The 137,333-nt window shown below is 52.3% G+C and overlaps 5 protein-coding genes across 18 annotated transcripts; 3 read left to right on the top strand and 2 right to left on the bottom strand.

Moving 5' to 3' along the window:
• The first annotated feature begins 16,321 nt into the window (after window positions 1–16,321).
• On the top strand, window positions 16,322–53,073 carry HDAC5 (histone deacetylase 5). Of its 12 annotated transcripts, XM_032849076.1 has the most exons (28): window positions 16,327–16,469; window positions 21,918–22,127; window positions 27,798–27,957; window positions 29,176–29,247; window positions 40,562–40,821; window positions 40,927–41,071; window positions 41,156–41,270; window positions 41,555–41,685; window positions 41,820–41,966; window positions 42,050–42,177; window positions 42,491–42,622; window positions 42,835–43,057; window positions 45,286–45,497; window positions 45,769–46,065; window positions 46,790–46,958; window positions 47,561–47,694; window positions 48,058–48,178; window positions 48,602–48,651; window positions 48,815–48,922; window positions 49,313–49,368; window positions 49,512–49,599; window positions 50,781–50,900; window positions 51,157–51,254; window positions 51,432–51,550; window positions 52,067–52,200; window positions 52,486–52,570; window positions 52,695–52,860; window positions 52,952–53,073. In XM_032849076.1, the coding sequence occupies exons 4-28, from the start codon at window positions 29,181–29,183 to the stop codon at window positions 52,989–52,991; spliced, it is 3,345 nt and encodes a 1,114-aa protein (XP_032704967.1). In that variant the 5' UTR covers window positions 16,327–16,469; window positions 21,918–22,127; window positions 27,798–27,957; window positions 29,176–29,180; the 3' UTR covers window positions 52,992–53,073. The 12 variants fall into 12 exon arrangements, 11 of the variants coding, with proteins under 11 accessions (XP_032704964.1, XP_032704967.1, XP_032704960.1 ...); XM_032849073.1 differs by lacking the exon at window positions 27,798–27,957 and having other exon boundaries at window positions 16,326–16,469; window positions 29,173–29,247; window positions 40,930–41,071; XM_032849069.1 differs by lacking the exon at window positions 27,798–27,957 and having other exon boundaries at window positions 29,173–29,247.
• Window positions 53,074–55,026: 1,953 nt separating this feature from the next.
• On the bottom strand, window positions 55,027–59,736 carry G6PC3 (glucose-6-phosphatase catalytic subunit 3). Of its 3 annotated transcripts, XM_032849082.1 has the most exons (7): window positions 59,486–59,554; window positions 59,059–59,310; window positions 57,067–57,173; window positions 56,559–56,649; window positions 56,257–56,375; window positions 55,926–56,067; window positions 55,027–55,694 (listed from the first exon to the last, which is right to left on the bottom strand). In XM_032849082.1, the coding sequence occupies exons 2-7, from the start codon at window positions 59,274–59,276 to the stop codon at window positions 55,331–55,333; spliced, it is 1,041 nt and encodes a 346-aa protein (XP_032704973.1). In that variant the 5' UTR covers window positions 59,277–59,310; window positions 59,486–59,554; the 3' UTR covers window positions 55,027–55,330. The 3 variants fall into 3 exon arrangements, with proteins under 3 accessions (XP_032704973.1, XP_032704972.1, XP_032704974.1); XM_032849081.1 differs by lacking the exon at window positions 59,059–59,310 and having other exon boundaries at window positions 59,486–59,736; XM_032849083.1 differs by lacking the exons at window positions 56,257–56,375; window positions 59,486–59,554 and having other exon boundaries at window positions 55,577–55,694; window positions 59,059–59,457.
• Window positions 59,737–61,983: 2,247 nt separating this feature from the next.
• On the top strand, window positions 61,984–84,654 carry LSM12 (LSM12 homolog). Its single transcript, XM_032849018.1, has 5 exons — window positions 61,984–62,183; window positions 64,012–64,145; window positions 80,620–80,729; window positions 82,135–82,261; window positions 83,056–84,654. The coding sequence occupies exons 1-5, from the start codon at window positions 62,060–62,062 to the stop codon at window positions 83,146–83,148; spliced, it is 588 nt and encodes a 195-aa protein (XP_032704909.1). The 5' UTR covers window positions 61,984–62,059; the 3' UTR covers window positions 83,149–84,654.
• An 11,249-nt stretch (window positions 84,655–95,903) lies between these two features.
• TMEM101 (transmembrane protein 101) lies at window positions 95,904–99,351 on the top strand. The gene is made up of 4 exons (XM_032849023.1): window positions 95,904–96,079; window positions 96,380–96,560; window positions 97,405–97,551; window positions 98,336–99,351. Exons 1-4 carry the CDS (start codon window positions 95,943–95,945, stop codon window positions 98,642–98,644), a joined length of 774 nt encoding a protein of 257 aa, XP_032704914.1. The 5' UTR covers window positions 95,904–95,942; the 3' UTR covers window positions 98,645–99,351.
• Window positions 99,352–100,289: 938 nt separating this feature from the next.
• Window positions 100,290–104,535, bottom strand: NAGS (N-acetylglutamate synthase). The gene is made up of 7 exons (XM_032849022.1): window positions 103,971–104,535; window positions 103,118–103,392; window positions 102,789–103,002; window positions 102,356–102,536; window positions 101,834–102,005; window positions 101,553–101,735; window positions 100,290–100,943 (listed from the first exon to the last, which is right to left on the bottom strand). Exons 1-7 carry the CDS (start codon window positions 104,394–104,396, stop codon window positions 100,790–100,792), a joined length of 1,605 nt encoding a protein of 534 aa, XP_032704913.1. The 5' UTR covers window positions 104,397–104,535; the 3' UTR covers window positions 100,290–100,789.
• Between the last annotated feature and the right edge of the window lie 32,798 nt (window positions 104,536–137,333).

Consider the following 137,333-nt stretch of genomic DNA (forward strand, 5'->3'; position numbering starts at 1 on the left):
AGTGCTGTCATCTTATGGTCAAGGCAAGAACTGGGTCTCTATGGTGATGGTGCCTATGTCCTCTTCTCCCTCCCCCCCTCTTTTTTTTTAAGATTTTATTCATTTATTTGGGAGAGAGAGAGAGAAAGAGAGAGAGAGAGAGAGAGCACACACAAGCAGAGGGGAGGGGCAGAGGGAGAGGGAGAAGCAGACTCCCTGATGAGCAGGGAGACCACCAAGGGTTTTGATCCCAGGACCCTGAGAACACGACCTGAGCCTGATCATGACCTGAGCCCACACTTAACTAACTGAACCACTCAGGCTCCCCTTCCTCTTCTTAGAAGAGAGGTTAATGTTAAACTCCAAGAACCAGGCTTGAGGATAATGGAAACTCAAGCCAAAAAGGAAGGGGTGGGTTCTGGAAAAGGGCAAAATGGGTGTCAGGACTCAGGCTGGAGGGCCACACTAGATGACACCAGATCCCCAGCTATGAAGTGGGGTACAAAGGAGAATAAGTGTAGTGAGGGGGCCTTTTTAAAAAAAGATTTTCTTTATTCTTTTGAGACAGAGAGAGAGCATGCACAAGGGGGGAGGGAGGGGCAGAGGTAGAGGGAGAAGCAGACTCCCCACTGAGGAGCCCAACACGGCTCAGGGAGCCCAACACGGGCCTCAGTCCCAGGACCCCAAGATCACGACCTGAGCCAAAGTCAGACGCTTAATGCAACTCAGCCACCCAGGTGCCCCATGATGGGGGTGGGGGGCCACAAAAGCACTCTGATTTAACTCATAATAATAGCAGCCAGTACTTCTTGAGTACTTTCTGTTCCAGACAAGGTTCTGGAACTTTCCACATATTGGCTCACTTAATCATTGTAACAAGCCTCAATATAGGTGTTAGGATCACTCCTGCTTCACAGAAGAGGAAAGGGTCAAGGTCCTTTCCCAGTTCATATAGGTAATAGGTGGTGGCGCTGAGATGATGAAGCCAGCTGTCTGATTCTAGCCTCCACAGGCTTAACCACCATGTTGTTTGGCCTGTTAGAATTCCAAGGAACTGGGTTCTTAACCTGGGGCTTCGGGGACTGTAAGTCCCCTATAATTATGTGCAAAAGATAGTTTGCCTATGCATAAATGCCTTGTTCTGAGAGAGAATCCAGGCTTTCATTACATTTTCATTGCCTTGCTCTTTCTCAGGACCAGGATAGATCCCAACTCCCCCATCCCTGTCTATCCCTCACCTTGTCCAGAGACCTTTCATTATACACCAGGCCTTACCAACTCCTGCCTGAGCTATGGTGGTAGCTTCCTGAATGTTCTCCCTAGTCCAAGGTGTCCTTGCTTCTATCCATTCTTTCTAACACGCAAATGGGATACTATTTCCCACCACAAAAATTTTTTAATTCCGCCAGTTACTGGGGGATGACGTATCAAATCCCCAGGGTCTGCATTGCCCTGGCATTTTCCTCCCTGCCCTAGCTAATCTCTCAATCTCTCAAACCAATCTCTCAATCAATACCAATCCATCTCCTTCACAGTCCTTCTTCACCCTCCCCGCCCCCCAAGGATGCCTCCTCAAAGAAGCCTTCCTTACTACCCCAGGAGGCCCAGCTTTACCTTCTCTTTGGTTCCCTACATTTGGGGCCTACTTTCACTGTAGCTTGGGTCTCTTGTGTGCCCTGTATTGTCTATAGGTTTCCCTCACACCTTCCACGGGACTTTGAACTCCTTCAGGGCAACAGCTGTGGCATTTCCTTTGTGACCAGTATTTAGCACAGGACTTGACACAAGGAAGACACTCAGCCGAGGGTTTGTTGAATGACTTAATGCCATTTCACAGGAGGGAATGTTAAAGAATCTGGGCAACTCCATGCTTATTTCCCAAAATCCCTGCAGTTGCTGGACAACAAGACTCACCTTCTTAGGTACAAAGGAGGGCACACCTTGAGTGTGCGTGTATGCATGCATATGCACGCCTATGCACATGTGTTTGGAGATAGCGTGCTGCATTGGCTATGAAGTCAGACAAATCTTGGTTTATATTTGACCCTGTCACTTGACGACGTTCCGTTGCCTCTCTGAAACTTAGCTGTCTCATCTATAAAAATGGAATAATACATCGCCCTTTGCAAGGCTGCTGTGAGATTAAATGAATTAATGCATTGACATGGCTAACTCCATGCCTGGCACGTTGGCAGGGGCTCAGCAATGTGGGTTCCCTCCCCCCACAACTTGAGTTTGCGAACACAAGCTGAGATTCGTTATGAGAGCCACATGGTTTGAGTTTGTATCTATTTCAGCATATTTGCAAGTGCATTTTGCCCTAATTTGTGTTTTTGTTGTATGAGCCCTTGTATGTGAATCAGTGATGATGACGTGTGTTTATGTGTTTGTATTTACATTTGCCTTGGTACGGACAGTGGCATACGCCGCAGATGTGTATACACATTGAGAATCTTGCCGGGCTGTGTTGGTGGGTGGGTGTTGGGTGAGTGAGTACAGTTAAATGTCTGTTGTATGCTGCATAGAAGGTGGGGGTGCTGAGTGTCTGGGACTGGGGGAGGGCTGATCTGCTTGTTCAGCTTTGGGTATGCGAAGGTTGTGTAGACCAGCACCACCCATAGACCATTCTGTGTTGATGGAGGTCTTCTCTTTTCTTTTTTTTTTTTTAATAAGATTTAATTTATTTATATGAGAGATAGAGAGAGAGGGAACAGAAGCAGGGGGAGTGGCAGAGGGAGAAGATTCCCGGTTGAGAAGGGAGCCCAAAGTGGGGCTCAATCCCAGAACTCTGGGATCATGACCTGAACCCAAGACAGATGCTTAGAAAACAGAAGCTTGGGGTGCCTGGGTGGCTCAGTGGGTTAAAGCCGCTGCCTTCGGCTCGAGTCATGATCCCAGAGTCCTGGGATCGAGCCCCGCATCGGGCTCTCTGCTCGGCAGAGAGCCTGCTTCCTCCTCTCTCTCTGCCTGCCTCTCTGCCTACTTGTGATCTCTGTCTGTCAAATAAATAAATAAATAAATAATCTTTGAAAAAAGAAAAAAAAGAAAACAGAAGCTTAATGGACTGAACCACCCACCCACCCACCCCGATGGAAGTATTTTCTACCCACTCTGTCTCCCAGAGTAGTCACTAGCCACAGGTGCCTACTGAGCCCTTGAAATTAAAATTAAGTAAGTTTTAATTGTATTTAATTTTAATTAATTTAAGCGTAAATAGCCATGGGTAGACTAGATAGAAACCTCAAACTTGTTCTCCACAAACCAAGTGGTGTGCATCCCTCTCCTTCTCACCCCGGAAACCCTTTTATGGGGTCCTGACCCCAGCAGGTGAGTGGACCCGCCAGGGCCCCGCCCGCGCGCGTGTGTGCGCGTTGCGCGCGTGTGCGCGCGTGTGTGCGACAGTATGAGTCGTACTGAGGGGGCTGCTGCAGCCTACCCCCCCTCCCCCTAGTCCCCAGGAGAGCAGTGAATCAGCCTGACAATGAGGTGAGTCATTCATGAACTGCTCGGCCCGACCCAGCAGGCGGGAAGCAAACGTCAGCCAGCCTCCCAGTCCTACCCCCTACAACCCCCCAGTGGGATCGCTCAACCCCACGCACTGCAGATGTTGAAGAAACTGACGCGGGCGAATCAAGGCACCAAAGCTCATCTCCTCAGCCCCTCCTTCTGGTTTGCAATCCATTCATCCCCCAGCCCCTTTCTCCCCTCGGGTGGCCGGGCGTTTGAGTCATCTCAAGATCTACGCCCCCAATCCAACCCCCACCTGCTCTGACCTCTCCCAATTGGTCTTCCTCCAAGGCTGGGGTGGTGATGGGGGAGGGGATCGGCAGGGAGGGAGGCTGGACCCTTGGTGAGGTGCCAGGGTCTGCCTTTGGCAGCAAGGCTCACCCACTCAAGGCTGGGGGGTGGAGCTGGCTCAGGGCAGGCTGTAGCTGGCTGGACCTCAGGGAGGTGACATCCAGCTTTCTTGGAGGAGCACCAAGAAGAACAGGGGGTGGCAGGGAAGGAGTTCCTGAAGGGTGCTGCCAGGAGCAGCTGTGGCTGCTGGTGAAGAGGGGACCTGGAGGGGATAGGAGTATTCCTCTGAATTCCAGAGAAGTCCCCCATAGTGGTCTCCCCAGTACCACTCCTCCTGTCAGTCAGCCTTCTTCTCTTGGACTGAACCTTTTCTGAGGCTTCTGACTTGGACAGCTGGTCCCATGGCGGTACCCCTTACTGAGCCAGAAAATATCATCGAAAGCCTTAAAAATGTGTGGACACTTTGACAAAACAACTCCACTTCTAAGAATTTATCTTAAGTAATAATTGATGTGTACAAAGATTTAGCTATAAGAACATGCACCACAGCGTTATTTAAAATGGTGAAAAGATGGGACACAAACTAGATGTCCATCAAAAGGGGATCGGGGGTGCCTGGGTGGCTCAGTGGGCTAAAGCCTCTGCCTTCGGCTCCCGTCATGATCTTAGGGTCCTGGGATCGAGCACCGCATCGGGCTCTCTGCTCAGTGGGGAGCCTGCTTCCTCCTCTCTCTCTCTCTCTCTGCCTGCCTCTCCACCTACTTGTGATCTCTGTCTGTCAAATAAATAAATAAATAAATAAAATCTTAAAACAAAAACAAAAACAAAACAAAAGGGGATCGAATAAAGAGAGTGGTAAAATCACAACAGAATACTATGTAACCACTGAAAATGATATTGTGGAAGAAGATTTGATTGCATGGGAGTATTTTCATGATGTATTACCTTAAAAAATAGATTGTAAGATATTGTATACATTGTGATATCATTTTTCTTTTTTCTTCTTTTTTAAGATTTTATTTATTTATTTGTCAGAGAGAGAGAGAGAGAGAGAGCGAGCGCAAGCACACAGAGTGGCAGGCAGAGGCAGAGAGAGGAAGCAGACTCCCTGCTGAGCAAGGACCCTAATGTGGGACTCGATCCTGGGACCTTGGGATCATGACCTGAGCTGAAGGCAGTGGGTTAACCAACTGAGCCACCCAAGTGTTCCTGATACCATTTTTCTTAAGAAAATATGAACATGGAGGGGCACCTGGGTGGCTCAGTGGGTAAAGCCTCTGCCTTCGGCTTGGGTCATGATCCCGGGGTCCTGGGATCAAGCCCCGAGTCGGGCTATCTGCTCGGCGGGGAACCTGCTTCCTCCTCTCTCTCTCTCTCTGCCTGCCTCTCTGCCTACTTGTGATCTCTATCTGTCAAATAAATAAATTAATTAAATATTAAAAAAAAAGAAAATATGAACATGGAAAAAAAGATTAGAAACAATTATTAACAATTGTCCTCATGAGACCAGAGACTTAGAAGTAATTTTACTTTCTTCTCTGTCTTTCTCTGATTTATTTCCCCCAGAATTTCTTCTATAAGAGTTTGTGACTTTTTATAGCAGAAGTAACAATTAATTTACTAAATGTTTAAAAAAACAATTTGTGGGAGGCAGTAATGGGAATTAACTATAAGTGGATATCTATTGGGGTGATGAAAATGTTTTAAAACTGGATTTTGTGGGGCATCTGGGTGGCTCAGTGGGTTAAAGCCTCTGCCTTCGGCTCAGGTCGTGATCCAGGGTCCAGGGACCGAACCCCGCAACGGGCTTTCTGATCAGCGGGGAGCCTGCTTCCCCCTCTCTCTCTGCCTGCCTCTCTGCCTTACTTGTGATCTCTGTCTGTCAAATAAATAAAATCTTTAAAAAAAAAAAAAAACAGAAAAAACCCCCACAAAAAAACCCTGGATTTTGTGATGGTTGTACAATTTGGTAAATCTAGAAAAACATTGACTTGTATACTTAAAATGGGTATATTTTATATTATGTAAAAAGATACTTAAAATTGTTTAAAAACTCTTAATAAAAGCCATTTGCAGGGCTGTCTGCCATGAAGGTTAGTCTTCCAAGGGGTCGGGGTATGGATGCCAGATAAAATACAGGACACCCACTTGAATTTGAGTTTCAGATAAGGAATAATCTTTTAATATAAGTATAAAAATAAACAAGTTTTAAAAAGTCATGAACTCTTGGGACGCCTGGGTGGCTCAGTTGGTTAAGCAGCTGCCTTCGGCTCAGGTCATGATCCCAGCGTCCTGGGATCGAGTCCCACATCAGGCTCCTTGCTCTGCAGGGAGCCTGCTTCTCCCTCTGCCTCTGCCTGCCATTCTGTCTGCCTGTGCTCGCTCTCTCTCTCTCTCATAAATAAATAAAATCTTAAAAAAAAAACAGTTTATAAAAAAAAAGTCATGAACTCTTAATATAAGTATACAAAATTAATCCTCGTGTATCTGAAATTCAGATTTTTTTTAAAAGATTTTATTCATTTATTTGACAGACAAGTAGGCAGAGAGGCAGTCAGAGAGAGAGGAGGAAGCAGGCTCCCTGCTGAGCAGAGTGCCCGTTGCGGGGTTCGATCCCTGGACCCTGGGATCACGACCTGAGTTGAAGGCAGAGGTGTTAACCCACTGAGCCACCCAGGCGCCCCTGAAATTCAGATTTAACTGTGCATCCTTTACGTATTTTTTTTAAAGATTTTATTTATTTATTAGAAAGAGAGAGAGAAAGCACGAGAGGAGAGAGGTCAGCGGGAAAAGCAGACTCCCTGCTGAGCAGGGAGACCGATGCGGGACTCGATTCCGGGAATTCAGGATCATGACCTGAGCCGAAGGCAGTCACTTAACCAACTGAGTCACCCTGGTGCCCCTCCTGTATGTATTTTATTTGCTAATTCTCGCTGCCCCCAGCCTGGAGTCCTTGCTCCTGCAGGATTCCTGGAGTAGGGGAACAGACTTGGGGGTGGCTGTATGAGCTTGTATCCCCACCCATCCCTAGGGCAATTTTACAAAGCCTGGGAGAGTGGGATGGGGAGCTTAGGTGGAAACAGCAAGGTGAGAGCAGGTGGGGGCAGGCGTCATTTCAGGTGTGGAAGGTGAGTACCTTGCACAAGGAGTGGGTGTGGCCAGTAAGTAGCCTGTCAACCACCACAGAACCCTGGAGGGGTAACACAGAGGCTGGGGAGGGGAGAAGGTGGGGTTTACCCTGTGGCTGACGGGCCCCCGCCCCTTGGGCTTTCACACAAGTGCTCCTGTCATGCCCTAGCTAGCTACCCACGGAAGAGGATGTTTTAAAGGTGAGGAAATTGATTTGAAGAGTTTAAGTAGAATTTCTCCTCCTCCTCCTCCTCCTCCTCCTTCTTCTTCTTCTTTTTCTCCTTCTTCTTCTCCTTCTTCTTCTTCTCCTCCTCCTCCTCCTCCTCCTCCTCCTCCTCCTCCTCCTCCTCCTTCTTCTTCTTCTTCTTCTTCTTCTTTTTTAGATTTTATTTACTTATTTGAGAGAGCGCATATGAGAGCTGGGAGGGTCAGAGGGAGAAGCAGACTCCCTGCTGAGCAAGGAGCCCAATGCTGGTTCCATCCAGGAATTCCAGGATCATGACCTGAGCCAAAGGCAGTCACTTAACCAACTGAGCCACCCAAGTGCCCCTTAAGTAAAATGTCAAGTTCATGGCTAGGAAATGGCAGAGCTTCAGTCCTGATTGGGTTTTTACCGTCTCATGGAGGGCAGAATCCAGTGGTTAAACCAACCAGGCTCTGTGCCCTGCTCACCTGGGCTGTAGCTGCACCCAGAAGAGTCTTTGTTTTTATTTATTATTTATTTATTTAAGAAGATTTTATTTATTTGATATGCAGAGAGAGAGAGAGTACAAGCAAGCTCCTGCTGAGAGAAAAGCCCAAAGTGGGGCTCGATCCCAGGACCCTGGGATCATGACCTGAGCCAAAGTCAGATACTTTGCAAACTTGAGCCACCCAGGCGCCCCTAGTCTTTGTTTTCAAACAAATTCATAGCTTATTGTAGGAGCCATGATGTCGGCTTCCCCTAGGCCTGGCCCTTGCTGAGTATAGAGACAGGGGCCTACTCTTGATGTCTGGGTCAGGAAGACATCCTCGCTTACTGGGTTTGTGGCTTTGGGCAGGTTTGTTAAGTCTCCTGAACCTCGTCTTAAAAGTGAGATTATAAAAATAATGCCCACCTTGTGGGCTGGAGGATGAAATGAAACGGTACAGGTCAAGTTTGTCATCTGAGCTGTCTACTGGCCAGGATAGATATGCAAAGACCCTGCTGCTAAGAATGATGGAATGTGCCTTCCAGACACATGAATCAAGGCCTTCCCATGGAGGGGCGCCTGGGTGGCTCAGTGGGTTAAGCCTCTGCCTTCGTCTTGGGTCATGATCCCAGGGTCCTGGGATCTAGCCCCATATCGGGCTCTCGCAGAGAGCCCGCTTCCACCCACCCCCAACCCTGCCTGCCTCTCTGCCTACTTGTGATCTCTCTCTGTCAAATAAATAAATAAAATCTTAAAAAAAAAAAAAAAAGGACTTCCCATGGAGGTCCTGGGTCCTCAAGGAGTTCCCTGGAGAAAGAGGACATAGCTGTTTCTGCCTATTGGGGGGAAGAACCCCTCAAAGCCAGGGAGCCCTCCCCTGGTGCTGTACCCAGAGAGCCTGGGTCATGGCCTGGCCCAGCCACTTACTTACCTTCCCTGGGCTCACTCTCCTTATCCGGAAGGGGGAAGGCATCACATCTACCTTATAGAGTTGTGAGAATGATAATATAGGAGAGAAGGCCTTTTGAAAGGAGGTTGCTCAATAAATGTGTACAAGAAAGGGGACATGGGCACCTGGGTGGCTCAGTGGGTTAAGCATCTGCCTTTGGCTTGGGTCATGATCTCAGGGTCCTGGGATCAAGCCCTGCATTGGGCTCTCTGGTTGGCAGGGAGTCTGCTTCTCTCTCTCCCTGCCTGCCTGCTTGTGATCTCTCTCTATCAAATAAATAAATAAAATATTTTTAAAAACCCACGAAACAAGAAAGGGGACAAAGCATATGTCACCTGCAGACTGCTTGCTTGCTGGAGGGAGGGCAATTAGGCCGGTTTTTCAGTGGCGGTGGTCCATGCCCCTCCATGTAGCATGTAGGTCCGCTGTGTTTTGTTCTCTATTGTTTCACGACTTCGGGGCCAAGAGGACCTTCCAGAATTCGAGGACCCAACCCTCCAGTCACAGAGGGGAAGCTGAGGCTCAGAGAGGGCAGATGATTTGCCTGAACTTCTCTAGGTCTGTGTATCCCAGGCTCCCTCCGTCCCCACTGTCCCATCTTGCTTTTGGGGGTTCTGTGGTTTCCAAAGGATTATAAATTCTGAGAGGGCAGGCATACTTGCATCTTCTGTTCCTCCCCAACAGGCATGCTCTGCCCAGAGAAGACACTCTGGAGGAACCTGCAGACACGTGGGATGGGACTGGCCATGGCTGTTCCTTGTGCTCTTGTGTCCACATGGCCTTGACTCTTGAGCAGGCAGGGAGGAACCCTATGCCATCCTGGAAATTGTGGGTCTCACTTCCAGGTCCTAGCATCCTTGCAGGATGTGGGGTAGCAGATAAGCTTCCTTATCAGTCATTTGCCTGGACCTCCTGCTCTCCTTGTTGCTGAAGGGGTATGAGGGTCCTATGTGAACCACTCCAGGCTCCTGCGGGATTCTGGGCTAAGGAGAATTGAAGTCCATCCTAGACCTTCTGGTCACCTGCTGTCCTTTAGCAAGTACCTTGCTGCTATGGGAGGCTGGATGAGGAACCTGGGACCTACAGACCACAGGACTGGCAGCTTTTCTCTGCTCTTTCTCTGTAAATGTGTATTTGTGTGTGTGTGTGTGTGTGTGTGTGTGTGTGTGTGTGTGTGTTTAATGCACTGTGACAAATGATGGTAGCTGCACCCAGGACAGTCTATTTTTTTTTTTTTTATTTGTCAGAGACAGAGGGAGAGAGAGTGAGCGAGCACAGGCAGACAGAGAGGCAGGCAGAAGCAGAGGGAGAAGCAGGCTCCCTGCAGAGCAAGGAGCCTGATGTGGGACTCGATCCCAGGATGCTGGGATCATGACCTGAGCCGAAGGCAGCCGCTTAACCAACTGAGCCACCCAGGCGTCCCAGGACAGTCTATTTTTATTTTATTTTATTTTTTAAGATTTTATTTATTCACTTGAGACAGAGAGAACACAGGCAGGGGAAGAGGCAGAGGGAGAGGGAGATGCAGGCTCCCGCTGAGCAGGGAGCCAGATGCAGGGCCTGGGGCTTGATCCTAGGACCTGGAGATCAGGTCCTGGAGGTCATGACCTGCGCCACCCAGGTGCCCCAGAACAGTCCATTTTTAAACAAATTCATAGCTTAGTCTATGAGCCATGATTCTGGCTTTCTCCAGGCTTGGCTTTGCTGAGTGTAGAGACAAGGACCTACTTCCAATCTCTAGTCCAGGAAGGCAGGAGCTGGGAAGCTTAGGAAGGGACAGAGGTGTTGAAGGCAAGGTAACACTTTCAAGTGAATGACTGAAGCCCTTGCCTCCAGCTAGGCCTTCTTGGTTTTGGTTTTGGTTTTGGTTTTTCGAGCTGCAACTCTAGAATTGTTGGCTCACAGGGCTAGGGAAAAAACCTCAGAAGCTATCCATCCGGGGGCAGCTGGATGGCTCATTCGGTTGGGTGTCTGATTCTTGGTTTCCACTCAGGTCATGATCTGGGGATCGTGGGACTGAGCCTGGTGTCGGTTTCTGCACTCAGCGAGGAGTCCGCTTGAGATTCTCTTTCTCCCTCTCTCTCTGCTCCTCTGGCTCATGTGGTCTCTCTAAAATAATAAATAAATAAAAATCTAAAAATGATAATAATAAAGCTTAAAAAAAGAAAAAGAAGAAGTTATCCATCCAAACGTATGATTTTACAGATGAGGAAACCAGCAGAGGAATGGCAGCTTGCCAGGTACCTATCTGTCCCTCGTCCCCAACCATCTCAGTCAAGCTGACTCTTGTTGGATGCTGGCCTGAAACCAGTTCCTTTCAGTCCTAAGTTCAGAGAAGAAGACCCTGGAGGGAAAGGAGGAAGGGAGGGAAGGAGGAACTCCTTTTCCATCTTTCCTTCTCAACTTTACCTTGGTGGACCATCCAGAAAAGTCTCTAGCTGGAAGGGAGGAAATCCAGTCCAACCCTCTCATCCTACAGATAAAGAAACAGAGGCCCAGAGAGAAGAAGGGCCTTTGTTCAGGTCACACAGGGAGACCTGAGCCTAACTCAGGCATCCTGGAGGAGGGAGGACATTGCACTATACTCTGCATGATTCAGTCCTCAGTGACTGCCTTTGCTTTGTGCCTCGGGGCACATGAATTTTCTGCCCTTAAATAAATTCTCTTCTGGCTCCTTGAACATATTGTAAACAGCCCAAGGGCAGGACAGAACCTTAAAGCAGCGCAAGGAATGAAGGTCCAGCCTGAACTTTGAACTCCAGAGCTATGCTGGATGTGGTCACATCTGCCATCACATCTAATTTGGAATTCACAGAATGTCAGAACTGAAAGAGACCTCAGAGAACAGAAGTCCAAGTCCTGTTTCCCAGATAAGGACACTAACGTCCAGAGGGAAAATGACTCATCCAAAAACACACCGGGATAGAGCTGAGCGGAGGACCCAGATTGTCTCACTTCCTGTCCTGTTTTCTTATTGATTATAATAATTATTATTATTTTTTGCAGTCCCCACAGTACCTTGCACTGTGCTGTGTCTCATAACTTTTCAACATGCTCAGTAATTTCTTGCTGATGAACTAAAAACAAGATGCCTTTGTACAAATGAGCCTTAGTAACTGCTAGATTTAAAGAATGCATATTCCCTTTGATAAATGCCTATTGCTTGGGCTTATTAGCTCAGTTTTCCCTTGTTCCATATTATTTTCTGCCTAAGGCTATATTTAGGCACAACTGGACTATTTCCACCCCAGGCACTCTTTGGAGGCCCACAGGACCACATAAGTGTTGCCCCACCCAAGGCTGGAACGGTGGGCTAGACCACTCTGGCCAGAGCCTTTGGAATCCTGGGCATGGATCTGAGGATCTCCACTGCATACAAAATTCTAGGTCAGAGTGTGGAAGTGGGGGCACATTTGAACTGGGTGCACTGTTTGAGCCGCAGGCAATGCTAACTTTATCTTTTTCATTTTTAATTTTTTAAAAGACTTTATTTTTATTCTCCTACTGAGCAGAGAGCCCGATGTGGGGCTCGATCCCAGGACCCTGAGATTATGACCTGTGCCGAAGGCAGAGGCTTAACCCACTGAGCCACCCAGGCACCCCAAAAGCCTTTATTTTTAAGTAATCCCTACACCCAATGTGGGGCTCGAACTCACAACCCCGCGATCATGAGTCACATGCTTTACCCACCCAGGCAAGGCTAACTTTAGAGGGCCTAGGCCTAGGTGAGCAAGAGGGGGTGTGCTGGCGATGGGTGTTATCAGTTCAACAGCATCCGCTGAGCCCGGAGGAAGCTCATTCTCTCTCTTGCTCCAGGTACTGGATGGGACATTTCTCATGATTTCGGATAGGGCTTGCTACTCCCAAAGACCCTAGCAGTGTTGTTCAGCATCCCCAGTCTTCTCCCCTGATGCATTCTTCTTAAAGTCTATTAGTGCTAACAACCTGTCAGGCTATATAGGTTAAAGGCTCAGCTTTCCTCCAAAACTGATTTCCTTTCTTTCTACCGAGAGGCCAAATTCACTATTGGATCCCTGGGGCAGAAGTTCCCTAACTGGCTACTGGATTCTATCTGCAGACTCACTCTACATTGGGAAACTGAGGTAGCGTTTAATGAGACAGCCTCCTGACCCTCGTTTCTGTGGTGAATGGTCCAAGCAAAGACTCACAAGTCATAGCAAAAGGCAGTTTTATTCTCTGTGAGGAACTCTAAGTTCCTTAAAGGCAGATTCATTTCTAGATCTCCAACACCTACCGCAGGTACTCAAAAACACAGGGAGTACAGGATTATTTAACCCCCACTTAGCTGAGAAGGGAAAATCTGAAGGCTCATCAGGGTCTTGTATGGTGAATTCTTATAACTTCTGGGGCATTTGGCTCTTGGAGAACTGAGGTGATCATCTCAGGGACCTCCAGAAGAGAGGGCTAGAGCACTGGAAGCCAGCTCCTTCAAGTCCTATCCTTTGTGTTTGGGAGACAGAGATACCTGAAGATTGTTGTTTTTATTTCTTTTTTTTTTTTTTTAAGACTTTATTTGTTGGGGCGCCTGGGTGGCTCAGTGGGTTAAGCCTCTGCCTTTGGCTCAGGTCATGATCCCAGGGTCCTGGGATCGAGCCCTACATCGGGCTCTCTGCTCAGCAGGGAGCCTGCTTCTCCCCTCTGTCTCTGCCTGCCTCTCTGCCTACTTGTGATCTCTGTCAAATAACTAAATAAAATCTTAAAAAAAAAAAAGACTGTATTTATTTGACAGAGAGATAGAGAGAGCGAGCGCACAAGCAAGGGGAGCAGCAGGCAGAGGGAGAAGCAGGCTCCTAGGACCGGGGATCATGACCAGAGTGGAAGGCAGAGGCCTGACTGAGCCACCCAGGCGCCCCAAGACCTGAGTCTGAATCCCAATTCTTGCTTGCATGAACTCTGTGACTTTGGGCAAGTTATTTAGCTTCTCTGAGCCTCAGTCCCCTCCTCTATAGAATAGGAAGTGCTTAGCCAGGGTGCTCCATGATGGTTACCGACCTGTATCATCCCACGGGGGATGTTCCCCATGTTCTGAGATCTTGAGAGGAGAAATTGCAGCTCTTTAGGATCCCGAGGCCTTGACTTAGTACCTGCTACGCAGAAGGTGATGTGCTAGGTTCTGGAAAGGCAAAAAGAAATATGATCGTACCTCTTTTCTCAAGTGGCCCATACTCTGGGGAGGCGAAACCTAAGCCTTGAGAAAGCCAAATCCCAGCCCAACCCAACTGCCCTAGAGACAACATAAGGTTGATCAAGAGTGACAGCAATGGGGGTGGAAGCAAGAGGATCTCTGTCTTGGGGTGACTGTGGAGGTGGTCTTTCTGCTAAGAGTCCATTGTCTAATCACAAAGTGCTCGCTCTGACCTAATCTTTTAATACTCATTCATTTCACCCAACAAATACTCATTAAGTCTTTTCGTTGTTGTTCCAGGCGCCCTGCTGGGAAGAGATGTGCGGTTTCTGCACTCAAGAAGCTTGCAGTTTATAGGAAGAAACGGACACTGACCCTATAATGCCACAAATAGGTGCATATTTCCAAGTCGTTATCAGGGTCAGTTAAAACGTATATAACAAGGGGAATCGATTTAGCTAAAGAACCAAGGAAGGGCACTTTCAGGAAGTGATATTTAATTGAGTTCTATGGATGAGTAAGAGCTAGCTAGACAAAGAGAAGGAGGGAGGGGAGCATCCAGAAAAACAAAACAAAAACAAACCAAACCAAAACAAAGCCCAGCCTGTGCAAACGCCCTGAGGAGCAAAGTGCACACAGTTCAAGGCCATAAGGGAAAGGCAGCTAGAGGAAGAGAGGTGAGGTGGTCAGGGACCAGATCATGTACATAGAAGCTTCTAGGTTGTTTATTTGCTTTTTTCCCAAGTATGAAGGAAGGACCAGCTGCAGCAAATCCCCTGGGGTACTTATTAAAAATGAATATTTGTGGACCCCATCCCCACTGAAAAAGGTATTTGTAGGTATCCTAAAGTTGGGAAGCCACTTTTCCAGGTTAGATACAGATTTCAGTGACAAACTGGAAAGGTTTTAAGCCCTCCTCCTATTAGATTTGTGTTCCAAAAGGGTCACTCTGGCTTTGGAAGGGCCCTGGGATGGAGGCAGGAATGGACCTGTCACAGAAGCAGCTAGTGTCTCATGCCAGGGATGATTTGGTTTGGACCAAGCCGGGGGAGGGATGGTCGTGGGGGCGTGGAGTGGACTGATTCATGAGATATTTTGTAGGAACAACCTTTTTTTTTTTTTTAAAGATTTTATTTATTTATTTATTTGACAGACAGAGAACACAAGTAGGCAGAGAAGCAGGCAGAGAGAGAGAGAGAAGCAGGCTCTGCACTGAGCAGAGAGCCCAATGCGGGGCTCGATCCCAGGACTCTGGGATCATGACCTGAGCCAAAGGCAGAGGCTTTAACCACTGAGCCACCCAGGCGCCCCGTAGAAACAACCTTTAAAATTCATTACAGAAATATTTATTTCATTTACTTTTTCTGATTAAGTAATACATGATCGTTGCAAAATTTCAGATATATACAAAGATGAAGAAAGCAAAAGGTAAATATTTTGGTATATATTCTTTTAAGCTTTTTTTTTTTTTAAGATTTTATTTATTTATTTGACAGAGAGATCACAAGCAGGCAGAGAGGCAGGCAGAGAGAGAGGAGGAAGCAGGCTCCCTGCTGAGCAGAGAGCCTGATGTGGGGCTCGATCCCAGGATTCTGAGATCATGACCTGAGCCGAAGGCAGCGGCCTAACCCACTGAGCCACCCAGGCGCCCCTTCTTTTAAGCTTTTAAATATACATATGTATTTCACATTTGGATCTAATTTGTTGTTGTTTACAATAATGGAACAATTCTGTAATACCCGATTTTCAAGAAAACAATGTATCATGAACATCTTTCAGGTCCATACAGACGTGTATATATATATACGGTCTGGATGGTATTCTGCTGAGTGTGCGTACACCAGTTTATTTGCCAATCCCCTGCTGGTGACTATTCAGGTTGTTTCCAACTTTTCCAACACCATTATAAACAACCTCTTTCCGTCTCCACTTATTTTTGAACACAATGCTTATTTCCTTAGGATCAATTTTTGTTAGTGAAATGACTGGGTCATTGACAAACTATCTAGGTTTAATCACATATGTTCATACTGGGTCCTAAGGGAAGTTGTAGAGGAGGATGGCATCAGTCAGGAACCGGAAGTCCTCCTTTTGAAGGCCCTGAGCTGTTACAGCCATACTCTGGCCTTTCCAGTCTTTTCTTTCCCTGGCATGGATGCAGTGTGTGCGGTGGCATCTGGTGGCTTCAGGACCTGCCCCAGCCATCCGACCCCAGCCCGGCCCCCTAGGTGGGGCCTTCCGCGGCCCTCCCAGTCCCTAGGAATCCATCCCTAGTTGCCCTCCCCCATCGCGGGAGGACGTGTTAGGGAGAAGCTTAGGCAGGCAAGATTGCACCATCCACGGTTTGAAAGGAAGTCGAGGAAGCGCAGGGAGGAAAGTCGAGCGTCCCAAAGGCCAGGGCCCTTCTTCCACCACTCCTCGCGGGGCTCGGACCTCTGGCCTTCCACCCCCTCCCCAGCCCTGCCCTTCGATGAGTGCCGGCCCTTTAAGAAGCTGTCACGGTGGCGCTGCTGGCCCCGCCCGGCGGGGAGGGCCGAGAGGGAGGGGAGGAGTTGGTGGTAGCTGAAGCTGGGGCGGGCGGGGAAAGGGGCGGGGGGGGGGGTCTGGGTCTATTTTTAGCTCTGGGTCGGGTCACGTGACGGGAGTGACGTCTCCGAATGTTGTTGTTGGTGGCGGCGGCGAGCGGAGCCGGAGGAGCCGCCGCAAAGATGGAGGAGCCGTCGAGGAGGCGCTGCCGCTGCTGCCGCCGCCGCTGCTGCCGCCGCCGCCCGCGAAGCCGGAGCTCGAGCCGCAGGGGGTGAGCGCGCCGCACCGGCCCAGATCCCATCTCCCCCGGGTCCCCGCGACGCGAGGCGGCGCCCCCTCCTCCTGCCGTCGCTGCCCGCGGGCTCCCCGCGCGCGCGCGCGCCCGCGCCCCCCTTGCTTCCTCCCGGCGCCCGGTGCCAGCCGGCGCCCCCCGAGAGCATCGCCAGCCCGGGAGCCGGGCCTCGGAGTATTGCGCGCGCCCCTCCACGCCCCTCCCGTGCAGGGGCGCGTTCCCTGCAGGTGAGGGAGGGGCCCGCCTTCCCGCGACCCGCACCCTCAAACGGCCCGGAGCCAGGCGGGGTCTGCCTGATTTGCCCCTTCCCGGGCCGCGCGTGGTGCGTTGCAGAGCGATCTGAGCCCTGTACCCGGATTCTGTGCAGACCCCTCTTCGCTGGACACTCCTTTCTTGGTACTCTGAGGTGAGGGGCGCTGCCCACCCCACAGCGCTTCCACCCAGACCTAAGAACGCATCCTTGATTTTGTGTCCTTGACTTCTGAGGAGGGGGCCTGCGGGCCCACCTTACTTCTCTTTCCCATTATTCTCACCCCTTCCCCGGTGAGGCGTTATTGCGTTTGCTCCCGCCCTCTTCTCTGTCTGACACCCTGGAGCTAGGGAGAGGTGAAAGCTCCCCTCCTTCCTGTCTGAGGTGGATGCCCCCCATTTTTAATCCTGGGTCCGTGTCTCATAAAGGCAGGGACACTGCTAGTGCCTTTCAACTTGAAGGAGGCTGCTTCCCTACCCCGCCCTTCTCTGTGGCGGGGGGTGGGGGGTGGGGGGTGGGGGGTGGGGCGGGAGCGGGAGAGGGGGTGATGAACGCTGGCTGGGCGATAAGTAATTAATTTGGGAGTCTGGTTGTTGGGGGGGAGGGAGAAGTGGGGAAGGTGGGGGTGCCCCATTTGGGGGAAGAGGTGACCACCTGATGCCCCCACTGTTGGCCTTCTGAAACGACCTGTGTCCCCAAGAGGAAGGGTGGCAGCTGCAGTTACTTTTGAGGGGGTGCTCAAGAGACCCACCACTCCTGACGGTGACCACTGTGCTTCTGGGACCTGGAATTCGTTTTGGTGATTGGGGGTGATGATGGTGATGATTGGGGTCACCTGGGAGGGGAGGAAGGTGCCAGATGGGAGGAACAAAAGAAGGCAGAGGTTGGGAGATCCAGGAGTCTTGGCCAGAGGTGCTCCTGACTGGACTGCCCTGCAGGACTGGAGGGGGGGGGGGGGGGGGGGGCTGGGTCCTGCCCTGGGCCGGTTTGGGTTCAGAGGACAGAGGTAGAGAGGGTTCTTGATCCGAGTTCCAGGCACCAGGGTCCCTGAGATGAGGGGGGTAAGTTGAGAGGCTGGGCTGGGCTGGGTTGGTGGGTGAGCCATGTTGGGGGCTGCTCCCTTCTTCATTCCAGTCTTCTTTCCTTCCTCTCCCTCCTAAACACAAAGCTTGGACAATTGTAGTTTGCCCCTGCCCCTTTTGAATCCTCTCTTTGCTGTGTCTCCCCTTGGAGTTAAATCTGACCTGTTTTGACAGGGCAGGTAGGGGTCTTTCTGAGTTAGAGGGGTGGGCCCCCAGTATCCCCACTCTGTCTGGTATGCGTGCCCGGGATCAGAGAGACACGTACCAGGTGCAAGTTACTTGGGGGCAAGGCTGGAGGACATGTTTTCCCTGTGCCAGCCTTCCCTTCCTCCCCAGTATATCCTCGGGAGTAGCTGGGCCGAGTAATGGGGGTGTGTGTGGGGGTATCACATGCCCCACCCACTCCAAGTAGCTGCAGAAACAAAGGTTTGCTTTTCCTTCCCTAGGGGTGGCATCCTAGCCCAGTGTTTGGAAATGGGGCCTGGGGATGGGGGTGGGGGGTATAGTTTGTGTTTCTCCATAAGGGGGAGGAGGATCAGCTTTCGGAGCTTGGGGGGAGTGCAGTCGGTGCCGAAGTACCAGCTGCTCTTTAATAATTAATTCTTCCTACTCACATCCCTTTGAGGAGGGATGTCTGGAACACAGAATCGGGCTCAGCCAGCCTGCTAGAGGACGCACTCCTGGGGCGGGGGGGGGGGGGGGAGACTGCGAGGGGGGGCGGTTCTTGGCATTTTTGGAGCACTGTCGCTTGCTCATGAATGAAAACCTGATGCAGCCCATGAGGGGGCCTATTGTAGTCGACTTTGGCTAATTAAACTTTCTCTGCCTTTCTTTTCCCCTACCCCACCTCACCCCAGCCCCCGCCCCAGCCCTTTTTTGAATGGGGACCCTGTCTGGTAGTGCTGGGGAGGGGGTATGGGTCTGCCTGAGGTTTTAGGGCAAACAGACCCGGTCTTTGCCCTCTGCCTCCACCTCCTCCCTCCCTCCCCTCTCATTCCCCCCTCCCCTTTTTTTTCTAGAAATAGCAGCCTCCTCCATCTGGCTTGTGCAGATGCCTGGAGCTGCGTCTGAGCAGACAAACAGAAATGGGCCGATTGCAAAAATGAATTTGTCAGCCTGGTGCCTTTTTTCCTTTCCTGTTCTCTCCCCATTCCCTTAGTTTGGGGCCTGGACATCCAAGTCAGCACCCCCTCCTGGCTCTGATAATCCTGGGCTACTGGTGGCCCCGCCTGGGGGAGGTACCAGGTGGTGGAAGCTCTAGGGCTGGGAAAGTGATCTGTTCTGGTCCCAGGCAGGAGGGGTTGAGATGAGAGGTCTTTTGTGCCTTGGGATGGGATGTGTGGGTTTGCACCTCTCTGATGAGGTCTTTGTAACAGATCTCCGATTCTGGGCAATCTCAGTTCCCAGGGTTTGGTTCAGATGGCTCCCCAGGCCATCTGTGACCTGGGGAGGGGACCCCAGGCTGCAGTGCTCAGGGCTGGGGAGAAAGCTGCCTGGTGGTGCTGGAGTCCAGGTTCCAGAGAGGCCCTTGGAGGGACATCTGACTCCCCAGGAATGCTGAGGGAGTTTTTCAGGGACAGATACCTGCGGGGCAGCGCTGTGAACTTGTGGCCTTTGGGTCCTTAGGCTGCTGCATGTCTCCCTTACTTGTCTGCCCTTCTCCTCCCACTTTCTGCCAGAGTTTTTATTACTCATGAATGGGGTGGGGGTGGGGGGGGTTGCCCTGCCCCCACCCCGTGTCTAGCCATGAGCTTGTAGGAGGAGATGTACCCTGTTTCCTTCATTCCGTGCCATCGTATCTGGAGGTCTGGCCACAAGAGCTGATGGGATGGGGACTGGGCTCTGGGGGGTCTGCCTGCTTAGGAGTCATGGAAGCCAGGCTGCTCAATGGTTTGGCATCTACGTGTGCTGTCATCCAGCAGTGACACGGCCCTTGGCCCCTGAGTGCCACTGAGACCCTCCTATAATTGTAGGCAACAGCGAAATTTTTGCAGCAGAGTAGGCACCAGATAACCAGGTTTAACCATCCCCCTGTCCTTTTCCCCCTTCATGCCCCGCCCCAGACAAGAATCTGTACCTGTCCTGATCAGGCAGTGAACTCTGTTTTGTCTCCCAGAGAGGCCCCTGTTCATTCAGGAGGCCTGATAGAGGTGTTGGGAGACACCCTGTGCTGTGGGGCCAATGGGGCCCAGGGGTCCTGCTGTGTCCTACAGAGCGGGGAGGAGCATGGCCTAATTGAATCCCGAGCCAAATGGAGTTCTAGGAGCCCCTCCCTTCCTCCTCTCTGTGGGGGGTGGTGAAGATGATGGAGGGGGCGGTCAGAGTTGATGTTAACTTCCATTTTTGTACCATTGAGACTCTGCCCCTTCTCAGCGCCCTGCTGTGGAGGCGCCTTTCACTAAGGAGATGGGCTGGGCCACTAAGGCTGCTGGGAATCGTGGGAATTTCTGAACGTGTGTTCCCCAGCCCACGGGAAAGGGTGTGAGCAGGAATGGGCGCCAGCCCTGGGGTGGGCACGGGCTGAGCCGCCTGCCCACGCGGGCCCTGCCAGGGCACCGACAGCCCCACCTGCCACATTCCTGAGCTTGGCCTGAGCCCCGCGCAGCCTCTTTTTTCCTTGCCCCATACCTGTGCCTGCCGGGGAGCAATTCAGCCCCTTCTCTGCCTCCTCCTAACTGCCTATCTGAGTGCGCCTTTCTCTGCTACAGAGGCCCAGCCTTGTGGGTGAAAGCAGAGGGCAGCTGGCCTAGGAAGGCTTGGTCTTCCGCACATGCGCACACACGTGTGTGTGTGTGTGTGTGTGTGTGTGTGTGTGCCTGTGTCCCAGCCATGCCTGACTCCCTAGCTACTGGCTCCCAATGGACCGCACTCCTGGGAATCCTTGATGAGAATGCAAGGCTTAACAATAGTGAATCCCGCCGGGAGGTGGGGCTTTTGGGGGTGGGGGGGAGAGCTGATTGCCCCTCCCCAGCTGGGGGAGCGGAGTCTGGGCTTACACGTCTCCTTTCAGCCTCACTGGATCACTCCTGCTACCTCACTTTATCACTGGGTTTTGGAGGGCCTCCCTTCATCTGGAAGAGAATGAATGAGGTCATGTCTGGGGTGGTGGACGGGCCGTCCAGGGATGGGCCCAGGTGGGTTCAGGCATAGCGTCTGAGGCTGGAAGGCTAACCATGGGGCCAGAGAGAGGCGAGGAGCTGGAGGAGTGGGACAGGTTGGCAAACTCACGGTCCTGTAATACTGGGATATCCCCCACTACTGTACTGGTCTGGGCAGATACACCGTTGACACCTTTGTACAAACTGGGAAAAGGTGTCCTTTATTCTGGGTGGTCTCAGCCTGGATGACCCATGGCTTGGCAGGTAAAGCCAAGGCTGGTGTTCAGACCTCCTTGCACAGGGCACTGTCTTCCCGACACATGCAAAGCCCTGGGCTTGGGCCCTGGACCCCAGTCCGGGGAGTGCTGGATGTGGGCTGCGTGTCTCTGCCTTTCCAAATTCCTGGAAATGGCATGGGTTATGGGTAGAAGAGAGGCAGTTACCTTCCTCCCTGCACTCGATGTTGAATGGGGGAAACCAAGACAGAAGCCTATCACAATTCCTGAGCTGGGTGGCATGGGGCTTAGGGAGGAAGGAGAAAGTGGCACTCTGCCTGAGGGTCCCCACCCAGGCAGCTGGGGCTGGGAGAGTAGTGTCTCCCTTACCTTCTTCCTGGGACTCCAGCCCCGCATCTTCCCACTGCCACAGACAAGAGTTCAAATCTCCCTGCGCTATTCTCCTTTCGTGGACACCCAGTCCCATGTCAGGCACCCAAGAGGGTCTGTAAGGTCTTCCCACCTGGCAGTGGACACTGTCACCTGAAAAGGATTTTGGGTGTGGCTCCTGTAGCCATTTCCCTTTCCTTGAGTGCTGGCAGCCTCAGAGTTAAGAGAAGAAGCCAGGGTCTGGCCAGTGCTGCTGCTTTCCGCTGCCCCCCAGCCTGGGACAGGTGTCCCTCTTCTCTTCCCCAAGTGTAACCCAACAAGCCCTGAGGTCTCCTTCAACTCTTTCAGATTCCCGAGCTGGGGACCTCTAATCCTGCTCCATCTCTCCCTAGGGATGCCGTTCTGAGTGCCTGACTGCCTCACCCCGAAGGATGGCCTCTGATGGGCAGTAGAGGCCAGCAGCCCCGGGCTCCTGTCCCGTCCGTCTGTCTGTTATCGTCTGTCTCTCTTGACATCACCGCAGCTCCACCCCTTCCCATCCCAGCCCCCAACGCCAGCTTCCTGTGGGCCCAGAGCCGGCATGAACTCTCCCACCGAGTCGGGTAAGAGCTGGGAGGCCAGAGAAGGGCACCCTGGGGTGGTTTTGGCTTCAGGGGGCTGGGTGAGTTTCTAGCCCAGGCCAGCTGACCATCGGGGTCTGAGCTGTGAGGGAACGAGGGGGTCAGGACTGGAGAAGCATTTCCAGAAAAGGAACGAGGCAAACCTGAAGTGACTGACCTGAGGAATAGAGCTGGAAACATGGGCTGACAGTCCAGCCTGGCCCTGGGAGGACACGGGTCCAATTCGGTCCCCATGCCTGCCGTCTCGTCGCGGGGGCCTGCTGTTCCGGTTCTGCCCGGCCCCGTTTGCCACTACAGGCAGGCCTGAGAGGGGATATGTGTCCCTGAATGTCTCTGGGCCAGCCGGGGATGATGTTGGAAGGTTTCCTACAATAGCTGAATGCAGCTTCCTTTTTGTGGTGCTTCTTATCCCGGTGGAGTTTCTCTCCGTTCCATGCTTTTTTCTTAGGGGAGGGTTTGCAGGGCCTTTGGCCTCGGCCTTTGCTGGGGTGTGTGGTACTGGGATGGGGGGGTGCGATGTCACGTTGATGGAGGAGTCTTGGCTCTCTCCTTTGAATCTGGGTGGACTACTCCTTCTCTTCTTGGGCACCGGACTGGGGTCCCCAGACTTGGATCTGGGGACTTTGACTCTGTGATGTCCTGTTCCCCTCTGTTCCTAGGAGGCTGCCTCGTGCTGCCAGAAATAGTCCATGGGTGGGACTCCAGGCGGCTTTATGTATGGGTGGGTCTGGGTGTATGCCCGTGAGGATGTGTCCAAGTGGCCTGAGCTGGACCCTCAGGAGTTTCCCAGGAGGGTCATGGGTCAGTGTGGTCAGGGTAATAACTGCCTTCTCTCCCTGGCTGTCTCCTTCTGCACAGTCTTAGAGGGCCAGAGTCTGTCTTGTTGCGCTTCAACCCCCCACGGCCCAGCCTAAACCCCCACGTCTCTTTCCGGAGGGGTAGAGGAATATTTCCCTTTCTTTTAGGGATAAGAGAACTAGGACCTGGAGATGGAAACCCATTTGCAGGATGGAAGTGGCATCGGCAGGGATGGGGGGTGCGAATCCAGGCTGCCTCCCATCTCATTGCTTCTCAGCAGTTTGCTGGACCTGATGCTCTCTCTTGGGGGGACCTGATGTGGCAGAGGTCCTGACAAGGCTCCTGGAAGTTCCAGTAGACTCAGGGAGCTGGGAGTTGGTGAGATTGTTTGGCTTCTTGCCATTTGTTTTGGTCAAGGTTATGCCCCCTCCCCTTTGTCTCTCCGGCATGACATCCTCAGGACACGGCTGCAGGTAGCATAGCATGTCAGCTGGTGAGGGCTGGGCCCTCAAGACTCCCCAGGTCAGCTTTGCCCAGGGAACCCCCTCCTGCGGTGTGTGCAGTTCCCCCCCACCCCGCCTCTGTCCTTGCCTTCATTCAACCTGGAGGGGCTGTGGCTAGGAGTTAGACACGGAGAGGTGCTGGGGGACTCCAGGGCTGGGGGGGATGGGTGGTCAAGCTCTGACCTCCTTCTCCCTCCTCTGAGGCTGGGCTGGCCAAGGGAAGGGAAAGGCTTGGTGGGTTCTCCCCAGTCCCTGGCCCCTCTCCTGGACACCAGTGGCTTGTTTCCTCTAAGCTTCTGTGCTGATCTATCTAGGGCCACTTACATTTACACTGAGCCTGGGTCAGACCGTGGGCTAAGGGAACAGAAACTGCCCAGAGGCATCTGATGATGGCTTGGGAAGGACATTTCCCAGCTTTGGGATTTTATTCCCTGAACAGTGAAAGGCTACGACAATCTACCTTGGCTAGATGAGGCCACTGGGTTGCCTTTCCAGATGCTGGTGCTCCAAGTTCCTCTTGCAGCCACTTTGGCCAGGGCTGGTGAGAGTATGGTGGTAGATGGAAGGGGGGGGTCCACCTGTGGCTCAGGAGCCTGCGCCCCCCAACAGTGGGGCTTATAGATAGAGCTGGTCTCACCTCCTGGCTGGCTTTCCAGCTCCCCCCAGCAGGGGGAGATGCTGTCTTCTCGTGTTTGGGAAGGAGGGCGAGGAGGAGGGGGCCAGATAGCGGGAACTGCATTTTAGGCCCGCAGAGAGGCCTGGGGGCTGGGATCCTTGCTTGGGGGCAAACCCCGGAGGCTCTTCCCGTCCAGTTTCCCTGGGGCTCTGGGGCTGCCTCTCCTTGTGGAGGGAAAGCTGCTCTGGGCCGGGGAGGCTCCACACAGCTCTCCTTTTTGAGGGGCCCAGCACTTGCTATTCCCAGAGCTCAGAGTGGCATCTGGGGTGGGGCTGCCGGTGCCCGGCACCTGGCACCAGCCTGCGGTCCATGTGCCTTTGGACACCACAGAAGGAAGATGAAACCATAGCCGGGCAGATGGGTTTTGACTTCACTATGGATACGCTGACAGGAGCCCCAGGAAGAGCACGGGGCCCTGGGGTTGGGGGAGAGGTGGGAGCGATGAGAAAGGGTCGTCCCCAGGACCTGGCTGCCCTGGCCAGGACCACCTCGCCACGTGCCCTCTCCTGCATCCCTGAGACTCGCTCCCCTAACCTCAGGCCACAGAACAGCGTCCTTCCCTGGCTCTCTCCAGTTCTCTCAGTGTGGGAGCTTTCCGGCTGGCAAGTGCCTGAGTATCCCCAACACGCCCAACCTGGAGCTCAGCCTGCGGGGAAACAGAAGAAAAATAGAAGATGGTCCATCCCTGCCCCCCTAGCAAACGAGTCAGTGAGAGAGCAGGTCCCGGGTGAGGGGCGGCAGGCGGGGAGGGAAGTGTACTTCTGGGGCTCCCCCCTCCTCCCCAGGGAGTGGGAGCTGACTGACTTACCTCTGGGCTGGGCTGCACGCCAGCATTTGACCTGATTTGCCTCTTTTGCAGTCTTGGGAGTACAGGCGGAGGCCATTGATGGGGCTGCCTCTGCTTCCCTGAGGAGGCTGCTCCCCGGTGTCTGGCTTCTCCTCAGGCCAAAGGGGGCTCAAGGAGGGAGGCTTTCTTTCTTTTTCTGGAACTGGTAATTTCTGCTCCCCTTCGTGGGATTGAAGGACAGACAGAACCTGCCCCCTGTCGGGGCTTAGACTGGAGGAGCTGGCGTGGGCCCTGGGCCCTGGGAGCTAGGCCTGCTCTGATCTCTGCCCTGTCCTCTGTGCCATTGCCCAGGAAGGAGGGCAAGAGCAAGGGCCCCTGTGGGATCCAGTTTGGCTGGCGACAGGGCCCCAGGAGGCGGTGGCCAGGTTCCGTAGCCCCAGTGTGGGAGGGGAGACAAGCTTCATGACAACACCGGCCTGCCCAGCACCTCCCAGCACGCTCCACACTTTCTCTCCTTCCCTTTCCCAGGAAGGAGGGAGAGAAAGTGGCTGCCCCCTCTGGGTGACCAGAGAAACTGGGGCATGGGTGTGGGGTGGAGCCAGGAACCTCGGCGTCCTGCCTCCCAGCCTCAGGCTCAGGCTCTGCCTCCGAGCCCCTGGGGATGGCAGGCAGCCAGCCCTGAGGAGGAGAAAGTGGGTCAGTGCGGGCGTGGGCCAGGGGGTCTGGGAAGTGGACTCCTGGCATCCCATCTCTGCTTAGGTGCCCCCTGGTGCACCTGTGCTCCCTGCAGATTGGGATCTGCTCCGCCCTCCTCTTCCCGCTTCATCAGTCGAAAGTCCCATCAAAGACTCAGATGGGATAGTCAGAGGCAGGGTCAGCCCTAAGGGGATGTGAAAGAGGCCAAAGTAGGTGTTCACGTTTTTCCGGGACTGGGTTTCAGACGACAGGGTTCAGCCAGCACCTGGCACAGAACCTGGCACCTGGCAGCTCCTGGGCGGTGCCAACGGGCTCCAGCATGATGGGCCTCCAAGGGCAGGAGAAAACTGGAGGGCAGGCAGGCCTGATGGCTCCGGGGCCCTGGGACAGCCGGCACCCCCTGCTCTACCCAGGGCGCACCTGAGCCAGCCCTTGGATTTGCAATGGGCACGAAGAAGACTTGCTTTCTTCTGTTAGGTCAGGGCCTTCCCCCAACCTTTTGTACCCAGGAAATGGGAGTCTAGAAGAGCTCAAGAAGCCAGCTTTGGGCTCTTCCCCTCCTCTACCTTTAGAGGGTTAGGAGGCCCGAGGCCAGCCTCTAGGAAGGGAATGAGGTCATTGTGGCCTGGAGGGGGTGGTGCTCGCTCCCAGTGGAGCCCACGCACCCTGTGCTTGGTGGGTGCTCTGGAAGATTTGTGGGATGACCCTTGGGAGAGCTGGGTGGCTTGGGACGGAGAAGATGAATGAACCGCAGAGAGAGAGGCTATAAAGCAGGAAGGATTGAGGTTAGACATTAAGAGGACCTTGTATCACTTGAATCTCAGAGGAAAAGAAGACACTTGTCCCCACCCCAGTCTTGTCTCTAATTCCCCTGGAGGATTATCTGGCTGTCTGGCACTTTGCTTCCCACCTCGTGCTGTTACCGGAAGTCCTGACAGTGCTGGGACCTGCCCTGAGCCCCAGGCTCTGACCACCTCTGGGTGCCCAATCCCCTGGGTGCTCCTGTCTTCCCTTAGCAGGGAGTTCTTTTCCCTTGGGTTTTTGGCTGCTCCGGGTTCGGCGGGGGGGGGCCCGCTTTTCAGTCACTGTAACTGATGACTTCTCCTCCAGAACAGGGCTCCCCTACCATACTCTCATGTGCCTGGGGCAGGCAGAGAGAGCCGGGACAGGGCTAGCCAGCCCTTCTGGTTGCTCCCAGCGTGGGTGGGTGGAGTCCTGAGCTGGGAGGGGCTGCTGCCTCCGGCCTTCTGGGGCTGTCTTGAGTCTGCTGCCCATCACCCCATTGGGGGGACCTTGGTCTTCCCTTCTCTTCCTCTTCAGAGAGTCTGGTCGGCCAGGATGAGGTTGGAGCGGAAGGTTATGAATGAGGTCCCCAGGCCTACCCCTGGGGTGTCTCTCAACTCCAAACCCCCACGGGGAGCTCTGCTCCATCACCATTTTTCTAGAGTCTACCGTGGCAGAGAAGCTGAGGCTCTGGATCTTTGTTCAGGTCCTGTTTCCCATCCCCCACCTCAGTGTATATCTTACCATAGAATATCGGCTAGTCCAGGGCCTGGGAAAGTCCACTTCCGCCACCTCCCTTGTCGCCGTGCTCCCCTCACCTGCGCCTTTGCCGTCGTCCTCTCTGCCTGGCTGGAGCCGGCTGGGAAGATGGGCCGCGGGCGCCATGGCTACTCTGTCCTTGGTTGGCCAGCTCCTCCAGGGCTCCCGACAGAAGGGTGAGGTCATCCAGTCCAGGGAGAGGACAGGTGTCCCTGGCTCCATGCCTGGAGTCAGGGGCAAGGAGGGGCCAGGAGGGGGCTCTAAAATAGCAACTCTGACATCAGGAAGGGGGGAGGGGGACCCAGACCCAGGAATAACCAGGCTATTAAAAGGCTCCAGTGAGGTCAGGGGGCCAAGTGGGATCTCTGTACCAGTGGGAGGCACAACCTGAGGAGGAGGGACGAGCCAGCAGTGGGCAGGGTAGGCGGGCATCACCAGTCCTTGTGGGTCCCTAACCCGAGGTCCCATCAGGGCCCCAGGAGCATGGGCTGCTGTGCCAGGGCTGGAGCTGGGAGGGAAGGGCTGGCTTTTATCAGCTTCCTAAGTTCTTAGAGGGGCTCCAGCCTCATGCCTGTGTCTCCTGGGGTGCTGGGGGTCTTCGTACCTGTTCATGGAAACCCTGGGGCTGCTTCATGTGTTCCTTTGTGTAGGAGGCAGTGGGCTGTGGTGGTTAGCACTCAGACTGGAGCCTCAGACATCCCGGCCTTACCATTTAAGCAGCTGTATGACCTAGAGTGAGTGACTGCATCTCTCTGCCTCAGTTTCCCCACCTGCACCTATCTCCTGAGGTCATCGTGCTGAGTAAACGAGGTGACGTATGTGCTGTTGCTAGCGTCGCCCCTGGTACGTTGCCAGGGAGGAGCTGTGTGTGCTCCCACAGTGGGCAGGTGCTCCCCGGTCCCCTTCCATGGTGAGGGCCAAGGCCTATCCGGGAAGGCTGCCTCTGCTCCCTGGATGGCAGCTGTGCAGCCCCTGGAAGTGACACCCTTCCAGGGGTAGGGGTAGGAGGGAGCTGCCATTCAGCTGCTGCCCAGGGGTCTCCCTTCTGTCTGAGTGGGTGGGGAGGTACCCTCCAGCTCTTGAGGGAGGACAGAAATCAATTCCCATCTGGCTGGTAGGAGGGCTCCAGGGAAGATGTAAGGGTAGGGCAAGTGGCCCTGTCTGCCACCCTCTCCCAGACCCTTCTGGTTTCTTTACCTGCTCTGATGGCGAGAGGGAATGTGGAGATTGAATCTGGCGTTTGGGTCTCCGGCCCCTCGCCCGCCAAGAATAGCGCCCGAGCCGGTCCCAGACACATGGGTACTCTGGCCTATGCCCTTCCCCGGCCCAGCCTCCGGCCACCCGGCTCTGTGGCCTTGGCCCTGAGTGCGGGCCCTCCCCTGGCCCCCATCCCCCTGCCTGGCGCTTCCTCCTGGGGTGGAACGCGCCTCCCCCCCTGGGGCCTCCGCCAGCCCGGGCTCCTGGGCTCCTGGCAGCCGGCCGGCGGCTCCCTGAGCATGCTCCACCTATTTATAGACAGGGCCCTCCCCCAACTGCTATTTCAGTCTCCTGCCAGCTGCCGGCGGCTCATTCGGGAAGGAGGAGCAGGGAGCCAGGCCCAGAGCTGTCACCCAGGGCTGGGAGGGAACACAGAGAGCCCGCCTGCCTGCTGAGCTCCCCTTCCTGTCCCCTGAGTGCTCAGCCATATAGCCCGGCTCCTGGGAGCTGGGCAAGGCCCGAGGTCTGATGCCCCTCTAGCGGAGAGCCGGGCCTGTAGCTCTGGGGCCTCCAGGCTCCTCCTGCTGCCCGGAGCGCCCAGGCCGGATGAGGCGCCTCCCCATTGCCCGGGTCCCAGCGGCAGTGGCCTGGGGGAGCCCCTGAGCAGTGAGGGCCCCGCCCGACCACCTTCCCCTTTGGCTGACTCCCGCCTCCAGCGGCCCCCTCCCGCCTCCGGCGGCCCCTTCCCTGGCATGCTGCTGGTGCCCAAAGCTCAGGGGCTCGTGGAGATGCTGCAGACCATCTATGAGACGGAATCCTGTTTCTCAGCAGATGGGATGTCAGGCCGGGAACCAGCCTTGGAAATCCTGCCTCGGACCCCTCTACACGGCATCCCTGTGGCAGGTGAGTGCCTCGGTGTCCCCGCCTGCCCTCTGCCGTCACGCATCTTTGTCCAGGAGGCAAGCGTCTGGCTCTAAGCATCACCCAGCTGGGGTCCTGCCTGGATCTTTGTGGAGGGCTTTGCTGAGAAGATGGGCGGTCGGGGGAGCTGGGCTTCCTGAGGTGGGCTCCGTGGCTCTCCCCGGCCCAGCCCTGCCTTCCCTGCCGTACCCTCCAGCCACACTGTGCTGCATTTGCGAGTCTCTCTGGTCTCTGGCAGGGTCGGCATAAGCTGCTGGGGGCCATGGATCGCTGGAGGATCCTGGCCTAGTTGGCACTGTGGTTGGAGGGGAGGAAGTGGGTCAGTGACCTGCCTCCCAGGGGCCTGCTCCCCAGGTCCGGGCAAGGGAATAAGCTGTAGCCGAGGGTCCACAAGACTAAAGGCGACCCCAGCTCCTCTGGCTGGGTTCTTGGGGAGCATGTGGCTTCTGCAAGTCTCCCAGTCAGGAGTTCCCAGGGAATCAGATGTGATGCAGGGTTAGGTAGGTTAGGTAGGGTTAGGTAGAGGCTGGCAGGTGGCATGTTGGGGGTCCTGGCTCCCTTAGCTTCCTCATCTCTCTGTCCCTCAGGCCTTGGTTTCATTCCATCTCGTGATGGCGAAGGAGTGTTACTCCAGTTCATTTGGGCTTGAGGACCCCCTGGTCCTGCCACCTTCTCAGCAAGGACATTTTTGGCTCTTGGCTGGGGGTGGGGTCCCCCAGAGCTGGGCCACTCCCTCCCTCCCTCCCAGGAACCTGTTGGCAGCATCAGGCCGTTCTGGCACAGCCTTCCCACTGGGCCGGCACCGCGAGATGCTTCTTTTAGGGAGGGGCCTGCTGGACCCTTGCCCGCTTGGCCCCTCCTGGCAGTGGCTTGGCACTTGGGTGTGGGTGTCTGTGTGCCTGTGTACTGGGAGTCTTGGCCTCTGGATACGTGGGTGGGGGTCCCAAGCTTTGAATTGGGAGGTGGGAACTGTGTGTCTCCGCAGGTGCCTGTGATTGGCTCTAAGCCGTCCAGGGATAATGTTGCAGCTGGACTAAGATGCGTCAGAGGACAGATGTTTTGGGAAGTTTTGGAAAATCCTTGGAATAAGGCCTGCCCTCTGCCTGGGCAGTGATGACCACAGAGTCTCCTAGGGTAGGGGCCTAACCTTAGGAGCCAGCCCTACAGGGTGCCCACACAGGCCCCTGGGATGGGGGCCTAACCTTGGGGGCCGGCCATGCGGGAGACCGACACCATCACCTGGGAGGAAATGTAAACCCAGAGCTCTAGCCCTGGTCTGGTGGAGTTAGCAGCTCTCAGTTCTAAGCTCTAAGTGCCTGTGGACCCCTGCCTGGAAGCCTCAGAGAGCTGGTTCCCCGGAGGGCAGAGGACTTGACGGGCAGCTCTCCCCCATCGTGCACATTTCGGTCCACACATCCTGCCCTTTTCTCCTGCTGTCCCTTGCCTCCCAGCAGCGGCTGGCAGTTGGTCTGAAGTTGCCTCCTCAGCATGTTCTCTTATCTTCTTTCAAGTTAGACCCCAAAACCCTCACAGGCTGGAGCCCTGCTGTTCTTGTCCCTTCCCTAAGGCTGCCTTTCCCTGCATAGACCTCCTCTGGGCCAGCCCTCTCTCCAGATCCCTGTGTCCCCCCACCACACACACACACACACACACACACACACACACGCGCGCACGCACGCACTGCCTAGCTTTCTGATCAGCGGTGTGGTCCATGCCGGCAGGAGGGAGGTGTGAGTCACCTCAGCGGCTCCGGGAGAGGGCTAAGAATGTTCCCCCTGCGCAGCTCTGATGCTGTGTTTGTGACGCGGCTGGGGACAGATATAGGCCTGGAGCTCGGCTGCCTTGTGTTTTTTTTTTTTTTTTTTTTTTTTGGACTCTGGAATGTAAATAGATGTTTCAAATAGAAACGCTTTAACCTTTGGGTTAAAAAAAAATCCACCCCGGATAAACACGGCCATGAGGGCCCAGGCAGCCCGGTGTTCCCCACCCCCACCCCGCCCCCGCCCGCCTCCTCTCCCTATCTCTTGATCAGTCTCCAAACAGGAGGCCGAAGCCTATGGCTAAAAAAGTAGGTGTCCAGGAACGCTTCTTGGGCAGTATGTGTCGCCCGCTCTCCCTGGCCGGAGAGGCTGGGGAACAGGGCTTTCTAGGGTGGCTGGCTGCTTCACCAGCAGGTCTTTGGAACTCTGTTTTTGGGCCATCCTTTGCTCCCTGAGCTGTCTGTTGCTGTCTGTGCACGGCCGTTGTGTAGCACAGTGCCTGGCGCATGGATAAATAAATGAAGGTTGCTTTGAAGGGGCTGGTGTCCAGGGCTGAGGTCAGGATTCCTGGGTTCTACTCTGGGCCTTGGCCATCTGGTGAGCAGACAGATGTGCTGAGTTGCCCCAGTGGGTGAGCCAGAGCCTTGGCAGCGGGGAGCCCACGGGGGCTGCAGGGCGCTCTGTGGCGTCCCTGCTTGAAGAGGGGAACCAGGCACCGCTTTCTTCTAGCCCCATAGGGATCTTCCTTGACGGATGGGATCTCTGCCAGACTTTTCTGCAACAGCCCACCACGCAGTGGGCACCCCCATCATTCAGGCCTTGTTGCGGCTTGGGGAGCCTTGGGGCTTGAGCTCCTGTGTGGGAGGGATTCCCCAGGACACAGTGCTGGGGGAGCCCGTGTTTTCTATGGGCCCTGGACTCCCCTGTGGCCCGGACTGGGCAGCGCTGATAGGGGCATCGTGCAAGATTTTAGGAGCAGACATGGAAGAGGAGTCTCCTTTCCCCAGTGAGGGAGGGTGTGAGTCCTGCTTGTGCCAGGAAAGGAGGCTGTGAATGCTGGGAAGTGCCATGGCGTTTGGGTTCGGTATTGGGTTTCCCCTTGGATACTCTTGCTCATGTTCTTGGGGCCGTTCCAAGCTTGGCTGGGTGTGTGGGCGTGTAGGTGGAGGGGTGTGGGCAAAGTAGGAAGGGCGAGGCTCAGGTGGGAAGGGAACTAATAATGTCCTAAGCCACGAGCGTATCAGGGGCTTTCCTTACCTTGTCTCTTTTAGGAAGGTTTTATTAGCCATATTGTACAACTGAGAAGGATCAGAGAGGTTAAGGAACTTGCCCAAGGTCACAGGGTAAGTGACAGCTGGGATTCAGATTCAGGTCCACACAATTGTTCCTTTGTGTACGTTTTTGAAAGGTGGCCCTTCTTCTGGGGAGGGGGTACATCTTCATGCGAGAGCAGGTGGCTTTGCCCTTGAGGTGTGGGCTCAATTTCAGTCCTGACTGGCCCCTTGGGTTGGGTGCCCTTGTGTAGTATACAGTCTGCATGACCTGTCTTAGTGCCTCCTGAGTGTAAGCATCTCAGGAATAGAGACCAGTGTGGCTCTGTGTGTGTGTGGGTGGGGGGGCTCCTGAGCTCTCAGAGAGGAGACTTTGTTTTCTGTGAACAATGGGGACCCCTTGGTGAGCACTGTCCCTCCCTGCAGGGATTTCAGGGGAGAAGGAGCCTTGGATGCGAAGTTGAACACTCCATCCTGATCACACCAGCTCCCCTGCCCCCATCCACTCTTCTTGTGTTTGAGACCCTCAGCTGTCCCTTCCCTGCTGTACAGCTGCCAGACAGGAAATCAGATTAACTGTGTCCACACACACAGCTGTAACAGCTGTCAGGTCGGCAGCAGAAGTGAGTGCAGCCCGCCTGCCCGGGGACACCATGAGAAAGAAAGTTCTCAAACTTTCAGTTGCATCAGAATTACTGATTTTACATATACTGAATTTCTGTATTAAAGTGCAGAGCTCCAAGCCTGGCCCCCCCATCCCCTGACGGGTGCGGATTCTGTAGGGCAGCCCAGGAGCCAGCATTTTGGACATATGTCCAATGACTCTGATGCGAGTGGACTCAGACCGTGCTGGGGGTAAGGGCTGTGTGGACAGAAGTCGGGCGGACATGGTCATGGGGCCTCGCAGCCTACCAGTGCATGTCACCTGCAGCCCTAGAAGGTCTGGGCAGGCTCTGGGGCTCCTTGGAGCAGGGTGGACCGCGGAAGGAGGAAGGCTGCCGCCCCCGTCAGAGGCACACCCAGCCCCCAGCAGCCTGGCGGCCTGCGGAGGGAGGATGTCTTGAGACGCTGGGCCGCAGGTGTCTAAACCCCAGCTGGGGGGCGGATTATGGCAAGTGGCCAGGTGACCAGGTGGGCAGGGTGCCCTGCTGGAGGCTCAGGGCTGAGTTGCACTTGGGGAGTGGAAGCAGAGCCCCTGCCCTGGGGCCCCTACTATCCACCCCAAGTGTGGAGTGGACAGTCCCACCAACAGCTACAGCCTTTGAATGGGTAGCGTGCCTTTTAGCTGCCTCTAACCGGGCGCCCCAATGTTCCCTGGAAATGTCTGGGCTGGGAGAAGTGAGTCCATTTCTCCTCCAGATAGCAGCCGAGGTCAGTGAGTAACTCTCTCTTCCTCAGCGAGACGCTTCATGCCTTCCAGCAGGCCTCCACACACCTGCTGGCTTGAGGTCCTTCAGACACGTCGTCTGCCTCAAGGTTTCTGGGGGTTCAAACCACCCAGCCCCCTTCTCCCCTGCGCTCCTGGGCCCTGGTGTGTTGGCGCCCTAATGGATGCCCTCTCTAGATCCCTGCATCCTTAATGCAGAGTTTGGCTCGTCTCTTCATCTCTCATTAAATGCGGGAGCAGCCATCATGGTTTCTCCTGGTGGTTTTTCTGTTTGTTTTTTGTTGTTGTTGTTGTTGTTTTTTATTGGGAGGCTATTAGAGAGAAGACCCTGTGGAAGCCCTAAGTCCTCTGCCTCCTTTCGAGATGATGTGGACAAACCTCTTTCTTTCTTTTTTTTAAGATTTTATTTACTTATTTGACAGAGAGAGAGATCACAAGTAGGCAGAGAGGCAGGCAGAGAGAGAAGGGGAAGCAGGCTCCCAGCTGAGCAGAGAGCCCGATGTGGGGCCCGATCCCAGGACCCTGAGATCATGACCTGAACCGAAGGCAGAGGCTTTAACCCACTGAGCCACCCAGGCGCCCCAGGGACAAACCTCTTTCATTGTGGCCCCCCTGGCCTCTGTTGGTTTGGGAAGCTGAGTTGCTGATCAGCAGGCCCTTCCCGCACAGACGTTCTAAGAGCCTCTGAAGTCAATTGCACTTTGCTTCTGCCTTTCAGGAAGAGGGGCCCAGGAAGATGTGGGATGGTACTGGAGAGCAAGCTGGCACAGGGAGGCTGGAGGACCAGAGAAGACTTTCTGACCACTTGGGGTTGGGGCCCTGAGGGCAGGGAGCCACACTTGTGTGCATCTGTGCTAAATAATGCTTCTAAGGGACCCGAGGGAGGCCGCGGCCTGTGGGCTGTGCCGCAGAGGACGGGGCAGCCCTTCTGGGATGTAGCGAGGCAGGACAGACAGCCTGGATATGCTGTGGTCAGGGGTAGGCTGTTCCCAGAGATCCCTGCTCGAGCGCAGGGATCTAGCTGCTGGCCACCCCAGGGTGTGTTGTGTGGGGCACGCAGGCCGGGCTTTGATCAGGACCACAGAGCGACCTTGAAGCGATCTGAAACCAGAGAGCTAAGGCCTCCCTCTGGCTTGGAGTAGTTCTAAGTTTTTTTTTTTTTTTTAAGATTTTATTTATTTTGGGGGGGCATACAAGTGGGAGGAGGGGCAGAGGGAGTGGGAAAGGGTCAAGCAAACTCACTGCTGAGCAGGGAGCCCAATGTGGGGGCTCGATCCCAGGAGCCGGAGGTCATGACCCAAGCCAAAGGCAGATGCCCAACCAGTTGAGCCCCCCAGGTGCCCTGAGTTCTAAGTATTTTCTTTCCAGAACTTGAGAAACATTCTGAGAAGTGGTCCAGACTGCCAGAGGGTTCTGGGACACACACAGATAGCAGAAACCATTAGTAATCGCCCTGACCAGCTACCCCTGAGATCTTCCTGGGCCTGGGGCCAGGCTCCCCTGGGAGTCCTTTCCTGAGCCTAAGAGCTCTGGGAGGAAGGTGCTGGTTTTACTCCCGTTACACAGATGCCCGCCCGGAGCACAGAGAGGGGCTCAGGGCCTTGCGCTAGGAAGTAGCGAAGCCTGACCTGTACCCGGGCGTTCTCTTACTCCAGGGCCGTGGCTCTTAACCATCACGTGGTGTGTGTGAGCTTGCGTTACGTGAGGAACTGCGAAAATTGCTAGGTGAGAGTCCTCCCCAGCTTGCGCATGGGGAAATACTGTCTGAATTGTGGTAGAACCTGTTGAGCCTAAATCGGGCTCCCTAGTCACGTAAGAGCCCAGAAATAGATCATGGGAAACCGTCCTTGGTGGGGAGGGGTCATCAGCGTCATGGGGAGGAGTGAGAGATGCTGTTCCCTGCCTCCTTCCAAGATCCCTCAAGGCCAAGGAAGGGACAAGTTCCTTTTCCCATTCTCCAGAGGGACAGAACGAGGGCGTTGGACATTGAAGGAAGCTGGGGACCGCCCAGCCTGCGGAGGGAGCTCCTCGGGGCTCAGGTGCCAGGGGAAGGCGCTGCCTTCTGGGTGGGCTGGCAGCATGCTGCTCTCCAGAGGGCCCAGTTCCATGGGCTGGCTGGTGCAGAGGGCCTGGGTTGCCCTGCAGTGGAGTCAGGCTCTTAGGTAAGTGTTCAGAGGGCGTGAGTCCCTACTGCATAGCCGGGATCTTCTGCACAGTGGCCTAAGAGGTTTGGTTTCTTCGTCTGTGCACAGAGGGGCCCGAGGCAGGTGATCATAAAGGCCTTTTTCATCCTCTCCCCTTTTCAGCAGGGTAGTTCCTTTGACCCAGGTCTCATCTGCAGAGGCCTTGTTTTTTTTGTTGTTGTTGTTTTTTTTTTTCCTTTGTAGACTTTCCAAATAGCTCAGTGCACCCCTGGCTCTTACTCTGCGTACCCTGGGTCCCTTCCTTCTGCCGTAGCCCTCTGTGGCTGGTGGCTCCAGGGAGCAGGGTCTTTAAAGAGCCAAGCGTTAAGCTGTTTTGGCCTGTGGGGCAGGTCTACACACTGGGCTGGCCCTTTCATCTCGGGCTTCTCCAGGGGTGGGTCAGAAGGCACCAGTTTCCCTGTTGCCAGGGTTTGGGTCATAGGGATTCTGACACTGGTGATTTCAACACTCGAGGGCTCCGAGCTGGGGCATGGCTTACAGGTATGTTCTGAGCAAGGCGAAGGCTTGGCCTTGCCCTCCGGCAGCCAGATGTGTTTTTTATTTTGAACTCTTGTTCCTAAAGCTGTTGCTAAAATCTGCTGCTTACATCCCAGAGCTCCTACCTGCTTGGGGGCTGCGTCCCTTTATCTGGACACTCTTTTTAGTCTAAGGCTGTGCTGGTGGGTGTCCCAGAGGTTGTCCCGCCAGCACCTGCCTTGTCTCCATCTAGGAGCCAGCCTTTCTATCCCTGGGCATGCTGCCTAAAGACTCTGTGGCGGGAGCCCCCCCTGGGCTGGTGGGGCTCATGGAGAGGTCGGGGGGGGGGGGCAAGCATCCTCACTAAGGTTTTGGCACCACCCAGGTGGGCCCATGACACTGGGTAGGGCACCCCCTCGCAGGCAGAGCCTGGTATGCGTGAGGCCACTCCAGAAATACACCGCCCTGCCCACTCAACCTACCTCGGCTGGGGCTTCTCCGTGGAGGCAGCGTGAGTCAGTTTTGCAGAAGGCCGGAGGATGGGATGATATTGGCACGTTCTCCTAAGGCCGCTGTTCCCAGGAGGAAGGGTCAGAGTCCCGCAGGAGCAGAGTCTGGAGGAGGGTAGACCTGGACCCTTGTTGCATCTTCCCTCTCTAGGAGGTGACTGTGTTGGCCATCTGACTTCCTCTATATTCTCTACAGCTCTCTGTCTGAGGGAGGCATGGGGGCCCTGGGGCCTTGCCCTCTTACCGACCCCTCTCCTGGCCTTTCAGGGATCTCTCTGCTAGCCGGAGTTCCTGGCCTTTCCTCTTAGGGAGCAGTGCCCCTCAGCCTGCTTTCTTCCGTTGTCAGAAATCCTCCCACTGTCTTGGTCCACCAGGAGGCGGTCGAGAGCCTCCTCCTGTCTTGACACACCCATTTCACCTTCTAGGTGCTTGGTTCTAATGGTAACCACGGCCACCTGCTCGGCTCACGCCCAGCTGGCAGAGGGCACAGATCCTCCAGGGGGTGCAAGGCCAGCCAGGCTGTAGGTTTTGTGTCCAGCAGCCTTCATTCAGGAGTCTCTGTGCCTCCCCCCCACCCTTTCCTGGACTCCAGCCGCTCAGCCATCATCCCTTAGAGCTGGGCTGTGAGCGGGTAGGCCCTGGGCTGCTGTGTTCTGTCCTGGCCACCACAGCACCTGTGGACTCGAATTCCTTCGTCGGCTGTGCTTTCTGCTTGCATGGGAACGAGGCTGGTGTGGTAGAGCCCACGGCCTGTCCTGCCATCTGCAGAGCCATGGGGCTGTGGCTCCCACTACAGCTGGGGCCTAGCCTCCCTGCCATTCCGGGAGGAGGGTCCCTGAGCCCGAGCCCGTGCCCTCTCCGCGGGGCTCCTGCAAGGGAAGCCAGCCCTGTTGGCGGTAGTTGCATCCCGAGCCGGGTTATCTGCTGGGAGCCAGGAGCGCTTGGACCCCTGCCCTTCCCCAGGCAGGCAGGCTGGCAGGCATCCAGCTCCTACAGTCCCAGCCCTGCTGGGAGCAGCAGGTTGAAGCCTGTCCTCCTCTTGGCTGAGCCGTCCGAGTGCCACAGGCCAAGCCATGCCGAGGAATAGATAACTCTCCAGCCAGCTTGGGGCTTTGCTGAGCACTTCCAGGGCTGGGGAGACCTGAGGCTGGCCGCTGGGTCCTTGCTGTCACCATGCTTTGCACACGGATGGGGTCGGCCACCTCCAGAAAAGCCCCGTGTTAGGGCCTTTCCAAGGGCCCTTCCTCCTGGTGCCGGGGGAGGACGTGGGCTGGGAGGGAAAGTGAGTGAGTGTGTCTGTGTCTTTGTATGTAGCCCTGCCCTCCTGGCCACATCTGGCCACTCCTGCAGATGTGGCTCAGGCCTCGTGGCCACAGAGTCGTCAGTGTGGCTGGCGGGCAAACCACAGAGGAACGTGCCTAGCAGTGCTGGGAGGAGAACAGGCGGGCGGGGACTGAGCTATTCTGCTCAGGCTTTACCTTCCCCCAGCCGGTCCCAGAGGCCGTGTTCAGGCATGAGGGTCATAGCAGGGCCCGAACCTTCAGCAGGCCTGGCCCCTGCCTGGGTGACACTCATTCAGTGTCACTGGAGAGATCCAAACCCACAGACTGTGCAGGGTGTGGAAACCTCTCTTAGCTCGGCCCTTTGTCCCCTCCCAACTCCCTCTCCACTCCCAGTGAAGGTCAGGGATGGGAGCCTGGGCAGAGAGGTCTGCTCACGAGGGCAGGAGGCACACTGGTAGCCACCAGCATGTTGGGGTCCTTCCTTCTCCAGGCCCAGGCTGGAGTGGGCTGCCTTGCCACAGGAAGGTCTTCCCAGCTCCCTGTGGCCTCCCTGGGCTGGAGTGAGAAAAGTGAGGGCTTTCTTTGGAGAAAGAAATGGAAGAGAAACAAGGTGGGTTGGCCCTGCCTCTCTCAACTTCCTCCTTCCCAGGCAGTGGGTAGCCTGTCTTCCCCTTCCTGCCAGAGGCTCTGTGGAGGCTCTGTGGAGTTTGGGCTGGGCTTAGGGCTCCCTGCTGGTGTGGTGTTTGCCCAGTTACCCTGACAACCGCAGGGCAGTGGTGGGGAGTGACATTGAGTGACCAGAGGACAGTGTACGAGGATCAAGAAGTCGAAACCCATGCTTCCCATGAGCCCCTTGGAACATTTGCCCAGGGACCCATTGTCCACATGGGGGCCTGGACCTAAGGTCTTGGGACCCAGCTGGCCCCTCTACCCCTTTCCCTTCCCAGCTGGTTCTCTGTGAGACTGGAGTTCTGAGATCTCTGCCTGAGCTCCAGCCTCCGTCGCCCCCCCCCACCCCACGCTGTTACCCTTCTTCCTGTCTGATTCCCTTTCCTTTCCTGTCTCCTCCTCCCACCTCCTCCCTGCACCGCCCGCCCATTCTCTCATTCCCCCTCCCCCCAGGCACAGCTGCTGTTTGGCTCACTCTATATATAGCGGCATTTTCAGGGTAATTACAATAAAACTGTTGAAAGGAGATAATCCAGCAAAGGAAGCAGAGTCTGACTCCCAGCCCCCTCCTGTCCCCAGTTTGGTGCAGCCCTGCACCCCCTTTTCCTGAGGCCTCCTGCTCCCACCCCCCACCCCCAGTCTCACAGCCTCTTCTTTGGGCCCCATCTGCCCCAGTTGGGTGTGGGACAGAGAAGGGGAGAGGCAAGGGTAGGGGTGTCCAGAGGGTCCCCACAGGTCTCTCCTGGGTTTACTAAGGGCCCTGGCTACCAGCCCCCTGAGTTCTAGAACCATCCTCAGCTTCAGTTTCTCTTCCAGTATAGGCTTCTCAGCAGGGAATGTGTGATGTTGAAAGGCGGGGAGGAGGCCTGGGAAGGACAGTGGGTGCAAGCATAGGGTTTGGATTCACATTCAGTTCATCGGTCACCTGGCGGTGTGTTTTTGGTCATGTACTTCAACCTTCCTAAAGCTCAGGTTCCTCCTCCGTAAAGGAGTTCCTGTAAAATGCCCCGTGGCGTTAACCGTCAATGACAGTATCACGTGTTGAGGACTCAGTTTCCCAGAGACTGTGCTTCATGCTTAAGCATATTTTCTGTTTTTTTTTTTTTTTCTTTTCTTTTTGTTTCAAAGATTGAATGGTTTATTTTAGAGAGAGAGTGAGTTTGAAGTGGGAGAGGGAGAGAGGGAGAAGCAGACTCCCCCCACCCCCGCCCCGCCCTGAGTGCAGAGCCCGTCGTGGGGCTCAATTTCAGGATCCTGAGATCCTGATTTGAGCCAAAACCAAGAGGTGGACGCTTAACTGACGGAGCTACCCTGGCGTCCCAGCTTGTGCATGTGTTCTTTTCTTTTCTTTCTTTTTTTTTTTAAAGATTTTATTTATTTATTTGACAGAGATCACAAGTAGGCAGAGAGGCGGGCAGAGAGAGAGGGGGAAGCAGGCTCCCTGCTGAGCAGAGAGCCCGATGCAGGGCTCCATCCCAGGACCCTGGGATCATGACCTGAGCTGATGGCAGAGGCTTTAACCCACTGAGCCACCCAGGCACCCTTTGTGCATGTTTTCTTATTGAAGTTCATGTCTTTGACTTCAGCTAAGACAGAACGTGGTTCTGCGGAGCAGAGGGATTTTACTGTCCCCCTCCCAGAACTTACCTCCTGGGTCCGGCAGTCCTGGCTGGTGGCTTTCTGGGGCCCCAACATGGCTGCCCAGGTGTCACGGTGTTGCCCTTGGACTCCCTGACGCCCGTCTCTTGTCCCCACAGTGGAGGTGAAGCCGGTGCTGCCCGGAGCCATGCCCAGCTCCATGGGGGGTGGGGGAGGAGGCAGCCCCAGCCCCGCGGAGCTGCGGGGGGCTCTGGCAGGCCCTGTGGACCCGGCACTGAGGGAGCAGCAGCTGCAGCAGGAGCTCCTGGCGCTCAAGCAGCAGCAGCAGCTGCAGAAGCAGCTCCTGTTCGCTGAGTTCCAGAAACAGCATGACCACCTGACAAGGCAGCATGAGGTCCAGCTGCAGAAGCACCTCAAGGTGAGCGAGGGGGGCGCGGGGGGACTGCCCAGACCTCCGACCCCCGCCCGGACCTGGCTCACCCTGGGTTCTTCCCTCCCCCCTGCCCCCACCGCACCCCTGCAGCAGCAGCAGGAGATGCTGGCGGCCAAGAGGCAGCAGGAGCTGGAGCAGCAGCGGCAGCGGGAGCAGCAGCGGCAGGAAGAGCTGGAGAAGCAGCGGCTGGAGCAGCAGCTGCTCATCCTGCGAAACAAGGAGAAGAGCAAAGAGAGTAAGGCCTGGGGCCTCCCGCACCGTCCCCCAGCCCAGGGGTCTGGGCGCCAAGCACCCGGGTCAACCGTGCCCTGTCCTGCAGGTGCCATCGCCAGCACTGAGGTGAAGCTGAGGCTCCAGGAATTCCTCCTGTCGAAGTCAAAGGAGCCCACGCCAGGCGGCCTCAACCATTCCCTCCCACAGCATCCCAAATGCTGGTAATGGCCCTTGGCAGGCGTGGGACACAGAGCTGCCCTGCTCAGGGGCTTGCCTGGCTGCAGGATGGCAGGGGGTCTCCTGGCCAGAATCCACAGTTGGGCCCTGCAGTCTCTCTTAGGGATGAAACTCCCACCCCTGGCTTTTTTCCTTTCTTCCCTCCCCAGGATCCATTTCTTAATCCCTTGACGCACTGGGCATTTCCTAACGGTGCTTGCCGGGTGGGAGGCCCCGTTGGCTGGGTAGTAACCTAGGTCTGTTTCCATCCCCACCCCACATCCCCCAGGGGAGCCCACCATGCTTCTTTGGACCAGAGTTCCCCTCCCCAGAGTGGCCCCCCTGGGACACCTCCCTCCTACAAACTGCCTTTGCTTGGGCCCTATGACAGCCGCGATGACTTCCCCCTCCGCAAAACAGGTGTGTAGTGGCCAGCCTGGCTTTCTAGAATATGGCTCCTTGGAGGTGGGTGGGGAATGTGGTGGGGCCGGGCTACGGGTGGGTGTGTACCTATTCGTGTGGGTGCATCTGAGCCCTGACTCCCTTCTCCCCAGCCTCTGAACCCAACTTGAAAGTGCGTTCGAGGCTAAAGCAGAAGGTGGCTGAGCGGAGAAGTAGTCCCCTCTTGCGTCGCAAGGACGGAACAGTCATTAGCACCTTTAAGAAGAGAGCTGTTGAGATCACCGGCGCTGGGCCTGGGGGTAAGGGCTTCTGTCTCGTTTCTGTTCTGAGGTCCTGGGAGTGGGGGGTGGGGAAGGTGACTCTGAGCATGTCCCAGTGACAGCCAGTTCTCCCGTAGTGTCGTCCGTGTGTAACAGCGCGCCAGGCTCCGGTCCCAGCTCTCCCAACAGCTCCCACAGCACCATTGCTGAGAATGGCTTTACTGGCTCAGTCCCCAACATCCCCACCGAGGTACAGGCCTGCTGAGGGCTGGGCGGGTGGGCCAACCTGCTCCATTTCCCTTGAAGAAGAAAGGCAGCTCCTTCCTGTCTGTCTCGCTGAGAGTATCCAGCAGGGACCTCCCTGCCCATGTGGACAGGCTAGAGGGACCTGTTGCTTTTAGGTGGGCTTGTCCCATGGGCCTCTGGAGGACTGTGATCTCTCAGTACCCCCAGGTGGGGCTTGGTGTGGGGAGCAGGGAGAGCGAGGCACCATTCAGAGCCCTTGGCCCCGGGAAGCCCTCCTTTGCTGGCTCTCATGCCTGTCTCTCCCAACTGCTCCCTAGATGCTCCCCCAGCACCGGGCCCTCCCTCTGGACAGCTCCCCCAACCAGTTCAGCCTCTACACGTCTCCCTCTCTGCCCAACATATCCCTAGGGCTGCAGGCCACAGTCACTGTCACCAACTCACACCTCACCGTAAGTACGGGGCGTGTGCCTCCTCCTCCCTCTGGTGTTGAGGTCTGCTGTCCTGGATGCCTCCAGCTGGGGCTTTGGTCCACACAAGGCCCCGAGTGAGAGCAGATGGCCTTCTGGTGGGCAGAGGGTGGGTGCGGGATGCTGATCCCGGTTGGCAGGACTCGGGGCCATATAAGCCCCTCCCTCATCTCCACCTCCCTTCCCCACCACAGGCCTCCCCGAAGCTGTCAACGCAGCAGGAGGCCGAGAGGCAGGCCCTCCAGTCCCTGCGGCAGGGTGGCGCACTGACGGGCAAGTTCATGAGCACATCCTCCATCCCTGGCTGCCTGCTGGGCGTGGCGCTGGAGGGCGACAGCAGCCCCCATGGTCACGCCTCCCTACTGCAGCACGTGCTGCTGCTGGAGCAGGCTCGGCAGCAGAGCACCCTCATCGCTGGTGAGCGGGCGGGGGGGTGCTGTGTGGGGGGTGGGGGGGCACCGGGTGTCAGGCCACTGCAGAGGCCCCGCAGGGCCGCCCTAAGGGAGTAGCCAGGGTGGCTCTCCAGCTCTGTCCCAGCTGCCCTCCAGGGCATCGGTGACTTCTCCCGTGTCCTCCAGACACGACTTGAGTACATACAGCCCCACCAGGCGCTGTTCTTGAGGTCATCCACGGCTGCCACGTGCTCACATCCTCGAGCCGCGCTGTCCGGTAGACCTACAGCACGAGCCACGCTTGTAACTTCAAGTTTTCTTTTTTTTTTTTTTTTAAGACTTTTATTTATTTATTTGATAGACAGAGATCACAAGTAGGCAGAGAGGCAGGCAGAGAGAGAGAGGAAGGGAAGCAGGCTCCCCGCCGAACAGAGAGCCCGATGTGGGGCTTGATCCCAGGACCCTGGGATCATGACCTGAGCCGAAGGCAGAGGCTTTAACCCACTGAGCCACCCAGGTGCCCCCAAACTTCAAGTTTTCTAGAGCCATGTGGTAATATGTAAAATGGGGCACCTGGCTGGCTCGGCTGGGAGAGCACATGACTCTTGATCTTGGTCATGGTTGTGAGTTTGAGCCCCATGTTGGGTGTAGCAGTTACTTAAAAATAAAATCTTCAAAAAAAAAAATGAAAAGAAACTGTTAAAATTAACTTTAAAAACATAGTTAACTCAGTAAATCTGGAATATTGTCATTTTTTTTTTAAAGATTTTTATTTATTTATTTGACAGAGAGAGCACAAGTAGGCAGAGAGGCAGGCAGAGAGAGAGGGGGAGGCAGGCTCTCTGCCGAGCAGAGAGCCCGATTCGGAGCTTGATCCCAGGACCCTCAGACCATGACCTGAGCTGAAGGCGGAGGCTTAACCCACTGAACCACCCAGGCGCCCCAATATTGTCATTTTTTAAAAGATTTTATTTATTTGTGAGAGAACAAGCATGAGATGGGTGGAGGGTCACAGGGAGAAGCAGACTCCCCGCCAAGCAGGGAACCCAATGCGGGACTCGATCCTGGGACCCCAGGATCCTGACCTGAGCCAAAGGCAGATGCTTAACCGACTGAGCCACCAGGTGCCCCTTATTTATGTATTTATTTTTATTTAATTTTTATTTATTTATTTTTTAAAAGATTTTATTTATTTATTTGACAGAGAGAGATCACAACTGGGCAGAGAGGCAGGCAGAGAGAGAGAGGAGGAAGCAGGCTCCTCGCTGAGCAGAGAGCCCGATGCGGGGCTCGATACCAGGACCCTGAGATCATGACCTGAGCTGATGGCAGAGGCTTAACCCACTGAGCCACCCAGGCGCCCCTATGTATTTATTTTTAGATTGTCCTTTGTTTATTTATTTTAAAGATTTTATTTATTTGTCAGAGAGAGCACGTGCACAAGCAGGGGGAATGGCTCAGCTCCTGCTGAGTAAGGAGCCTGATGGGGGACTCGATCCCAGGACGCTGGGATCGTGACCTGAGCCCAAGGGATATGCTTAACTGACTGAGCCCCTCAGGGTTGCTTATTTATTTATTTTAGAGAGGGAGAGAGAATGTATGCGGGAGAGGGAGAGGGACAAACACACTCTGCTGATCAGGGAGCCCAACGTGGGGCTTGATCTCACGACCCCGAGATCCTGACCTGAACCAAAATCAGACGTTCAACCGACTGAGCCTCCCAGACGTCCCCATCTCAATTTAGAGGGGCTGCATTTCAAGTGCTCAGTAGTTACAAGTGGCTGGCATCCCAGAACTGGACTGCATAGCTTTGGACAGTCAGACCTTAAGCAGCTAGTGGCATCAGAAGACGTTCTGCTTAAAAGACATAAAATCCTGGCCCCAGGCTTCCCCACCCCATGGCATCCATGTCTACGGTCAGGGCAGTCTTGTTGCAGTTGGAGGAAACTAGTTATTATTTACCTACACTGAGGGTGTAAGACTATATGTGCAATCATAAGGGAATCAAAGGGAGAGAGTGGTGAATCCAGGAAGGCTTGCTGGAGGCAGTGACTCTTGAGCTTACAGGACCATTCCATTGTGGGGAGGAGGAAGAATGGGGCTCAGGTTGGGGAGCCAGGTACCCCCAGGCCCCTCCAGGGTTTTCCCTGATTACGTAGGTGGTGGCGTTCTAGGAGGGGGAGAGAGCTGGGGTAGGACGGGGGTGCCCAGCACCCTGGCAGTGATGGTTCCTCCGCTCCTCCCACTGCACAGTGCCACTCCACGGGCAGTCCCCGCTGGTGACAGGTGAACGTGTGGCCACCAGCATGCGGACAGTGGGCAAGCTTCCGCGGCACCGGCCCTTGAGCCGCACGCAGTCGTCCCCGCTGCCCCAGAGCCCCCAGGCCCTGCAGCAGCTCGTCATGCAGCAGCAGCACCAGCAGTTCCTGGAGAAGCAGAAGCAACAGCAGCTGCAGCTGGGCAAGGTGAGCTGGGGGCGGCCAAGGGCCAGGGCGGTGCTGGGGGCCGGGCAGAGCAGGGCACTGGTCTGGCAGCAAGGGAGCGGGGGAGCGGGGGGCTAATGCCCTGGGCCACCCCCAGGCTCCATCTGCTCCGACATATCACCTGACCTCTTGGAGAGGCTCCGTATGGCTGGCCAGCTGCCAGGGAGGCCAGGGAAGGACAGACCATCCTGGGCCACGGCTGCTTGGCTGCGCCCCCTCCCAGCAGATGTTCCCCCTCTCTCTGCTCCCCCAGATCCTCACCAAGACTGGGGAGCTGTCACGGCAGCCCACCACCCACCCCGAGGAGACGGAGGAGGAGCTGACTGAGCAGCAGGAGGCCTTGCTTGGGGAGGGAGCCCTGACCATCCCCCGGGAAGGCTCCACGGAGAGCGAGAGCACGCAGGAAGACCTGGAGGAGGAGGAGGAGGAAGAGGAGGAAGAGGAGGAGGAAGAGGGGGAGGAGGACTGCATCCAGGTCAAGGATGAGGAGGGCGAGAGTGGCCCTGAGGAGGGGCCCGACTTGGATGAGTCCAGTGCTGGTTACAAAAAGGTGACCCCTCCACCCCAGCCCTTGATCACCGCCCCTCTGTCCCCCACATCCCGGTCCATCTTTGCCTTTCCCTCTCCCCGCTCTGCGTGGCCCAGGATGCTGGGCGGGGGAGTAGCTTTGCGTAGAGGGCAAACACGGAGGAGGAGGGGGCAGGGGTGGTAGAAGGGGGTGCTGCTTGTGCTGGTCTCAGGAGAGCCTCCTCCGCCCAGTCCACCAGCCAGTCCTGGCTGCCACTGTGACTGCCCCCCTGCTGAGCTGTGTGTGTGTGTGTGTGTGTGTGTGCGCGCGCGCGCGTGCATGCACATGTGTGTACTTGCGAGCGCCCGTGCGTTTCCGCCTGCTTTGGGCCAGTTGTGCGTTGGTCTGTATGTGCACACGTGTGTGTGTACACACACGCCCCCACTGTTACTCCCGTCTGCCCCACACCTAGCAGCACTCCATTCACTGCGGACAGCGCTGAGCCCTCCCGGCCTGAGTCATCCTGCCCCCTCCCACACCCCCGTCTCTCCTGCCTCTTACCTCAGTGCTACTCTGGCTGACTCATCACGTCCCCCCGCCCCCCCACCTCCTGGGAGGTGGCAGTGGTGAAGGCTGCAGTGCCTCCTGTTTCTGGTGGGAGGAGATGGGGAGCCGGTGTGGAAGAGAAGGGCTGGAACAGGGGGCCCCCCCGGGAGGCCCCAGGACACTTGTCTTCACTTTCATCTCCTGCCTGCGCTCCCCTGTGCAGGTGTTCTCCGACGCCCAGCAGCTGCAACCACTTCAGGTGTTCCAGGCGCCCCTCAGCCTGGCCACTGTGCCCCACCAGGCCCTGGGCCGCACCCAGTCCTCACCTGCTGCCCCTGGCGGCCTGAAAAGCCCCCCAGACCAGCCCGCCAAGCACCTCTTCACCACAGGTGAGCCCTGCCGCGCTAGTGGTCCTCCCTGCATGTGCCAGGAGCCTGTGCGTGCTACCCAGCCTCGTATGACCGGCTTAGGGACCACGGGATTTTTGTGCCATCATCACATAAGCCCTGGGTCCCTGGGTGCAGAGAAACTACTGTCTCAGTTGGGCCACGGCCTTCTCTGGGCCCTGTCCTCTCTGTGAGGTCAAAAGTGAGGCCTCAGTCCATCCCCGAGTGGACTGGGCTCTGAGGGGGCCCAGATGTCCGGGGATGGTCTGACCCCATCAGTGGGGTATCGGGAGTTGGGGGCGTGGCACACATGGGCTGTGACAGAAGGGGCAAAAGGAGGCCGTGCCCCACATGGGGTGCAGTGCTGAGAGCATGGTAGGCAGAAATCAAAACCAGTGGGGGTTTTGGCTGCAGCTTGAGGAGCGGGGAGGCTTTTGATGGGCAGTAACAGGTGAAGGGGACCACAGGCGGAGATAAGAGGGGCAGGGTGGCTGGGGGGCAGGGTGTGAGGAGGTCCCTGGGACAGGGCAGGCTGGGGGGAGCCCAGGGAGCCCTGCCGATGGTGGCCGCAGCTAGCTGGGCTGACAGGTGCATGTGCGGCCCAGGTGTGGTCTACGACACGTTCATGCTGAAGCACCAGTGCATGTGTGGGAACACACACGTGCACCCTGAGCACGCCGGCCGGATCCAGAGCATCTGGTCGAGGCTGCAGGAGACGGGCCTGCTTAGCAAGTGTGAGGTAAGGGAGCCCTTCCTTCTTCCATCCCCCAGCCCAGACCCAGCCAAAGCCCTTGTGTCTCCCCGTCCACGAAGCCTCTCTCTGTGTCATCTTCATCCTTTGTTCAACCCCTGACCTCAGGGTCAGTCCCCTTAGCCACCTCTCCGTTCCTTCCCTCGCAGCCCGCTTTGCTGACTGGGGGCGGTCCTGGACCGGGGTGCCTAGGGGCCAGGGTGCACATTCACAAAAAGCCTTGGATTCTCTGAAGGCCAGAAAGTGGCTCCATGTGTCCCAGGCTGTGGGGCAGAGAGAGGGTGTGGGTCTCAGGGAGAGCTGGGCCTTCGGCGTGTCCCCTCACCAGCCTCCTCTGCTCTCCCTGCGCAGCGGATCCGGGGTCGCAAAGCCACACTGGACGAGATCCAGACGGTGCACTCTGAGTACCACACCCTGCTCTATGGGACCAGCCCCCTCAACCGACAGAAGCTGGACAGCAAGAAGCTGCTCGGTGAGCTGGCAGGCGGGGTCTGGGCTATGTCTACCGCCCTGCGGGGATAGGGAACTGTCAGGGTAGGGAGGTGGGTCCCCTAGGGCACAGGCCATCCCCTTGCTGCACTGCCCATCTCCAGGGTGCGTGTCTCCAGTCCACATAGACTATCACACGGGTGGGGTGCACTGCGGCTTGTAGAAGGGGGCAGGTCAGTGATAGGGGAGGGCTCTGCTCTTTTCCCTGATCATCCCCTTTTTCTTCTTACCATCTGCCCCAGAAGTAAGGTGTCCCCTCCCCAGAATAGGGCACAGACCTCTTCCAGCCGGTGTGGGCCACAGAGGCCTATCTTTTGCTTGGGTCTGGCCGCCTTTTTCAGGCATGGAGCTCGCCACCCTCTGCGGGCCCCAGCTTCCCAAGTAGCTCTGTCCCTCTTCTATGCAGGCCCCATCAGCCAGAAGATGTACGCCGTGCTGCCTTGTGGGGGCATTGGGGTGAGTAGGGTACCTGCTAATAGGGTGGGTGGGTGGCTCTCCCAGCTCTTGCCCTGCCTTTCCTGCCCACCATGGCTGCCGGGCCCACTGTCCAGGTGCCCACCCCCATTCTTGCCCTCCCCCTGCAGGGGGCACGCTGAAGCCTGCTCTCCTGCCCCCCCAGGTGGACAGTGACACTGTGTGGAATGAAATGCACTCCTCCAGTGCTGTGCGCATGGCAGTGGGCTGCCTGGTGGAGCTGGCTTTCAAGGTGGCCTCAGGAGAGCTCAAGGTGAGTGTGTGCCCAAGGCTGCGGCCCCCCTTGGCTTGGTCCTCGGGGGGAGGACAGGGACAACCTTGCCTTTCCCTAGAGCAAGGCACTGTCCCTGGGCGTCTTAACTATCAGTTGCCGGAGTCGGGGTGGGAGGTGCTAGCTCCTGGACCAGCAGGGAGGCGAGGGGTCAAGAGGGGACTGGGAAGGAGGCACAGGCATCTGATGCGCTCAGGGGTATCTCGAGGTCAGAGATGGTGCCTGCCGGCGCACGTGGCCTGTGGCTGTGTTCCTAGCATGAGGGTTCTCTTCCCTGCCTGGTTTATTTTTCCTCCTGTATCCACTCTCTCTGTGGCCACCTTGCCTGCCTGTCTGTTTATTGTCTCTGACCCTCCATCTGCACCTCTTCAGAATGGATTTGCCATCATCCGGCCCCCGGGACACCACGCGGAGGAGTCGACCGCCATGTGAGTGCCCCCGCACCAGACTCACTGCCCTCCCCCCTTCCCTTTTCCCTCCCAGCTGAGCTGATGTGTCTGTTTTGCTCCGGGAGCAAACATCTGCTACAGCTGACCTCCCCAACCGTTTTCTCCCCCTACCCGGCCACCAGGGGTTTCTGCTTCTTCAACTCTGTAGCCATCACAACCAAACTCCTGCAGCAGAAGCTGAACGTGGGCAAGGTTCTCATCGTGGACTGGGTAGGCAGTGGGCTGCTGGGGTCAGGGTCTGCCTTCAGGAGGGCCTCACCCCGACACTGCCTCTTCTTCCTCAGGAGCCCACACCACTGCTGGGCCTGAGGCCTTACCACAGCTCTTCCTGCGAGAGCATTCGCCCAGCCCTCCCATTCCCATGGGGCTCCCTCCTCACGAAGAGACTCGAAAGTGGTTTTAGCCCTGGTCCATCTTGGCCCCCACCTTGTAGCCTCAAGCAACTGAGATTTTCTACCTCGAATAGTATAGACCGTTACCAGCATTGCTAGAACCACTCTTCTTCTTCTTCTTTTTTTTTTAAGATTTATTTGTTTTAGAGAGAGTGAGTGTGCATGCCTGGTGGGAAGGGCAGGTGGAGGGAGAGGGAGAGAGAAATCCAAGTCGACTCTGTGCTGAGCATGAAGCTCCATGCGGGTCTTTATCTCACGACCCTGAGATCATGACCTGAGCTGAAACTAATAGTTTGGGCACTTAACAGGCTGCACCACCCAGGCGTCCCTGGAGCCACTCTTAATGCAGGGGGGTAGGGGGGTGGGGGGGGTGTCGGACTCTGCCGGGACACACAGTACTGCTCCTGGCCACATCGAGTAGTACAAACAAGTTTGGATGTGCATTTCTATAAATGGAGACCCTGAGCTGTTGGGTGACATAGCCACAGAGTCACATAGTTTGGGGTGTTGAGCCTGACGCGTGTGCTCCTGCTGCTGGGCACCGCTTCTCAAACCCCACCTCTCAGGGCAGCGGGAAAGGCACCCACCACTCCCAGTGACTGGGAAGTACCCAGGAGCAGTCGTCAGCAAAGACGACATCTCTTTGAAGCCCAGTTCTGGCTTAGAAGTTCATGGAAACGTTGGGTTCATCAGAATGTATCTGCTTTCAGTTCCTTACCAGCTCTAATGTTTCCTCCCAATTGTTGAGTGGAATGGGCTTGCAGGGAGGTCCACCATATGTATCCCGTGGCTTTGTGTCTCTGCACAGTGACCCACGGACCCCGGGTAGAGAAGCATGGGGTGATACCGTGGTGAACGGAACACGATGCCCTGTAGCCAGTGATGGGCTGTACCCCCTGAATTCACCATAGAGTGGAGGTGGGGGGGCAAGTGGAATTTTGACCTTTGGGGCCAGAGCCTGGGATTTTTTTTTCTGATGCTCCCATCCCTCCCCACTAGGACATTCACCACGGCAATGGCACCCAGCAAGCGTTTTATAATGACCCCTCTGTGCTCTACATCTCCTTGCATCGCTACGACAACGGGAACTTCTTTCCAGGCTCGGGGGCCCCTGAAGAGGTATGGTTCTTGGGCTCAAATGTGGGGCCCCTTGGGGAGGGGGCAGAACAGGACCTGGCAGGGAGCCCCAGAGGCCTGTGGTGGTGCTGGGTCCCCAGGGAGTCTGGGCTCCTAGTGGGAGGACCACACAGGCCAATTGCCCCTCCATGCAGAGCAGCGGTGAGTGGAGCAAGGGCTGGAATCAGGGCTGAGGGTGGGGGCGATGTCTGGGATCCCCAGGCAGTGAGAATAACCCCTGCCCCCACCGCGCTGCCAGGTTGGCGGAGGGCCGGGCGTGGGGTACAATGTGAACGTGGCATGGACGGGAGGTGTGGACCCCCCCATCGGAGACGTGGAGTACCTAACGGCCTTCAGGTGGGGACTGAGAAGGGCCAGGGGCGGGGTGGGAGCCCCCTGGGCCCTGCCATGGGAGGGGCAGAAGGCACTCAGTTTGGTGCGGGTGGAGGGGGTTGTCTCTGGGTGGGGACCAGAGCAAGGTGAGGCCTGGCCTAGCCACCAGCCCGGGTCAGCTTGGGCCCTCTCCTTTTGCAGGACAGTGGTGATGCCCATTGCCCACGAGTTCTCACCTGATGTGGTCCTGGTCTCTGCTGGGTTTGATGCTGTTGAGGGACACCTGTCTCCACTGGGTGGCTACTCTGTCACCGCCAGATGTGAGTGCTGAGGGATGGAGGGAGGCTGCGGAGCAGTGAGGACGGCGTTGAGTGGGGACACAGAGCAGGAAGGGACTGGTATTGCAGAGGCTGGGAGGATGGAAGCGGGGTGGGGGGGCAGGTCCAAGACTTGGAATCATCTTGGCAGGAGCCTCCTGCTCTCCCTCTGCCTGCTTTGGACTTGGGGACAAGCAGGTGGGTGTGGGGTAGCAGAGGGTACGTCTCCTCCCAGATCATAGGGATAGAGCTTGTTGATCCCTTGTGTTTCAGTGGTGCTCCTTGGGACATATAATTGGAATTTTTAAAAATCTCATCTGTTGTTTTATCTTTAATGGAGCATTCAGTCCATTGACATTAAATTTCATTATGGAGATGTATTGGGGCTTAAATCTGCCATCTTATTTTGTGCTATTTGTTCTACCTCTTGTGTTTATTTTCTCTTCTTCCTTACCTTCTCCTGTTTTGTTTTTTTTTGTTTTTTTTCTTTCTTCTTCCTCCCTTTACCCATCCCTAAAGGCTTTGGCCACTTGACCAGGCAGCTGATGACTCTGGCAGGGGGCCGGGTGGTGCTGGCCCTGGAGGGAGGCCACGACTTGACCGCCATCTGTGATGCCTCTGAGGCCTGTGTCTCGGCGCTGCTCAGTGTAGAGGTAAGGGGTACAGGGAGGCAGTGGGGGTGAGGGGCCAGGGAGAGGCTAGTAAGGGAGGGCCCCTTTCTTGATCAAGCAACACTGATCAAGAAGGTGGGAAGGTTTTCCTGGGTCCTAAAAAGACAGCTGCTGGCCAGGGAGGGCTTTCTGACCCAGGGTTCCTCCAGAAAGCTAGGTTCGCCCCTGTCATGGGAGATCTCTGGGGCTGAATGTGGGGTGTTTAGGGGACCAGACCCCACCCTGGCTCACTCCCCACCATGAGCCTTCTCTTCTTTCCCCTTCCAGCTGCAGCCCTTGGACGAGGCAGTCTTGCAACAAAAGCCCAACATCAACGCAGTGGCCACGCTAGAGAAAGTCATCGAGATCCAGAGTGCGTGAGATGAGGCTCAGACCTCAGCCGGCCAAGGGGGCAGAAGCTTACAGGCCTGCCAGGGCTGGGGTTGTAGTATGGGGCTCTCTGTCCTCCCTGACCCCTGCTTGCCCCTTGTCCATAGGCAAACACTGGAGCTGCGTCCAGAGGTTCGCCGCTGGTCTAGGCCGTTCCCTGCGGGAGGCCCAGGCAGGTGAGACGGAGGAGGCGGAGACTGTGAGCGCCATGGCCTTGCTGTCAGTGGGGGCCGAGCAGGCCCAGGCTGCTGCAGCCCGGGAGCACAGCCCCAGGTAAGCTTCCTTTCTGACTTCTGCCCTTGCCCAGGCTGGTGCCCCTACCTCAGTGCCCGCCCCCCCAATCACCCTGTGCTTGTTCCTCCAGGCCGCCAGAGGAGCCCATGGAGCAGGAGCCTGCCCTGTGATACCCTGGCCCCCATTCCTCTGGGCTTCATCATTGTGATTTTGTTTATTTTTTCTATTAAAAACAAAAAGTCACACATTCAACAACGTGTGCCGTGTGGGTCTCTCAGCCTTGCCCCCCTGCTCCTCCAAGCTGTCTTGGGCCTCGCCCTCAACTTCCCATAGCGTGGCCCATGTCTCCATTCTAGAAGTTTGCTTCCCCTGTAAGGCATGTGGGGGGGGTGCCCTTTCTAGCCCCTCATCCATGTTGTGTCCCATGCCCACTTTCCCGCAGGCTGTCCTTTTCCCCCTTGGAGCCTGGGCCAGTTTAAGGTGGGCATGGGGCCCAGATAGTACCGTCTGGTTTTGGGGTCTCCCTGACTGAACAGGGAACAGTAAGTTTGGTGCCTTGGCTTCAGTTGACTTGGGGGGAAATGCCTTAATTTCACCCTCCTTCTCTCTCCAACCTCAGGGGAAGATCTGGAAGGTTGCTTTACAGTGTAAGATACAGAGTGGAAGGGAGGTGGTCTCCCATCCTGCAGTTTCCCACCGTTTTCCCTCTTTGTCATCCTCACCATCTCTGCATAGACCCTGTTTCCCTCCTTTCTCCTGGCCTCAGCACTGAGGGGAGGGCTTTCTGCCCTAGGAGGTGGGCCTGTGGTCTGTGGGCCAGGCAATCTTACTTCACGCTTCTCCTGGCCTGTTTTCCGTTCCCAGGGGCTGGAGAGGGTCAGAGTGTGTGGGGAGAGATGGGGCGGGACTCCTAGGTTCTGAGGGACCGGGGGAGCTGCAGAACCAGGCCGCTCTCTGCCTTACTCTTTTGGCTTCCCTGGCCCTCTGCTGGCACAGCCTGGGGAGGGGAAGGTGATCCCTGCAGGGGGACTCCAGGCTGGTGAGAGACCCACTGCTGTTCAGGACCACATTACCCCAGCCATCCAGCAGGCCATGAGAAGGGTCAGTGGCCCACCTCCCTCCTGTGGCCTTTGACCCTGAAGCCCAGGGATGGTGAGGGTAGGGGTTCTAGAAGGGGCAAGGCCGGAACCCAGGAACCCAGGAGTCTGCCCTCAGCTATAGCTTCCCTTCCTCCTGGGCTTCCTCTGCTGGTCCCTAGCCCAAGGAAGCTAAGACAGAAGGAACTGAACAGCACCCTTTCTCTTTCCCGGGAGCCCAGCCTAGACCTCTGTTTCAGAGGTTGGGGAGCTCATAAGTCTTCTAGGGAATGCGGTCTAGCCTGTAGGAAACCAAAGATGGGAAGCAGTTCCTAGGGGGCTGAGTCTTCCTCCCTCTTCCTCCCAACACCACACATACTTTCTTTCCACTCCATCCTGAGGGCCTCACCTGTCTGTTTACATATTTATTATCCTAATGGGGGCCTGAGTAGGATTGAGGGAGCTAGGAGAGGGCCAGGAGTCCCACCACCATTGGCTCATTGTGTGCTGTGTCTTGTGTATTGTTAGTGTTCTAGATCCTCCTGGGGGATGAGGATGGGGCTAGGCCCAGTGTAGCAAGCCTCACCTTGTTGAGCCCCAGCTCCAGGCCCTTAACCCTCCTTCTCCCCATGGCTGGTCTGGTTCTCATGTAAACCCGCTCCTTGCTTTGTCTCCCTGGATATGGATTTCAGTTAAGTATTTTGTAATCTGTTACACTGTGTGTCCTTATGTAAATAAACTTGTTTCTGGCAGTGCCTTCTGGGGCTGTTTTCTCTCTTCTCTGGGCTTCCAAATGAAAGAGAGGTTCTCATTCCCCATCCTGGCCCAAAAAACTGCTCTGCTTTTCTCCAGTCCCTGGAGCAGCCAATTTAGGAAACAAGAGGCTGGGGTGGGAGGGAGCGGTGTCTCTGTCCTCAGAGGTTAGAGACAAGGTTTCACCAAACCTAGCCATAGCATTTCATGGGACCTCTCTTGTGGCCTAGGTGGTGATGCTGGGGAGAGGGCCCAGGCGGAAGGTCTCCGTGGAAACGGGTGTTGGGGGTGCAGAACAGGTGGCCTGGCAAGGTTCTCACTTGGACACACAGGCAAGATCAGTGGAAATGTGCGCATAGGCAAGAAAAAAATCCGGAAGTGTTCAAGGGCTTTATTGGGGCTGTTCTGAGCCCCTCACAGTGTTACAGGAGCCCATTGGTCTTGATGTTGCCTTAGCTCCCTGGGAGCTCAGAGGGGGAAGGCAGGACGACCAGCCTTTCTGGGAGGAGAGAAGGCCCTTCTCTGGGGCTAAGACCAGATGACGGAGCAGTGGGAGACTGAGGATGAGCAGGGCCTGCTGGGAGCTGGAAAGGGAATGGGGCTGCCTTCCGGAGTGTGGAGATCACGGAGTGTTGGCTTTTTGGGTGGGGGATGCAAATGGGAACAGGAGGCACTTGAAGTCAGGAAGAGCGGACGGGTGGTGTTTCGTGGGCACTGAACGTGTACACCACCCAGGGCACGAGGGCCAGGACCAGGCATGGCCACAGGGTGTACTTGAGGAAATTGAAGATGTAGAAAAGGCTGATCTGAGGGGGGTGGCCCAGCCAGTCCAGGGGGCCCAGCAGCCCCATGGCCAGCACAAGGCAGGCTATCTTCTGGCCATGTCCCATGTATGCCCGCCGTACCTGGGCATAGCAGGGAGAGTGCAGAGCGATGCCCAGACCCAGGGCGGCCCCCGAGTCGCGGCTCAGGGAGGCAAAGGGCCGGCTATCCACGTGCACCCACTCAGGCCGCTCACACCACTTGGAGGCCAGGCTGATGGACCTATGGGGAGGAGGGTCTTTGCCAGGAAAGATTCCCCTTGAAGCATGAGGGCCAATGGCTTTTAGCTCCTTTGGGGTCTACCCCCATGTTCTGCTGTGACCCAGGGAGAGTCTGTGTTTGTGAAAAGGAACGTGTCCCCTTTTAGCTACAGCAAACCAGGGACCTACCAAGGCCAGGTACAGGCGAAGCAGGACAGGCTCCAGCCTGCACAAGCTTCAGAGCAGGACTTACCAAGAAAGATCCAGGCCCAGTGTAAAGAGGGTCCAATAGATGAGGCTAGCACCCAGCAAGAGGGCCAGGGAGGTCAATCCGTAGAAGCTTAGCTCCCGCTCCGTGGGCACGCGGGGGGTCATGAGCCAGCCCAGGACAGCACCTAGAGAAGTGGGGTAACAGCAGCTTCAAGGGGTTTGGGATATGAGCCCCCTGAGCTGTAGGGCAGCTTGGCAAAATAGTCTGAGATGTAAGGGCACCTTGGGGTCCACTGTAGGAAGGGAAGATCCTATACCGGTCCTCCCACTGCCAGAGGCACCCCCAGGCCCACCCTGGGGCCCCAGCTGCTCACCAGTTATTAGGCCACCCAACACCTGATGAGGGAAATGTGCTAAGAGGAAGATCCGGGACAGGCCGACCGCCAATAGGAAGGTGCAGTAAGCCAGGCTGGGTATCATCCTTACCCAGTGGCTACAAAGAAAAGCAAATAGTTCAGGGGGTGTCCATACACAGCTCGGCTTCCCCCAGCACTCAGGCACTTCATGGTTTGACCAAATGCCCCAGGGCCCCCAGAACTCCAGCTCCCAGGCTGCCCTGCTGCTGGGTTTTTTGGATCCAGGGGTTGGGGGGATGGTAGGCCATGCTGAGGTGTACCTGTGGGTCCGCGTGGCCAGCTGGGAAGAGATGGCCGTCATGATGGGCCAGAGGGCGGCTCCTGTGATCATGCAGTGTCCAGAAGGGCTGCCTGCCAGGGGATCCAGAAGCTTGAGGTGAGAGCATGAGCGTGGAACTCAGGAGCCCCTAGTGATAGCTGAATGCAGTTGCCATTGCACACCTCCCCCTCACCCCCACCGCTGCCCCCGCCCCGCCCCACCTTGGTCCCTCTGCCTTGCAGCCTACTTCACCGCTGCCTGAGCCCACTGCTCTCAGGCTTCTGCTTTGCCCTGTGTCTCTTGGCTCTACTCAAAACAAGGTGGTTAGCTGCACTCTGGCCTGGGCGCTCCCCTCCCAGAATTCAACTCAGTCTTCCCGGGCTCTCTTTGTTCTCTGGCTCAGTAACGGAGGGGCTGGGTGTCTGGTTAGGCCACCCTGGCTGAAAAGCATTCTGAAACACTCACCAAACCCTAACCACACCAGGACAGGGAGGTTTGGGGCTTCCCACCTGGACCAGTTTCACAAGAAGAGGGGAACTGGTGAACCTGGGCTGGGGCCTGGCTGTAGTACCCAGACTCATGGACCCACCAAAAGGGCCTGTCTCCAAACAGAAACCTAGAAGAGAACAGATGCAAGATGACATTACACGCACATGCAGCCAGGGGAACAGGCGGGGAGCAGAAGGATGTTTCTGGAGAGCCTGCATGGTGGAGTCTGCAGGGGAGTCCAATTCTGTGCATTACCTTGCAGTGATTTTTTTTTTTTTTTTACTTTGGAAGAGAATGCACGCTATTTTTAAAGAAGTGATGAGGAGACAAGAGACCATGTGTGTGCACATGTGTGCAAGTGCGCACTCGGAAATGTTCATTAGTTCCACTCTTATCCCACTGCAGGGCCAGCCCTACTCTTCTCACTCCTAGTGAGCCCGGGACCTGCCTCTTTTGCTCCCAGACCCCTAGTGTCAGCTAGTGCCTCTTTTGCTCCCAGACCCAGATCCCAGCTCCCAGCAGTGTCCCTGCTTCTCCCTCTTCCTATTCCCCAAATTCCAGCCTCAATTACCTACATGTGAACTCCTTAGGTGGGTCTCCGGTGTTTGAAACCGGGAAAGGGAAATGGACAGAGGAAACTGAGAAAGAACACGGAGGACCAAAAGCTCAAGTTCCCCTGGCCTGGCAGGTGCTTCGCTGGACCCTGGGAAACAGCACACAGAAGAGGCTACGCTGCTGGGGCCAGAAAGAGAAAAGGTGGGAGAGCAGAAAAGATGCTGCTGGGGAGGGACACAAGAAAGGGAGCTGCCTCTCCTTGCCACCAGGTTCACACACCAGGTGCTCCAAACACACTTAGGAAATGAACAAGGGCTTTGTCCCGTGGGGGAGGGGCACTGAGCATGTCTACCCAACACAGCTCACACAGACTGAGCAGAGAGAGAAAGCAAAGCAAAGGGCAATTAGGCAAAAAGGAAATGGTGAGACCGTTGCTTTTCCCTTTTCAGGAGGGATGAAACTCTTGCAGAGAAGCGTGTAGGGGAGGGTAACTCCTATTTTGTTTTTCAGCAAGTCATTCCAGCCTGTTCAAATGTCTCCTCTGAACTCCCTTCCCTCCCCCAGGCAAGGCATCAGGCAACAGGGGATGAGGTGAATGGGGAGGAGCAGCTCATGCCCAGCGGGAGGCATAGCTCCCCTCTTCACCCCAGAGAGAACAGGTGGCACCAAGAGATAAGCCCTGGGGGCCCCACACACTTGCCTGGGATTCCCGGCTTCTAAGTCTGTGTGAGGAGCCCACTAGTAAACAGAGGAGAAGAGGAAGGAGCCAGTGTTTCCTGGGAGGCAGTGCTTTTCAAGTCTTACTAGGCACTCCAATTATCTGAGGTGTTTGATAAAATGCAGATTCTGATTCAGTAGCTCTGGCCTGAGGCTTGAGATCTTGCATTTCCAGCAAGTTTGTAAGGGCTTCCTAAGCTGCTGGTCCCGGTCCAGGAAATGCACCTTAATTCTCCAGCACCTTAGCAGCTATTGTGAAGCCTGGCACAAAACATGCTTCTTAGCAACTATGTCAAATAAATGAATGACTAGATGAATGAAAGGGGGAGCTGAGAAGCAGGACTTTTTGCTACTTAAGCCGCCCTAGCCTCTTCTTAAAATACAGATTCCCAACCCTTTCCCTGAAATTTCTAAGTCTGTATGTCTGAGGTGGGATGAGGTACTGCATTCTAAAGGTGCCTCTTAGGTGATTTCTCTGATCAGGCCTGTTTGAGAAATACGGGTTTAATGAGTAACATGGGGACTCCGAGGTCTGAGACCAAGATGCACAGTGATGCTCAAAGGAAAAAAGGGGACACGGGGTAGGGGAGAGGAGGTCTTAAGGCTATGGGTTCAGTGGGGCGGGTTGGCGGAGGAGGTCCGAGCCTTTAAAGGCACCTGCTTAGAGAGATCAGGGCTTGCCCAGGACTCAGGGCCCTTGGGGGTGGGGGGCCAGGGCGCCGAGGGCTTCGCTGTCTCACCACTTGAAGACGAGGTTGAGCCACTCGGTGATGAGGCTGATCCAGAGCACTGCGATGCCCACGCGGCGGGAAGCGTAGTAGGCCGCGGGGAAGTAGAACAGAAAGAGGCTCTTGGGATCGCCCAGAAAGGTGACCCAGAGCCACACGTTCTCCAACCAAGGCAGTTGGTTTTGCAGTGCCTCGGCCATCGCGATGCCCGCGCCCAGCGTGGACTCCATGACGACCCAGGGGCCGGCCGGGCGGGTTTATGCTCTAAGGCGGAAGCCGAGGAGTCTCGGAGACAAGGAAGCGGCTCCCCACGGCGGTCCAAAGCCCACCTCTCCGAGCCCCCGGCTCCGCCCCCTGCCCGCGGCCGGCGCAGAGCCCCGCCTCCTGCCCCGCCCCTCAGCAGTCCCAGACTCGCGCGAGCCGGGCCTTTAGCCGGTACCGTTTCCTCCAGTGCTCTTCCCGGGCCTTCCTTTCTACTGGGCAGCGCAGGGGACAAATCTTTGCGAAGGCGTTTCCGCAGAGCCCCACGTGGCCGCTGTTGCCGGCACGTGGGCATTGGGCGCAGAGGCGGCTGTCGCTGCTGTTCCGGGTCAAAGGAAGGACTGCCTTGCGGGTCGGCGACGCGCCCTGGGTTCTCGCTTTGCCGCTGCGAGATGGATGTATTATCACCGACATGTGGATTCATTCCATACCAGACCTCTTTTCTCCGGTACCGCTACCCTCCAGAGATATTCTGAGATTTCATGAAGAGAAGGCTACGGGCACTGCTTCATTGGCGGAGCCAGGCATGGCCGGTCAGCGCTGAAGCGGGACCTTAAATTTACATACACCTCTAATCAGACCATGCTCTTCTCCCCCAGCCCAAGAATCTTCCGCCCAAATTCATCCGTTATTGATTTGGAAGCTGACAGATAAGCCTCTTAATTTTGAGGAGTCTTCCCTAAACACTTGCGAATTCTTACACGTAGCAGTCTAAGTCACACTTCCTCCCACTTCTAAGCTTGCTTTACCTCCCTCCTTCCATTTCTTTGCCTTCCAAAACCCCGATGGGCAGGTAAAACCGTGAGGTAGTAGCTGGGTTGGTATGGGAAGAGGAGGGGCACACACCCACGACAAAATTTGGAATAATCTTCTCGAGGAACACACACACAAAATAGAAACCTCAGCTATTCTAGGCGAGGTTCTGCCTAGAGGCAGAGCTGGGGTGGGAGGAGACTGTTGAGTGGCTCCCCAGTTCCTTCCTACCTCAAGCAACTTTTTTCTTGGAGAGTTTTCTGATGGGTGGATGAAATTGTGAATGTAAATATGGTTCTTGGAAAGAGATTAATTTCACTAATTAAAAAGGTGTGGGGAAGGGAAGCTGGATACAAATGTCATTTCACTTCCTTGCTATATGTTTTTGGTTGCCCCAAGGAGAAAGCCTACATTTTCTAGGTCTTTAAAAGTTTGCTCAGGCTCTACCAAGACAACCTTAACCAGCCTACCCCCACAACTCCATTTCATCATATCTCTGAACTACTTTATGTTCCTTGAAATCACCAGGCTCTCTCTCCCTTGAGATCATGCTTGTCTTTTAGGTCTCAGATTTTTTTCACTTCTTCCAGGAAGCTTTTCCTAACAGTACCTGACAGTCATATATATGAAAACCTATAATCACGCTGCCATATAAAAAGTGGAGCAGCAGTTACATGTGACTTGAGAGGGTCAGGCTTGAAAGTTCTCTGAAAAAACACAACTAAGAGGGAGCAGTATATTTATTCCTATTACAATGATCGTACTAATATACACCCCAAATCGGGAAGTTGATGTCTCTTGCAGGGCAAGGAAACACTTTGGAACTGTGTTCAGGTTAAGTAGGACCAGGGCTGGCCCTTTGCCTCTGTCTGGACTAGAGAAAGTTCAGCCTATTGTTAGTCAGACATTAGGCTCCAGAATTTCCATGGAGGGAGGGGCGGTAGGTGGATTAGGGACAGAAACTGGTGATGACAGGGCTTGAAAATTGCATCTTGCATGTTTAAACTTTCATGTATCAGATGGACACTAATGGGGGAGGGCCAAAACTCCTGCCCCAAGGCCACCTTTGTCACTACCGCTTCTCATTCCGCTTCTCATTCCTGCCCTTTGCCTGGCTTTCTAGAGGGGGCAAGATGGGAGATGGGGAAACATCTCAAGTTCCAAGGGTGATGGGTGATCATGGAGGAACAACAATTTATTAAAGACCTACTACATACCATTCATTTGTACACATCATCTCACTAAAAAATACTCTAGACGGCATTATTTAATATAGCAGAGCAGTAAATAGCACGGTCTTTGTAAGTAGCATTTGTCAGGTAGACCAAATCCTTTCTGACTGTGTGACCCCAGCCAAGTTCAGTCTAAGACTTTGGTTTCTTCCTCTGTAAAATGAAGGTGTTGATTCTTAGCCCAAAAGATTGTTGGGTTTTCAGTAAAATAGGGAAGAAATAAAGATTCAGGATCAGGTTTAGTAATTTGCTCAAGTTCATAGAACTTAGCAAGTGGCAGACCTAGGATTCCGATCCCAGTTTAGCTAATCCTATAAGCAATGTTCTTTCCACTACCACTTTATAACTGGGTATAATCATTTTGGGCAAGTTTCCTTAAGTCCTCTGGGCCTCACATTCCTCATATATAAAATACAGAGTTCATTCATTAAACTCTTGTGTCAAGGTGCGCACATACGTAAACAGCAGCTCCCTCCTCCTTCCCTTTTTCATTCCACGTAGGTCATTTATCTTTAACTTCCGAAATTGACTCTGCAAAGACTTTACCAAGTGGGCCCCCAGTTGCACAAACACACTTACTCAGATTCCCCTTTATTTCCTCTTCTTCCCTTTTCCACCTAGGCTCCCGCCCCACCCAGCGCGAGGCCACGCCCTGGCGTGTGACGTCAGTGCGCCTCATGCGTCGCGTCGCGTCGCGGCGCTCACTGGGGGCCCGGCTTTCGCCCGCTGCTGCCGCCGCCGCCGCCGGCCGCGGCTGCTCTCCCAAGATGGCGGCTCCTCCGGGCGAGTACTTCAGCGTTGGGAGCCAGGTGTCGTGCCGGACGTGCCAGGAGCAGCGGCTGCAGGGCGAGGTGGTAGCCTTCGACTACCAGTCCAAAATGCTGGCTTTAAGTATCCTTCGCTGCGCAGAGCCCGAGGCCGGGCCGGCGTGTATGTGCGGTGGTGGGGGGGTGGGGGACGACGGCGGCGGCTGGGGCCCTCTCCGGGCCTAGGGGCGACCGGCTACCGCGGCGCCCGGAGCGCATGCGCACCGGCCTGAGCTCCCCTCCCCCTCTTCGCGTGTCCCTCGGTCCGCTTTGGGGACCCTGTCTCCCACCCCTTGTGGGAGCTGGGCCCCGGGCAAAGGTCAGTGGGTGGAGGGGGGCTTGACACGAGGATGCCTTTTCGGGGGAACGCTATGAGAGGGGACATGGTGATCCGGAGAGAGGGTGGTCGTGGGAGGGGGCTGGTGGATTGGAGCCCGGATGGAAGGGGGGCGGGTGGAATCATGTGGGGAGGGGGTGTGCAGATTAAGGAACTGCTAGTAGCTCAAGGGTATAGAGTTTAAGAAGGGGTGTCTTCTGGTGGGATTCGGTCCAAGGAAGGGCGGTGGGGTGGTGACCAAATGGGTCTTGCTTGCTTTGGGGGAGAGTAACTGCAGGACAGAGTTTGTATCTGAAATGGGGATAGGGGCTTGTTTTGCTGGTTAGTGTGCATGGTGCTATTGGGGGCGGGGAGTATTGAATTAGCTTTCTCAGTCATTTGAAAATTGCTGTTTTGAGAATGTTTGCATAGGAAATCTGGTCCAGACAGAAGACCACGTTTTTTAGGGGCTCCTGTAGGGTTGTGTGGGCTACAGGTGAAGGAGTAAGTTATCTTCTCCTGCTCAGCCCAGCACATGGAGTCCTGACTTTTCCATAGTAGTTGGCTCCCGTTTTGGAAGTGGCGGCGTTAAACAGAATGGAAAAGAAGGCCTGCTTCTTTGGGGTGGAAATGATTTCTGAATTACTCCAGGAAACTCAATCTTGGAATTATAATACTTCTTGATTGTACTAAATAAGCCACCCCTTCCCCTTTCTGAGCCACAGGTGGGTTTATTTGGATTTTTTTTCTTTTTTGGAGGAGTAATCCTTTATGGCATCTTTCAAAAGGAAGTTTCCTACCGAGTGCTGCATTTGCGTGGCAAGTATTTTAAATTATTTAATCACTTAGTTGTAGATTTCTAGCCTAGGAGGACATCCTCTGAAACTACAGCAAGAGCCATGCCTTTTTTTTTTTTTTTAAATATAAAAACTCAGCTCTGGACCAAACAGACCTTTTACGATAGTGGTTTAGTTGGAAGGGTTTTGGCATGAGGAATTCCTTTACTTTTAATTGGCATATAATATGCTCTTGATAAATAGTTGGAGGACGGGTGAGTGAATGAATGAATGAATGAATGAATATATATATATACAAATGAATGATTTATCTAGCTGGGTTCACCTTGAGTGAGCCTCCTTTCCAGTGCTGTAGTTTTCTCCTCTGCAGAATGGAAAATCTGAAGTCTAAAAAAGTGAAAAGAGCAGTATATAGATGAAAGGAGTATTATACCAAGAACAGAAAGTACTGCCTCTCCTGTGTGGTTCCTTAGGTCCTAGACACACTATATATACGGCATTAACACGGCATTATGCCTCCCTCCAACCAGAGAGGTGACAGAAACCTTTTCTGAGGTTTCCAATTTTGGATGGTATTTGGCTTTGAAAAGCTTGAGATCTTTGGGTTCTGGGTTTTGAGTGGGCAGAAGGTGGCCGGCAGAGATTCCCTGAGGAGAGCTGTGATTCTTGCGAGGCTCCCCCCTCTTGTTCGTGGCACACCTGTTACACCAGCCTTGTGTGAATTGTGTTTTCCATGCCCCTTTTGGGATGTGTCAGTGCTCGGTTTGCCCCTGTTTTCCTTAACTTTATTTTCTCACCAGAATGTCCCTCTTCCAGTGGAAAGCCCAACCATGCAGACATCTTGCTCATAAACTTACAGTATGTTTCAGAAGTGGAAATAATTAATGACCGAACAGAAACCCCTCCTCCCCTAGCTTCACTCAATGTTAGTAAGGTAAGGACTTGAGGGCAGTTCTGGCTCTCCAGAATGGTGGGGAGATTTGAGATTCATTGACTTTTGGTCATACATTCATTGTCCATTGTTTTTCATTTTTTCATTGACTTAAAATTGTTCTGATACCTTTTTGAAAAACCTGTCAGTTTAGGTGTTCTCTTTATTCCTGGGTATCTTCAGAAGACTTAAGAAACCTTTTAATGCCCAAATAGAGAAAGTTGAGAGTTTGCTTTTGTCCTTTGTGAAAGAGGACTTTTTTTTTAAACCTGGAGTCCATGTGTGAACTTCTGGTGTTGGTGGGGTTGGGTAGGGGTGTGGCCTGTGAACCTCCTGAAATTGTCTGTGTGCCTACATGAATATATGTGATTTTGGTGAACATATGGAGCATTTTGCAGATCTCTGATTCATGACCTACAAAAATTTGAAAACTACTGCCTTAGAGCTTCATTTTTGTCTTTATGTTTGTATTTTGAGGTCTGACAGAATTAGAGGCTTAGGATATTTTAATCTTGAATGGATATGTTGATAATATGGGAACCCCCAAATCACTTTGACTCTCCAGTTCTATGAGTGAAAGTTCATGTATAATAACATCAGTAATAATACAACTCCATGCCCTGTAGTCTTTGCTGTCCTATACTTGGAACACTCTTTCTTCCGGAATCTGGAGCTGCATCCTTCAGCACCTCCTCCAAGAAGTCTTCTCTGATCACCCAGGCTAAAGTAATTTGCCCCCATTATTCTCTCTTAGAGTACTTTATCGTTTAGAGTTAAGGTGGCAGCATTTATAGTCCAACTTGGGACATTTTTGAGAGTAAAGCGTTAGTGCTTTTGTTTTACGCTGGTACACTGGGGCAAGTATAGATTAGTGTGTCCTGGGCAAATTGGAATTTAAGATTACCCTATTTGTAGCGTTTTTATAAGTATAATTGTTTGTTGTTTCTTTGCTTTTCTCTCTCACCAAACTTTGTTCAGAGGTTGGGAACCATCCCTGTTTTGTTTATGGCTGAATATACAGAGCCTTGCAAAGAATAAGTGCTCAATATTTTTGAATGAATATTAAACCTTATTAGACCTTCGATTTTAATAGCAGCTGCCTCTCCTTAAGTCTCTTGAGTTAGTGTGGTGGAAGTTTTTCCCTCTGGAGGAGTCCTGTAATAACGAATATTCTCTTGCTTCTCTCTCGGGAATGTGGTATGTTGGCCACAATTCAGCAAAGCAAGGAAACACTCAGGCAGCTGAAACAATAGAGGGTAACTGAGGCTGGTGGCATATAGTTACCTGCGATTTGGAGCTCTGTTTTTTTCAGATTCCAGGGAAATGCCACTTGTTTTTTAGTTATGGCTGAAGACAGATTTGGAAGGGTCTTGGGTTTCATGTTAAAGGCTGTTGCATATAGAATGTCCCATTCTTAGAAATCTATAGATTTTTTTAAACCCTGCCTTAGGTACCTTCTACTAGAATGTAGGAGCTCCTTGAGTGGTTGTCTTTTTTTTTTTGACTGAAGAGATTTGAAAGATTCAAGTGAAGTTGTTTATTCCTAGTATATTGAGGAGAAAGTAGTTACTTTTGGTGTCTACAGGGTATGAGAAGTTTGGTACTAAATAACTGGATGTTTAGTGAGTAGTAGAGGAAAGATTATCTGAAAGGGGGATGATTTTCTCAAATGTAAAGGACTAAGTTTCTGTTCTTGGGACCAGTATGTGCCCCCATTTAGCTGAGAGGGCTTGGAGTATTATGGGGGGGGACTGTTAAGTGGGAGCTGTTAAGAGGTGATTTTCTTATGCTTGACCTCAAATATAAATAGTTCTCGGTTATCTAGTTTGTCTTTAGGGTTTTGCTTTCTGCTGGTCATTTTTAGATTATTAGTATTGTTGTAAACTAGTTGTTTACCCACTCTTTCAAGAAAGCGGCAGGAATCAATAGGTTAGGGAAGACCAGAAGTTCTTACTTTTCTTATTTTGTGGCGTGCTTGCCAGGTCTTGAAAAAGGTTTGCTGGGAAGAGGAGTCAGAAACTAAAAACTAAAATTAGGTTGGAGGGCTATCTTTGGACTTCATTTATTCATTCTTCCCTTCGCAGACGTGTTGAGGAGTCAGCTATGTTGGCTTTCCCTTGAAACTGTCGTTTGAGGAGGCTTTGTGATTCCCTGGATTCGATTAGACTTAGAAGAGCCTGCTGTACTGTTACTGAAAACTTAAATCTGGGCGGCTGTTTACGTATTGCTTGAGTGACCTGAGAAGTTCATCCCATTGAAGAACATGGACTTGGGTTTTTTTAAGATGGAGAGTTGTTTAAGCATGTTAGGAGGGAACTAAAGTGTTCAGAGATCCCTGGAAGAAAGCTGTTGCTCTCACAGTCTTAGGGAGCACTACTTATGTGCTCCACTTCCAGTAGGAAGATAACCATCACATGTTGGCTCATGTTGCTCATCTAGTAAGTACTCTGTTTAATCAATCCCGTTGATATAAATTGGATATTTGTTTACTCTGACCCAGCAGGAAATGGAAGAGAAGGACTTTTAAAGAAAATACTTAATTCCAGTCCAACTAGAGAAGGTATGAACTAGCAGTTTTTAGAGATGAGTCTGTTTCGCTTTCCATTGACAGTTCACTGCTGGCTAAGAAGTCCTGTGTCTGTCCACAGATGTGGGATGTGAGAGACAGTGGGGTTGCTGAAGGTGGGAGTTACAGGTATCATTTGATCTTCTCCATAGTACCATGGTACCATGGTACCCTGTTAAAGTGTTCTGAATTTCCTGACTCTAAGACAGAAGCATTTCAATAAAAGTACAAAAGCACATCAAAGCCAATCATAAGTGAGGTTCAGATTACTCACCCTGTGGCTTATTAGTTTATTCTGTCATTGGGAAGGTTTAAATGTTGCTTTAGGAAAAGAAGAACTGTAGTGTCCACGTGGCAGGATGAAGTATGGTGTTTCTGAACAAGTTCCTTTGAACTGACTCTGCTTCTTGCTCTCTGGAATGGAGATTACCGGTGGGTTAGTCGTGTTCTCAGGAGACGATTTGGGACATGTCAACATTAACAAGGTTGCGCTTGTGTAGCATTATAAAACGTTTCCTGAAATCTATTTTGTGCAAAGCGGTGTGGTAAACTCTGCTGGGGACCACATTTTGCATTTGTCTCATGCTTTACAACTTGCAAAGTACTTGGACACCTTATTCCATTCTCGCAGTCACACCGTGGGATCTTTAGAGTGTATTCTTTTCATTTAACAGATGAAAAGACAGGCTTATTAGTTTAAGTGACTTGTTCCAGGTTACTTGGCTGGTAGCGTGGAAACTAATGTTTTCATGTGCCACTCTAAGCTAGCAACTGGTAGACCTCTCATTTAATTCTAACAGTTCTTATGGTGTGGGTACCATCAGCATCTCATAAGAGAGTAAACTGAGGCTCAGAGAGAGTCACTAGCTCAAGATCATCCAGCTACTAAGTAACAGAGCTGGAATTTGAACTCAGGTCTGATGTTTTGGCTGCCAAGTCCCGTGTTAGTAATGTTTCTACGTAGAGAAACCTGCGTGTGTGGTCAGGAGCATTGTGGTCTCGTAGAAAAAGCAGGAACCAAGCAGGTAAGTCTTTAAAGTTACTTCTCTGCCTCTTAACCTTACTAAGCATGAGTTTCCTCACTGTAAAAATGGGATAGTGTTAGTACTTATCTCACAGAGTTGCTGCAGGGATTAGATCACTTGACTAGAATTGGAAGGCGTTCGTTCCGTTCTTCTGCTTAGCGATTTGTAGCCAACTGATGTTCCTTGAATAGGCATAGGGGCAAGATGGGAGGGTGGGGGCATTGTGACTGAGGGAAGGCAGCCAAGAACATGAATGCTATTACTCTGTCAGTCTTTCCTGGCTTTGGATCGACATTTGTTCAGTTATCCGAACTTGCCAACCCAGGATTGGGGAAAATCAAAATTGTATTGAATGCCATTAATATGTAATAGAGTTAAATATTTTTAAGAGCTCTCTTCTTGGTGACCAGAATTAACTTGAACTTCGAGAGCAGAGTTACCAGGTGGTGTAGTTAAGTTAACACTTGGCTGGGTACTGGAGTTTAGAGTGAGTAGTCACAGAACCTAGGAGGCTGTGCTTTCAACCTCTGAGACCCTTAGGAAAGAACTCATGGACATAGCCAAGGCAAGTGTATGTATTTATTAAGATAAATGCATCCAGTGCATTGAATGAGATGTAAGTCGTCTTCTCACTTTGCTGAGTCGGAGAAGACTTTCTTGAAGAGATATTTGTGAGTTGTGGGGGGAGGCAGGAAAACTGACAAAGCATAGAAATTGAAATCCGCAGATAAGGCATCCACTTCCCTTACCAAACCACTGACTAATTTGTCAGCCTCTTTTATCCATTTATTACCCATTTAGATCTTGCTAACAAGCAGTGAGTTACCAGATGCACCCAGGAAGAATAGATTCAAAAAGCTTGTCATTGGCTCCTGGTAATGAAGAAGGAGTTGGGTGCCTTTGGATAAAAAAGGGTATTTGGAGATTGGGTGCGGTGGAGGGTGGGTAGTTCTGGAACGGCTGAGAAAACAAAAGAGTCACAGAGTTCACTTAAAAAATTGTTTACCTTTAGGTTGGTTGTCATATTCAGGGAAGAGCTGACTTACTGTTTGTTTTGAGTTCTCCCACTTTCAAAGCTAAGGTTTAGATTAGGGGCACCTGGGTGGCTCAGTCGTTAAGCATCTGCCTTCAGGTCATGATCCCAGGTTGAGCCCCACATCCGGCTCCCTGCTTGTCAGGAAGCCTGCTTCTCCCTCTCCCACTGCCCCTTCTTGTGTTCCTTCTCTTGCTCTGTCTCTCTCTGTCAAATAAATAAATAAAATTAAAAAAAAAAAAAAAGCTAAGGTTTAGCATTGCCATAGACTTTCCAGTGATTTGAGGGTTAATTCTCAAGTACGAGTACACTCCTGGAGTGGTTAATAGCTGCTGCCTTACGGCCTTTGTTTGTGGATCTGTCTTGTCAGGTGGGCCCTTGACCATATCGTGACCCTAATGTGTGGAGGTACGGAGTTAGCACCGAGTAGAATCAGATGGCCTGGCCACACTGTGTTTGGGTTATGTGTATATTGGTAGGAGTTCATATTATGTGTAAATGTGGGAAGGAAACAATTATGTTTCTAGAGAAAGCATGTCTTTTTTGTCAGATAAAAATTTTCTAGCTTTTTATAAGCTGTATATAATCTGTTGGCTCACTTGATTAGAGTGTAATGTGAAGGCTCCAGTACCAGGTTAGAGTCCACCAGTGTTTTGCCCGTGGCTGTGAGCAGACACAGCTGTTTCCTTACGAAAGTGTCATTGTTTAGGTTGGGGGTGAAAAGGAAGAGCCCATTACTGCTGTGTGACGCGACATGTTAAGTAGTGAGTGGTATCAGATGAAGTTAGCAAGGTAGAATGATTGACTGCCATTTTATTTTATTTTATTTTATTTTAGATTTATTTATTTATTTTAGAAAGAGGGAGAGCACATGGGGGGGGCAGAAGGAGAGGGAGAGAGAATCTCAAGCAGACTCCCGCTGAGTGGGAAGCCTGACAAAGGGCTCGAATCCAGGACCCCAGGTTCATGACCTGAGCCAAAGGCAGACGCTTAAGCAACTGAGCCACCCAGGTGCCCCTTGGCTTAGGTCTTGATCTCAGTGTCTTGAGTTCAAACCCTGCATTGGGGTCCACAGTCAGCGGGGAGCCTGCCTAAAAATCACTAGCCTTCTGAAGCGTGTCACATTCAGTGGCATTCAAACTTTAGCGTCCAACTGACAGAGCCATAGTGGGGGATGCAGTGCTCCGGGCTGGGGCTCGTGGCTCAGTTAGCTATAGTGCATGGCAGCCAGCCAATCCTGTGAGCCTTCATTAGGTTAAGGGTTTAGTTCCAAAGGGGGCTTTCTTGACATCGCGGGGGTGGAGACAGTTGCTGGGCCCGAGTTACTGGCAGAGGTGCGCCTCCTGTGTGTTACTGAAGCCATCTCTGCATTCTGACGTGGAGGTGGTTTAAACTGAGGGCTTTACTGCTGGGTCAGTGGGGGTATCGCTTCTGCTGTTAAGGGCATCCTAACTGTTTGTCCGGTCTTAAAGCTGCAGAACAGGCTTGTGGAGAAAAGGGTGATGCAGTCCAGTTCTAGCCCTGGAATTTTGAGACTAACTTAGGTAAATATCAGAAACTACCCTGGAGAGTCCAGCAAATTGTACCTGAAGTGGAAAATGAAAGGATCTGCACACTGTGTCAAAAGCCAACTGTGTGTGTGGTAGAATGTGGGGAGTTTGAAGAGCTGGGTTCTTCTAACAGCTGGGTTTTTACTGAATTGTGTGACCGTGTGTTAGTCACTTACTGAAACTGCGAACTGTTCTGTGAAATTCTGATAGTTGAGGTTTCTTTTCCTTTTATCCTCCTTTCCTCTCACTCCCCTTCCCTTCCAGGCACTGGGAATGTTAAGATGATTAAGACCGCCTTTGCCCTCAAGAATCCCATGTGTGTTGGTGGTGGCGAGGGAGCGCAGCATTTAGCTGGTGCTGACAGTATGGCAGGTTCTGTGTTACAAGAGGTGTGAGCAAGGTGGTGTGGGCGCATAGAGCAGGGGCCAGCGAACTTTCTCTGTGAAGGGCCAGACAGTAAATATTTTAGGTTTGTGGGATATCCATTCTCTGTCACAACTACTCCACTTTGTCTTTGTAGCAAAAGCAGCCACAGATGATACAGAAACGGGTGGGTGTGGTCTTTCCAGTATGGCATAACTAAAACAGGTGGTTGGCTGAATTTGGCCCACAGGCTCTAGTTTGCCAACCCTTGGCGTAGAGTGGTCAACATTTTAGGGAAGGCTTTTCTGTTGTAATAGTGGAGTAGGGTCTTGAAGAATAAATAGTAAAAGGAAGGAACGTAAATGGAATCAGGCTAATTTGGAAGGTGCTCAGTTTGTCCGTCTACAGTTGAGAAGCTTTTGCTCTTCTGTCGGGAAGCTAACCTGGAGGTTATGAGTTCTCAGAGGGAGGGAATGGACGTGTTACGTGCCGGGATTGGTGTTAGGTGCCGTACATGCTCGTTGAATTCCAACAATAACCCTTCAGGGTGGGCCCCAGATGAATGGACTGAGGCTCTGGAGAGGTTGTGCGTTGTGCTCAGGGTCCCACAGCTCGTGTGTGGTAGGCAAGGGTTTGAGCCAGAATCTCTCTTTGAGGTAGTAAGGGGGTGTGGCTCTTCTGTTCTACTTTGTTTTCTCTCTTTTCAGAGCCCAGGAAACAACAGGGCATGGCTAATTTCAGTACCCCTGAATAAAAGCAACTTTTTAAAATTTATTTATTTTTTTTAAGAAAGCAGCACACGTGCTTCCTAGGAGGGGAGGGAAGGTAGGAGTGGGGGAGGGACAGAGAATCTTAAGCAGGCTTCATTGCCATGGAGGAGCCTGACATAGGCTCAGTGTCCACCCTGAGATCCTGACCTGAGCCAAAATCAAGAGTTGGACACTCAATTGCCTGAACCACCCATGCACCCCAAATCAACTCTTTCTTTCTTTATTTTTATTTTTTATTTTTTATTTTTTTTAAGATTTTATTTTATTTATCTGGCAGAGGTCACAAGTAGGCAGAGAGGCAGGCATTGAGAGAGAGGAGGAAGCAGGCTCCCCGCAGAGCGGAGAACCCGATGCGGGACTCGATCCTAGGACCCTGGGATCATGACCTGAGCTGAAGGCAGAGGCTTAACCCACTGAGCCACCCAGGCGCCCCTATTTATTTTTATTTTTAAAGATTTTATTTATTTGACAGAGACACAGGGGGAGAGGGAACACAAGCAGGGGGAGTGGGAGAGAGAAGCAGGTTTCCTGCTGAGCAGGGAGCTCGAGGTGGGGCTCTATCCCAGGATCCTGGGATCATGACCTGAGCTGAAGGCAGATGCTTAATGATTGAGGCGCCCCCAGCTCTTTATTCCATAGGTAGTGCCCCCATTTGGGCACATAGAGTTAAAGACATTTACAACTTACTATTCTAGTTATATTTTGGAAGATGTTCAGTTTAGGACTTACAACTTGTCTAGCAGCTCTTACAGAAACCAGAAAGGAGAGAGCACTGAGCTCATTGGCTAAAAGAAGGTTGGATTCTATGGATTTTTCTGAAATGACCCACAAACCACCTCTGTGCTAACAATAATGATATTATAATAACAGTGTTAACAGCTAATATTTATACAGTGCTTTACAGCTCCCTTACAGCTTTCACCTGGGCTGTCTCCCTTAATCCTCACAGCCACGTGTGAGCTGGCTAATTTGAGTGGATTCTCTCAGGTTGTTGAGGTCAGATTTTAGCTTCTTTCTCAGCCAGTTTTCTCTCTGGAAGGGCCACTTAGAAGTTCCACAGCAGTACTGCTTTCAGGGTCTCTGGAGTAGGAGATTATTAATTTAGTGTCCTGGAAATTTAGTTTTCTGTTAGAGTTATGAATCGTGTTTGGTGACATAATTACAAATTGCTAACAAACCACTGACGTAAAACTAGTTTTCGTTTTAAGCCAGGGAGAGAGAAACCTTAGTCTTTGTGGACTGGCTGTGACTTGAGGCTGGTCGATACTGTACAGTAGCAATATGATGGTTTAACAAGTATCATGTCTCTGTGGCCTTCTGGATTTGCAGGGTGTTTTTCATCTTAGCTCAAAGCACTCAATGTAACTTTGTTTTTAAAGATTTTATTTATTTATTTGACATAGAGATCACAAGTAGGCAGAGAGGCAGGCAGAGAGGAGGTGAAGCTGGCTTCCTGCTGAGCAGAGAGCCCAATGCGGGGCTTGATCCCAGGACCCTGAGATCATGACCCGAGCTGAAGGCGGAGGCTCAACTCCCTGAGCTACCCAGGCACTCCACTTTCTTTCTTTCTTTTTTTTAAGATTTATTTATTTCAAAGTGGTAGCATGAGCCAGGGGAGGGGCAGACGGAGAGAATACTCAACCCCACTCCCCCCACCCAGGTGCCCCTAGATAAATATTTTGAAAAAAATAGAAAGAAAATGAGGGTCCAGGGAATACTTACAATTGGCCTGAAATTCTTTATCACACAAGATATGTTTTCTGAAAAACAGTTCTGTGATTTACCTTTAACAAAAGAAATAAAGGGGCGCCTAGGTGTCTCAGTAGGTTAAAGCCTCTGCCTTTAGCTCAGGTCATGATCGCAGGGTCCTGGGATCAAGCCACGCATTGTATAGGGCTCTCTGCTCGACGGGGAGCCTGCTTCCCTCCCCACCCCCTGCCTGGCTCTCTGCCTACTAGTGATCTCTGTCTCTCAAATAAACAAAAAAAAAATCTTTAAAACAAAACAAAATAATGTTCTTGACGTTCAGGGTGAGACTGGGGCCCTTTTCAGGTAAGAGCAGTCCTTCCCTGAAGGCAGACAGCTGTGTTCTGACTGGGGACACTGGTGGAAATGCCAGAATGCATTGACAAAAAGAGAAGGTGGCAGCTGAGTTTTAAAAAGTTTTTCCTTTCTGGAAAAAAAAAATGTTTTTCCTTTCTGGAAGTATTTTCTTTTGCATTCAAATTTATATTTTCAACAATAATTTAGACTTACTTAGGTGAAGCTGTTTGTAGCACAGGATTAAGAATGTAAGCTCTGGAGTCAGACTGGGTTGAAATTCAGATTCCCACTTGTGGCTTGGTAAACTTGGGCAAGTCACTAAGTTTCTCCATCTATTAAGTAGGAGGAATTTTAGTCCCTATTCTGTAGGCTTGTACAGATTTTTTTTTTAAATATTTTATTTGTTAGAGAGTGAGCACAAGTGGGGTGGGGGGAAGGGGCAGGGGGAGAGAGACAAGCAGACTCCCCACAGGGAGCCCAACATGGGACTCAACCCTAGGACCCCAAGATCATGACCTGAGCCGAAGGCAGATGCTTAACCGACTGAGCCACTCAGCGCCCCGTTGTACAGATTAAATGTTTTAATACACGTGAGGTGTGTAGCTTGGTGCCTAGAATGGAGTAGGCTTTCACTCAGCAGGTTGGCTCTTAGAATTTTAATATTAACTATCAAGCCTCTTAGGCTCTACAGTTCCTGTTTGATTCAGTGTTTTGATACATTATTATATATTCTAAGATACAAAGACAAGTGGGGTACTCTATTTTTGGAGTTCCCAACTACCCGAAGCTGTAAAGAACAGTATTTTACTGAAACTGTCAGACAGGAGCTTTCATCTAGGGAACATGAACACTTGGGGATACTGATTGGAGGCTGGAACAAATATTTTTGAGAACCTGCTTGTTGCTAGCTAGGAAGGAGGGCTTCCTGAGGGCGCACCCCAGGGTGGAGACAGTAGAGGCAAGCGCGGGCCCTAGGACGCTGGTGGTTCTCGGCCGCCGCGGTTTCTCGGCCGCCGTGGTCTGTCATCCGTCTGCCTCCCACAGGCGTCACGGCCAGTGCCGGCAGGTCCCGGGTGGCAGCTGCAGTGCTTCCTCGCCTCCGTGTGAGGGCAGCTGACCGGACGGCCCGCGTGCACACATGAGACAAACTCAGAGTGGCTCATTGGAGTCACTAGGTCACATCCAGTGTGTTCCTCTTTGGACTCTGCTTCCCTTGTTGTCTCAGCTGTTGCAGCTTGTTAAATACTTGCGGTAGGAACCCGTCTGGGTTCCCCACAGCGCCTGTGCTTCCCCGGTCTGGGGGTGTGGGGCTAAGCTGGCCCAGCTGGTGACTCAGTAACAAGATGAAGTGCGTATCGCTTGGATTTTGTCGTTGTGGCTGCTTCCTTTTCTCCATGTCACCGAGTGTAGGAGGAGAGGTTTGTGCATTAGTTCACTCATTCACGGGTTACCCCGCAGCAGGCATGACTAGATGCCTTTTAATATTGATGTGCTTTGGTATCAAGTTCACATACTTTTCTCCGTTGCCCACATCAAGTTGCTATATCCAGAACGGCCACGGGAGGAAGCACTGGTTAGTAGACCAGGAATAGCTATTTCCACTGGGTTTCATACAAAATAAAAGGAGAGGCAGGTGAGCACAGGTTGTCTTGTGCAGTCATTTCAATGAAGCCACATGCACATCAGTAACAAGTATTCGTAGGTTTGTGCTTCTCACTTTGCCTGAACTCAGTTTATAAAGTGCTGCCTTTAATAGTCTTGGAGATTCTCAACAGCTAGTACTTCAGTTTTTTTTTGTTTTTTGTTTTTAATGATTTTATTTATTTATTTGACAGAGATCACAAGTAGGCAGAGAGGCAGGCAGAGAGAGGCGGGGAAGCAGGCTCCCTGCTGAGCAGAGAGTCCGATGTGGGACTTGATCCCAGGACCCTGAGGTCATGACCTGAGCCGAAGACAGCGGCTTAACCACTTAGCCACCCAGGTGCCCCAGTACTTCAGTTTTGATTAGAAGAGAGGCCAGCAGCTACATGCTTCACTGAAAATAGATGCAGTATGGTGGTAGTCATTGAATTTTAAAGAATTGCAATCCTGGTTATGTTCCCCAGTTTGTTTATTTATTAAGATTTTATTTATTTATTTGACAGAGAGAGATCACAAGTAGGCAGACAGACAGGAGGGGGTGGGGGGAAACAGGCTCCCTGATGAGCATGGAGCCTGATGCGAGGCTTGATCCCAGGACCCTGAGATCATGACCTGAGCCAAAGGCAGAGGCTTAACCCACTGAGCCACCCAGGCACCCCAATCTTCCCAGGTATAAAAGGTACACCCTACACCTCTACTGAGGGCAGCTTTTATTGGTTCCCTCTAGTGGTTTGACAGTAACTGTAAACTTACTATCTTGGAGTAACTGGACCATTTATACATATGCATGAGTGATGTGGGGGGATTCAAACCTAAGTAACTGCTAACTTGAAGGTAGAGTGATAGTCATTTGCTTTACAAAAGGAGGCTTATCTACGGTTTTCATGAATTTTCAGGAACATGCCTAAAAAGAGCAAGGTAATCTCACCCCCAGTTTTGAGAGAAGACTTCTGGATTCTTTTTGTGAGGGTAACCATCCTTGTTCCTGTTTGTTAGGCTCCTCTGAGGGAGAAATTTACCCCTTTGTATAAGTTCCTGGTGAAAGCAGATCTATGTAGCTGAATCAGATAAAAACATTTTTCAGATTGCCATGAAAATACAATTCATAAACAGACAGCAGGAGGTTTCAAAGTTTGCATTGCATCCAGATCCCTCAGAGCACAATTGCAGGTACAAGTAGAGTAATTGAGGATATTGGGGCAAATTGAAATACAGTCAGTTTACTCTGATTTCTGTTGACTTTTCTTTCTTTTTTTTTAAAGATTTACTTATTTATTAGAGAGAGATACAGAGAGGCAGGCAGAGAGAGGGGAAAGCAGGCTTCCTGCTGAGCAGAGAGCCCAAATCAGGGCTCGATCCCAGGACACTGAGACCATGAACTGAGCCGAAGGCAGAGGCTTAACTCACTGAGCCACCCAGGCGCCCCTCTGTTGACTTTTCTAAAGCTCTTTTTTTTTTTTTTTTTTGGGTAAAGATTTTATTTATTGGCGAGCAAGAGAGGGCGATGAAGGGCAGGGAGAGGGACAACCTGACTTCGCACTGAGCGCGGAGCCTGCTGCAGGATCGATCTCACGATTCTGAGATCACAACCTAAGCTGAAACCAAGAGCTGAAACAAGAGTCGGACACTTAACCAGCTGAGCCACACAGGTGCCCCTCTAAGGCACTTTATCATTTAGCATTTGGGACCTGTTTGCACTATGAGTTGAAATAGAGAATCATCTAGTCTATTCTCCTTTGCTTTCAGAGCCTTTAGAGGAGATTATACACCTGGTATTTTGGGGGGCTAGAAGCGTATTTTGAAATCCTTGTTTTCTATCTGTTGCTGTTACTCAGGCTGTCCAAAGGAATCACTTCTGGCTGAGATTTATATACGTTTTATTCTGCCTCTGGCAAGAATTCAAAAGTGACTCCTTTCCCAGCCTTTTTCCTTCTTCTTCTAGCCTAAATTTGTCAGTTCTGTTCTTAAACATTCAGCATAGGTGCCTGGTTTCCTGAGCCATTTCCTCTCTTACTGAATGGGTGAGGTTAGTTTTTAATCTGCTATGTAGGTGACAAGGATATTTTGTTGGGGGTATCCTCTCTTGTCTAGTCAACACAAGCTTTATAGAAGCAGCTTTGTCTGATCCAACACAGGGAGATGATTTTGGTTTTCAGGGGTAAACTTTATTTTTTTAAAAGATTTTATTTAGGGGCGCCTGGGTGGCTCAGTGGGTTAAGGCCGCTGCCTTCAGCTCGGGTCGTGGTCTCGGGGTCCTGGGATCGAGCCCCGCGTCGGGCTCTCTGCTCGGCGGGGAGCCTGCTTCCTCCTCTCTCTCTCTGCCTGCCTCTCTGCCTACTTGTGATCTCCCTCTGTCAAATAAATAAATAAAATATATAAAAAAAAAAAGATTTTATTTATTTGAGAGAGAGAGAGAGAACATGAGAGGGGGAAGGGTCAGAGGGAGAAGCAGACTCCCTGCTAAGCAGGGACTCCAGGATCATGACCTGAGCCAAAGGCAGTTGCTTTACCAACTGAGCCACCCAGGCACCCACGTTTTTTTGAAAGATTTTATTTATTTATTTGACAGAGAGATCACAAGTAGGCAGAGGCCTACTTCGGGGGGTGGAGGGAAGCAGGCTCCCTGCTTCACAGAGAGCCTGATATGAGGCTCGATCCCAGGACCCTGAAATCATGACCTGAGCTAAAGGCAGCCACTTAACCACTGAGCCACCCAGGCATCCAGGGATAAACATTTTTAAATATTTTATTTATTTATTTTGATAGAGTGAGGGAGAGAGTGAACGCAAATGGGGGGAGCAGCAGAGGGAGAGGGAGAAGCAGACTCCCTGCAGAACAGGGAGCCTGATGTGGGACTTGATCCCAGGATCCTGAGATCCTGACCTGAGCTGAAGGCAGATGCTTAACCGACTGAGCCACCCAGGTGCTCCAGGGATAAACATTTTTTTTTTAAAAGATTTTATTTATTTATTTGACAGAGATCACAGGTAGAGAGGCAGGCAGAGAGAGAGGAAGGGAAGCAGACTCCCTGCTGAGCAGAGAGCCCGATGCGGGGCTCCATCCCAGGACCCTGGGACCATGACCTGAGCTGAAGGCAGAGGCTTTAACCCACTGAGCCACCCAGGCGCCCCAGGGATAAACATTTTTAAAAAGACCTGCACGTGAGACCTTCCTGCCTGTTCACAGGGTAAGGTAAACAGCTGTCTGGTCCCCTGCGCCCCACGGGAGCCCTGCAAGAGTGTGGTTAATCCAGGGGAGCGCTGTTGCCCCCTGGTTTTCCCTTCTTTCCTTGGAGACTTCAGATTTTCTACAGGGTTGTTTGGCAAGTGAGACTCAAGGAAACTCCTTGTTATCAGGGTTCTCTGGGTGACTAAGTTTTGCTTTTTGCTGCTTAAAATACACCATCAGCGGTTCTTTTCCTGTGGAGACTGAGAGCTCTCTTGCTGCAGTTGGGATCGCTGAGGCTCCGGGGAACACTGTCAGCCTGTGCGTTTCTTTCTCTGTGGAGTTCTGGCCTGGTAGGGCCAGAATGGCAGGACCAGGCTTGAAGGATTATTTATTTAGTGCTTCTGTACTTGTCTCTCTCCACGTTCTGGGGACTATGTGAAAAGGGAGCTCAGGCTTCAGATCACTGCAGAGTTCTGGCCTTTCTTTCCTCTTTTCCCTGGGGACACTGAAATGACAGCGTGCATGACCTCTCTCTTCTGTGTTCACACCCCTCACTCCTGAGATGATTTTTGAAACTCAGAGGCAGGGCTCCCCATAACCCAAAGGTCTCCTTTTCTCTTCTTCATAGTCAAACCCACACCTTAATAAAGTGCTTCATTTTGCCAACAGTTAGACACTTTGCCTCTAAAACTGTATTTGGTCTAGGGTTTGAGGGGTCACTGTTAAAGTAGAATAGAAATGTTTAGGAATTCCAAATATCCAGGTACTTTGGGGATGTATATGAGGTATGACTCTCTATTTTAAGGAGCTGGTGTTTGGGGACAAACTGTGTGTTCTCATGTGTGTGTCTGCGTATGTCTTTAGTGTACTAGCTGCAGCTTCGGTATACTAAGGTGCTCATGTTCGTGGGCCTGAAAAATCTCCAAATCATTTGTTTGACTTTCAGATGTGTTTTCTGCCTTTCATTTTAACCATCTTGTCCAGTACATTTGTTTTGCTTTACACTGAAACGAATTTGTACTTCTGGAGTCTCTAGCAGCCAGTACAGTAGGGTGGGGACTAGAGTGTATTAGAGGGACAATAGGGGTTGACAGGGCAACCCACCCCTGTTGGAAGGGATTTACTAGATTTTAGTAGACTACAGTAGTCTCCCCTTATCTGCAGGGTTTGTAGTCCAAGACCCTGGAGGATGCCTGAAACCATGAATAGTACTGAGCCCTATATGTATTAGTTTTTTTTTTTTCCTTCCTGTACACACATAACTATGATAAAGTTTAACTTATAATTAGTCACAGTAAAGACTAACAACAATAACTATTAATAACAGAAAAAGTATAACAATATGCTGTAATAACAGTTACGTGAATATGGTCTCTCTCTGTCTCAAAATACCTCATTGTATTGTTTTTACTCACCCTTCTTGTGCTGATGGGAGGTGATAAGATGCCTCCGTGATGTGATGAAATGAGGTGAATGATGTAGGCACTGTGATGTAGCATTAGGTTACTGTTGACCTGACCTGATGATATGTCCAGGAGGAGCGTCAGCTGTTTGCAGACCAAGGTTGACCCTGGATGAGAGGAGGGGAGGGGCAGGGAACTACTGTACAGAGGGTTTGTTAGAATTTCTTTTGATTGGTTTGTGAGCATTCCACTAGAGGGCAGATAAGGAACAAACATAAGGTAGAATGCAGACCATTCCATATTCTAAAGAGTAGGATATCGTAGCTTAAGTTGAAGGTCGGCAGTATCCATGGGTTAGGTTTACTTGAGTTTTGGCTCCCGTGTGAGCACAGATAGTGGTACCAGAAAGGTTGTCTTTAGAACCTAAAATTCTGGTCTCTGAAGGTGTCATAGACATTAATTTCTGAACCTGAGACTCTAGCAGTGGCTGATAAAATTTCTTAATTTTCTCTTTTCATAGATATGTGTGCGTTACCTTTTTTTCCGACGGTCACTTCCCAGTCCCACTGTGTAACATTGCTGCGCTTTATTTTCTGCCTAGCTCCTTTTAGCACCATCTGAAGTTACTGTTTTTGTTCGTGGTCTCTGTCCAGTCCCTGCCTCCATGCTGTATCTCTAGCCTAGCACAGCGCATGGGTACCTGGTGGGCGCTCAGTAAGTGGATGGAAGGAATGTTTGCCACCGTAGCGGTAACTACTCAGGCATCTTGCAGTGTGTTTGTTTCACTTTTGGACTCTGAGAAAATTGAAGCTACCAAACCAGTCTTTCCTAGCCTCCTTTCCTCAACAGGTCCTGACTGTTGGGAAGAATGAAGGTGAATGCTTTTCTGAGTCTCTTTCCTCTCCCCCACCCTAGCTTGCCAGCAAAGCACGGACAGAGAAGGAGGAGAAGCTGAGCCAGGCCTATGCAATCAGCGCTGGTGTTTCCCTAGAGGGCCAGCAGCTCTTCCAGACCATACACAAGACGTGAGTCGGGGGAGCATAGGGGTCCCTTGTCCCCGGGGGCGATGCTGCCTGGCTGGGGGCGATGCTGCCTGGCCGCGCTGTGTGGTAGTCGCATTCCTGAAGGTCAGCAGAGGTGCTGGGTAGTGTGTCAGCAGCACCTCAGTCCAGGGATGTGGGTGTTCCCGTACAGGAGGACGGTGGAGTCGCGGGCAGGTTGTCTTCCCTGGCCTTCAGTGCCTTCATGTGCAAAACTTGGTTTGGGATTGGATTTTCCTGAAGATCCCTTTCAGAACTGGTATTCAATAATTTAGAACTCGTGGCTTCTTTCTCTTTATTATTTTGACCTTGTAACTTTCTCCAGAAGCTGATGCAGTTTTACTAAGGGAGAGTTACGTGTCTGTCTCTTTCTAATTAATTGTACATCGGGGTGTATATAGGGAGTTAGGGAAAGCAGAAGGCCACCTTATTACCACCTCCTAAAAGACATTTTGTCACAGCAGAAGTCATTTGACTCTCCACTAGCTTCCCTAGCTGCTGAAAAACTAAAACATTTGACACTCCCCCTCCCCCCTGCTGCCTTCTGTTACCCTATTTAACCACCTGGGTCTGGTGCACAGATGGCAGCTGGCATCAGAGCTGTCTGAGGCCGTGGTATGAGTGTCTGAACATTTACAGGTATGTGAGGGAACTCTGAGGAATATCAGCTGCCCTGCGCTTCCCCAAGTGTGAACTGGAATGGGTTTTCCCAGTCTGGCAAGTGCCCAGCTGTCTGATAATTGAGAGGGGCTGGTTCGACGAGCGGTTTCCGTTTCGGGAGGTAGGGGACAGCGTGCAGATCATAGCAAGTTGGGGCAATTTCTTTTCCTGTCTTTCTAAAGGTGCTATTTCCCCCTAGGTCAAAGGTTGGCAAACTCCAGGCAGATCAGCTCATTTCTTTATGTATCATCTGTGGCTGCTTTTGTAGTAGGCAAGGCAGCAGAATTCAGTGGTTGTGACAGAAACTGGATGGCGCTCACAGCCTCAAATACTGTCTGACTCTATAGAAAAAGGTTGCCAGCCCCTGCCCTAGGCTGCTACTTTAGTTGAATCTAGTGGCCTGAGCCTCGCTGTTCATTTGAATTCAATTTGGATTGGACTTCTGAGGCTGCCACCAAGGTTCCTCTGGTTTTCTAGGTCCCCAGTGCTTCCGAGTAATTCTTCTGGGCTCCCCTTGGAATGAATGTGCATCATGTCATTGCTTTTCCTAGCCAGTGATGCCCAGGGGCTGTTTCTTGGCTACTGCACCCTATGGGCTGCTGGCATCTGGTTACTGTCTGAGCTGTGAGCTGAGAAGTTGGGGTCAGTTTTCTCGAGTTATTTATTCATCAGGCAGGAGGTGTGGGATGCCTCCAAGAGGCAACTTTCACCTGCTTTCTTCTCCTTCCAGCATTAAAGACTGTAAATGGCAAGAAAAAAACATCGTAGTCATGGAAGAAGTTGTTATTACACCCCCATATCAAGTGGAAAACTGTAAAGGCAAAGAGGGGAGTGCACTGAGCCATGTACGCAAAATAGTAAGTAAAGGAGCTGTGAACCTTTAGAGAGAGGATGATTCCTTGGCCTTCACGCCTCCAGCCTCAGGGCAGGCCCTTGTGCTGCAGTCTCTGCCTGCTCCAACATGCCAGCCCGAGAGCAGCCCTGCCTAGTCCCCTGCCCTCTGCGCTGCAGTGCTCCGCTGCTCTGGCTGGGCCGCTTGCGTGGGGATGGAACCCACTGGGCAGTGCGATAAAGTGAGCGCTCAGCCCCATGTCCTCGGCGGTGTGGCTTTTCAGAATTAGCCAGACCATTCCATGGGACTGCGCCTGAGCAGTTCCTCTCCTCCCAGGCTGGGTTCTTCTCAGGATGGGCTGGTTGGTGTCAATCAGTTGCTTTTGGCGTCTGTGACCCTGCATATGTCATGTGACTGTCTCGATTGAGTTGCAGCATTTGTAAAAACACTCTGAGCATCGAGAGACCAACATTGTGGGTGTAAAAAGTCTAATATTGTTCATTCCCCGTCAGCTTTTCTGCACTTACATGAAGAGGGGAGAGGGAGTTGGGGTCAAAATAATCTCTTTTCATACTGCGTTTGAGCTTATCGGTTCACTTTCTTTTAGACAGTCTGAGCTGAAGGTACAGCACATGCGGCTGAAACAACGAGGCCGCCGCCTCTCTCTGGCCAAGAAGGCCCGCAGCTAGCGAGGGTGGAGGGGCCTGAATGGTCCCTCAGCTGGACAGCCAGGACAGGCTGTGGAGGCCTGGCGGGAACTGTTTGGGAGGCCTTGGTGCCATCTCCTGTTCTGACCTAGGCTGAACTGGTCTCTTTCAGGTTGAAAAACATTTTAGAGACGTGGAAAGCCAAAAGATACTGCAGCGTTCACAAGCCCAGCAACCACAGAAGGAGGCTGCCCTGTCATCCTGAGTCCGCACACACGGAGGACTCTTCCAGCATCCAGCCGACGAGGCGATGGTGGTGGCTTCGGCGGAGGCAGGCCGGGGGAGGGAAGGGATCCTATATTTCCTGTTGGCTCTTTTTAACAAAGGGTCAGCATTTCCAAATCTTAGACTTGAACAAACAAAACACCCAACAAAAAAGAACAAGAGAATAATTTAAAAGTTGAATCATTACTTGACTAACAGACTTCGGTCCACCATGTCCTTTTCACAGCCCCCTTCTGGAACAGTCACCTTGTTAATTTTATTTTTGAAAATTCCTTTCCTGCTCTGCCCTTTCACCCCTGACTTTCCTAGTCTGTCCCTGCCATTCTGTTTTTATAAGTGGCTACACTTGCCTTCTGAGTGATCGAAAGAAACTTTTACATCTTCTCTTCCAAAATAAAAGTAACAAGCTGACTGTGATACTTAAGTTGAGACTAGAGCAGCAGACAGAGGTCTCACTTTAAATTTGTCTTTTTTTTTCTTTCTTTTTTTTTTTTTCCTTTTTTTGCACAGGGCATGGCTTGAATTAGTTTTATTTTTCTTAACTTTAAATATATATATGAAAATATATATTAAAATGTTCTCTAAATATTTTCTGCTTCTTGCAGGTCTCTTTTTACTAGATCATGGCCGCTCTTCCCACCTCATCCCTTCGAAAATAAAAACGTATTACCCTCCCCACCACCTATAGCCAGGCAACTAACTTGACTTGGTTCACAGCAAGAATCTTCTGCAGCACTTTCTAGAGCCAGTGTTTGCAGGTGGGATTCGGCTGTGAGGGTTCCTGATGGCTTTTTAGTCTTTAACCATGTGTGTGTACCAGTCTCACATTGGGCCAGAACCTCAGGATTCTCCCTCTGCCTTTTGTCTTACTTCATGGTACTAGAAGAACTTCCTCACCACTCTCCTGTCTCCTAGATGGGAGAGTCCGCTGCCCTGTCTCCTGTGCCCTCTGCAGGAAGAAAACTTTTGCATGGCACGCCTCAGCTCCTCCTCGAAGGATGATTTTCTTCCATAAGAAACCTGGAGCCCATCTCTCCCAGTCTCTCGAAGTCTGTATCCAGAGCCACTAGCCCAGGAGAAAGCTTGGGTGACCTGTAGTTTCTTTTCTCCACCAACCTCCTGCTCTTATGCCCTTCCCCACCCCCCTTAAATTTTACAAGCTTATGATAGTTTGTATGTGCTCAGCCGATGGGCAGAAAACCTGGAGAGAACTTCTGGACTTTAGCCCACCAGTTTGTCTGGTTTGACTAACCTGCTGAGCGCGAAAACTGGCACACAGTGCCCCTGTGCCTCAGGGCAGTCCGGTGGGGCCGAGTGTGCCACCAGCTGAATATCAGGCACCTAGTGGGAAGTGGGTGATGCTCATGTGACTGGCTAGAGCTTTGGGGGTGGGGTGGGGGTTAACTACTATCTTTTTGGCCATGATCTCTTTCCCCTTCCTTTTTTTTTTTTAATTAAATAAATGGATCAAAATTAAATAATTCAAGCCCTGCCTTCAAAATGAAATTTTTTTTTTTTTTAGTATTGTTTAGCAAAAACAATAAAACCCAAATTTTTTTAACCATCACTCATGTCTCAGGTTTGTACGTGCTTTAGAGACTCCAGAGGGTGGGGGTGCAAGGAGGGGGGTGTTTAGTAATCTTTCCCTTTAGATTCTCTGCTTCCTACTCTTTACCCTGTCTCCTTCCACCCCTTGGAGCTCACCCAGAGATACAGTGCAAAGTGTATAATTTGAGAAAGGGATCCAGGGTTGGGAGGTGTGTGTGAGTGGGGTAGGGGCACAGAGAGGTGGACACATACATGAGGCCATTTGTTATGGGCTATTTGGAAGAAAAACGAGAAGACTGAGAAGGGTACTTTCATCTGCCATTGGCCAGAGCTAGATTTAAAGTACCAGGCCTTCAATTTAGTCTGCCTGGAAGTGTAAGCTTCTGGAAAAGGTGAAAGAGGGAGACAGAAGGGAGGCCTTGTAAGCTCTAGAAACCGTAAGAGATGCCATTAAAGGAGTGAATGTGATTAATGGAAAATAGAAGCCTGGGAGGAAGGTCTGTGTCATGTATCCACACCGTCACTTCCTCCCCATTAGTCTTGAGGTGTGAATGGAAGACTTGTAGGTACCAACTATTTCTGGTAGGAAGTACTTTTTTGACTCTTCAGTTTTAGTTTATGAAATGATGGGGAACCTGAAGCACTTCAAGATTTGGGGTTAAGACAGTGTAAAAGGCAGTGAGGTAAAGAAGAAAGAATAAGGACTTTGGAGGCATAACTAATTGGGCTGGAATCCCCACCCTCCCTTTCCTCACTTTGAGATTGTGGGTAAATCATTTCACCAGTCTGAGCCTTTGGTTCCCCACTGTCAACATGGAACTCATACCTGTCCCCTACTGTTGGTGTGGAAGCTAAAGATCTTTAAAATGCTTGCCACCAGAAGGTGCTCTGTAAATGCTAGCTGGGTCCTGGGATGGTTGAGTTTGGGGATGAGATTGGATTAGAAGATTGTCAGAGGCTCTGGCTTTGTTTTGGAAACCTGGCTTTACATGGCATTTTATTTATTTTTATTTTTTAAAGATTTTATTTATTTATTTGACAGAGATACAGCGAGAGAGGGAACATAGGCAGGGGGAGCGAGAGAGGGAGAAGCAGGCTTCTTGCTGAGCAGGGAGCCCAATGTGGGGGTCAGTCCTAGAATCCTGGAATCATGACCTGAGCTGAAGGCAGATGCTTAACGACTGAGCCACCCAGGCGCCCCTTTATGTGGCATTTAATTAATTTATTTATTTTAAAAGATTTTATTTATTTCACAGCACAAGCAGGGGGAGTGGCAGGGAGAGGGAGAAGCAGGTTCCTTGCAGAGCCGGGGAAGCCCGATGTGGGACTTGATCCCAGGACTCCAGGATCATGACCTGAGCCGAAGGCCACGGCTTAACCAACTGAGCCTCCCAGGGGCCCCTTACATGGCATTTTAAATGAGGTTGATAAGGTAAAGCAGTTGAGCAAGGGTGGGGGTTGTCTCAGTCCTGCCTTCTGTCTAACCGATCACACCTCTACCTCTGCCCTGCAGTCCAGGGGAATTCCTTTGATTATAATATGAAAACCACTCCTTTTACAGAAGGAGAGTGGGTTCCACAGGGCTCAGTGACTTGTCCTGAGAACCACTGCTACCTGTGCTGACGGAGCTGGAACAAAACCTCAGGCTTACATCCACATGTGGGCTCCTACTGCCGCTCGTGACTTTCCAAACTGATGGCATGTCCCCTGCTCACTTGTTTGCCAGGTGTAGGATGGGACCCAGACGGGGCAGAGTGGCAGAAATGGCCCGCTAGATTGGAAGGGCACTGAACTGTTGAAGAGTATGGTGCGGAGGGCTCACGTCTCTGATGACCCGTGTGCAGGTAGCTCCGCAGGACACACAGACCTCTCTACCCCCGCGCTCAATGACTGCCCCTCCCCGTGGCCGCATGCCTTTGGGCTTACTGCTGTGGCAAAGCTGCAGTCAGGAGGTTATGGGTAGCATGCGCACAGGGAGCCGATGCCGAGTCTGTCCTGTGAAGAGCCCGAGCAGTTTCTTGCTGCTTTGAAAATTGCTCAGGCGCCGTGGTCTCAGGTCAGGAGCTCCAGCCTGGAGCTCATGATGAAGGATAAAGGCCCCTTTACATTTTTGAAGTTAAGAATGTGTGTGTGTTGCAATCTGTTCTCCCACAAGACCTACTAGTGAGTAAAGGAAGATACTGAGATCTTTCAGGGATAGAACCGCCTGTCTTCTTGACACAAGGGACACGGTGGTGAGAACGTATGAGGCTAGGACCTGCAACGTGCAGGGTGAGCAGCGGTGGGGAGAGAGGCAGGGGCAGGTCTGGGAATTGGGATTGGAGGATGGTCACTGTTTACATGGTTTGCTTTCTCATCACTGCTGGAGGAGGCTGCTCATGCCAGAGATTGCTCCTTTAAGAATCATCAGCGTGGGGGCGCCTGGGTGGCTCAGTGGGTTTAAGCCTCTGCCTTCGGCTCAGGTCATGATCCAGGGAGCCTGCTTCCTTCTCTCTCTCTCTGTCTGCCCCTCTGCCTACTTGTGATCGCCGTCTGTCAAATAAATAAATAAAATCTTTAAAAAAAAAAAAAAAGGAATCATCAGCATGTACAGCCTAAACTTAAGGGGTTCGGCATAAGAGCACGGGGGACGTTACAGGGGAGAAAAAGACGCTGTTTGGCTGCCATCCACTGGTCATAGACTACTGCTGATAAAATTTCAAAACCAAGTTTGTTCTTTTTTATTTTAAAAGCCTTATGTGGCTCATTAGAGAAAGCTAGAAAATAAGGCAAACGTTTTCCCACTCCCACCCCTGATTGCTAACATCTTTCGTAACTTCTAGATTCTAAAACATTTCTTTATCCCTACCCCTTGCACTTCTGACAATGCAATGTACTTCTTGTCGGATGAAACTTGCCGGCTGTGGTTGCCTCATCCCCAGCTCACCAAGGGCATGCTAATCTTAGCATCTTAGACTTGTTACGATAGAAGAGAGACAGGGATAGATGATCTCTCCGATTACTCCCAGCCTGTCTTATTTTATCTTGTCTGTCTTATCCTACCATGCCTTGCTTCAGAGCCACCTGGGAAGCCATCCTCGACAATTAAGGTGGGAAGCGACTCCTAGAATTTGTTGTATCACTCACGTCATGGGGCATGTATGATTTGCATTATAAGTTATTTGTTTAGGTTTTCCTTGTGTGGTCTGATGGGGAATTTTGAGGCTCCAAGGCAAGGATAATGACTTACTCATTTTTGTTTTATTCCCTAGCACCTGGCTGTTGAATATAATTGAAGGTAGAAGTTTGAAAGTTACCAGTTTAATAACTAGATGAGTTGCCTGAGTGGAGTGGGATTTGAGGAAGGCTGGAGGTCAAGCTTGAAAAGAGGACAAGGGATCAGTAAAGGACATGGGAGATGAAGGGCAAGGTGGGAGCAGCGGGGCTCTCCCTCAGGTTTCTTGAGCGCATACTTTGGCGGCCGGGACCAACCCTGGGCGGGCTGTGGCCTCCCCGTCCCATTTTCCTGTCATTTTCAATTTTGTTGAAAAGTCTAACGGGGAACTAACTCACTTCCTGACTGGTTAAGTGAGGTGAGCGTGAGGCATATTTCTAGTGACTTCTCAACCTGTCCCGTCAACCCTTCTGATGCTGACTCTGCAGTTAGTTTTAGTGGAGGGACTCATAAGTGGTGGCTTCTTTTCGGGTCTGGCCCGGTTTGTTCTGGTCTCTGTCCTGGTTTCAGGTAGCTGCTCATGGTACTGTGGGGAGGTGCAGGTACTGCTCTGAAGACAATATTCTGGGATGGTCCCTTGAGATGTCATGTAAGCCAAAATCTGAACGAGGTGCCAGCCAAGAGTGCTTGGATAGGGGCAGCAGCAGGTGCTAAGTGAGGGTGCTAGGAACTTGGGGTGTTTAGGAACGACTAGAAGGCAGGTGGCTGAAGCCCCATGAGCAAGAGCCGGATCAGGCAGGGCCTCGTTGCCATCGTAGGGACTGGAATCTGTTCTTGGCACAGTGGGGAGCTGTTCGAGGGTTGGAAGCTGTCGAGGGCTTTAGTCTGTCAAGGGGCAAAGGTGGAATCACATCGCTGCATTCCGGTCATCCAGGCACGACATGGTGGTGACAGAGGAACAGGGCTTGCTGAGGAACAGGGCTTGCTGATGAAGAAGGTTGGAGGCTGAGGTGGTGGGCGGAGAGGAACTGAGAGCAGCTACCGGGTAGATGGCAAACAATGAGAGAAGAAGAGGTTTGTGGAAAAATCAAGAGTCTTGTTCTGACATATTTGTCTTACCCGTGAAACCCTGAAGAGCAGATGACAGCTGGGCAGGTGGGTGACAAGCCTGGCATTCAGCAGGGACTGGACTGCAGCTGGGGTGTTTCAGAGTCATTACTTAATTGTGAACTCCAGAAGGTTGTAGACAAGATCCGTGGCCACAGATGTTTTGGCCTCTGATGGGAAGAAGCCCTTCTTCCACTATAAAGAGGAAGGAAGGAGAAGACTGTACAGTTGCTGGTGTTTGTAGATTTGACGGGGAGGTGAGGGCGAAGGAGGGCATGTCCACTGGTTCAGTAGACACGGGAGAAATGGCATGGTTGCTGAGGTCCAAACTCATGCATTTAGGGTGTAACCAGATGCCCATTGTGTGACCTTGAGGTTGTCCCACCAAGTGGCTGAGGTGCAGACACAAAGGTGGAGAGCTGGGCACAACCAAGGGTGTTCATCAGGTGGGCACTGTAGGGGGAGGGGCAGTTTGGCTGGGATCCAGTAATGGGCTCTTCACCCCTGCAGATGGAAGCTGTTCTCAGATATACTTTGGCTTTTGTTCAGATTACTCTTTCTGAAAGTGTCCCGCTGTCATCCTTGTGTCCTGGCTATGGGAAGGAGAAGCCAGAAGTCAGTATGTGAACGGTGTGCAGAAAGAGGAAGCTTCTGGGCCAGGGATGGCCCAGGCGGTATAAGAAGGTCAGCACAGATATCCTGACTTAGAAACGTCAGGCATTTTGCAGCTCATAGGGAATAGTCCAGCCTTCCAGTTTATAATTTTTTTAAAAAGATTTTATTTATTTATTTGACAGTGAGAGAGGGAGAGTGGGAGAGGGAGAAGCAGGCTTCCCGCTGAGCAGGGAGCCTGATGTGGGGCTCAATCCCAGGACCCCAGGATCATGACCTGAGTTGAAGGTAGACACTTAATGACTGAGCCACACAGGCGCCCCTATAATTTTTTTTTTTTTTAAGGTTTTATCTGAGGGGCACCTGGGTTGCTTGGTTGAGTGTCTGCCTTCGGCTCAGGTCATGATCCCAGGGTCCTGGGATCAATACCCACGTCAGGCTCTCTGCTCAGTGGGGAGCCTGCTTCTCCCTCCCTCTTGCCTGCCGCTCCCACTGCTTGTGCTCTCTCTTGCTCTCTCTCTGTCAAATAAATAAAATCTTAAAAAAAAAAAAAAAAAGATTTGGGGGCACCTGGGTAGCTCAGTGGGTTAAAGCCTCTGCCTTCGACTCAGGTCATGATCCCAGGGTCCTGGGATCGAGCCCCGCATTGGGCTCTCTCTGCTCGGCAGGGAGCCTGCTTCCTCCTCTCTCTCTCTGCCTGCATCTCTGTCTATTTGTAATCTCTGTCTGTCAAATAAATAAATAAAATCTTTGAAAAAAAAGAGAAAAAAAAGATTTTTACATATTTGAGAGAGAGAGAGAGAGTGAGACAGAGCGAGCATGGGAGGGGGAGGGGCAGAGGGGGAAGCAGACTCCCTGCTGAGCAGGGGGCCAACCCAGGGGTCCAATCCCGGGGGGGGTGGGGGATTCCGACTGAGCCACCCAGGCGCCGCATCTTCCAGTTTAATATCCTCTCTCCAGCATCCTCAATAGACTGTCTGTCTCTACTCGACCTCTTTCATTGATGGGGAGCTCACTGCTTTGTGAAACAGGTGGTATTGTGCCCTTTTGTCCTGTAAGCGGCAGCTCCTTTCTAGAGCCATGGCTAGAGCTCAGGTGTTCAGGAAGCTAGGCCCTGCTCTTCAGGATGTTTCCTTTCCTCGCAGCCCCCGGCCGAGGGGCACACAGATGTGACTGGGAGCGTGAAATGGCTTTTTTCAGCCAACTATTCCAGCCTGTTAAGAGCTTTTAAAAAATCTTGATTCTGTAATATAGCAGTTATCCATCCCAGTGTTGTATCAGTTCCAATTTGTATAATCTGTCTTCTGTGTTTTCATTATCGCAAGGAATGTGATGAGAGACTTTAATAAGATTCAGATGTTTGTCTGTGATAGTCATCTAGTTAGCCTATCAAAAAAGGAATTGAAGTTGTTTGAGTATAACTTACTTTTGGTGCCCTCTTGCAGGCACCTGGTAGTCACTGTGTCCTAGGTAACTGCTCACACAGCATACTCAATGAACCTTTCTGAATTTTGTTAACTGTTGTTACACTTGTCTGACTTAGTGAAAGTTGGAACTTTTGATGAGCGAGCTCGTCTCTGGTAACTTCAGTTTGTAATATTTTCTCAGATATTATAATTTTTAATTTTGAAAAAATTTTTAAAAGATCTTATTTATTTATTATTTGAGAGAGAGCTAGCTCATGAGCAGGGGGCAGGGGGAGAGGGAGAAGCAGACTCCCTGCTGAGCAAGGAGCCTCATGCGGGACTCGATCCCAGGACTCTGGGATCATGACCTGAGCTGAAGGCAGACGCTTAGCCCACTGAGCCACCCAGGCATCCATTAAAGATTATTATAATTTTGGGGGCACCTGGGTGGCTCAGTGGGTTAAAGCCTCTGCCTTTGGCGTAGGTCATGATCCCAGGGTCCTGGGATCGAGGCCTGCATTGGGCTCTCTGCTCAGCGGGGAGCCTGCTTCCCCCTCTCTCTCTCTGCCTGCCTCTCTACCTACTTGTGATCTCTGTCTGTGAAATAAATAAATAAAATCTTTAAAAAAAAGATTATTATAATTTTTAAATGAGATTCTATTTTTTTAAGTAATCTCAACACCCAAGGTGGGGCTTAAACTTAACAACCCCACAATCATGAGTCACACACTCCAGCGACAGCTTGCCAGGTACCCCTTAAAGATTATTGACAGTGATTTTTCAAATTTTTCGCTATAATTTCCTTGAACCAGATCCCTTGAACTAATTCAAAGGGGCCCAACTCTGATCAACCAAAGGGTCAGATTCATATTTTAGGTTGATGGTGGCTCAGCTGCTTTTCCCATTCTGGTGATAATCTGTGTTATTCACCCATAGACCTTAATTTTTTGAGGGGTGTTTGGCAAGTGAGACAGTGGCCCAGGCTTGGTCGCTGTGGTTTGGTGGTTAGGCACATGGCCGGATTCAGACAGGTCTAGGTCATATCAGCTTTCACCTCAGCCGCTGACGAGCAGTGTGACTTGACAGCCTCTGTATCTTTGCCGAATGTTAGTTTCCTCTGTAAAATGAGTGTCTCAGTTGAGGATTAAATCAAGCCTTTAATGAGACGCCTTGCACTTGGTAACCATGTCTTCCATATGGCCATTAGAATTCTCTGCGTGGGGCTGGTGAGCACACTAGGGAACCCAGAAAGAAACTTGTTTGGTTGGCCTCCTAGGGCAAGGCAGAAGTGGTGGGTACAGACACCCTGTCCCCAGACCAGTCTGTTTTCAGAAGGCAATGCTGGACACTCTTCAAAGGCCAGAACAGAGTATTTTGACCTTTGGCCCAGTCAGAAGGAGAGAGAGTATTTCTTTCCTTTGTGTACAGAGAAGATGGATTATAGATGGATGAATATATATGCATATATATATAGATGATGGCAGATTTCTTAGGCAGGCAGTATAGAATGAAAGAGAAGATGCCTGGCCCCTTTTTGACTTGTGGATGTGAGATGTGGTGAGTGGAGGCTGAAAAGGAGAGGGCCATGGTGTGGGGAGTGAGGAGTAGTGTTCTTAGGCAGGGCAGGATCCTGCTCCCCTGGTTATAAGGCCACAAAGCCTTGGAGATGTCCTCAACCTGCCCCCTGCCCCATCCCCACCCTCAGCGCTGTGGCTTCCCTAAGAGTCCTGGCTGGAGGAGTGAGGCACCAAGGTCTGTGTATCCATGAGCCTGATGCAGGCCTGAGGCTATCATCCTCCCAGCCCCTCATGGGGCAAGGATGGGGGAGGTGTGGCTACTCCTTCCATATGGTGGCTGTGGCCTTACTCAGGAATCTGGTGGCAGTGAGTCCAGCACCGTGCACCTGTCCAGCCACAGGAAGTGTCGGGTATGGGGGGTTCTCCCCCGACTCAGCCTCCTCTCAGGCTCTCTGGCAGAGTGACTCTTGGAGCTGAGCCACGATAATCTGAGTGGGGACTTTGGGTGTTGCTGTGGGATCTGGCTGTGGAGCCCTGGGGGGCCTGGGTCTCCCGGAGTGGTTGCCTGTCCCTGGACGTGTTCACCACCTCAGGCTCTCTGCTCCTCCTGGCTCTCTCTCACAACCTGTTTATCATCCTGGACCCCTGCAGCCTGTGGGGCCTGGGGAACCTGAGCAGTTCGAGCGGAGTCCCAACTGGCTGACCGAGCTGGGCAGAGCCAGGCTTGGGGGTCTCTTCTGTCTACACTAGCTCTTGCTGGCTGGAAACTGCTATGTGTGGCCTGGCCACCATGCCAGGCCTGTAGGTCCCCTGTGGCTAGGAGTAGCATCAGTGCGCCGGAGGCTGAGGTCTCGGCAGCCTCGTTTGCGCCGGGCAGCCTCTCTCTAGTAGACAACTGATCGCCACACTTTAGTTTCAAGGTGACTGCAGACACCTAGATTGTGGGTATGTGGCTGCTGCTGGCTAGTAACCCCTGGGTGCAAGACTGACCTGCAGTAGGCCTTTGGGAAACCTGGACCACCTGTGGCACTTGTGGGTGGTCAACCTGGGCAACCTGACTTGTCCTGGCCCTCACCAGTTGGGGGTGGTGCTGAGCAGTGCAGAGGCCCGGCTCTTTCTGCCTGAGACAGCTATTGTGCTGGATACCCTGGGCACCATGCTGGTCACTATGGCTCTGGGTGTGGCAGTGCACAAGCCCAGGTGGGGCTCCAGAGGAGCTGGGGAGTGGGAGAGCCCTCTGGAGAGGGAGGGGCTGCTGCAGAGGGAAGTGGAGGCAGCAAGAGGAGGGAGAGCAGATAGAGAGCTGGAGAGCAGGTAAAGATGTAGACAACAAAAAAGGCTGTTCTTCAGAAGTCTTTCCAGCTGAATTGTCGTCCTGGACAGGAGTGGGAAGAATGGTGGGGGGGCGGGGGGGGCAACAAATGGCTGTGTTCCTCTCGCAGGCATTCCTCCCACTCACCTAGTCTCTGCCTTAGCACAATGCTAGCATCTTTCCCAAGCCAACTAGAAAGGGATTTGGCCCTTAGTACTTCTCAGCAACCTTCTAGGGACTAGGGGAGTAGAAGGCAGAGACTGGAGACCAGAGGGAATTAAGGTGGGAGGGGTACCCAGGGAAGTTTCATGAATCCATCTCCTGCCCCTCCCCACACATGTCCCTGGCCACTGCTGTTGATAAAGTCATGAGGGTGGTGGGATGGGGTAGGGGTATTGTTCCTGTGGGGACAACCCGGCCAGGCTCCTACAACTATTTTGTGGGCGTATACTGTCCCAGTTCCGGTCCTCAACACCTTGGCTTCCTCCTGTGGGCTCTGCATTCTTGTCACATTTGAACTGGGAATGGGTGAAGAGATGGAAAAACAAAACCAAGGGAAAATTTGATTCTGTACTATGTACTTGTGGCAAACTTACCTCACGTGGTTGTCACTGGCGCATGGGGGAAGGTAAACAAAATGGCCTTTAATCCAAGTTTTTTCTCATTCCCTTCGTCTGGACATTCCTCTTTCCCACCTCCACCCCAGCATATAGGTACACAATAATCCCATTTCCTAGATGTTATATCCTAGATGGATATATCTGTCTCTCCCTCATGTTTCTGTTATGCCCAGACTTTATTCCAGTGACTAAAAAATAAGATGTGAGAGGTGTTGTATGTAGCTTTACGGGCTGAGTGGGAATTTTTAATTCACATGAGGCTCCTCTCCCCATCTCAGGCAACTGGAAGCAAACAGACCCGAATTAAACAGCCTGGTGGGAGTGCTTGTAGTCTTAACTTCAATACTGGAAGACGAATTTGTGTGTGGCAGGGTGGTAGGGGGTGCAGGAAGATAGGTGGGGGTGGCTTTGTGGTGGCAATCCTGGAGTGCCCAGAACTTTCGCCCACTTACTGAACGAATTACTTACTGAACGAATTACTTACTACCTACCATGAATGAGAACTACTGGCCACATCTTTTGTTCTTTTATCTATTTAACATGTATTTCCTGAATGCATCTCATCTACTAGGCTGCGAGGACATAGTAAACAGGAATCTGAGACTGTCCTTGCCCCCACGAAGCTCACAATCTAGGGTTAATCTGGTCATTAACAAAGAATCTAAAAAATATAATTGCCATTGTGCTGAGGGATTCAAAGGAAGGGTATCTGATGTTAGGAAAACATAAAATAGGGGGCTAAGAATTAACAAGGAGGCCAAAGGAGAAGCTGGGGAGGCCAGCTGGAAGCCTGCTGCTGTTAAACCAATAAAAAATGGTAGTTAGCGGGAGCACTGGAGCTGGAGAGCATAGACTGATTTGAGATGTCCCCTGTGTCCACATCAGATACTGCTTTTCTCTCAGGGGATAGAGGGAAGACAGACAGAGACCAAACTTCTCTATGAGTGACTTAGCCAAGGGAACACCTTACTCTGAAATTAAATAGAAGAAGAGAGATTTTGTGTATGTTTACACCATCTACCTACCCCCTACTATGAGCTGGTACCAACACTGCCACACTGAAAGCACTGAACTATGCTGTGAAGTGGATGTCCTCCCCATTTTACAGATGGGTGTTAGAAAGTGCAGGTGATATGCCCCAAGTCCGTTAGGGTTTGGGTTAGGATTCGAGCCCAGGTTTAGCAGCAAACACCAGTTCGCCCACGGCGCTGATATCCTGAACCCACTGTTCCTTCCTCTAGTCTAGTTTTCAATTTGGAAGCCACGAGGAGGGGTCCTTAAGCCTCAGAGCAGGGAGAAAGGCTGAACTCCGCAGCTGGAACACATCCTTCTGTCCGGAACTAGAGAGCGAGAGCACTATTTCCCGTCGGAAGGGGAAAAATGCTGGCCTCACCCACCCCCGCCCCCGCCCCCTCGCGAGATCCGGAAGTTGCGTGTCGTATCCCGGCGCCGGCCTCCCCTTCGGGGGTGACGCCGCAGCGGACTGCCCTTCCCCAAGATGGCGTCGAAGATGGGTTCGCGACGGTGGATGCTGCAGCTGATCATGCAGCTGGGTTCGGTGTTGCTCACACGCTGCCCATTCTGGGGGTGCTTCAGCCAGCTCATGCTGTACGCTGAGAGGGCCGAAGCGCGCCGGTGAGCGGGCCCACGCGGCCGCCGAGCGCGGTGGGGTGGCGGTACGGCCCGTCCCAAGAACGGGGGTGCAGTGGGGTGGGGAAAAAGTTGGGACCCTTGGGCTGGGGAAGAATTGGGATCTCGGGCTTGTTAGGGGCCCTGGTCTGGGGCAAGGTGGGCATCGAGCGTAGTGCAGGGGTCCTGGCCGTGAGAAGGGCCTCCGGTTCAGGGGCGCAGGGGAGCTTGTGGGAACTCGGGGTCGTAAGGCTCTTCTCCCGCTTCATTCTGTCCTCGTTGCTTCTTCCCCTCTCCGGCTCGCAGGAAGCCCGACATCCCAGTGCCCTACTTGTACTTCGACTTGGGGGCGGCCGTGCTGTGCGCCAGCTTCATGTCCTTTGGAGTGAAGCGGCGCTGGTTCGCGCTGGGGGCCGCCCTCCAGCTGGCCATTAGCACCTACGCCGCCTACATCGGGGGCTACGTCCACTACGGGGACTGGCTGAAGGTGAGCACCTCGGCCCAAGGCAGGGCTTCGCTAGGGGTCTGGGGAGCCCGAGGCCAGTGCCCAGCCAGGGACAGCTAGGTAATGCATGGTGCTAGACAGGTGCATAGTGTGAAGCCTGGGAAGGCAGAACCCCTAGGCTTGTGGAGATTGTTACAGACTGCAAGGATGAAAGGCCCTCAGAGACCACACAAGACTGCCTTTCAGGGCGTGAAAACTGAGGTGCAAAGATGAGAAACAGACTTTCCCAAAGTTACACCACAGTTAGCATTGCAGGTGAGACCAGAACCCTTTATGCCATTAGTTAGTAATGTCAGAGTATAGGGCAAAAGGGACCTTGGAGAGTACTGGTTGCAGCCATCTGATTTCATGAAATTTAATTAATTTAGGGCGGCATGTAAATCTGAAGTGCCAGAACCTGTACCAAGTGCTGCAGGTGTGTAGATAATCTTGGACAGAGGCAGGGACTGTCAGTCCAGTGGGGGTGGCACATGTGTTAACAACTACTGGACAGTGGGATCCCTGATTTTTTTAATGGGATAGACTACTCTATAGCAGAAAGAACATTGGGATTCGAGTCTGTACACTGGAGGTGTAGAGGGGGCAACTCGGTATCTGGACACTTTCTGTAGGACCTTGGACAATTTTAGTAATCCCCTGGGCCTCAGTTTCCACTTCTGATAAAAAGAGTTCTATCTCTGCTGCACCTGCCCACCACACTTGGAAATGGTAAGAGGGTTCATCGGATGGAATGGGATGTATAGAGATGGGCAGTTCTGTGCTCTAGACAGCCAGGAGAAAGGTAGTGGCTGCAGTTCCTGACTGGGGTTCCCTTGCCTCGGTCCAGGTCCGGATGTACTCGCGCACAGTTGCTATCATCGGCGGCTTTCTTGTGTTGGCCAGTGGCGCTGGGGAGCTGTACCGCCGGAAGCCCCGCAGCCGCTCCCTCCAGTCCACTGGCCAGGTGTTCCTGGGCATCTACCTCATCTGCGTGGTAGGTTGGGGGGTTGCTGGTAGGTTGGCTGGAAGTGCTTGCTTGGGAGTGAGGCAGAACCCAGGGAGGTGGGCAGAATAAGGCCCTGCATATATAGTTCCTGATGGTCTGTCTCCTGGACACTGCCCCAGCCAGCTAGTGGGCTCAGGGACCGTTCAAGTGCCTGAGACCTGGCTGAGGGTCCCTTCCAGCATTATTGCCACTAGGGAGAGAAGAGGTTGGATTGACTGTCCAGTCCTAAGCCTGAGAGTCAGGAGAACAAGGTGGACTGGTCCTCTCGTGGCTTCAGCCTGCAGAGGACTGGGAGAGGGAGCAAAGGAGAGGTTTGGTGGGGTTCAGACCCCAGATGGGGCTCTGTTGCTTAGAGTTGGTTGGGGTTGCCTGGGGTAGTGAGTTATGGTACTCCCTAGTGGATGACCTAGGGGGAGCCAGTGTGCCTGGGGACCTGGACAGGCTCCAGGTCACTTGGCTTCATCTTGGTTCCTGGGCACCATATCCCATGTGCAGAGCTCTGTACTCAGAGGTGAGAGCCCCAGTCTGGCAGCAGAGACACGCTTCTGCCCTCCTGAGCCCCAAAGGTGAAGAGAGACAGGCCCTAACCTCAGGAGCTCCCTAGCCTGTGTGGGGGGAGATGCAGGCCCTCCTTTTAGAGAGCCCCAGGTCTGAGCCAGGAGTCAGGGGCCCCCCTGGTAGAGGCTGACTTGCAGGTGGCATCTCAGGGCCAGCCGTCCCCAGACAGGCTCCTCAGCCTGCAGGAGACACTTAGAGGATGGTGTGTCTTTAGGCCTACTCGCTGCAGCACAGCAAGGAGGACCGGCTGGCCTATCTGAATCATCTCCCGGGAGGGGAGCTGATGATCCAGCTCTTCTTCGTGCTGTACGGCATCCTGGCCCTGGCCTTCCTGTCGGGCTACTACGTGACCCTGGCTGCCCAGATCCTGGCCATTCTGCTGCCCCCAGTCATGCTGCTCATTGATGGCAATGTCACCTACTGGCACAACACACGACGCGTTGAGTTCTGGAACCAGATGAAGCTCCTTGGAGAGAGCGTGGGCATCTTTGGGGCTGCCGTCATCCTGGCCACCGATGGCTGAGTGCCACGGGGAGAGGCCGAGATGGGTGCAGCAAGCCGCTGAGGGCCACCCGCCTTCCTGCTTGCTGGCCCCGTTGTTTCCTTCTGCTTTCCACTCTGTTGGTTTGGTTCTTTGCTGTGTATGTGTTGGTAAGAGGCAGGTCTCTTCCCTGGTACCTGGGCTCGGCCCTGGGTGGGTGGGAGCCCTGCTCACGATGCCTTACAGGGCTTTTTCCTGTTCGGTAGTGGGAGACCTGAGGCCAGCTGCTCCCTGGGTCTCCTGTCTCAGAGAAGGGAGTAAGGCTGGGCTTGGTGGGGCTACTGAGAATGGAAGACAGAGGAAGGAAGACCATGAACCAGAAGTGAGCAAATGTGAAAAATTCCATTTTGAACCTGGCCAAGTGCAGCTAGGCTCTACAGTGCTTTCTGGAGACCGAGACTGAGTGTGTGTGTTGACACATGGTTGGGGCTGGGAGGAGCCAGGGGCCAGGGGCCACCAAAGTCATGTGAGTTCTCAGGGTGTGCGGGGGGCAGAAACAGCACTTGCTGTTGCCCCACCTTGAAAGCAGAGCAGGCCCCTGCCCGGGGTGTACTGGGGTAGGGCAGGCAGCGGCCAGCTTCCTGCCTCCTGCCTGCTGTTTCCAGCTCTATGGTTGGCCTGGTTGGGGTGAGTGCCCTCCCAAAGACCAGACCACACAGTCCTCCAAAAATAAACATTTTATATAGACATTTGGCTTTGCTTCTCTGTTCTCCCCGCAGGGCACGTTGCCATTGGCTAGGATTGATCTTGGGTTTCTTGAGAGACCGCATCTTGTTAAGCCCCACTTTGGTATCCCCGTGATCTCTGCTCTGTTCTGAGGGTTCCCACAGGCCTTTGGCCGTCTAGTCAAGATCCTCCCTGTATTCTGCCTTTGATCCATCGCCTTGGTCCCTGTGTCATAGCTTGTCTTTGCCTCCCCTTTTATCCTCCTGGTTTCTTTTGAAGAAATCTTTGGTGAAGGCAGCTGGCGGGGGGCAGGGGGGCTAGCATTAAGTGTCCACTCTGAGGATTTTACATCTTACAGATGGGGGAAATGGAAGCTCAGAGAAGGTGAGCAGCTTCCCTCAAGCCACAGAATAAATGCAGCCACAGCTGGATTCCAGGTTGGGCCTGTCTTAATGCCCATACACAGCTGTGCACTCTGTCACCCCTCTTCTGAGGGAAGTCAGAAGCTGCTCCTGGGGTTTGGTTCTGTCATGGCCCTGCTGTGCCACGATGGTCCTCGCCCTGCTTGTCCATGCACCTCCTGGTTGAAAGTAGCCTGGTGACCAGCATGGGGGCCTGGCACATCGTGGGGGTCAAAAATGCGGAATGAGACCTCTGGCTTTGGACTCCTGCTGGCTGAGGTGTTCTCAGCAGATGGAGACAGCCTCCAGTGGGTCTAGGGGAAAACATCCAAGTCTGGGCCTTGCTTGGAAAGAGAGCTGGGGCTGCTGTTAGTCTGGTCTGTGGGATGGAGGGGAGCCCCACTGGGGGCTGCTAACACCCAGGTGAGGGAGACAGTGACAGCATTCATCTTGGAGGCACTCCATCTCATTTAGCTCCTGTCTTCCCTCTGGGAGCCCCCTGGTTCTCCAGCCCTCAAGATCTTGCTCCCAGAAGGTCACTGCTCATTTCCTTTCAAGTGTGAGCTGACTCTCAGACAAGTATTTGTGTTTTAATCAAGGCCTCCTGAAAAGTTGTAAGACCCAAAGGAATTAAAGTAAGTGGTGGAATATCAAGCAAATGGGGGTGATATTTCGGATAAGGGAGCCTCAAAACAGATCGGAGGCCACAGAGGCTGGCCCACCTTTAAGGTTGGCCCTGAGGAGAGCTCTAGAAGGCAAACCGGCAATCCCCGACCCTAGCTTCCCAAATCTCTAGACTGAAAATGGAAGGCCATCTGGTTATAGTTATGGAGCCAGTGGTGAGGGTGGGGGGTTGTCTTGGACACACCCTTCTTCCTGGGCTTGTCTCCTCTTGGGCGCCCCCCTCTGGGCAGAGTAGAGTAGGAGCTGCTTCCTTCTCTGCAGATCACTTAGCCATCAAGCCTGTTCCAGCCTGTGGCTGCCTGGGATCATCACCTCCAGCAGGCATGACTTTGGTTCACCCTGGTTGTCCCAGGGCCTGAAGGGCGGGCAGTGAGGGTCAGCTGCCTGGGTCAGAAGCTGGCTTGCAGAAGGAGTCCGGCAGCCCCTTGGCATGGTTGACCAGCTCATAAGAGTCCCGGATATCGGCCAGGCCAAACCAGAAGAAGATCCACTGCTTGTTGGAGAAGCTGCCATCACTGTGTTTGAAGTACCTGGAGGGGGGAAGGAGGCAGCTTTTAGGGCAAGCTTTTAGGCATGCCATCTACATGCTAGGCACCCTGCTGTTATCTGGTTTCATCCTTACAGCAGCCACCAAGAGCTTGATGGTGTGGTCTGCTCTTTTCACAGAGAAGCAGCTAAGGCCCGGAGACGCTAGCTGACCTGCCAGAGTCCCAAAGCTAGGAAGTTTAGACTGAGGACGTCCTTTGCTCTGCGCCTCCAGGGGAGGGGTTCTTGTTCACCTCTTGGTCCCCACACAGCTGGATGAGGGGATAGTTGCAGAAGGAAAGACAAAGGAGAGACCATTATGCTGGAGATGCAGTAGGCCTGGGGTCAGCGCTTGGCCATTAGGTCTGGAATAGAGACTGGAGGATCAGGACTCTTCTAAGGACTCTGGGAGAGTCAGGGAGTGTCTTCAAGGAATCCACTGCAGTGGGAAAGAGCGTGTTTAAGTGTGCTCTACTTCTGGGTAAATCTCAGATTCCGTGTGTGGTCTGCTCCTTGGGGAATGTGGGGTCACATCGTGTGGAGCCTTTTCCTTGGGGGAAGCCCAGCCTTCGGGCGCGTGGCTGTGGAGAGCGGGGGCGGGGGGCGGGACCTACCAGGGATTGATGGGGTTGGTGACGCGGGAGCGCCAGAAAAGGGTCTGCAGGTCCCGCCGCAGGCACTCCCAGAGCATCTGGCCCGAGCCTTGGCCCTGGCGGCTGGAGCTCACCACAAACTTGTCTAGATATGGGGTGCCTCCCAGTACGGGCTCCGTGGTCAGAATGGCGGCCGCGTTGTACCTGGCGCAGCAGGGGAGAGGCAGGCTGGGACCTCTCTTAGGCCCCAAGCTGCCCAGCTCCGTCCCTCGGTCCCTGCCCTCTGGGGCCCGCAGGCTTACCCCTCAGAAACGTAGACAGAGTGCAGCCGCGGGCGCAGCGAGGCCAAGTAGTCGTCCCGGAGCTTCTTGCCGAAGCTGGCGTTGACCAGGTTCACCAGGCGGCCCTGGTCCAGGCTGTCCAGGCTGCGCACCCGCAGCATCCGCTCGGCGTTCTTGAACAGGGTCCCGGACCCTGGGGGTGGCGCGGAGCACGAGGGGTTAGTTTAGCCCGATAGCCAGGGCCCATCCGCTCCTGCTTGTGCTCTGCCTGGTCGGCGGAGGGGCGGGGAGAGGTGTCCGGATACGACAGGGAACAGTGGGACAGTGGCCCTCTTGGGAAGAGCTCCACAATGAAGTGATCTCTGCGGTCAGCAGAGAAACGTGCAGGATTTTCATACGGGGAGAAGCTCTCTCCTGGCAGTTTGTCCCTCAACTTCGGTCCATCGTGCGGAGTCCCACCTACTTCCCCTAGACCCGCCTGCCTCCCCCGAAACCCGGTCTCGCCTGGTCTCCGCCCCCCCCCCCCCCGGGCGCGGCCCGCACCCTTGTTGCTGAAGAGCTCGGTGAGCAGTGTGGCGGCGGCGGTGATGACGGCCGAGGAGTGGTGCGGCAGGCGGCTGAGCACGTCCACAATGAGCCGCATCTGCTGCCGTTCCTTGGTGCTCACCCACTCGGCGTTGCTCACCACGTCCAGGTCGGCCGGCAGGTTCACGTTACTCAGGACCTGCGTCCAGGCCCAGGGGGTGAGCCTCTGGCCCGCAGCCGGCCGCGGACTGCGCCCCTAACTCCCACGGACCCCTTTACCCTCGCACCCTCCCGGAGTCCTCGGCTGGGGAGGGTTCGGATCTGGGCACCAAGCCATTCCCGACCCACCCGGCTTGACTCTGGGGCCCGTCGGGGAGGCGAGCAGGGAGCCCAAGAGGGACTCAGCCGGGACCGGGGTCCCGCGAGCGGCGCCCGAACGGAGGGGATACACCTTCTGACTGCTGTCGCGCAGGCCTCCTGTGTTATTGAGGAAGATGATTTTGGTGGGCTGTAGCGCCTTGGCCAGAGCCGCAGTCACCTCCAGCGAGTCGAGGAGGACGGAGCGGCGCGCCGTCGTCTCCCCGATGGGGCACAGTATGGGGATGCTGCCGGACTCCAGGCACCACTGTAGCAGGTCGGTCTCCACGGAGACGATGCCGCCGTAGCTGTGGGGCCAGACGCCGTGCTCAAGAGGGCCCCCTCCAGGCCTGCGGGGCTGGAGCGGGGCGGGCGGCTGGGCGAGGTCTAAGGACGCCCGGCGCACTCGGGGCCCGCACTAACCTGGCGTGAGGGGCGGGCTCAGCCGCGCCCAGCACCGAGCCGCCGCCGAAAAAAGGCACCGCAGGGGCGGCGTTGTGCCGCAGCTCATCCACCAGCACCTTGCAGTTCTGGGCCAGCTGTGCCTTGGCCTCCCAGAAGGAAAGGCAGCCGGAGGGCGCCGTGGGAGCGGGCAGCCCTAGGACAACCAGGGGCTTCATGTCCATGCGCTGCAGGAATGCCAGGGCGAAGGCCAAGCTGGATACGGCGCTACTGCACTTGAGTACCTCCTCGTCCACCTGTGGGGGAGGGAGCGTTCAGAAGGGGCAACACCGGCCCTGACTCCCGCAGCCTGACCACCCCCCTCCCCAGCCCTGTCGGTGCCCCCTGCCCTGCCCAGGAGCAGTCAGGCCCCATTCCTGGCTATCGGCGCCCACATCCTCCGCCCTTTGCCCCGTTGGGTCTTGCCATCCCCTTATCTCGCATTGGTGTTCCTCCCTCTGTGCCTCCCTGCGACCTTGGACTCTATGAGTTCTTGGGGGGAGGGGTAACCCAGGCAGCTCCTGTCCAAGTTCTCCACTTGCCATCTGAACCCATAACCGCGCCCACGGTGTGTGTGTGTGGTGGGGAGACTTCTCCAGCGCATCACACTTGGGGGATTACGGTCCCCCAGTTTCCTCGCCTGGCCTGGGCGTGAGACTATGGGAGCAGCGCGCAGCTTCACCCGGCCCGGGGCACTCGTCCGGGCACCGTCTCACCCCTTCGCGCTTCCGCTGTGCAGAGTCCGCAGCGGGTCCCGCCATGCCTGGCGACACGTCGCCGGACAGCCCCCATACATCCCCTCGCTGTGGCAGGGCCGGCGCCGGACTCCGCTCACCTCGATGACGGCGAAGGGCTTGTCTGCGGAGTGGTAGCAGGTCTGGAACTGCGTGAGCCAGTGGCGCGCCTCCCCGGGGCTGGCTCCGCACTGGTTCAGAAAGGCCTGGATGTCTCGCTGCACCAGCGAGCGGCCGGCCGGGGGCCCCGGGGGGTCGGGAGGGGCCGGGGGCGCCGGGGGCGGCGTCCACTCCTGCTCTTCCGCGGCAGGCGAGCGGAGGTCGTCCTCGGCGCCCTCCGGCCCTTCTCGTGCGGGCTGGGCCGGGGCCCAGGCGGTGCTGAGCCGGCGACCCGGGCTGGCGCCCCTGGCCGTCCGCCGTCGTGCGCTGCCGCTCAGTCTCCGGGCACCCCCAGGGCCTCGGGGACCGCGCAGCCTTCCTCCCACGGAGGTGGCCCGTAGGGCCCAGGCCAACCGCGCCGTCGCCATGACAACCAGACTGGCTGGTCCCCCCACGAGTGCGCTTCTGTCCACAGCTCCCGGCTCTGGGGGGCTCTTAACCTGCTGCAAGGCGGGGCTGGACCAGCCGGGGCGGGGCGCGGACTGGGGGCGCAGAGTCTTCTCTGGGAGCATTTGAGGAGGGTCAGGCAGGCCATGGGTCAGAGGGCGGGGCCACCAGTATCCCCCGCCCCTGGGGGGGGGGAACGGAACCCACTAGCGCGGGTCACGCGGCAGCGATAAGGGGTGGCGAGGTGTCTTTCATCTGCTGCCAAAGCCGGTTCCAGGAAGGGCTTAGGAGACCCAGGGTGGCTTTGGCGGTCTGCGGGGTTCTGGATGATTAAACGGGAGTGTGAGGAGGGCAAGAGGGGAGAGCAAGTGGCCGTTGCCGCCGTTGCCGTGGGACTGAGGGAGGAGACTGCAAGGAGAGGCAGGGAGGAGTGGAAGGAGGGTGCCGGTGTGCCAGCTCCGCTGAGGGCGGGGATGCCTCTGTCCTATCATCGGAGGTCAAAGAAGATTGGAGTCATGAGGTTACCAGGGTTTGCAGGCTCCAGACAGTGGGTACCACTTGGAAGAATTTTGTCATATTCTTAAATCACCCGTTCTTATTTATTTTATTTTACTTTTTATTTTTATTTTATTTCATTACCTTGTTTGAAACCAGGCCATCAGCTATATGCTTGAGACTGTAAGCACTGGGAGGCCAGCTTCGGTGTTCTTTTTCCTGCTTTTCCCAAACATAAGCTCTTTTCCACCAAGACCAGCGTTCAGATCAGATGGGAAAGGGAACCGAAAGGGAAGTCACCCCTTATTAGTATGACATTTTTTATTTTATTTTATTTTTTTTAAGATTTTATTTATTTATTTGACAGAGATCACAAGTAGGCAGAGAGGCAGGTGGGGGGGGAGTGGGAAGCAGGCTCCCTGATGAGCAGAGAGCGCCATGTGGCGATGGATCCCAGGACCCCGGGATCATGACCTGAGCTGAAGGTAGAGGCCTTAACTGAGCCACCCCATTGGAAACTTTTTAAATTTAAAATTTATCCCTGTCAAGATTGTAACTAGAAAACCAGTATCCCCTTGCTATCATCAGAAGAAAGCCTTACTAATAAAGCCAGAATGAAATGTTACTCAGTTCCAGCTGGCTAGTGTTGCCAGCTCTCTTGGTAACACAGAAGGCCAGCAAGTGCCCAGGGTCAGAAGCACCCTGCGGCCTGGGAGGTTTTCTGCTGACATGTGGAATGCCAGGCACTGTGCAAAGCATTTCACATATAATAATTCATTTCGTCCTCACAATGACGCCAGGATGGGTATTATTATTCTGCCCACTTTACAGGTGAGGAAATCAAGGCACAGAACAATGGGAGGGCCAAGGTCGTTCCTCTCATCAACAGTGGGGCTGTTCTTTGAAGCAAAGCAATTCTGCTCCAGCTGCATGCTCTTAAACAAGATTTGAAAAGGACCTGAAAACTCACAGGATGTGATTCACTGTGACTTGATACTGTATCCGCCTGCTGTCAGAAGCACCCCCCACACTCTCCGTTGTACACATCCTGCCTGCGCTCCTGTACTGTACAGGGCGCTGGAGCCCCACACGCTGTCCTTGTAGAGGAGGAAAGCAAGTGTGAAGGAGCAGTGACTTGGCCGAGGTCACACTGCTGTTAGTGTCACTGCCAGATGCTAGGCAACCTAAGTTCTCACTCCTGCTCTCTTCTTCCTTCTATGCAGTTCTGTGCTCCCTGTGCTGGGAGTCAGGACTCTGGGGGCTTTGCCTGAATGGCCAGTGGTGGCTTGAGCTGCTTCTCTCCTGAGTATCTCAGGATGCTGGGGGAACACGCCCACCCTGTTCCAGGATCCCCCGCCAACACCCTCATGCCTGTACCCACACGTGCTCACACACAGCACACGCAGGCACTATCCAGGGCAGGAGACTCCTGGCAGGGGGAGGGGGGAACTGACCTTTGTGACCTTGTCCAATGACTTTTTCATGTTCCTACTTAGAAATCCTGGGTTCCCTTAGAGAAGCATGGAAGGTCTGTACCCCCTACTCTGTGGGGGCACCTCTAGGGCCTTCTGTCTCTTTGCAATTTACTCCTGTCCACCCCCTACTTCCCTACACTTCCCAGAATCCCCCAGAGGAGGTGGTCCTAGCTCCTGGGGGGACTAATCATTTTCCAAGCCCCTCATCAGCGCTCCCACCCTCCCTGTCCCTGCCCCACTCAGGATTCCTCCTTTCCTGTCTCTCTGCCCCAGCTCTGTCCTCTCTTCACTCCTCTTCCAAACATACGCCTCTTCCAGGCCCTTCCCCCCTCCTCCCAACTCAGGGCCTCCATGAGGGCAAGGCTGACTTCTTCTTTCGGACAGGAGCTCCCTGAGGGCAGGGTGGATGTCTCCCTCCGACCAGGGGCCCACCCATTTCAGCCGCCAACAGCATCAGCCCCATTTGCCGTGGGCTGATAGGGCAGACAGGGGCTGGGGAACTGCTTCCCACTGCCTTGGGCTTTAGCCCAGAGGGCCGTGTCCCCAGGCAGCCAATGGGCCCAGGGATACCCTGAGTAGATGATTAACTCTAGGCCCAGTGACCCTGGGGCCACTGTGTCCTCACCGCCTCTCTCTGGTTGGGGGGAGGCCAGCCTCTGGTTGGAGAACTGGCCCTGCTTTGTGGAGGAGATGAGTGTGGGTGTATGAGGTCAACACCCCTACCCGACCCCACCCCTCCGAATTGAAGGCCAACAGGATCCCTGTGGGTCTGGGTTCCAGTGTGAATTTTCCTCATTCCCCCTAAAGCAGGCCATCGTTTTGTATTTCAGAGCAAAGCTTGTTGTCATTGTGCCCAGAATCAGGCTCCTGTCTTCTCACCAGGCCCTGGGTCATGGAGATGCTGGGAACAGACACAACTTGCCAACTCCTCCAGACACTTCCCCTCAGCACGGGCTGCAGCCTTGAGCACGGGAGCTGGTTTGAAGGGCAAGGCTGTCCCTCCTACTGGAGCCCTCCTTGGCTGCCCCTCAGGAAGGTAGGCATGGAAGTGACAGGAATCCAGGCAGTTGAGGGGCCGGGATGACAGCTGATGGTTCCAATCACAGCACCCGAGGGGAGATACACACACACACACACACACATACACATACACACACACACAGTTCGCAAATGTAACATCCCACACCATCCGCTGGGCTGCATGCAGAAACACAGATGTCTAGACACACAAGTGTACGGAAATGCACAGAACGGTGGAGACCCACACCACTCGTTGTCACACAGGTGTACGCATAGCGAGATGCACGTGTACAGGCACAACAGGTGAACAGAGAGACACGGGTCCACCCAGACACGCATTTGCATGCATAATTATGCCAATTTACATGCGCGGCCACTGTGTCATTCATAGGAACACAGACACGTACATGCGGGCAGGGGCTGAGAACACACAAAGCCACACCCAGCTGTTTTCAGTGACAACTACCGGGACACTTAGATCTGGAGACATGAATGTATGCGGACTTTTGTGTGTGTACGGGCGTGCGCACACTCACACACACACTGCATACAGAGTTAGAGGCAGACACCCACCCCTGAGGTCACACACATCTACCCACAGACAGAGGCACAGAGCCGTACTCATTCACACACCGTGATGGGGTCTGGTATGGGTGAAGTGGCCAGTAAACATGGAAGGAAGGAAGGAAGGAAGGAAGGAAGGAAGGAAGGAAGGAAGGAAGGAAGGAAAGAGGTAGGACCCTGTGGAAAGGGAAGCCTGGCTCTGTGGACCCTGTGCTGTGGGACTGGGTCGAGGACCACCCGATAGCCCCAAGGTGGCCCCTCTCTGTCCGTGAGGAGGGAGAGCTCAGCGGGAGAGAACAGAGGTCTTGGTCAACCACAGTTGTGTGAGCACGTATTATGTGCCTAGTCATGAACGGGGCACTCTGAGGATGCAGTCCTGTTTCCCTGGCTGGAGACCAGCAGGCCTGGTGCTGCCACTTCCTTGGTTGCCAGGGTTTGGCCAAGGCACTTAACTTCTCTGGGCCCCTGTTGTCTCCCCTGTAAAAAAGGGGGAAAGAGAATAAAACTTAATCTTATGCGTAGTAGTGAAGACGGAAAGCTCTCCATGGGCGCGCAGTCAGCCAAATCCACACTGGGAAACCATAGGACAGACAACCTGGTTTCCTCAACAGGTAAATTACAAGGAAAAGAGTAAGAGAGAGGAGGGTGGAGTAGATGAAAAGGTGTGGTTTTTTTTATGGGTTCTATTTTAAGTAATTTCTACACAACCCTGAGATCAAGAGTCATATGCTCTACTGCCTGAGACAGCCAGGCCTCCCCCCAGAAAAGACTGATTGATTGATTGACTGATTTTAGAAAGAGTGAGTGCAAGCCGGAGGAGGGGGAGAAAGAGAATCTCAAGCAGACTCCACACTGAGTGTGGAGCCTGATGTGGGGCTCAATCCCATGACCCTCATCATGACCTGAGCCGAAATCAAGAGTTTGTGGTTTGGGTGCCTGGGTTGCTCAGTTGGTTAAGCATCTGCCTTAGGCTCAGGTTAGGATTCTAGGCTCCTGGGATTGACTCCAGCATTGGGCTCCCTGCTCAGCAGAGATTCGCTTCTCCTTTTATCCTTTTATCCCTCCCTACTGCTCATGATCTCTCTCTCTCAGAAAAAAAAAAAAAAAAAAAAGAGTTGGCAGCTTAACTGACTGAACCAGCCAGGTGCCCCCCCAAAAGATGTATTTTTTAATTTTTTAATTAATTTATTTATTTAAAGATTTTTATTTATTTATTTGACAGAGAGAGAGAGATCACAAGTAGGCAGAGAGATAGGCAGAGAGAGAGAGAGGAAGGGAAACAGGCTCCCTGCTGAGCAGAGAGCCCGATGCGGGGCTCGATCCCAGGATCCTGGGATCATGACCTGAGCCGAAGGCAGATGCTTTAACCCACTGAGCCACCCAGGTGACCTTTTTAATTTATTTTTAAAGACTTTATTTATTTATTTGAGAGAGAGAGATCAGGAGCAGGGGGGAGGGATAAAAGGAAGAAGCTCCATGCTCAGCAGGGAGTCGATCGCAGACCCTTTGATCATAACCTGAGCCAAAGGCAGACGCTTCATAGACTGAGCCACTCAGGAACCCCCCAAAAGATGTATTTTAAAAGTCTCTTTAAATCCTTATTTGAATTCTGAATCAAACAAGCCATAAGAAATGAGACAATTGGAAAAATTTGATCACAAAGGATATTTGATATATTAGTTTTTAGGTGTGCTATGATTGTGTGTTATGTTTTTAAAACTACTCCATATGCTTTAGTCTACATCCTGAATATTTATAGATGAAATGATAAGATGTCTGGCATTTGCTCCAAAATAACCCTGGAGTGGGGAGGAAAAAGACACAAGGCAGAGGATCAAAAGGTAAGAGAGGAAAAAAGTGAAAACAAGAAACAAAAAACAAAACCCTGGAGGGGACAGGGCGGGGTGGGGGAACAGAGGCAGTAAGGCTCACTCTGTGTCGGGAGGTGGTACCGGTCGAAGCTGAACAGTGGGCACAGGGGATTCATTACACTATCCTCCACTGTGTATGATTGGACAAATGAGAAAATTCAGGGAATCCCTATAGGTGCGAGTTAGCAGCCTGACACGTAAACTCTCCATAAAAGCAAGCTTTCTTCTTCCATGAGTACTTTTCCTTCAAGGCACAAAACTGTGAAATATTAAATAACTCCCAAAATACATAATTTATGGATTGAAGAATTTCGGTTCCAAGTGTGCCATGAGCCTCTTGTCCAGCAGGGGGCTCCCTACTCTCTGCCTCTTCTGGCTGCTGCCCTGGGGGTGTGCGAAAAGGAGGAAGCTATCCCCAGTGTAAGGGAGATGTTGGAGGTCTGGCCAGAGACCTTCTCTTGGAGATGAGAGAAGAAAACACACACACACACACACACACACACACACACACACACACACACACACGGAAGAATCCGTCCATAACCCTATGATGGTTAGAGTCTTCCTACAGTCTACAATCTCTGGGGACTGGGGGTATTTGGCTACTGTCTTTTTTATTTAATTTAATTAATTTATTTGACACAGAGAGATCATAAGAAGGCAGAGAGAGAGTGGGGAGCAGGCTCCCTGCTGAGCACAGAGCGTGATGCGGGGCTCGATCCCAGGACCCTGAGATCATGACCTGAGCTGAAGGCAGAGGCTTAACCCACTGAGCCACCCAAGCGCCCCAGAAAAGGCTACTGTCTTGAAGATCATGATGGCAGACTCTTGGTCCGATAGGTTCTAAGCACGCGAAGTTGGTGTGATGATTATTTCAGAGATGCTAGGGGACAGATGATAGATAGACAAGTGGAGATAAAATTCTTGAGGTAAGGGTGCGTGGGTGGCTCAGTGGGTTAAGGCCTCTGTCTTCGGCTCAGGTCATGATTCCAGGGTCCTGGGATGGAGCCCAGCATCGGGTTCTCTGCTCAGCAGGGAGCCTGCTTCCCTTCCTCTCTCTCTTTCTTTGCCTGCCTCTCTGCCTACTTGTGATCTCTGTCCGTCAAATAAATAAAAAATTTAAAAAATCTTCAAAAAAAATTCTTGAGATAAGATTCTGGAGAAAGTGGAGAGCATAGTGGAGAGGTAGAAGGGGATCCACCAGGAGTCACCCGGTATCCATAGGTGGAGATGGTTCAAGAAGAAAGGGACAGCCGGCAGCATAGATGCCTCAAAGCCTGAGAAAAGGCTGCTGGTTTCACTTATCAGTGACTTTGCCATTTCAGTGTGTGCATGTTGGGGCAGGGGGTGGGGGCATGTAGGGTGGGAAAGCCAGGAAAGCCAGGTAGCAGACAGTTGGGGAGGGGCCTGGGATGAGCCCACTGGAACTCTGGGAACTCCTGGCTGGAGAAAGAAGCAGAGTCTCCTTTTTTTTTTCTTTTTAAAAAGATTTTATTTATTTATTTGAGAGAGAGAGAGAGAGAGAGAAAATGAGAGGGGAGAAGGTCAGAGGGAGAAGCAGACTCCCCATGGAGCTGGGAGTCTGATGTGGGACTTGATCCCGGGACCATGACCCGAGCCCAAGGCAGTCACTTAACCAACTGAGCAACCCTGGCAACCCCAGAAGCAGAGCCTCCTTATTTGAAACATGGTTCTTCACATCAACTGGGGGCTAGTTGAAAATGTGGAATCTGGGGCTCTGCTCTAGGCCTACTGAATTAACATCTGCACTTTAATGAGGCCCCCAGGGGATTCTTCGGGGGTGTCAAAATCTGGAAAGTACTGGGGCAGAGATGTGGGCGGGTCCCAGGAAGTCAAGAGAGGCTGCATTCAATATGGGGGTGTCCCTCGTGAGTCTGAGGTCAAGAAGGAGATGGAGGGAGAGGTGAAGGCCCTGGCGTGGAGCTGAACTTGGGGCTGTTGTGTTTATGGCTTTGTGGGGTGTTGTTTGGGACTCGTGGGTAAAGTTAGGGGGCGTAGTGCTGGGTGGTAACTTCTCTGACCCATGGCTGAGGGAGTTACCCATCTGTGTGTTCCAGAGAGGAAAGAGGAATGTGCAGAGGTGAGTGTGTGTGTGTGTGTGTGTGTGTGTGTGTGTGTTTGAGGGTTCTGGCATGTATGAAGGCTGAGTTGTGGAGCGGGGCTCATGTATATCTTTTGTATGTTTTGGTGCTTTTATAAGTTAGAAGCCAACAAATGGAAGTTTCATAGGGTCCATCCTAATACGTGCGTGTCCCAAGGCGAAGCTGATGTGTAGGCAGAGAATTGTGGAGTATCAGGGCTTAGGAGACTGTCCTAAGGTTGAACAGCCCGCCTGCTGGACTCCCGGAACTCAGGGCCCTCCCTACCCGACCTGTCCTCCAGGGAGAAGGAACCCCGCAGATTGTAATTACACATTATTGCCACGAGAGGGCGGTGTCGGCTCGGCCCGGCGATTCGAGGACCGGGTGAGCTCCCAGCGAGGTTACAGCGGTTCGCTCCAGGAGCCGAGTGCGAACCGGTCCCCCGCAGCGAGTCTGGGGGCCGACTCTTGGTGCCTTTGTGCCCAGGCTTGCCGCCCCTCCTCCCCTGATTAACCCCCACCCCAGCCAATGCTCTTCCAGAGTCACCCCATCTTCGGACGCCGCTCTCCCATCCCGACACCCCCAACCTTCCCGCAATCGACCAGCCCTGGGGTGGGTGGGGAGGATGCAGCCAAGGGGGAGTCAGGGGCAAAGGCGTTGAGGGGAGTAAAAGGTTTTATTGGGGGCAAAGTTGGGAAGGTGGGGCTCAGGCGTCCTCAGTCGGGACACACGAAGGGAGAGCCCACTGTGGCCCGCCAGGGTGCTGGACGAATGGATCCGGGGACACAGGGCTCAGCCCTTGCCTTGATCTGGAGTCGGACGCCCTGGTTTCGAGTCCCAGCCTCACAGAGTGGCATCGGGCTGGCTTCCCGCAGGACTTTCCCTCCGACTGCGGGAATTCTCCGTTTCTTCTTCTCGGTGGGGAGGGAGCTGGCTTCCCTCCCGATTTACGGATTCACTGGTCTTTGCAGGTCGGACTGAGAAACCCCGGGGAAGGTACCAGTGTTAGTGTGCCAGGGCAAGGGCAGGGGCGGGGAAGGGCAAAGCCAAGCGTAGTGAGGCCAGTGGTGTGGGTGCAGCTAAAGGACACCGGGGAGCCCCAGTAAGATTTTGAGGAGTGGCCCAGTGTCTGCTGGGCTCCTAGAAGTTAAGGGTTGGTGGGGGGAGGTGGTGGAGACCAGGGGTCTGACAGTGCGAGTGGAAGGAGGAGCTGGTGGTTCCGTTTAGGGTGTACTTAATAAAAGAACAACAGCACAAACCTCAAAACACCGAACATCTTTTTTTTTTCTTCATTATAAAAGTAATTTAGGAAAATTACTGAAAACTAGATAAATAAACTTATCTAGCCTAAGACAGTTGCATTTGCATTTGGTCTTTCCTTCCAAGCTCTTATACATGAAACAAACAAGGATGGCTGTATTATGGTGTGCCTGTAAATATTTCCCTGAGTTTCACTTAGGATGTCAGGAATATTTTTCATATTAGGTCCCTATATTCGTTTCCTAGGGTTGCTCTAACAAAAGACCACAGACTGGGTGGCTGAAAATAGCAGGAATATGTGGTCTCACAGGTGGGGAGATTAGCCAGGATCAAGGCACCAGCAGGGCCACCAGAAACCTGTAGGGGAGAATCCTTCTTTGGCTCTTGTAGCTTCTGATGTTTGCTGGCAGTCCTTGGCTTTCTTTGGCTTGAAGATGCCCCCCTCCAATCTCTGTCTTTGGGGTCACATGGCTACCTTCTCCCTGTGCGTGTCTCCTCCTCTTAGAAGGAGGAGACATATTGGATTAAGTGTCACCTACTCCGGTATGACCTCAACTTCATGAATTAAGACCACAACATCTTCCTTCCAAATAAGGTCCTATCCCGAGGTACTGGGGGTTAGGACTTCAGCATATCATTTTGGGGGACACAATTCAACCCGTCACACTTCCTGACTGTGCCTTTTATTGATTAAGATTTCAACAAGCATAAAATTTCCTCATCTACTTAATTAATTTCTATTATTAAACATTTGATTTGCATCCAACTTATATATGATTATAAATATAATTAGCATTTCACGCATAACATGTTCCTTCATACTGTCAAATGATTTTTTTAAGGATAAATGTTCAGAAGAGGGAATATCTGATTGAAGTTTATGGAAGGTCGTGATTACATTTTCAGTTTGGGGAGAGTATATGATGTGAGGAGACGAAGCACAAGGCAGAAAAGAATTACCCACAGGCTCATCTGCCAGAGAAAGCTTCTATGAGCCTGCTGTATTTTTTTTTTTTAAAGATTTTGTTTATTTACTTGACAGGCAGAGATCACAAGTGGGCAGAGAGGCAGGCAGAGAGAGAGGAGGAAGCAGGCTCCCTGGGCTCCATCCCAGGACCCTGGGATCATGATCTGAGCCAAAGGTAGAGGCTTTAATCCACTGAGCCACCCAGGTGCCCCTTAAGATTTTATTTTTTTTAACTTTTTTTTTTTAAGATTTTATTTATTTATTTGACAGACAGAGATCACAAGTAGGCAGAGAGGCAGGCAAAGAGAGAGAGGAGGAAGCAGGCTCCCCGCTAAGCAGAGAGCCCGACGCGGGGCTCGATCCCAGGCCCCTGGGATCATGACCTGAGTGGAAGGCAGAGGCTTAACCCACTGAGCCACCCAGGCGCCCCTTAAGATCTTATTTTTAAGTAATCTCCATACCCAAGGTGGAGCTGAAACTCACAAGCTGGAGATCAAGACTGGGAGGGCTCCACCGACTGAACCAGACAGGCGCCCCCTGCTGTATATTTTTATATATACTTCCTACCCTTGTTTTTTCTGGGTTGAGATGTTACGGCAGGTAACATTTTGTATTCTGCTTTTCCCACTTAAAGTTCCAAACAGCTTCTCATCGCATCAACCTCAAGATCAACTTTTGGGTGACTTCATAATGTTACCCTATAGGGATACTTTAAAATTTATTACTGAATATGCTATTATCAGATATTTATGCTACTTCGAAGTTTTCACTATTATAAATAAGCTTTGGTACACATTTTATGCATATATTGCTGGAATTATTTTATTTCAGTGAGTACCCAGAAACTGAACTCCTAGGTTAAAGTGCATAAATGCTCCCAAGTCTTTGGAAGTTGCTTTTCAAAAAGGCTGTACCAATGCCCACTCACCAGCCGAGAATGGATGCACATGTCTATTTGCCAGCAGTCTTGCCAGCAGTAGTGTTAACATTTTATTTATATATTTTTTAAGTTTTGAAATCTTCCCAGGCAAAACATGATGTTCTGTTTTGTCTTTTTTGGTGACCAGTGATGCCATTTGTTCTTATGTTACCTTTCCTCTTTCAGAAGTTGTCTCTTCATGTCCCTTTGTCTTTTTGGAACCTAATGTTTTACATAGAGACATAGAGATCTGTATATTCATTTTATGTATAAAAGATATTACCTTTTGTCATATCTGCTGTATGGATTTTTTTTTTTTTTTTTTTTAGTCTATTGACTCATTTAAAACTAGTTATTGGGAGGGATGCCTGGGTGGCTCAGTTGGTTAAGCTGCTGCCTTCGGCTCAGGTCATGATCCCGGGGTCCTGGGATCATGTCCCACATCGGGCTCCTTGCTCAGCGGGAGGCTGCTTCTCTCTCTGCCTCTGCCTGCTGCTCTGCCTGCTTGTGTTCTCCCTCTCTCTCTGACAAATAAATACATAAAAATCTTAAAAAAAATAATAAAAAAAAATAAAACTAGTTATTGGGAAATGCAAGCTAAAACAACAGTAGGGGGCACCGGTGGAGTGCGTGACTCTTGATCCTGGGGTCGTGAGTTCGAGCCCCACGTTGGGTGTAGAGATTATTAAAAACAAACAAACAAACAAACAAATCCCCACAACAGTAAGATGCCACCTCACACACTGTCAAAAACACCAGAAAGTAACGAGGACTGGCGAGGAGGCAGAGAAATCGGAATCCCTGTGAGATGTTGGCAGGAATGCCAAATGGTGTAGCTATTATGGAAACAGTATGGCATTTCCTCAAAAAGTTAGGAGGGTATGGGGTGCCTGGGTGGCTCAGTGGGATAAGCCTCTGCCTTTGGCTTGGGTCATGATCTCAGGGTCCTGGGATTGAGCCCTGCATCGGGCTCTCTGCTCAGCGGTGAGCCTGCTTCCCCCTCTTTCTCTGCCTGCCTGCGCGCTCTCTTTCTCTCTGTCAAATAAATAAAATCTTTTTTAAAAAGTTAGGAGGGTAGATTTTATGTTACATGTATTTTTGGGGGGGTTTTATGTTATGTATATTTTACTGCAATTAAAAAAAAAAAAACCCTAGGGAAGGAGAAAATAGAACAGATAGCCACAAAAAAACTTAATGGATTTTACCCCATGTAAAGTATTTCTGTGCGCTGGGCACGGAGATTATAAAAACAATAAGATGTCAAGGTGCCCACGCACCACGAGGATCCAAAGTGACATTCACACACAGTCTCATCTGCGTTTTGCTGGAGGATGGAGCAGCGGGGGGCCAGGGAGCATTTCGGGGTGACAGCCAACCCCAACCAGGGAAGGTGGGGTGGGGGCTGAAGGGAGGGAAGGTTCCTGGCGGGCTCCATCTAGGACAGATTAGGCTCGAGCCAGGCAAAAAAGAGGGGTTCATGCGTCATTTCAGTTCTGCTTTTATGACATGTACCTGTGTTTAACGCTTCTGTGGGCAAAGCTGTTGACCTTTCTCCTGTGCTCTCATCCAGTCCTTTCCACTCACAAAGGCCTCTTCCCTCGACAGGTCTGGTTGTGCCGCCTTCCAGATTTTCTATGGTTCAATGTATTTTTTTTTTAAGATTTTATTTATTTGACAGATCACAAGCAGGCAGAGAGGCAGGCAGAGAGAGAGGGGGAAGCAGGCTCCCTGCTGAGCAGAGAGCGCCATGTGGGCATCGGGGACATCGGGATCGATCCCAGGACCCTGAGACCATGACCTCAGCTGAAGGCAGAGGCTTAATCCACTGAGCCACCCAGGTGCCCCAGTTCAATGTATTTTTACATGTAACTCCTTAGTCTACCCAGAAATTACTTCGGGGGGTGGGGCGCCTGGGTGGCTCAGTGGGTGAAAGCCTCTGCCTTTGGCTCAGGTCGTGATCCCAGGGTCCTGGAACTGAGCCCCGCATAGGGCTGTCTGCTCGGCGGGGAGCCTGCTTCCCTTCCTCTCTCTGCCTGCCTCTCTGCCTACTTGTGATCTGTCAAATAAATAAATAAAATTAAATTTAAAAAAAAGAAATGACTTCAGGGATGGGTGCGGGGTCCCGGGGTTGGGGGGGGGAGGACAAGGCACCCCAGTGGGAGGGCAGAGAGGCAGAAGGGGATGTCAGGCAGCTGCCAGATACTGTATTCATTCTGCTGTCCTCCTTCCTGCGTGCTGGTTCTGGACCCTCTTTCCTCCCTGGTTGTGTGAGGTGATGGGTAGGGGGGTATATAGCAGAAGCCCTGGGTGGTGGGACGTGATGATCCAGTAAGACCCTGCTGAACTTGACGCATGAGGATGCAGGGCAGACTGCTGTAAGGACTTCCAATATAGAGACTGACTAGGACAGGATGGAATTGTACATGCCATCGCCGCTCCTCAAGCTATCACTCTCAGCTCCCACTTTCCCCCTCCTTATAAATACAGTCGACCCTTGTACCATGTGGGGGTTAGGGATGTCAAAAATCTGTTTGGAACTTTTAACTCCCCCACAACTTAAGTCCCAATACCCTACTGTTGACCAGAAGCCTTACAGAGAACATGAACAGCCGATAAAAATAAACGTATTTTGTTAGATGTCCTGGATGCTGTGTTCTTATGATAAAGTAAGCTAGAGAGAACATGTTATTAAGAAAATCATAAAGGATGGGGCACCTGGGTGGCTCAGTGGGTTAAGCCTCTGCCTTCGGTTCAGGTCATGATCTCAGGGTCCTGGGATGGAGCCCCGCATTGGGCTCTCTGCTCAGCAGGGAGCCTGCTTCCCTTCTTCTCTCTCTTTCTCTGCCTGCCTCGCTGCCTACTTGTGATCTTTGTCTGTCAAATAAATAAATCTTAAATAAAATAAAATAAAAATATATAAAATAAATATATTTAAAAAAAAGAAAAAATCACAAAGGAGAGAAAATGTATTTACAGCACTGTATTGTATTTACCGAAAAAAACCTGCGTGTAAGTGAATCCACGTATTTCAAACCCGTGTTCTTCAAGAGTCACGGGTCATTTTATTTATCTGCTTTTTATTTATCTGCTTGTTTTGGGGTGTGTTCTTGCTGGACCGTAGATCCCTGGAAGGCAGATCCTGGAGCAGGTGCTCCTGGAGTATGGGTGAGTGAATAAGAGGAAAGAATGGCCTCTTTGTGCTGACCCCCGGGGGCTATGGGCGTGCAGGAAGCCAGGATGAGCGGCGTTCTGAGCCTTCTGGTCCAATGCCCATGTGCGGATTGCTGGACGAGGGAGGATCGGGATCCTCCCAATCTGGGGCAGATCCCTTATGGTCTGGTTTTTGGGGTCTGCGTTCCTGCATTCTATGGGGGGCAGGGGGGGAAGAGGGGCCAAGGAGTCTCCCACCCACGGATGCCCTCTTAGCTGAAGCTGGGGCTGGGCTGATGAGGCAGAGATTGGGCCTCTGTCTGGGTCCAGAGGGACGGGGCTGGGGGAGGCAAGGCTGAGTCATGAAGGCAGCGGTTCCTGATGAAGTTTCCTGTCTCAGGGGCTCAGAGACATTCATTACAGCCAGGAGGAGAAGTAATTAAGCCAGAGAGCAGAGGGGTGGGGGAGAGGGAGGCCTGGTTTTCTCAGGAGGCTCCTGGTAAAATTAATAAGGGCAGAGGAGGGGAGGACTCTGCCCAGTCTGGGAATATTGGTGATAGAGCTGTGGCTTCAGGGCCTGAGTCACCCACGTATGTGCTGAACACCAGAGGAGTGGACACAGAGGCCCGAGGCATGTGTCGCTGTCTGGCTCCACGAGGGCAGCCTGAGATAGAGGAAAGAGCGAGGATCAGGGCCCCATTGGCCCGAGCTTTTGCCCCTGTGTCCATTTAACCGCTGTGGGACCTGGGGCAAGTTGCTTAACCTCTCTGAGCCTCAGTTTATCAATAAAATGGAGCTAATAACATGGACCTTACAGGATTGCGATGGGGCATCAGTGTAACACGCTCAGCGGGGGGCCTGGCATGCATGGACACATGTGGAGCTGGGATTCCAGAAATAGTTGGTGGCAGTTGGGCACAAGAATCCATCCACATGTGAGGGGGTGATTGGGTGGAGGGGCAGGGATGTACAGGCTCCCCTGACAGCGGCCCATGGCTCTGAGTCCCGGGGCAGGCATATCAGCCCCAGGTATGGTTTAACGGACACCTTCTCGGTGGTTTTTCTCCAGCTTCTGTGGTCCTTGCTATGGTCTTACCATGGGAATGGTATTAGTCCCATTCACAGATGAGGGAAACTGAGGCTCAGAAAGACAAAATCAATGGGCTGTAGAACTGGGATTCCAGTTTAAGCCTGTCTGGGGCCACAGTCCTCAAAGGATCCTTTCCTTTAGGCTGCAAGAAACCCAGTCTTGAGGGGAACCATGGGGAGCAATGGGGCCACCTAGCCTCCTCTGCAGACACCCTAAATGCCTCCCCTCTTGGACATACACTTGGGTATGTGTCCTGTCTTCAGGAGGAAAAGACCTGGACACGCACCTCTCTTAATGGGCCAAGGGGCCCACCCACCCTGTTGTCCACTCCTGGCCAATCTTGGGTCTCTCTCCTCCCAGGCACTGAGCCTGGCTTCTGCTTTCTTCCCTGCTGGGACCACAGCCCTTCTGGGGTCTGGTCCTTCCTTGGGCCTCATTCCTTGCTGGAGACTGGAGGAAGTGGGGGGAGGCAGCCGGGCTTTGGCTCTAGGTCAGGGAAGTGACTGCGGAAGACAGGAAATTGTAGTACTGGGGCTTTCTAACAAGATGAGGGGAGAGGGGACAGGGAGCTGGCAGACAGGACAAACTCCCAGCCTGCAGGGGACAGGCAGGAAAGAAGGGGTGGCAGCAAGCAGGTAAGACACCCGTGCTCCAGCCAGGCCAGCCAAGGGTCAGGGCTCAGGAAGTCCGGGGATCCCAGGAGGAGAAAGTGGGCTCTCCCACCCCTGAGCAAATGTCAAAAATCTGGTTCCCTGGCTGGGGCTAGAGTGCCGAGAAAATGAAGAGAAACAGTGTTTCATGGATTCATGGGTTCTTTTGTGTCTAATTATTTTAATTATTTCTTGTTTTTAATTTCCCAGTTAAAACTTTTCTGATTATGAAAGTAATAACAATTACATACAAACATCACCTGTAGTTCCATCCCAAGATGGACTATCCCCAATGTTTTTTAAAAGATGTTGTTTATTTGAGAGAGAGAGAGAGAAAGAGTGAGCGAGAGAGCAGGAGTGCGGGAAGCGGTGAGGGGAGACAGAAGGAGACTCCCCGCTGAGCAGGGAGAGAACTGCGGGGTTCAATCCGGGACTCTAGGATCATGATCTGAGCCCAAGGCAGAGGCTTTTTTTTTTTTTTTAAAGATTTTATTTATTTATTTGACAGACAGAGATCACAAGTAGGCAGAGAGGCAGGCGGAGAGAGGGGGAGGCAAGCTCCCTGCTGAGCAGAGAGCCCGATGTGGGGCTCTATCCCAGGACCCTGAGATCATGACCTGGGCCGAAGGCAGAGGCTTAACCAACTGAGCCACCCAAGCGCCCCAATCCTTGACATTTTTATGTACAGAATATCGTTGAGCGATTTCCTTCCATGTAGAGACATAGACATGTCTATTTTTATAGACTTGGAGCCGTTCTGTATGCGCTATTTTGACGTACTCAGCTTTCCTCACCTATTAAGCGTATGTCCTCAATATTCCCATGTCATTCAACAATTTTTTAAAATGTGATTTTTAATGGCTCCATTAACATAGTACATCTTTCATTTGTACTCTGATTTACCCATTGTTGGATAGTTGGGAATTTTGTGTTGTTTGCCTTTTTGTGTGTGTTTCATTAATTGCTGCTTTGCTGAATATCCTCGTGCTTACCACTGGATATAGCTACTGGTTACCTGCACAGAAATGGGAACCTGGATAAAAGGTAGACACCCGGGGTGCCTGGGTGGTTCAGTGGGTTAAAGCCTCTGCCTTCGGCTCAGGTCATGATCCTGGAGTCCTGGAATTGAGCCCTGCGTTGGGTTCAATGCTCGGTGGGGAGCCTGCTTCCTCCTCTGTCTCTGCCTGCCTTTCTGCCTGCTCGTGATCTCTCTCTCTCTCTGTCAAATAAGTAAATAAAATCTTTAAAAAAAAAAAAAAAAGGTAGAACCCCCTCACTCTCACTCTAAGCCAGCCTTCTGAAAATTCTCCTACAGTCTCCTCTCTAGTGTTCAACACGGGGCTGATCACGGCCTGGGCGACTGTGGGTGTTAGCACTGAAAAAAACAAAAAACAAAAAACAAAAAACTTCGTCCCATCCCCCAATTTTTTAATTGGAAAAAAAAGTATCTCTTTCTTTTAATTTATATTTCTTTGATTAATAGTGAGATAGAATACATTTTTTTCACATTGATTAGTTACTTGTGTATTATCCTTGCTCGCTTTTTGAAACGGGGGTCTGGGTCTTTTTTTTTTTTTTTAATTGATTTGTAGTTACTCCTCATATATTCCAGACCATATTGCTTCTTTGGTCATATATGTGATAAATATGTTTTCTTGAGTTTGAGTCCTGCCTTTTACTTTAGTTTTTTAAAATTATATAGAGGAATGTTATGTTTTAATGTAGTCCAACTTATACAATTTTTTTTAAAGATTTTATTTATTTGATAGAGAGAGATCACAAGTAGGCAGAGAGGCAAGCAGAGAGAAAGAGAGGAGGAAGCAGGCTCCCTGCCAAGCAGAGAGTCGAATGTGGGACTCGATCCCAGAACCCTGAGATCATGACCTGAGTTGAAGGCAGAGGCTTAACCCACTGAGCCACCCAGGCGTCCCCAACTTATACAATTTTTAATATATTTATTTCATTTGTTTTTGTACTTAGAAGGGCCTTTTCTTTTTTCATCATAAAAGTCCTATCACCGGGATGCCTGGGTGGCTCAGTCGGTTGGGCTGCTGCCTTGGGCTCGGGTCTTGATCCCAGGGTCCTGGGATCGAGTTCCACGTCGGGCTCCTTGCTGGGTGGGGAGCCTGCTTCTCTCTCTGCCTCTGCCTGCCACTTTGCCTGCTTGTGCTCTCTCTTTCTGAAAAATAAATAAATAAAATCTTAAAAAAAAAAAAAAGTCCTATCACAACTTTCCTACAAGTTTGGAGGAGGAACAAAGTCATGCCCAGCATCACGGGACCTCATGCAACCAGACTGGATTTAATTAAGAGCAAAATCGAGATTTAATGATCTGACCAAGTCCCGGTCTAGACTTCAGTAATCGATTTCAGTGACCTCAGCGCCGACTCTGTGCCTGACAGGCAGATGCCAGATGTTTCTTCCGCTGTGCCTCAGTGTCCTCCTCTGGAAACCGAGGAGGCTGGACTAATCCTCTGGCTTCTCGGGAGGAGGTCCCTGCAGGCTCTGGGTTCAGACGGGCGCCAGGTTCAAATTCACATGCTGAGGTTTCCACCCAAGTAAGCAGTTTCCACCTCCGCGAAATGGGATAGTCACGGTGCCTCCCTCACCCAGTGGTTGGAAAATTGTGGCGAAAGTGGAATCAGATGATTCTCAGGCAGCCCTGAGCCCCAGTTAAGCCTCGGTCGAATCAGATACGAGTAGTATCAGTAGTGGTAGTGTTAAGCAATTCCTGACCAGTCTCCTGCTCTCGCCCTTTGGGAATCGAGGTCAAGATGTGGGTCCCTGGCTGGGTCGCCGCCACCAGGGGAAGGAGGCCGGGGCAGACGGATGAGCTCAGAGCAGCCAGGGCTGGTGGCTGAGGCCGGGCCCTGGAGAGGAGGGACCGGGGGCGATGGGCGGGGGCGGGGGCGGGGACAGGTAGCACGCGATGCAGTGTGCTGGGGAGTCTTCGGCCTCCCCCGGTTGGGGCCCTCCTAACGTGACCCCATCATATCTCCGGATCCGCAGGGCCATCGGAGGCGGGCAGGATGCCGGGAAGTGGCGGTGCTCTCCGCTGCCTCCGGTTCTTATCAGCGCCGGCCGGATGAGCGCGGCGGGGCGAGGGGTTCCGGCACTGCGCGCGGCTGGCGTTGCGGGAGATAATGTGTTTGCGGGAGATAAGCGCGGCGCGGCCGATCGCAGGCTCTGTACACAGACGCCACTTAGCTGTGCAAACACCTGCCGCTCGCCTCGGGCTGGCAGCCGGCGCAGGACCCCCGGGAGGGTGGGGCGGCATGCGACGGTGGCGGTCACCCGCCAGCCACCAGCGTGTGGGGTGAGCGGTGGGAAAGGGTGTGGAGTGGGCAGACCTGCGCGCCGGGATTCCCCTGCATCCTCTGGGTCCCTGAGGGTGAGAGCTGCGTGCGTGTCCGCGAGGCACGGTGGGCGGTGGGTGCTGGTGTGTATCCGAAGGGGTCTTCCTGTGATGCGTGAGCCCCTGGGGTAACAGCCCTCACACCCAGCGGTGTCGCCTCCAGCCGGGCCCCAGGGATCTATGCAGTACTCCCTACCAGGTGTTGCCCTCCTCCCCATGGGGACAGGCACGGAGACACGGAGGGTCCCAGAAGCGGGGGTGGGGAACGCGCTCAGGCCACCTGTGTCCTGGCAGGGCTAGGTCTGCGGGGACACTGATCAGACTCCAGAGCTGGGAGCTAAGCTTGCAGGGGCTTCCTTCCCTGGGAGAGGCCCTGGAAAGTGACCACACCCTCTGGCTGCCTCCTTCATCCCAGGGCTGTCAGCTCTGCCCCCTGAACTCTCCTTAGATCCCTGTTTTCCACTCCCAGCTGCTTTCAGGACCTCAACATGCTGTTCAACATGGCGCCACGGGCTTGGTGCCTTCACCACTCTTTTCCTTCTAAGGCTATCGCATGCCAAGGTTGTTTGAGAGACAGACCATCTTATCTAGGACAAAATGAACAGCTGCCCTCAGTACAGGGAAGCTGCTCAACAGACTTGTTAGAGGCATCCAAGTTGAGCCCAGCACCCAGCTTCAAGCATGTCTTACTGACATCTCATTAGCTTGAAAGACTGTCCAGTTCTGCCATGCCTGTTTCTGTCACATGCCCAAATCTGCTTTATTTCCTGCTTTTGCCAGAAGCTTGGTTAAATCTTCTCCTTCTCCTTCCCCTTCCCCTTCCCCTCCTTCTCCTTCTCCTTCTCCTTCTCCTTCTCCTTCTTCTTCTTCTTCTTCTTCTTCTTCTTCTTCTTCTTCTTCTTCTTCTTTTTTGCCTGACTCCTGCCCCAAAGTCAGGCCCCCAAGTACTAGCATACAGGTTGTACACTGCAAAAGAGTATTGAATCTCAGGGGCACCGTTCACATTGTAGACAAGGAGGAGTGTATATAAGCATGCAGTGATCTCGCCATCAAATGCTTGGTCAGTAAGGGAGCCCCCCTCTATGAAACGCCACACAGGCACCCGGGGCCTTATGAGAGGAGAATTAAGCAGGCAGGACAGCCGGTTGGCTCAGTCCATGGAGCATGTGACTTTTGATCTCTCAGGAGTTCAAGCCCCACGTTGGGTGTGGAGACCACTTAAAAATAAAATCTTTTAAAAAAATGACATTCACACAATGGACTATTATGAAAGATGAGAATGAACAAGATACAAACACGTATAACAACAGGATGAACTTCACAAACCTACTGCGGAGGGTGAGGAGCCAGACACGAACACTTACCATGTGATTCCATTGATATGTTTGAGATAAGGGTACGTGATTACCCTCAGCAGGGCAGTGACAGGAAGGGGGGCAAGAGAAGGACTTCTGGGGGATGGTAACGTGCTCTGTCTCTTATACCGGGTGCTAGTTACACGGGTGTGTTTAGTTTGTGGAAACCCACTGAGCTGAACATTTACAGTTTGTGCGCAATAATGAATGGGGGCTATTCCCCTATTTTAAAAAATGTTGAAAAGTTTAAAACATTTATAGATGGGGCACCTGGATGACACAGTAGGTTAAGTGTCTGACTCTTGGTTTCGGATCGGGTCATGATCTCAGGGCCTGAGATCGCAGGGTCATGATCTGACCCGGGGGTCAGGCTCGGAGTCAGACTCTGTGTTGGGCACAGAGCCTGCTTAAGATTCTCTCTCTCTCCCTCACCCTCCGCCCCTCCCCACCATCATGCGCTCTCTCGCCCTCAAATGAATAATCTTTAGAAAAAAACATTTATAGAACTACCATTTGGATACAAGTAAGCTCTCTGCCATGGACTAAGCTCTCTCTGGCCTGTTTCTTCCTCTCCTCCCCGTCTTCCCCCTTCCATCCCTGGGTCTCGTCTGGATGCCCAGGTCCTCATTTTCCCTTTGGCCGGCTAGTTGCTCAAATTGTGGGATTGTATGCAGATACACCTACAGTTTTTCTTGTTACTGTTATTAGAGAAGGGAGTGCTTTAAAAGGTTTTATTTTTTTCACAAACATGCTGTATAGGTAAGTGCAGCCCTTGTCCAGACGTCTTGTTTCCCCTTCAGTGTGTTGTCATTGGGGATTATTAAGTCCAGCTGTGTGTGAAGAAAAACTCAAATTTATAAAGTCTCAACCTGGTGGCTCTCAAACTTGAGTGGTGTCAGAATCCAGCAGCGGCCTTATTAAAGCCCAGTCCTCACCCCCAGATTCTGATTCAGTAGTTTTCAGGATGGAGCTGGAGAATGTGTCTTTCTAACAAGTTGTGAGGTGATGCTGTTGCTCCTGATGCAAAACCACACTTTGAGAATGATTGCCACAAACATACAAGGTCGTATTCTCTTGTATAAAAAGCCCAGAAGTTGGCAACCCCAGGTTGATGTGGTGGTGAGTTGTCAGGGATCCAGGGCTTGTCAGGCTTTCCCTCTGGTGGTCTGAGATGTGTCCTTTGCCTTATGGTCCAACGTGGCTGCCTGAGCTCCAGCCATTAGGTCTTCCTCCAGCAAACAGAAAGGAGGATGAAGCAGAAAATAAAAACAAGAACAAAACACATACCATTATAGTGCCTTAAAATGCCTCGAATGACACTTCCTAGAGATTATAAACATAGCTTTCATTGGCAATCCATTGGTCAGAACATAGTCATATCTACATAACTAATTGCAAGACAGGTTGGGACTATGTGTTTCTTTCTTTCTTTCTTTCTTTCTTTCTTTCTTTCTTTCTTTCTTTCTTTCTTTCTTTCTTTCTTCAAAATCAGGGTTCAGCTAAGTCTGAGGTTCTCTAACTAATGAAGAAGAGAAGAATAGATTTCGGGACAACCAGCAAGAGTCAGAGAACATATCCCAAGCCACCCCATCCGCCCAGGGCCAGGGAGCCAGGCCTGTGCCAGAGGCCCAGGCCCAGCTGGTTAAGATTAGGTGACCTCACATAAGGCAAGTCACCTTACCTCTTTGTGTCTCATGTCTTTGTCTATGAAATAGAGACTCACTCATATCTACATTCCAACTCACATTTACTGAGGCTCTTTCCCCGCCCCCTCACCACCGGGATGGGGGCCACAATGGAGAGAGATCAGTCAAGGGCACTGTCTGCGAGGTGCCCACAGTCCAGGGGGCAGATGGACAAACAGCTCTGCCCTTCTGAAGCAGGGTGTTGGGGACTATGCTTTGGGGAGCCCAGCCACAGAGTGGGAGTGGGTGACCTCTATGAATAACGTTTCCTCCTACCTTTACTCTTGTAGGAACAAATAAACATCATGAGTGTGTGACTTACAAATAGCTAAGTACTTTGGAGAACGTGTGGCTTTTCTTTCTGAGGGACAGACCTAAACAGAGTGTCTGGGCAGTAACTTTCAATGCCGCCACGGCTCACCAGCAGCAGAGGGGGGTGACCTGGGGGAGTGCGTGGTGGGGGCTTCAACTATTCATGGAGACCACGCACAGTCTTCCTCAGAAAGACCATCTTTCACACAGATTTTGTCACACAACTTCAAGGGGTTCACAGATTCCTGAATCCCATCAAAGGACCCTGGTTAAGAACTTACTGTAGGGGGACACCTGGGTGGCGCCTTCAGTTAAGCGTCTGACTCCTAGTTTCGGCTCAGGTCATGATCAGGGTCATGAGATCGAGCCCCGTGGCAGGCTTCCCATTCAGTGGGAAATCTGCTCGAGATTCTCTCTTTCCCTCTGCTTCTCCCCCCACTCATGTGCGCACTCTCTCTCTCTCAAATAAGTAAACAACAACAACAACAACAAAACCCCCGAAAAACAAACAAACAAAAAACACAAAGAAATCCCAAAACCTCTTATTGTAGAGAAAATCTCAGCTAGTGGTGGTTTTTAAGAGCCCGAGGTTCTGGGACAGCAGTTTCAAGAGGTTTTCCTGAACAGCCCCATTCTGGAGCGGGGACCACCAGCAGGAAAACCCCTGTGGCAGGCGTGGGGAAGGCTCAGAGACTGGACTGTGGTTTCTGGGGACCTCAGAGCTGGGCAGAGGAGAGTGGAGAGCAGGGGGAGGTGAGGCAGGAGAAAGTGGCCGGAGGGGTGAAGGAGGAGGGAGGCGGGAAGGGCCATGAATGTCATGCCAAGGAACGGACAGGTCTGTGGTGCCTGTGTTGGGGGTAGGTAGGCCTAGAACGGGCTTCAGGCCAACATCCTCTGGTGGGGGGCAGTGCCACCCCCGCGTCCTGTCAGGTGGAAGGCGGTGTCAAGGAGAGGCACACACACACCCCCCACCCCCCTGCCAAACCCTAGTTTCCGTGCAGCTGGCCTGGGTCTCGGTCTCCCCGGGAGGCACCAGCAGGGCGGATGGTCGGTTGTGTTCTGTTTTCTCCTCTGTCTGCTGTTACCTCCCTGCTCCCTGCATGGATGGCACAGACTGAGTCACACTAATGGCTTTCCATGGAGCCCTCAGAACCAAGGAAGCTGTTAACAAGTGAGGGAGCAAATGAGTCGTACTACTTTATCCCTCCACAGGGGCCTACGGAGCAGGCCAGGGCTGCACAGGGGGCATGGAATGGAGTAGGGGTGAAGCCTGTTGCTTGGGCGAGGGAGGGAAGGCAGGGGGTGGGGAGAGGGAGAAGCAAGAGGTTCTGGGTGGGGGAAGAGAGGGCAACGTGTGGAAAGGGAGTTGGTGAGAGCTGTGGAGAGGGATGGGGAGATGCAGAGGGGAGAGAAGAAGAGGGGATCGGAAGGGGTATTGGGGTGGGGCGGGGGTTGGGATGAGGGTCCCCCCCAGTGCCCAGCACTGGGGGAGGCAAAGATAGGAAGGCCAGGCTTTGGCCTTGAGGAGAGGAGACCACAGCTTGGATGGGGAGGGAGACAAATATATTCATGATTTTATTTATCAAAAGAAACTTGTGACCTGGGCTTTATTATTCTCTTTTTGCAGAGAGGCTCAGAGAGTTCAGGCAACTTGCCCAAAGTCACACAGCTGAGAAATGCTAGTGAGATTCAAACCCAGAGCTGTCTGACTCTGGAATCCATGCCTTTCCCACTGCCCTCGGTTTTGCAGGTATGTGGAAGAGAAGACATGAAGGGAAACTGCTAAGAACAGATTACTCTGGGTTGATCTAATTTGCCTCATTAATGGAATTACTCGGTCGGGGGTGGAGGTGCCACAGGCTCCTTGTGTCTGGACTTTAGCAAGGCACTTGGCAAAATCTCTCCTGACATCCTGTGGACACAGGGGTGACATATGGGCAAAGAGCTCAATGGCTGGAAGAATTTCTAATTAGATGTGGGGCCGATTCTAAAGGCAGTTGATGGCAGAGCGGAGGCAGTGACTCTGTTCTTGGTTCTGTTCTCCTTCACCTTTTTTTCCTTTTCCCTTCCCTTATAACTATATTCCATTATCCAAGTAACAAATGTCTATTGTAGACAAATGTAAACTATGGATAAGCAAAAAGGAAGAAAAGGCATCCTGAGGGGCACGTGGGTGGCTCAGTGGGTTAAGCCTCTGCATTCGGCTCAGGTCATGATCCCAAGGTCCTGGGATCAGGCCACATTAGGCTCTCTGCTCAGTGGGGAGTCCACTTCCCCCTCTCTCTCTGCCTGCCTCTCTGCCTACTTGTGATCTCTGTCTGTCAAATAAATAAATAAAATCTTAAAAAAAGAAAAAAAGAAAAAAGAAAAAAAGAAAAGGCATCCTGGATCTTACTAAGGACGTTTGCCAAACAGTCTTTTCAACTTGCTGTAAGTTTCAACATTTTTGGAATGAAATGTTGGAGATAAAAAAACCTTCAACAACAACAACAACAACAACAACAACAACAAGGGACGCTGGACTGGCTCGGTCTGTAGAGCGTGGGACTCTCTATCTCAGGGTTGTGAGTTCAAGCGCAGGTAACCCACTGTTCACATTTAGGGTGTATCCTGCCAATCGCTTTATTGCAAATAATGGCCATAAACTCTAGCATTTTACTGGGCATTTACGGGAGCTGGCCATGGTGCTGAGCATCTTATGGGCGCCGTGTCATTAAATCCTCATCTCCCTTTATGGGCACTTTTATGATCTACTTTCCACAGATGACAACACCGAGGCTCAGAGATGACGTAGCTTGGCCACAGAGGCTGGGGGAGAAGATGAAGCGAGTTTGTACCAGGATTTGTCTGGCTCTGGAGTGGAATTCTGAGCTTCTAGGAGACCCTATGCTCTCTAAATGCGCATGGACCCCCTCCCCCACAGTTCTCCCCTTCCCACCTCACCTCCTCCAGGGGGCTGCTTATGCCCGGTGGTCATGAATCTTCATGCTGCTTCCCTTCTGCCTGTATGTCCCCGAGGTGGACCTCCCAGAAGGAGCAGACCCCAGTGGAACAGGATATTCTCACGGCCTTTAAGCAGCCACCCCCAGTGGGCACTTCTCATATGTTCCTTATACAGGCAGGTGTCTCAGTTCGAAAAGTGAGGAATTTATTTTATTTTTAACACTTCTTTAAAAAAAGATTTTATTTATTTATTTGACAGAGAGAGAGCACAAGTAAGCAGAGCAGCAGGCAGAGAGAGAGAGAGAAGCAAGCTCTCTGCTGAGCAGGGAGCCTGATGCAGGGCTCCATCCCAGGACTCTGGGATCATGACCTGAGCTGAAGGCAGATGCTTAACTGACTGAGCCACCCAGGCACCCCAATTTTTAACCCTTTTTGAAATCTTACTATTTTATCAGGAACTATGTCAAGCTCTTTAGAGATAATAACTTAAAAAAATGATTCTGAAAAGTAACATACACTAAAATGGACTTTTTTGGTTGGGGAACAGTTCTGACTTTTAACATGTGTATAGATTCCTGTGGTCACCACCACAGGTCAGGGTTTGCAAGAGTTACGTCACTCTGCAGGACTCCCAGGCACTATCCCCGTGCAGTCATTCCTTCTCCTACCCCTATCTTCGGCAACTACTAATGTGCTCTTTATCACCATAGTTTTATCTTTTTGAGAATGTCTGTAAATAGAATTCTACAGTGTGTGACCTTTTGAGACAGGCTTTCTGCATTCAGCCTGATGCCTTTGACATTAATCTAATTTATTCTGCATCTCAATGGTTCATTTCTCTTCATTGCTAAGTAGTAAATATCCCAATATATGAATGTACCATAGCTTGTTCACTTGGTCCCTCACTGAGGGATACTCAGATTGTTTCCAACTTAGGGCAATTATGAATAGAGCTGCTATAAACACTCATGGACAGATTTTTTTTTTAAAGATTTTATTTATTTATTTGACAGACAGAGATCACAAGTAGGCAGAGCAGCAGGCAGAGAGAGAGGAGGAAGCAGGCTCCCCGCCAAGCAGAGAGCCCGATACAGGGCTCAATCCCAGGACCCTGAGATCATGACTTTTGTGTGGACATATGTTTTCATTTCTCTAGGATAACTGCCTTGGAGTGGAATTTCTGGGTCATATAGAGTATAAAGGGTTTCTGGTTGAACTGAAGAAGAAAATGGCAATGTCTTTAGACATCCGTCTGTCTCTTCCTTCACAATTCTTTTAGTGCAGATCTGCTGGTAGCAAATTCCCTTAGTTCTTCCTTTCACTGAGAATTTCTTTTCTTTTTGCTTTTTTTAAAGACTTTATTATTTTTTTTAAATTTTATTTATTTATTTGAGAGAGAGAAAGAGAGACAGCATGAGAGGGGAGAAGGTCAGAGGGAGAAGTAGACTCCCGGTGGAGCTGGGAGCCTGATGCGGGACTTGATCCTAGGACTCTGGGATCATGACATGAGTTGAAGGCAGCCGCTTAACCAACTGAGTCACCCAGGTGCCCTTTAAGATTTTATTTTTAAGTAATCTCCACACCCAACGTTGGGCTTGAACTCATGTCCCGGAGATCAAGAGTCACATGGCTCACCCACTGAGCCAGCCGGGTGCCCTCTCTGTGGCTTAGAGTGGATGATTTCTCATGTGCTATCTTCAAGTTCACTAGTTGTTTCTTTTGTTATATCCCTTCTGCTATTTGATCCCATCCAGGGAATTTCTATTTTGGTTATTTTATTTTTTCACTTCTAAAATTTCCATCTGGGGGGTGCCTGAGTGGCTCAGTCATTAAGCGGCTGCCTTTGACTCAGGTCATGATCCCAGGGTCCTGGAATCGAGCCCCACATCGGGCTCCCTGCTCAGTGGGGAGCCTGCTTCTCCTTCTCCCACTCCCCCTGCTTGTGTCCCCTCTCTCACTGTGACTTTGTTAAATAAATAAATAAAATCTTTTGAAATAAAATAAAATAAAATAAAATTTCCATTTGGTTCTGTTTTTTTATCTTTAATTTAATAGCTGAGACTTTCTATATTTTTATTCATTTCAAGAGTATTTGCCTGAAGCATTTGAAGTAGCTGCTTTGGGAAACCTGGGTGGCTCAGTCGGTTAAGCATCTGCCTTTGGATCAGGTCTTGATCTCAGGGTCCTGGGATCAAGCCCCCCCCCCCCCCCCAGGCTCCCTGCTGAGCCAGGAGCCTGCCTCTGCCCCTCCCTCTGCCTCCCTACTCCACTCAGGTTTTCTCTCGATTGCTCTCTCTCTTTCAAATAAAATTTAAAAAATATAAAAAGAATAAATAAAATAAAATAGCTGCTTTGAAGTCTTGGTCAGAAAATCCGATCTATGGGTCATCTTGGCATTTGCATCTGTCTGACTTGAAGGTTCTCCTGGTTCTTGTATGTTGCAGAATGCTCGCTTGTATTCTGAGTATTTGAAAAAATTATGCTGTAAGAATCTGGCAACTGTCAGAGTTCTCCAGGAATGTGGGCGATTTTGTTTTAACAGGGTAACGGACCCAGGTGGCTTCAGGCTCTGAGTCCTGACTGGATTTCCATGGGTTATAGTTTCAAGGTCATTTCAACGTCAAAGCTTTTGCACTGGGGTTCAGCTCAGTGTCTTGTGTGTAGTGTCCAGTGGCTAGTCTGGGACCTGGGCGGTGGTCTGTCCTTGAGTCCAGTCTCAAAACCTTAGGCTCACTGCTGGAGACCAGATCCATTTGAGTACAGCTGAGGGGTAAGCTCAGGAGCTTGTGAACTTGGTGAACTTGCTCTTCCCTGTCCGTGATTTCCTTCATGTTCCTCATGCCCTGGGGCTTCCCTGCTTTGTTCTCCAGCGAGAAAACTGGGGCTTGATTTACCCTGCCGGGCTGCACACTCCCTGTGACCGTGACCGTCTTCAGGTTCACCCCAGCCTCTCGGGAACACAGCTCTTTGATCAGAGGGGGATGTTCCCTTCCCTTCGAGTTTAAGGTGTGCATGGGGGGGGACTTACTGTCACCACTGCCACTGCCGTGGAATTCTGGGGGGCCAGGGCAGGAGCGGATGCAGAAGAGAAACCCGGGGGCTGCACTACTCTCTCTGAGTGTTAGGCCCCCCTTCTCTCGGGCTCGAGGCAGAACCAGAGCAGTTCTGCTGGTGACCTCTCTTTTCATTGCCATCCCCGTTCTGGCTTCTGGGCTGGCTTATGTCCTGGGTGGGGGCCACCAGAGGAAACAGGGATGTCACCACCTGTTTAGCAGTGCTCTGAACTCTGGCTTTCTTCCTCAGTGTGCCCAGTGTGCTTGGCTTCTCTGACTCCCCATATGGCTGCTCCACTTCTCGCCGTTCAAGTTTTATATCTCCACTCAGTGGGAGAGATGGGGCGGCCTGGCCTTACTCCATCTCATCTGGAACATAATCGCTTTTAAAAGTTGTCACAACTGGGGGTGCTGGGGTGGCTCCGTCAGTTGGGCGTCTTTGGCTTTGGGTCATGCCTTTGGCTTGGGTCATGATCCCAGGGTCCTGGGATCCAGCCCCGTGTGTCTGTCTGTCTCTCTCTCTCTCTCTCTCTCTCTCTGGCTCCCTGCTCAGTGGGGAGTCTGCTTCTCCCTCCGCCTCTGCCCCTTCCCCCACTCCTGCTCTCTTCCCTGCCTTGCTCGCTCTCTGTCTTAAATAAAAAAAACTTAAAGAATTAAAATGATCACAACTGTACGAAGTAGATACTGTTGTCATCTACATCTGACAGATGATGAGACTGAGGTTCACGGAGGGTGAGTAATTTGTCCAAGGTCACACAGCTTGTAAGTGGCCAACCCCGTCCTCCTGGCCCTGGGAGGTTGTGTCCTCAGTCCCTAGTTCTGCAGCCTCAGAGGCAGGTGCACGCTGTTCCTGCGGAGTGGAGTGGAGCGAGGTCTGGTGCCCCTTATGGTAGGAGGGGCCCCATATCCGCCACCGCCCAGCCTGCAGGGCGGGCAAAGGGAAGGCGCAAAGTGCAATAGGACAAGAATGCACTTAGGAGTTGTACATGTACATGTGTATGCACGCTTGTATATGTGCTTGCTAAATCATGCAGCCCATGCCCGTGAGGGGGTGGAGTCATTCGTTTAGCAGTAGTATTGATCCCCCCACCCCCAGCCCTGTAGCATCCCCCACCCCTGGGGATACATCAGTGAAGAAAGCAAAGACCCCAGTATTCTAGGAGTGTCTCTGTCTCTTCAGGCACTACAACCAATTACCATAAACTTGGTAGCGCTTAAAAAGCAAAATTTATTTCCCACAATTCTGGAATCTGGGAAATCCAAGATTAAGGCACCAGTAGATTCAGGGTCCGGGGAGAACCCCTTCCTGATTCATGGAGACGGTTCCTGCTACATCCTCACCCTGGTGGAAGGGCTGAGGGAGCTCGCTGGTACCCCATTCCCAGTCCTCATCACCTCATCACGTACCAAAGACCCCACCTGCTGAGAACACCGCAGGTGTGTGTGTGTGTGTGTGTGTGTGTGTGTGTGTTAGGATTTCCACATAAATAAGTTATTGTGTGGTGTGATAGAAAGTGGGAAGTGCTGTGGGAGAAAACAGGACAGGAAAGGAGCATCAGGAACGCTGGGGGAGAGGGTTGGGTGTCTGTTTATTGACAAAGAAGGACCCCTGCCATGTATCATTGAATGACAGATAAAAGCCAAAACGCCTTCTATAGAGCATATCCCATTTTTAAAATTTATGGATCAAAATGTGTTCTACAAGCCTTAAGGAGGAGGACGCCCCCTCACCTGTACATTCCGTGTGGTCCCCTCTATTCCAGGGGAGCACACAGTCAAGTTAAGCCCTCTCTGACGAATTCCTTTGTGGTTACCCCCCAATTCCGAGACCTGCTGCTCGTTCGTAGATCTGCACTGCTCTGTCTCCAGAGTTCCAAAGAACGATTCAAGTCACTTGTGCTGGGAAGCCAAGATTTCCCACTCAGCCACCTGCGAGCTGGAAATTCTCTTCAAGGAGCCGGAGATCCCTGGAGATTTGGGGGTCAAGACAAGGGCCAGCTACTGACTTGCACTCTCAGTGCTTCCATTCCATCTTCTGCACGAATGGGGCAAGTCGTGTTTGCAGTGAAGACTAAGCGAATATGTGAAAAGGCCTGGTGTCTTGACAGCACTAGAGAAATGTTGATTCATTATTTTGGTTCTGTGGGTGGCACGGAGTTTTGGTTGACTGGCAGACATCCAAATGGGTATGTCTGGGACCAGAGATGATATGGGTCAGGAGCTCAGCAGAGGAGCAAGTGACCAGGATCTGGGGCTATTCGCAGAGGGGGGCTGTGGCATAAGAAGAATATATATTTGGTCTTTATCTCCAATTCCCGGGGCAGAGCTCCTAAAGGCCCTTGGCATTTCCTGGGTAAGAGGAGCATCTTTTAGTTTTAATGAGGGGACTCTTGGTGAGTGGGCCCCTAGATACCTTCGGGAGGGGGACTGGTCATCAGAAAGACCAAGCCTTGATGGGAAGCCTGGAACTTTCAGCTCTGCCCCCCCATCTCTAAGGAGGGCCGTGAACCACAGCCCCGCAGGACAGGAGCTCCTGCCCTCGGGACCCTTCCACGCCTTGCCCCGTATGCTTCTCTATCTGGCTGCTCATCTGTATCCCTTCTAACGTGTTTTATAATAAACCAGTAAGTGTAAATAAAGTGTATTCCTGAGTTCTTGGAAATGTTCTAACAGACTATCAAACCCAAGGACGGGGTCACAGAAGTCCCAGATTTATAGCCTCTTGGCCAGAAGCACAGGAGGTCCAGGGGTTTCGACAGCATCTGGAGTGGGGGCAGGACTGTGGGACTGGGCTCGTGAGTGGCGGCAGCTGTGCTCACCTTAGGTAGTTAGTGTCGGAATTGGATCAAACCGCTGAGGGCCCGCTCGGTGTCGGGAGAATCAGAGACGGTGGTTGAGGCGGGAAAACTGAGTTGGCTAAAACTGTGGGGGAAGGTGGTATCCTCGTGGTGGGGACCATGTTTCCTAGGCTCCCTCCTAGTAAGGAGTGTCCACGTGACCAGGTTCTGGACACTGAGGCCGGAGGAGAAATCATGTGTGCAGCTTCTCCCATTAGATTTTCAATTTTAAAAAGATTTCATTTATTTGAGAGAGAGAGAGAGAGAGTGAGAAAGAGCATGAGAGGGGAGAAGAGGGAGAAGCAGACTCCCCACAGAGCTGGGAGCCCAATGTGGTACTTGATTCAGGGACACTGGGACCATGACCTGAGCCGAAGGCAGTCATTTAACCAACTGAGACACCCAGGGCCCTCCCCCCACATTAGATTTTTTCTTTTTTTTTAAAGATTTTATTTATTTACTTGACAGAGAGAGACACAGCAGGAGAGGGAACTCAAGCAGGGGAAATGGGAGAGGGAGAAGCAGGTTTCCGGCCGAGCAGGGAGCCCGATGCGGGGCTTGATCCCAGGTTTCCGAAGGCAGCCGCTTAAGGACTGAGCCACCCTGGCGCCCCACCCACCCCTATTAGATTTTTAAAAGGAAAATCCTCACCCTCTAATTCTTCTTTACTCATTCCCATGAACTGGCAGTGAATGTGGGGAGATGATCATTCTTCTGCCATACAGATGAATGCCACTGTCTTGGGGTAGCAAGATAGAAGGTGCTGGGCTCCTTGGGGGTCAGAGCCACTACCAGAGCCCCCACCTCTGGACCATCTGCCAGCTTGGACCTTTGTAGGAGAAGGAAATCAATCTCTTTCTTCCTCCTTCCCTCCTCTCCCTCCCCTCCTCTCCCTCCCCTCCTCTCCCTTTTCCTTCCTTCCTCCCTCCCTCCCTCCCTCCTTCCTTCCACCCTCCCTCCTTCCCTCCCTCCCTCCTTACCTCCTTCTCTCTCCTTTCCTCTCTTCCTTTCTTCCTTTCTCTCTCTCTCTTTTTTCTTTCTTTCTTTCTCTCTCTCTCTTCTCTGTGCTGGGCATGAAACGCAATGTGGGCCTTCAACTCATGACCCTGAGATCAAGACCTAAGCTGAGATCAAAAGTTGGATACTTGGAGTGCCTGGGTGGCTCAGTTGTTAGGCGTCTGTCTTCAGCTCAGGTCATAATCTCAGGACCCTGGGATCAAGCTCCACATTGTTCTCCCTGCTCAGCAGGGAGCCTGCTTGTCCCTCTCCCACTCCCCCTGCTTGTGTTCCCTCTCTCAGTGTGTCTCTCTCTCTGTCAAATAAATAAATAAAAGCTTAAACAAAAAAAGAGTTGGATACTTAACCAACTGAGCCACTCAGGCGCCCCTTTATTAGTTCTTTAAACTATTAAAGTGATACATACAACCTATAAAAACATTCAAAATCAAACTATACAGAAAGTAGGTAAACTGCTAGAGAAGTCCTTGCTTAGATATAAGCAGGCCTGGGTCACTGGCCGGTCTTCAGAAAAAGCTGGCCCAAGTGGGCAATCATAAAATAGAAACAGAGGGGCACCTGGGTGGCTCAGTGGGTTAAAGCCTCTGCCTTTAGCTCGGGTCATGATCCCAGGTTCTTGGGATCGAGCCCCACATCAGGCTCTCTGTTCAGCGGGGAGCCTGCTTCCCTTCCTCCCTCTCTGTCTGCCTCTCTGCCTACTTGTGATCTCTGTCAAATAAATAAATAAAAATCTTTAAAAAAAAAAAAAGAAACATATATGCCTTTGTTAAATCGTTTTGACTTCAAACCTATAAATGC

This window comes from Lontra canadensis, unplaced genomic scaffold, assembly GCF_010015895.1.
Source record: "Lontra canadensis isolate GAN:19392208 unplaced genomic scaffold, GSC_riverotter_1.0 scaffold218, whole genome shotgun sequence".
Classification (NCBI taxonomy): Eukaryota; Metazoa; Chordata; class Mammalia; order Carnivora; family Mustelidae; genus Lontra; species Lontra canadensis.

Coding starts and splice junctions, on each gene's coding strand:
- HDAC5 (XM_032849069.1), top strand. CDS start 22,106: ATGAACTCTCCCACCGAGTCGG. Junction 52,571..52,694: donor GAAAGTCATCGAGATCCAGA/GTGCGTGAGATG, acceptor CCTTGTCCATAG/GCAAACACTGGAGCTGCGTC. Junction 52,861..52,951: donor GCCCGGGAGCACAGCCCCAG/GTAAGCTTCCTT, acceptor TTGTTCCTCCAG/GCCGCCAGAGGAGCCCATGG.
- G6PC3 (XM_032849081.1), bottom strand. CDS start 59,721: ATGTCGGTGATAATACATCCATCTCGCAGCGGCAAAGCGAGAACCCAG. Junction 56,650..57,066: donor TTCTTGTGAAACTGGTCCAG/GTGGGAAGCCCC, acceptor ATCCCCTGGCAG/GCAGCCCTTCTGGACACTGC. Junction 56,376..56,558: donor CTGGCCACGCGGACCCACAG/GTACACCTCAGC, acceptor TTTTCTTTGTAG/CCACTGGGTAAGGATGATAC.
- LSM12 (XM_032849018.1), top strand. CDS start 62,060: ATGGCGGCTCCTCCGGGCGAGTACTTCAGCGTTGGGAGCCAGGTGTCG. Junction 64,146..80,619: donor CTTCACTCAATGTTAGTAAG/GTAAGGACTTGA, acceptor CCCCCACCCTAG/CTTGCCAGCAAAGCACGGAC. Junction 82,262..83,055: donor TGAGCCATGTACGCAAAATA/GTAAGTAAAGGA, acceptor GGTCTCTTTCAG/GTTGAAAAACATTTTAGAGA.
- TMEM101 (XM_032849023.1), top strand. CDS start 95,943: ATGGCGTCGAAGATGGGTTCGCGACGGTGGATGCTGCAGCTGATCATG. Junction 96,080..96,379: donor GAGAGGGCCGAAGCGCGCCG/GTGAGCGGGCCC, acceptor TCCGGCTCGCAG/GAAGCCCGACATCCCAGTGC. Junction 96,561..97,404: donor ACTACGGGGACTGGCTGAAG/GTGAGCACCTCG, acceptor GCCTCGGTCCAG/GTCCGGATGTACTCGCGCAC.
- NAGS (XM_032849022.1), bottom strand. CDS start 104,396: ATGGCGACGGCGCGGTTGGCCTGGGCCCTACGGGCCACCTCCGTGGGA. Junction 102,006..102,355: donor CGAGCTCTTCAGCAACAAGG/GTGCGGGCCGCG, acceptor CGCCACCCCCAG/GGTCCGGGACCCTGTTCAAG. Junction 101,736..101,833: donor TCTGTCTACGTTTCTGAGGG/GTAAGCCTGCGG, acceptor CTGCTGCGCCAG/GTACAACGCGGCCGCCATTC.